Source organism: Sphaerodactylus townsendi, linkage group LG07 (assembly GCF_021028975.2).
Source record: "Sphaerodactylus townsendi isolate TG3544 linkage group LG07, MPM_Stown_v2.3, whole genome shotgun sequence".
Lineage (NCBI taxonomy): Eukaryota > Metazoa > Chordata > Lepidosauria > Squamata > Sphaerodactylidae > Sphaerodactylus > Sphaerodactylus townsendi.
The window spans coordinates 70,405,592-70,535,974 of record NC_059431.1 but is presented as its reverse complement, the minus strand read 5'-3'; the positions used below and the strand labels follow the sequence as shown (position 1 = coordinate 70,535,974).

The following is a 130,383-nucleotide window of genomic DNA, read 5'->3' as shown; positions in this document are numbered from 1 at the left end:
AAGTTACTTATAACTTACATACTATCTCTTCAGCATTTAAGGCTGAAGCTGTTTTTAACAAGATGCCTTTTAATCTGCACAGCCAATCAGAAGCACTGGTAGGTCCAAGTTCTACATGACTTTTCTACTTTAGGCACTGGAAAATTGGTGGGGACCATGTTGGGAACCTCTGGTTTAGGACATTTCTGTGTGTGTTTTGTGCCATTAAGTCACTTCCAACGTATGGTGACCCTATGAATTAATGACTACCAAAAATCCTATTGTTGATAGTTTTGCTCACATCTTGCAAACTGAAGGTCTTGGCTTCCTTTATAGAGCCAATCCAACTCATGTGGGTCTTCCTCTTTTCCTGCTGCCTTCAACCTTTCCTAGCATTATTGTCTTTTCCAGTGACTCTTGTCTTCACAAAATGTGACCAAAGTATAACAGCCCCAGTTTGGTCATTTTAGTTCTAGAGAGAGTTCAGGCTTGATTTGATCTCAAAACCACTGATTTGTCTTTTGAACTGCCCACAATGTTTGAAAACTTTCCACCAACATTAGATCATCATCATCATCCACCTTTTATTGGCATAAATAGAAAAAAATACAAGGGTTTAAAAAGCAAAATAAATTAAGATAAGAAGTGTTCAGGCATTATAATTAATTAAAAGATAGTTGGACAGAGCCTGGATCGAATCTGCTGAGCTTTTGGCCCCTCTGGAAATTTGGCCCAGCTTTTCATCTCACCTGTATATAGGTTTCACAGGGCGCCCAGGAAGGTCCTCTCTGAGTGTGGTTCCCAGTTCGTCTCCAGGTTCTGACGGTAATTTATGAAGCTCCTGGGGGTTGAATTGGGACTGTCCTCTGCCTACCACGCCGCCATGGATGGGCAAGGTGGATGGGATCTTTTAGCAATACCTATGGTGTTATGTCAACCAGCATAATGACAATTGGGCGGACCTGATCCCCTTCGCCGAGTTCGCGTATAATAACGCTGTGCATACTATCACTGGGCAAAGCCCTTTTCAAGTGTATGGGCAAGACAGTAATCCATTCCCCCTGGAGGTTACTGTCTCGGATGGTCCAGCAGACCTACAGGAGTGGGTCACATCTCTGGGCACCACTTGGCGTGTGGTACAGGACTCTTTGGCCAAGGCTAAAGCGGATTACAAAAGGTTCGCAGACTGAAAAAGGTGACAGGTTGTTTATGCAGTGGGGGATCGGGCGTACCCTTCTACCAAAAACTTCCGGGGACTAGGAAACTGGGCACCAAATTTATTGGTCCCTTTCGAGTCTCCCGGGTGATTAATCTGGTGGCTGTTGAACTTGAACTTTCGAAAACCTTTAATCACATCCACCCGGTTTTCCATTCTAGTCTATTGAAAAAGGCTGCCCCTTTGGACGGTTGGCATCCAGCTCTCCCCCTGGCTACTCTGTACGAGGTTAATGGCGAGCCTCACTAAGAGATAAACACTATTGTTGACTCCCGCCTACACAGAGGACAACTGCAGTACCTGGTCGCATGGAAGGACCTCCCCTCTGGATTTAATGAGTGGGTGTCCAGTCAACATGTATCAGCCCCACGGTTGGTGCGGCCATTTCACCGTGCTACTTGGACAGGCTGAGTTGGGAGGGGTCTTGGAGGGAGCGGAATGTCAGGACTGCAATCACCAGCTTCCGCCTTTTTGCATTAGAGCAAGAAACCGAGCTGGGGAGCTACGTCCAACCCAAATTTAAAAAGTTCTTCTTTTACATTAACTTTGAGTGGTGTTCAGCCTTACAAAGATAGATTAATAAAATATGCCGGTAGGCCCCTATTGAGCGGGAGAGGATTAAGACCCTTGGGCAGAATGTCTTTCATGTAATGGGGGGATAATAGTTGAATTTCTGCATCAATTAGCCTTTGCAACAGTAGGCTGACCATTTGTGCTTCATCCATGTTAATAAAAAAATCCAATGCAAAGCCTAGCAAGTTTACTTTAGTTGTTATCTGGACACTCCAGGAGGAAAGGAATGAATTGGAAAGCATGCGCTTGGTTAGACTATCCTGTTTAGATCAATGATGCAGGCGCAGCCAGTATCGAAACGGGTATAGCCATATTTGTGTCTCAAGTAGATTTAATCCCATTTCAGAACACAAAAATACGGCACAACATTCGATTTCAAATGAATCAAATTTATTTTTCGACTTATACCCCGTCCTTCCCCAAGGGGCTCAGGGCAGCAACAACATTATAAACAAAACCAATAAAACCATAATAAATTATTTAAAACAGTCATTACTAAATAAAACAACCCAGCTCCAGATGGTGACTCATAAAACTTAGTATGCCCCCAACCCCTACATGAGTATGCCCCTGAACCCTGGGAGACCAAAAAAGTTGTTAACTCGGCTGGCCTCCAGAAAAAGCCCGGTACAATAGCTCTGTTTTGCAGGCCCTGCGGAAACTACTTAAGTCCTGCAGGGCCCTGATCTCAATCAGGAGCATATTCCACAAGGTAGCCTTTTCAGTCCTGGTCCTGGCCCTTGTCGAGGCCAGCCGGATGGTTTTCATGCCAAGGATTTCCAAGAAGTTCCCCTCCAAAATACAGAGGGGACTACTGGGGCAGTATGGGGAGAAGCAGTCCCTGAGGTATGTGGGTCCAAGACTGCTCATGGCCTCAAATGTCATGACCTTGAAAATAACCCAGTACTTGATTGGCAGTCAGTGGAGATGGAAAAGGACAGGTGTTATCAGTGACGTAGGTATAGATTTTTAGGGGGGGTGAGGCCACGCCCCCACCCACCCCATGGGGTGTGGCTATGCCTCCCCACACCACACCCATGGCCTCAGTGCTTATAAAAAGGAGCTCTCTGAGGCAAGGGATGGCAGACTCCTGTGACCTGCCCCCTCCCCCCCGGCTGGGCTCTCCATCTGGCAGTCGGCAGTCCCTTCTCTCTCCCCTCCAGGCAGAGGGGTAGCTAGGAAAAATGGAGCCCAGTGCAAAATCTGAGATTTGCGCACCCCCACCCCCCACTATGGGGGGCTGCTGGGACACTGGAATCCACACCCAAACAGCATCACTTTCAACGGTGTTTAAATTAGGGAGGCCAGATTCTCATTTTAAATCCATTTTAAAGGGAGAATCTGGGGTCCCCAGTAAAAATAACATTGAAAGTGATGATATTTTGGGGCAGATTCTCCCCACCCTGAAACAGCATCACTTTCAACGTTTGAACTGGGGACCTCAGATTCTCACTTTAAATCCATGCCGAAGGGGGTGGGTTTAAAAAAGAGAATCTGGGGAAATTTGGGGGGTGCCTGCTGTCAGGGGTACAATTGTTAAGCTAGCAGCACCAAACTTTCAGGGTTTCTTTAGGAGACTCTCCTGATGATACCACCCAGGTTGGTGAAGTTTGTTTCAGGGGGTCCAAAGTTATGGACCCCATCTCCTATTAGCTCCCTTTGGAAACAATGGGGGATGGAGGTACCCGCTTTGGGAGTCCGTAACTTTGGACCCCCTGAACCAACCTTCACCAAACCTGGGCCAGTATCATCAGGAGTGTCACCTGACGATAGCCTGAAATTGTGGTGCTGTTAGCCTAAAAACTGTGCCTCCTGCAGGCCAAAAACAAAAAAAGGTTTAGTGAAGTTTGATTTAGGAGGTCCAAAGATATGGACCCTCAAAAGCACTGGCGTAATGCCCATTGGGCAAGGTGGGCAGCTGCCCAGGGCATCACCTTGTGGGGGGGCATCAAAATGCTGGGTTCATTTTTGGGTATTTTAGTGGTTTTCCATTTTTGGCCTGCAGGGGGTGCAGTTTTTAGGCTAGCGGCACCAAAATTTCAGGAGACTGTCCTTATGCTACCCCCCCAAGTTTGGTGAGGTTTGGTTCAGGGGGTCCAAAGTTATGGACTCCCAAAGGGGGTGCCCCTATCCCCCATTGTTTCCAATGGGAGCTAATAGGAGATGGGGTTGCCTACAGTTTTGAGGGTCCGCTAACTTTGGCCCCCCTGAACCAAACTGCACCAAACCCTAGAGGGGGTACTGGGCCATTAGGTCAGTCTCCCTGAGTGAGACCCTGAAAGTTTTGAGACTTTGCCTTCCAGAAATGTACTTTGGCCCTCACAGCCTGTAACCCCCATTGACAGCAATGCAGAAAACTCAATGCTTGAAAGAACAAAGATTCTTGGGCAGAATTTCTGGGATGATCCTGCAGATGGCATTTTCTTGATGGGATCAGCGCCTGTGAAATTTCAGGAGTATCATCACTTGAGATGATGGCACTCCCCAAATGTTAGGTGCAGTTTGGTTCAGGGGGGTCCTGATATTATGGACCCTCAAAGGGTAGCCCCCATCTCCCTTAGCAAAGAATGGGGGGGATGGGGGCACCTCAACCTTGAGGGTCCATAACTTTGGACCCTAAATTGAAACTGCACCAGAAATTTTAAAGAAGTACCATAAAGGGAAAGATTTTCCAGATGATACCTCTCGAAATTCCTTTGGTGCCGATAATATCAAAAAAAATGCGCCCCCTGCAAAGGAACATCCCAGAAATTTGCCCAAGAATCTTTATTCTGCATTGAGTTTTCTGTATTGCTGTCCATGGGGGGTTGCTGGCCGTGGGGGGCACATTTCTGAAGGCACAGTCTCAAAACTTTCAGGATCTCATCAGGAGACTGCCCTGATGATACCCTCCAGGTTTGGTGCAGTTTGGTTCAGGGGAGCCAAAGTTATGGACCCTCACAACTGTAGCCCCCATCTCCTATTAGCTCCCATTTGAAACAATGGGGGATGAGCACCCCCTTGGGAGTCCATAACTTTGGACTCCTTGAACCAAACCTCACCAAACTTGGGGAGTAGCATAAGGACAGTCTCCTGATGATACGCTGAAATTATCATGCTGATATGTCTAAAAAGGCACTTCCTGCAGGCACCAATGTCCTGGTGCAAAAAAAAATTGGTCGTGGTGGAGTGGCCACCCATGGTGGGGGGGGCATCCAACTCAGGTTTTGCCCAGGGCTACAGTTTTCCCAGGGCTGCCTCGTTACGCCCCTGCTCAAAAGAGTAGCCCCATCTACTATTAGCTTCCATTGGAAACAATAGGGGATGGGGCACCCCTTTTGGGGGTCCATAACTTTGGACCCCCTGAACGAAACTTCACCAAACTTGGCCAGTATCATCAGGAGTGTCACCTGATGATAGCCTGAAATTGTGGTATGTTTAGCCTAAAACTGCGCCTCCTGCAGGCCAAAAACAAAAAACACTTTAAAATGCAAAAATCCACAAACGGGGCGGGGGGGGGGCAGAGCTTCGGACATGCAATGCGGGGGTTGAACCTGAGAAACCCCCCTTACCTACGTCCCTGGGTGTTATATGGTCCCTACTCGAGGCTCCAACCAGAAGCCTTGCGGCTGCATGTTAAACAAGTTTCAACTTCCAGATTAGGTTCAAGGGCAGGCCGGTGTAGAGCGAGTTACAATAATCTAACCTGGAGATGCCCATTGCATGGATCACTGTGGCCAGATCAGAATGGGAGATATAAGGAGCCAACTGTCTTGCCTGGCAAAGATGATAAAATGCAGTCTGGGCTGTTCTGGCGACCTGGGCCTCTAGGGAAATCTCTGAGTCCAGAATCACCCCAGACTGGTCACTGACGAGGCCAAATGTAACGCCTCGCCATCCAGCAAAGGCAGATTAAAGTTGGCTGGCACCTCCCCGTGACCTACCCGCAGGACCTCTATATTTCCTCCCTGATGTCACCCACTGTCCCTGGTCTCAGAGAAACAAGTTCACCCAGTACAAGGCTGTCCCCCTTTCTTCCTGTTTGCTTTCTTGACTGTTTAACTTTCACACCCACACATAGTATGGGTAATATCATGGCATGAATTAAGGCATAGTTGAGGATGGAGGAGGGTATAAATAAAATTTCTATTGTATTCCTTTAGCTTTACTTCAGTTGTGTCATTAAGAATAGCATTACTCGTAGTTGTCCTCAGCTCTTCCCAGTACATGATTGAGTGATATCTGACCTGGGGGTTCCACTTTCCAGCACTATATCTGTTTTCATTTTGAATGTCTCATCATAGAGTTTTGGAGGTACGGATTGATCAGGATTGATTTACCATTGCCTTCTCAGTACTAACCAGGGTAAGCTGAAGTGGCACTGCCATTGTCCACAAAAGATCCTGCACCAATGTCAGGACATCTAGATTTCAGAAATTCAAGTTAAAAATTGGATGTACTGTAGGATCAAGCCTAAACTGATCTACTTCATAAATAAGTCCCATAATATTTGAGAGGGCTAATTTTACTGGTGTAACATAGCCTTAGGTTATTAACTGTTTTCTTAGCATAAAGATAACATGGATAACATGGATAACATAGAGATAACATGGAAAACCTTATACTTTCAGTAACAGCACTTTCAGTATTAGCACAGTAGTTCACAGTGACAATGCTGGCACAGTCTTTGTGATGTCCTCATGCTGTAATACACCACATGCATATAAAGCAAGACACTGAAGGCACAAATGCAGCACAGCACCATGAAGGTGTAGGAAAAACATGTACACCCAGTAATGCCCTCAACTGTAGGAAAAATTGGGTAGACAGGGAAGGAAAGAAGGGTTATTCAAGCATATTGTGCATACACAAATGCCATCAAGCTGTGGACCTGTACGGACTTTCAGGGAGCATTTCATTTTCCCTTCATGCATCATTTCTTCTCAATATAGGCTTTCCCTTTTTTCCTGCTTCCTCCTCTCCTTCAAACTCCAGAGCCAACCAACCTTTATCTGTTCTCCAGTCCTCAGTTTTTCCTCCCTGGCAACCCCTCCCTGAGAAAAATCTGACAGTTGTGGAGTTGGGACCAGATGCACAGTGGAGGACTTGCAAAGGGCACCTCACTTTCCTTTGTATCCTACTTTCTGTACCGTATCTTCTTTCCTTCCTCCTGGTGGCCCATATCCTCAACTTTCCCTACATTCTTGCTTTCCAAGCCACCAGTCCACTTACCTACATTTTCAGCTGTATTGATTTCATTTACATTTATCTATATTTCTCACCAGCAGGAAACTAGCAAGGCTTATATTATTTTCCATTTTATCCTCACAACAGCCTTAAGAAGTGGGTTAGTTTTTGAATGTGTTACTGGCCCAAGGTCACCCAGCAAGCTTTCACAGCAGAGTGGGGATGAGAACCTGGGTCTCCCAGGCCCTAATCTGAAATTAAGCAGTATACCAAACTGGCTATCATAGAATGTCTGCTGTTGAGAGTAATCCAAGTCACATGTTGTCTAGTAATTGCTTCTAGATTTCCCCACTGCTTAGTTTTCCCTCAAGGGTAAAAATAATTGTGAAAAGGTCCCCTCATTTCTTCACAGTGGGGTGCTTACATCATTTTCCTATTTTATCCTCACAATAATCCTATGAATCCTATGAATGTATGACTGGTCCAAAGTCACTCAGTGAGTTTTCATGGCAGAGTGAACCTAGTCTGAAACTCTTTAACTTCCGCATCACATGGGCTTTTATGGGTGGCTGCTGTTGAACAGTAGATAGCAGTCATACCTGGGTGAGTCAAGTAAGTTGCGTGGTATTGGGTGCTTGCTGCCAAGCCTAGCCTTGACGAGTTCTCCCTCAAAGGCCAAAACAACCCTGCCCTCTCCCCTTGTTTTTTACTGACAGAAACCAAGGGCTGAAGACTGACAATAGTGTTGTGGTTGCTTAGCAACAGCCACTGAAGGCATTCCTTTCTTAAAGCTACCAGTTCTGATTCTATATTTGGGGGCAGGAGTTAACCTCAATTTATTTTTTTAATATTTCAGATTATACTGCAAACCTGGGGCTTTTTCAGGTTTGTAGAAAGATTGGTCTTATCTGTCCATGGCTCAATTCTCTGGATTCAATTATCTGTAGATCTGGCCATCTTCAGAATTAGATACACTGATATATACAATAAATCAACCACGCCGCCTGTGCTAAAGGCGGCCTGGGGCGGCGTTTTTACCGCCCCCAGGCCGTCGTTTTTGGCCCATGCGGAAAGGGCCTGAGTTTCTTTTTCAGCTGATTTATAAATTTGAATAATGGATTTTAAAAGACTAAGTGGAAATGTATGTAGAAGATTTCCAGAGGGATAGCAAGCATATATTTTATTTTTAATTGCTAAAAACATATAATTGTAATATCTATAGCAAGCTAAATTATGTGGTTGACTGCCTTATACATTCAAGAAGTATTTTAACATTTACAGCTACAGAGAAGTCAGCTTTAAAAATGTATGTTGAAACAAACAAAACATGTATATAATCATATCTTTACAGCATGATCACCATAATTCACAATATTTAGATACCAGCAGGAGTTAGGACACTGTTTTTTTACTTCAACCAAAGAACTTTAAAGGAAGATCAGTGTAAAATGGCTGGCTTGGAAATTATGGATATTTTGCAGTTTGCAGAATAAATTTTTCTGTCGGCAGTTTTTCCGATAGCTTTAACCCTTGCTAAACCGCAGTGGTAAGACTTTTCCCACAGAATAAATTTTTTCCTCTTTCAAGTCTTATGGTCTTGAGTTCTTCGATAGCATTGATATCTCTTGTTTCTTAACTTTTTAGTTTTTATGTGTCTGGTTTTGCATAATGAATACTCTTCCTGTTCTGAGTAGCTGTTATCGTTATTGCTGAACAAATTAATTTATTTAGAATTCTGTTTAGTTTTCGTTTGAAGGACATATAAATCTTTTCTTACCTGTTAGAAACGATATTAAAGGGCTTAGAATAATTTGTGAGACAAAATTATAACTTGACAAAGTACATAAAGTAGCTGACTTTGCAAATTCATGGCCAAGATGAAAACTGAATGATGGATTTCCAATGTATATCTCACGCTCTTAACTACTGTAACGCTGCATCATCTCTTCTAGAGCCTTTTTCATTCTTATAGCTATTTTCTAACTATTTTCCAGGTTTAGTCTCTAACTTGAGTTATGATACCCAGAACTGAACACAACAACGTCCTGGTCCAAACTCTAACCTGGAAGGTGTTGTTAGCTAACCAGGTAGCTCCCATTTGTCATATTCTTCTGTATTTAGATTTTTTTTTATACAGGTAATAATGTCGGATCTTACTGAAGTCAAAAGAATCATCTTGTTTTTACTAAATGTTCAAGTGTACACTTCAGAAAGGCAAGAGACAGAAAAAACCAACTTGAAATTTATAATTAAAGTGTGTGATCACTTTTCCTTGCAAATCTGAAACAGGGTACTCACTCAGTTTCCTGTTCTTAGATTCACATATCAAAGCTAGATTTGCAAAAAATAACATCCATTTATTAACAAGATACAGGGATAGGAGCAACTGGTTTCATTCCAGGGGAGCTCATTTTAACTAACAAGCAGAACTCCACCCTCTGAGACTAAACCATTACACACAATTGTAATGTACATGATAAATTCAGAACATCCCCCTTCTTTACTTTGGGGTGCTCATACAGTCATGTATGGAATGCCATCCCATTTTGCAGCAGCCTACTATAGTCAGATCTTCAGCCTCTGATAGATGATGTAACCTCAATGCTGGCAAGCGCCAACAGAGACATTACAGTGGGCACTGAGACGTACAATAGATTAGCTGTTGCTAATTTAATTGGAAAGTTTTGATAATGCTGCCTTTAATATGAATCTTGTATATATTATTTTTATTAAAGCTGCTTTGAACAAAGGAAAGGACAGAACAAAAAAAATCTAAAGTAGGGTGGCTGCTGCTACCACAGATCCCTTTCCTAGCACCCACCAAGTGTTTTAGAGAGTGGCCAGGGGCAGGTGGGGCTTTTGCCCAGCAGGGGTTCTGATCGTCTGTCAGAAAAAGTTACTTTGGCAGCAGCTGCCACCCTAGTACACAGATATTCACTGTGTAACTGAAGACAAGCTGTGTGTATGCACAATTTTAAAAAATTGGTATGCTCTTTTTAAAAGGCATCCTGTTAAGCTTCTGCCTGAACTATTGAAGAGTTACTGTTAGAGTTATGCCTGACCTTACTCCCTGACATTTTGGCTCCTCTTCTTTTAGTAGCCATTTTGTGATTGTGCCCACCGTCCACTGTCAGAATTCCAAAAGTGCCCAAAGGCTCAAAAGACTTAAGGGAAGTAATCAGTTGTTTGATGCTGTACACTAATACTATAATCAAAATGATTATGTAACCATAAAGCTATCAGGGCTACCAGCAGTCAGCATGCGAAAAAGTATCACTCATAGCAATGGCGTGATTTCGCTTCTAGGAAAACTCAGAAATATTGTCCCACCTCGCTAGGAATGGCTTAACCATAACATTTCCTATTACAATGATCACTGACAGCCATCCCCACCTGGTGTCCCCTTGATTGCCAGGCATGGTAACCTTACATGTTGGGGATGAGTTAGTTTATCAGAACATGGTAACTTCAGCCCCTTTCAGATTACTGCTCTAAACTGGATGTCATCCTTGTTAGCTTTCTTCTAAGTAAAATGATACAGAGATGGGTTTTCATACAGCTTATTTCAGTTTGTCTGTGAGATGCCTCTAAAGTACTCTGGCCAGTTCAAACAGCGCTGCTATTGTTTTTCCATCTTTTCCACATGGTGTTGTGTTTCAGCTACAGTGACAGGCATATCAATGGTGCTGCTATTGCACTGTAATGCAAATCTTAGAATGTTTTAAAAAGGCTGAAAAAGAACGCCAAGTGGAAAAAAAGTGGGGAAAAATAGCTATCTTTTCAGAAGCGCTCCAGATAGTCCACAGAAAAGAACAGAAAACAGGAGAAAACAGTTATAAAAAGTGGCAGAGTTCCGCAATGCCAATAGCACACAAATGTGTATGAGCTGTCTGAATTGATTCAGTTGTGTCTGAATTAATAAAAAATTTTTTTCCAGCAACTCGATGTTCAACCAGTTCAGTAGTTCTTCCTGAAAGTCTACTTCTTTGTGAAAGTCACAATGTTGATAGAAACCTACAAACGATTCTTTACTGTCTGGAGTGTTTAAAGGATCTCTGTTAAACAAGCTATTTTCAGTTCAACCACGCACTTGTGTGAAGTAACAATACCACCTAATTTGTGATTTCATAAGTCCTTTTCAGACATCACAATCACAAGTTCCACCAACCATTCATAATGGCAGGGCATACTACCCAGAGCCTTCTTAATATGTGCTGCTGCCATGTTACATGAACAAGGGCAGTGTGGGTATTTACAGTGAACCTGCAGCTTTAGTGTGCATACATACAAACTATAGAAATTCAATGGTCAGTATGTGTGTGCTAAAGATATACTTGCATGGTAACTATATGTATTACCTCTGTTCATATAACATGATAACCATACCTATTAGGAGGATTATGGATAGTGTGTGGTCCTGTTAATTGCATTTGGTGGGCTTCCAATATGTATGACTATAACATCTGAAACTGACTTGTTAATGTGGAATCTGACAATTAATGTGAAAGTAAGTAGGGAAGCAATCACAGTCTGCCCTATGAATGTGGTTTACCAGTTCCAGCTCTTACTGCTGTGGCACAGGAACCTGACCATTGAGCTACCAAAGTACCCATGAAGCTGGCCTTGAAATATTATACAAAAGCCTGATTTGATTAATAGATAAGTATTATTAGTATAAGAGAACTACCATGGGGAAAGTGATTATACTCAAATACTGAATTCTCCGATGCTGCTTTTTAAGCAGTGAGATTATCTGTTCCTAATTTTTAAGCATCTTCTCCCGCTGAGCACTTATAATGTAAGAGTATTATGTACTGTCACTTCTCCATTTGTAAACACCCAAGACCTGCTGACTAATTATGGAATAACCTTCAAATGAAATGCAGTAGTGGGTTCTAATTAAATTGTAAAGTTGCTTAACAAACACACCACTTAAAATTGGGCTTTGCCAAGCAAGGGTCCTAATGAGTTCTCAGAATACATTACTAATATGTATAAATGCCAAGGTCAACATGGAATATTGCCTTCTGTACAAGAAGAGATTTTTGTAAACAAAATATGTATAATAAACAACAATTTAGAATGATATTATAGTGCTGGGAAGTGAAATAATGTGATTTCTGTAATACATGTCAGAAAAGTGTTTTTTGTAGGATACATACATAGCCTATTTACTAAAGGAGCTCTAGAAATAATGGTAATACATATGGTTCAAAACATCTTTATAAGACAAAATGTATATCAAACTCCTATTCCTAATTAGCAACAGAAACAACTGTTATATTGGTTGTTTTCCTAGCAACATTTACTGCATGATACATTTTTCACTATCAGTATATGGTGAATTATTATACTGACAGTGGACCACAATCTGGAGAGTTTTATAGATATTTCAAAAGATTCATGTGCTCTATTGGGACTGTAGGTTTATTTCCCCCCCTGAAAACACATACTTCCTCTGCCATATTAAGAAGTGCTCTTTAAACTCACAAGTTTGCTATTTGCCATGGGAGACCACAGCTTAATAACAGTAGACTCAAACATCTGTGTGGTTGGCTGCGGCCTCTTAATCATACACTTTTCTGTAATGGAGATCTCAGAACGCTATTGCAATAAGCCTCCCAAAGTTAATCAAGTCAGAAAAAATAAATGTCAAGCTCTCCACAGTAGAACATGCAAGGGAAATATACATTCCAATCTTGGGTATGTTCTCTGTGAAGCTCCATAGGTTTCAGTTCATCTTGCAAAAATGTGTAGACTGAGGCTAGTAGTTCTAGGCAGGCAGATCAAAGGGAAGGAACAGTATGCTCTGAAGTTCCTGCAAAGAGCCCTTTATCCTTGACCATCCTAAATATTCAGTATCCATTACTATACGATATTGATAGTATTGGATCAGCATTATATAGCAGTGTTCCTATGTCTTAAACTGTGATATGATAAACCAAAATAGTGTCACTTAATTTGCATACCAAGAAATGTGTTGTATGCTGTCAGCTGTCAAACTAGCCAGAAAACAAATAGCTGCCAATTCTGGTATCACTCTGAGAAACAAGAAGCAAGGCTGGTATCGTCAGTCAGAATTGTTGGGTAGCTACTAAGCCCTGGGAGGGTCCCCTGTAGGGTTGTCAACCTTTAAGTGATGGCTGGAGATCTCGCCATTACCACTGGTCCTCAGGTGATAGAGATCAGTTCCCCTGGATCACATGGCTGCTTTGGAAGTTGAACACCTTTTTTCAGCTCCGACAAAAGTTGTAATGTTCACCATCATATATCTCTAAATTCTTGATATATTCTCTCTCTCTCTCTTTTCTGGAACTGATGATTGCAATTATTTACAGAGTGCCTATTTCTCAGATAAAACCTCTATCCTCTTAACTCCATTGCTTGTTTTTCATGTTCTGTCCCCCTTTTCACCCGTGTTTCTCATTTGTTACACACTCTTCATGGCTTCTGTTGCCTTTTCACCTCCACAATTTTTTTCCTTAGGTCTCTCTATTTCTCAACCCTCTCTTCTGTATCTTCTTTCACTTCAGTTGTACTCTCACAGTCTGTTAGATTTTCCTAGGCTAAGCCTTAGTCTTCTCTATGTGCTTCAAACCTCTGCCCTTTCCCACTGATTGCATAATTTCCCAGGGACTTTCTGACATCTGCACCTTGTCCTCCTTGCAGAAAGTTATTTTTTAAATAGACCTCTTTCCCTGAGCTTTTGGCCCTTAATTTCTGCTTTGTTTTTGTCTCTTTTCCTCTCTGTGTGTTTGACATGCCTTCCCCTTCCTTTTTTTAAATTGGAGGCCTGCGGGTAATTTTGTTCTTTATAATACATCCACTATACAACACGTAGAGATATTGTATCTTTAAAATGCATACAAGAAGAGGAGTTCTTTGCTTTATATGGTAATGTTATAGTAGTGATACTTTCCAAAATCTGAATTTATCTTATTCAAAATAAGATATTTTATTATTCAAAAGAAACATATTTATTCTGAACATTATTCTGATGACAATAAGTCTACCAATTCTGTCTGTCTGTCTGTCTGTCTGTCTATTTATCTAACAATATGGATTCTGAACAGTTAACTCTACTACAGTGATGTTTTTGGGAAGCAAAAGCCACTATTTCAGTTGATAGTATATTTCTCTGCTTGGCAACTTTCTTTTTCTTTGACAGCCTAATACTGTCCAGACTTAGGCATGCGTAAACTTATTCTGATCAGTGAAACTGAGAACTCATGACTGCACAAGATTATAATGTCATAAGACCATTTTAATGCAGTAGAGGAGAAAAGACAAGGTACTAATCCTTGACGCTCACGGACTCCTGTTGTCAGGTAGTGTACAATTAAGATACAATGCTCTCCAGTTAGGGAGACCCTCAAGAGAACGGATTTGGCCAGGGTCTCCAGTTGTTAACCTTGCTATAGATTGCCAAACTTCCGATTTGTGGGTTTGTTTTTTGTGGGGTCTATGTTTTTTTTATCCACTAGTGCCTTTTGTTTTCTATTGTAGTAATGCTAAATATTTGCTTATCCTAAGATGTCTTACACCCTTATCCTAAACATGTCTATTTGTAAGCAAACTCCACTGAACACACTGGAACTTAAGATTGCAACTGGCTCCAATTATGAGATGTCCTCCTACCCCTACCCCCGTCCACTGCCTGCTGCTTTTACATGGTTCTGCAGGTAAATGTTCCAGGGTAGATATAGCACAAATGTCAAACAGTAGTCAGATGTGGGTTGTCACCATGCTCTTGTAACAGAGGAAATGCTGTTTTCTGCTTCTGAAGATGTGGATTTATTAGACCTTTTATCAAATAATTTGGTTTGACAATGTATTACCAGGAATTAGTGAGATTGGTCAGGACCCTAATTACTTTTTTTTTCTAAAAAATGTTCATGGTCTGAAAAATTTTAAAGTGGGCCTTTATTATAGTTACAAAATTGTACAAAAGAGCACTGCGCTCATAAAATGAGGGTCACAGGTGGAGTGTAGCAGGGCTAATAGGAAGGGTAAATAGAAAAATCCACTACTTGTGCTCCCTACTTAAATGACATGGTTGGGTAAATGGATTTCTCTACTTCCTAGAAGTGTGCTCCTACATTAGTCTAGCAGCAATTAGAGAAGAGAGGTTGCTCTGCAAATTGGCTCTGCGAACCTCGGTAGCTCATCTTTTTATTGTGCAAAACATAAAAATTGCTCCTAATCAACCCACTTCAATTTTGAGTCTAAAAATTTCATCCTAGAGTACCTTGACAGTGTTTTCCTTAAATTAACTAAAGGGGAAGAGGTATTTGTATCAATAAGTAGATTATGGTCATGGGGCATAAATCTTAGAGGGACAGGAGTAAAGAGACCTACATTTTTACTCAAGAGTTCTTAGCAAATTGATTAATGCTTTTTTGAATAATTAGTCCAAATTTCAAGTGTAACAGTAATTAATTAACACAGAGATGCAGTACTTGAGAGCCACAATGCTAAAATAATTGATGCTATTTTGAAAAATTGGATGTAAAATGTGTTGAACTTTAACTTGCTTCCTAATGGTTAATGACAGATTAGTTAACATTTGACTCAGTTAAGGACATCTCTGGACATTAATATTTGCTGAATATGAACAACTACAGCTACAGTCCAACATTCTAAAGTTTCAGTGTGATGATATATACAAGAAGAGAACTGGGGAAGCATTGCTGTCAAGTGTGGAAAAGTCTATTGTTGCAAAGTCTTGTTTTTATTTTCCATCTGCAAGGGTCAATGGTAGGCCTAATTTTTCTTTCTTCTATGTTCTTTGATTAATATCTCAGGAGGAAGAAGAAGAAGAAGAAGAAGAGGAGGAGGAGGAGGAGGAGGAGGAGGAGGAGGATTTATATCCCCCCTTTCTCTCCTGTAGGAGACTCAAAGGAGCTTAAAATCTCCTTGCCCTTCCCCCCTCACAACAAACACCCTGTGAGGTAGGTGGGGCTGAGAGAGCTCCAAGAAGCTGTGACTAGCCCAAGGTCACCCAGCTGGCGTGTGTGGGAGTGTGCAGGCTAATCTGAATTCCCCAGACAAGTCTCCACAGCTCAGGCGGCAGAGCGGAAAATCAAACCCGGTTCCTTCAGATTAGATACACGAGCTCTTAACCTCCTACACCCATCTGCTACACTAGGGTGTCTAGGTGTCAGGGAGATTGTGTCTAGGTGATTGAGGTACATTCCTGTTGTCAATGTAACCGCTTAAAACGACAAATCTTTGCTGCTACAAAAATATGTAACCAGTCTGTTTTATGTTACCCCTGCTGTCTGGGACATTCTTTCCTTGATCTATACTTTATAGCTTCATGCACTTTGTAGATAACTAGGCTTCCCCTGACACTCCTACTTCCATGGGAAATAGTGTTGTGGTTGTCATCTTGTAGGGGCAGGAAGCCAGGTGGCTCTCTGTCACTATCTGTCGCTGACCTTGGGGACTGCTTTTCACATTTTCTTGGGAATGTGAGAGAGGGAGTTTGATGGAGAATAAAGAGAGTGGAAAACGCCAGGTCTGGCAGAATTGACTTTACCATGCTTTGGTACTCTGGCACTGATACAATACACGCTACTGTTTCTACCACACAGAGTTGACTTGAAGTTCGAGACCTAACATGGTTTTGACTTTAGACACCATGTCAGATTAAGGTCAAAGACTTCCTGATTTTTTAAATAACCATTCATTACAAACATAAAGTGAGCACAACTTTTCTTCACAATTCCTTCCCTCTTCCTTTAGCCTTGTAGAGGTTCAAAATTCACTACATTCAGCACATAAGAGAAACTAAGTAAGTGAGGGTCATATATATATATATTTTAAAAGCTAAAAAAAAGTAGAAGTGATTTTATGGAGGGACATACAAAACAGCATGGTATGCAGGAGAGAGTTGCAAGCTTTTGCTGTGACTATTGTTTCAAAGTGTGTTATTTCTAGTTTTATGTTAAAACACTCGCAGTCTTCAAGCAAACTTTAAACTTTACATTAACAACTAATTTATGGAACTCTCTCAGTCTTGAGCTTTTCATATTCTGCTCAGGAGTAACAAGTGTGTGTTACACTTGCCTATTTCTGACTCTTCCCAGGAACAATAGCATAATAGTTTTTTCCATGTTGCTGCAACCCTTTTCTTTTAAAGAACTGAAGGTTGTGAAGAGTTAGTTTTTATACCCTGCTTTTCTCTACCAAAAGGAATCTCAAAGTGGCTTACAAACTCCTTCCCTTCTCCCCACAACAGACACCTTGTGAGGTGAGTGCGACTGAGATAGTTCTGAGACAACTGTTACTAGCCAGTGGCGTAGTGCCCAGGGGGTCGGGTGAGGCACAATGCCCCAGGTGTGCACCTTGCACAGGCATGGCTGGAACGTGGCAGGGCAGGGGTGTTCCAGGAGCGCAGGATGAATGTGCACCCCAGGCGTAGTTCCCCCTTGCTCTGCCTCTGTTACTAGCCCAAGGTCATTTAGCTGACTTCATATGGAGGAGTGGGGAATAGAACCTGATTTTCTAGATTAGTCTGCCATTCCTAATCATTACCCCACACTGGCTCTCACATTAAACACATTATACAAAATTCTTTGAGGTGTTCTGGGTTCTTAATGACACACCCACTTCAAATGTATTTAAGTTCTGGTGTGATCTTTGTCAACTGTCCTGTTTTCCTCTCCCTCTTTGTCTCATGTTTTTGGTGCAGTCTCTTGTTCTCCATGCTTCTCAGCTAGGATGTTTCTCCATATCTGTCTCTGTGTGGCTGACAGCCTCTTTCATGCCACTAAAGCTGGTCCCCCAGCGGGTTGTTGGTGTACTCATCATCACAGTCTGTGCCCTCATCAACCACTTCGTTGGGTGATTAGATTTAGATTCAGCTTAGATTTCCCTTGGTTAACTGTCATCCTTCTGCATTACAATATTCTGAGAAGATTCTTAACAGTTGTCACAGACCCACAGGAGATCTAGCTAACAAAATTGCATTGTGTGTATTTAGTATTCTGATACTGGTGTATTAGCCAGTGTAGAAGAATGGAATTTTGAGTTTCTCAAAAAGGATGCCATATAATTTATTTACAAATAATTGGAGCTAGCAGACATCCTTGTTAAATGGCCCTTCTGGAAAGGATAGAATTGGACACGGCCTTCCAAACTACAACAGACCTAACCCTAACAATTTCTGGTCAATTGAGGATGTTCCTAATTTGTTCTACAATGCTAAGTTGAAGCTACCCTTGCAGCTTTTGCTTCTCTTAAAAGTTTCTTCATACTATTCTTATGACTGACTCGATTTTACCATTACTTGGAGGATATCCAGGTAATAATGTAATGTGATCAAAATCCTACTCCTTACTGAATTTTTAAATTCCTCCTCTTCAGACTGGGCTATATTGTTGGAGCTCACTGTATCTGGTATCTAATAGTGGGCAAAGGATGCTTTTATCTTGCATATGACTGCTTTGGCTGAAATATTTGGTAAATACTTTCCCAAAATTTGATAATAATCTACTATAATAAGATATTCCTTATCTGCCCAGCTGGACAAATCCACATCTACTTTTGCCCACATCTACTTTTTCTCTGGAATGTCATGCTGTACTAATGTTTCCTTGGGTTTATGGTCTTACCAAGACCTACACACACTGCATTTCTCCATGAAACTCTTTAATTGCTCATTTAATAAATGGCTTCCCTGGCCCATTACAGACACCTTTCAGTTCCCAGATGAGATCAGTGTACTTTATCCATGATTTCTGTCCTAAGAGTTTCCAGTATTACTACCCTTTCTCCTCTGAAGATGATGTCATTCTGTATACAAAAATAATTTTGGAAGGAAGGTGTTATGTCTTTTGAATCGCTGACCTTTTCTACATGCACAGGTTACCTCAAATTTCCCCAATGGTCAAACTTTGTGTCTTGGAAAAGTTTTCTGTGAAATCATTTCACACACCTCCATTCCCACATTGTTTCCCCCCTTGTCTTTCAGTTGCATTTATTCTATACACTACTGTTGAAAACATATTATTCCGGTGGTAGTGAGATGTCATCTGTGATGCAGAAGAAAAACTTTCCCCTTTTTTTCCTTTTGCACAGGTACTCCAGCTTCTCTGTGCAGTTACACTCTGTTTTAATATCTTTTTTTCGGGGGTACGGTGGGTCCACTCCCCATTCTGATGTGGGGAGCATTTTCAAGATTTTGTGAAGATTTTCCTTCTTTTGGGGTAAAAAAAGTGGGAGAAGGAATAATTCTGTCTATCTGATACATAAATAGTAAAACAAATATTATTGCGCATATGAGATCAAGCTTGGGTTAAATGGTGAGCTTCTAGAGAACTACTAAAACAAGTTTAATTAAAAACACAAATACAAAATGCAAACCCTTGGTCTCTATTAAAGAACAAGTTTTGAAGAGAGTAGATTCAATAAATGAAATGTTTATGCCCATGACAACAGGGTAGTTACCTATATTGGAGAGTGCTGTTTGAATAATCAAAATGAGACGTACTTCTCAGCAATTTACTTCATACTTGAAAGGAAACTATTTCCATGGCAACTGTATAACAAACAAGAACGAACTGCATATAGATGAATCATGACATTATGCGCAAGACAAATAATCATTTTTTTTCAAATGGGATTGCCTTTAAAATATAGAAAACACCTTAATTAATATTTTGTTAATTGTCCTGAGTACATCATGAATGGTGTTAAGAAGCAGTGAAAGTATCTGCTGTATTATAAAGGTGATTTGTCACATGCATGGATTAATGAGATTTAGCATCTAAGATCTACTCTACAGAGCAGATGTGATCCTCCTGATTTAATCTCCACTTCACTATGATATTTCCAAGAGTGGATTCTCAGCATCAGTCAGTTCACTTGTTCATTATTTCTTGGTAAATATATAACACATAACATCTCCCTAATTTAATTCTAATTCAGAAGAGTTTTTTAAAAATGATTAATTAAACTTGAGGTTGTTCTGAAACAAGTGAATCAATTCTCTGTATTGTTAATTATTTGTTATATTGAAGACTCAGCAAAGATTTTCAAATATCAGTCCTGGTTTGGCAAAATCCTTAACTGAAAAACAATTTTATGGTTGAAGAACAAACCAGCAAGACCAACATGTAGCCACAGAGATTTGTTTATTGTTTTCAACAACCCCCTGTCCTGTATTTGAAGCTGAATTTTGTGAACATTTTAAATTATTTAATCAGATATAAGCAGAAATAAATGATAGTGGTTTCTCTGCAATTCTCCCAAAATTCTACCCATTGATTCTTATTAAGCAAATGAAATTCAATTGTAACAAATGTGTGATTTAAATTGAATATGTGATTTTAAAAAATGTTCATAGTTTATTTAGCCATTCTTTTTTCTTTCTCCCATTTTTCCAAAGCTGCAATCCTGTACACATCTGACAAAGCTGATTCACGAATGGTTATGTAACCACACATTTGTTAGTCCTGCATACAGTTAAAATTGTGCCCTTGTTATAATATAGTATCTGCAACCCAAATAAGTGACATAAAAGTCAAGAGGAAACAAGAGATTGTTCTTTGATTATATGACCTCTTGATGTTAATATACACTCTTGATAATTAATATCAGTACTAATAATCTTTATTTTTAACCAATTTACCTATTCATAAATCCAAGGAAGGAACATTTTACAGTTTGGTTTTAGTAACACCTCTAATATATACACTTTGTTAACATTCAGATTCTCAGTCTCTAAATATTAAGCTTTTTTCTTTTCTTTTTGGCTTCCCGTTTTTTCCCGCTAATGAGGGGAAATTGGTATGCTCTATGGGGTTTGTTGGGCAATCAACATTAATTCAGAAGGGAAGCAAACAGCCATCTCACTTTTCTGATACCAGGTGTTCACTAATTGTAGAACTGAATAATGGATAATAGCACATCCTAGTGAATTTATCAATCCACCTATCTTTTTACAATGCAAAAGAGATCATTTGAGACTATATCATCTCCCTTCCCCCAACTATTTCTATTCATTAACAAGAAGCGGTCTGTAGAGGCTGTTGCACTGGAAAAAAAAAGGCCACATTACCTGGAAACAATAATGGAGTGCAATACTGCATGAAATTGTAATTAGGTTTAACCAGGGCCAGGCGACAGTTGCTATAATCAGTATCACTCAAAATTCATTTCACACTTATGAAAAGATGTGAGGTGGAATTGATTTAATGATGACCAAAACTACTTTGTGTCCCATAATTCCACAACCTTTTGAAATGGGAGATAAAAAATTGAGATATGATCATTGTATTATTGGTACCACAGTCATCATCCTGTCCCTTTCAAAAAACAATGTGCTGCCATTTTTATGGGATTAATAATGGGCTGATGATCATCTGAACTTTCAGACTTTTGCTTTACCTCTTTCCTAGGGCAACCCAGCAAGTTTCTGTGAAAGAGTATAGATCAGAACCTGAGCTTCACAAATCCTCATTTGAAACTCTTACTACTACACTGAATGAATGCATTGTCATTGCTGTGTAATTGCATTCAGATTGCCATACCCTCAGGAAAACAAAGAGATCTGCAGTTTGCAAAAGTCTTGTTCTTGTTTACTATTTTAAAAAAATATTCTACTTAGTCCTGCCTTGTTCCTTTTTAGTTTTCATTTCTAAGTCTTTTTTCACAGTTGCGGGGTAGTAGGGGTATGCTTTTTCAAAAAAGCTGTGTATAGTTTAGTATGCTACTATGCCTTCAAATGCTCTCAATGACAGTACAGTCCGGTTTAACCTACGCAGGTTTCTGTGACTTTTTCTTATATGTCTTTTGTTATCTGCTACATGAATTCTCCATCATTTAGTTTCTTTGTCAGGCAACAGCTAATAAGTGAATTTAACAGTGCTGTCTACATTGCCCTTTTATTTACTACACCAATTAGTACAATCATTTCTAAACTCCATAGTGTAATTTCTAACACATTATTGCATTTTTAAAAATGCTAAAACCAAATTATTTATATTTCTTTCTAAGTACTTGTAGGAAGGAATGTATTGATCAAGTTGTAACCACTTGGTAATCTAAATTCTGACAGTTCTTTCCAATTCCTTGCTGCTTCATTTTCCTATTAAAAAGAAGGGATACTAAGAGGATAGAAAATGTCCTCAGTTTAGAAGAAGAAGAGTTTGGATTTATATCCTCCCTTTCTCTCCTGTAGGAGACTCAAAGGGGCTGACAATTGACCTTCCCCCCTCACAACAAACACCCTGTGAGGTGGGTGGGGCTGAGAGAGCTCCGAAAAACTGTGACTAGCTCAAGGTCACCCAGCTGGCATGTGTGGGAGTGCACAGGCTAATCTGAATTCCCCAGATAAGCCTCCACAGCTCAAGTGGCAGAGCAGGGAATCAAACCCGGTTCCTCCAGATTAGCACCTGCTCTTAACCACTAGGTTAAGTGATGTGCATCACTTTCAATGTTGTTTAACTGGGGACCCCAGATTCTCCCTTTAAGGTGGATTTAAAAGGAGGATTTGGGCTCTCTAGTTTAAACACCATTGAAAGTGATGCTGTTTGGGGGTGGATTCCAGCACCACAGCGGCTGCCCAGGGTGTATGTGCAAAACTCAGATTTTGAACCGGGCTCCATTTTCCCTCTATGTCTCTGCCCAGAGGGGAGGGCAGAAGGGGCTGCCAGCTGCCGGCTGGGAGCCCAGCTGGTGGGGGGGCAGGGCAGGGCAGGGCAGGGGAGTCTGCCATCCCTGGCCTTGGAGAGCTGTTTTTATAAACACTAGGCCGGGGGCAGGGCTTGGGGAGGTGTGGCCATGCCCTAGGGGTGGGTGGGGGTGTAGCCCCACCCCAAACCCCCCATAAAAAACCTGTACCTACGTCCCTGAAGGAGTACAAGTCATATATTGTTCCAACCTCCAGGTGGTAGCTGGAGATCTCCTGGAATTACAAATGATTTCCAAGCACAGATCAGTTCACCAGGAGAAAATGGCAACTTTATATGGTAGATTCTGCATAGTATAGGTTTAGGTGTGGGGAAAAGTCGTATGGATCCCTCATGGAAGAGAAAGTGACAGTGAGTCTATTTTCAGGTAATTTACAAAATATTTCAGCTGACTTTTTTATTTAAAAAAAGAAGTCAGTGACAAATATAAGAACACCCCTGCAGTATTAGACCAGTAGTCCCTCTAGTATAGCATCTTGTCAACTCACAATGGCCAGCGTTACTTTCACAACAGTAATAAAACATTTTCAAACCATTTTAAGTCATATGACACTTAAAACACTTTAAGGTGTTATAACAGTGTTAAACATTTTGAAAGCATTTCGAAAATGTTGTCAAAAATTATTTCTGATGTATGGCATGGCCCATTTATGTGTTCAGATTTGTGAGTGGGGGCATATTCTATAATGTTATGGTGACTTTGATATTCCAAATGTTATGGTGACTTGGTGCAAAAAATCGTTCTTTGGTTGTAGTGGCGGAGGGTGGCCTTTGGTCATAGTGGGGGAGGGTAGTCCCCAATACGGGTGTGTGGGGGGGTCAGATTTTGCATCGGGCTCCATTTTCCCTGGCTACACCTCTGGCCATGAGTCAGAAGCTACTTCATGGAAAAAATACACAAACAGCTTTCAGTATTTTTCTAAAATCACATTTATCATTTCATAACACCCTCAACTCAAATTTGACTGTTATGAAGGCGGATGACCCAAGATCCAGTCTGCATACTTTGTAATGTGGGAATTGGTCTATCTGGGGTATAGAACTGAACCCTCAGTTCAAATTTAGCGGATACACAATACAGCTATGCTGCAAACTGGAAGGCTTGTAAATGTAGAAAAATGATCAAACTCTGGATCTCATAATACTGTTTTTGGACTATCATTTGATTTTTAAAAATTACTACCTTAGATATTATTGAGAATCTAATTCCTGAGAGTGTCTCAGGCAGTGGTACTCGCACCACATCTCATGGAGAGCTACATTCACAATTTCCATCAAGCAAGCAGGCCACACTTCCATCCAGGTATGAGGCATGCACTTCACAGAGACTTATATGTTCTTCTGGTGGTAGCTATTTTAAGGTGGGAATCACCTGACAGTTACAAACTCTATTGGACAAGTGTCTTGCCCAGTTTCCTGAAACACAGGGCAGGTATCACATTGGGGAACAGAGCTCAAAACCACCACAGGTGGCTCTCGAGACACTGAACTAGTATCACCTGGCTGGGGGTTTCAGAATTAATATTTTCTATTTAGTGGATATATGCTTTTTAATATCTACATGAACCCCCTGGCGAGTTTAGTTCGGAGTTTTGGGCTGCGGTGTCATCAATACGCTGATGACACCCAGCTCTTGTTCACATTGGAGGGCAGCCCGACCTCGGCCCCTGATGCTCTCCAGTGTTGTCTTGATGCTGTGGCTGGTTGGTTGAGTGCAAGTTGGCTGAAGTTGAATCCCACTAAGATGGAGGTCCTGTGGCTGGGCTGGGGGGAGTGTCTGGTAGCCTTTGGCCTGCCTACGCTTCTTGGCGAGATGTTAAAATTAACTTCGTCCGCCAAGAGCCTGGGGTGACTCTGGACCCATCTTTATCATTGGTGGTCCAGGTCACCCAGACAGCCCAGGCAGCTTTTTACCATCTGCGGCAGGCACGGCAACTGGCCCCGTATCTCTCCCATTCTGATCTGGCCACAGTGATCCATGCCACGGTCACCTCTAGATTAGACTACTGTAACTCGCTCTACGCGGGCTTACCTTTGGCCATGATCCGGAAATTGAAACTTGTACAGAACGCGGCAGCCAGACTCCTCTCCGGAGCAACAGCAAGGGACTGGATTACTCCGGTCCTATACCAACTGCACTGGCTGCTGATCAAGTACCGGGTCATGTTTCAAGTTTTGGTATTGACCTTCAAAGCCATTTGCGGCCTTGGCCCTGGTTATCTAAGGGACCGTCACTCCCTATATCGCCCTTCTAGGCCCCTCCGTTCATCGGAGGCGGACCTACTGGTGATCCCTGGCCCCAAGGTGATCTGGCTGGCCTCTACAAGGGCCAGGGCTTTTATGGCTCTGGCCCCTACCTGGTGGAACAGGCTTCCAGGTGAGATCAGGGCCCTGCAGGATTTACAAAGTTTCCGCAGGGCCTGTAAAACGGACCTGTTCCGCCAGGCGTTTGGCCAGCCGGGATGATGTCAACTGCCATAAAAAGAAAACATCTGGCCTCCCGTGGGTTCATAAAAAGGGGAATAGAATAGCTGAAGCCATCTACAGTTTAGTATTTTATGTATTTTAATTAAATTATATATACAATGGTTTAAACTTTTATTCTTGTTGGAAACCGCCCTGAGCCTTCGGGGAGGGCTGTATATAAATGTAACAAATAAATAAATTAATAAATAAAACAGATTGTTGAAAGAAAAAAATAATGTTGCCGGGAGGGCTAGAATCAGTGGCTTTTTATATTTCAAATATTTTCATGAACAAGTTTGAGGAGTAATGTAAAAATTACTTGAGATTTTGAGGTAAGAAACATCTGTAATAACCATCATTACTTCCTGATGCACAATTGCACTTATGTAAACAAAACTATTCTCTTTAAAATTCTGAAACAATGAAGACAGGAGCCTTCTGAGATACTAAGTAAGACTGGAAACACTCAACTTGCATTCAAAAGGAGAAGGGGAAAACTTAATGTTTTGTTCTGCACTTCAAGATGTTGAAACTGATAGATGGTCTTCTATATTCAGCTCTGAGGATGAATGAATAGCCTACTCTACTGTCAGCAGTAAATAGAGTGTTTCTATCTAATTCATTTCTGATTATGGCTTGTCTGCATTGTGCTACATTTTATTTCTGCATCTCTTGGCAATAACACATTTTGGTAATTTAAGAGTGACTGCCTTGTCTTGTATTTGTATGGCATTCTTACTATGCTGCTATCACAAATTATGCTCTAGGTATGGTATTTGGTAAAAGAGGAAACATATGTTTTAATTGTAGAAACTGCACATTGCATTCATTCTAATTGGCTTGCAGAGCTATTACCGAAAAAAATTGTATGGTTTGCTTTAATAGAGAATACTGTGAACTGTTTTAGACAATTTGTGTTTTCAAAACATATACCATTGTTGTTCAGATCAAGGTAAGGTTCTGTTATGGAGAATTTGATCCCCCACCAACACATGAACTGTAGCAATTTGTTTCTGATAGAACAAGCTATGTTATTGTGTCATTGTGAAGGGACATCATGGGCACATTACAAGGGATGAGGAACACAGTTCACATGGATAGAACCATATTTCACTGCTACCATATAAAAATGCACGTTGATGTTATCCAGAGACTCACTGTACCTCCTTAGTACCACACAAGTGCAGAAAAGCCCACATAACTCCCTTAACAACAGAAAATGTAGAAAACACTGTATAAATTATCACATTATCCCACTGTCCTGCTTTCTGTCTTTTTTAGAATATCATGATTCATTACATATTACTATTTTGAATGCTTGGTGTCCTTTCTTCCAGTGCTATTATGTACATCTCCTTCCTTGTTTAATGTGCCAGCCTCAAAGTGCTGTCCTCCTCAACAGCAAGGCAGCGTCTCCACATTAGCAGGGAGGATTCTTGCTGCCCATTACATTAATACTGGATAATGTATTGCTGGTGGGGGAATGGGGCTAGTATGAATGCTATGATAAGAAGGAAATCTGTTTTAGGAATCTTGAATTGTATTATAGTAAGAATCAAGAACATAAATTAACCACCAAGGACATAGGTAAGGGAGGGTTCTCGAGTTCAACCCCCCCATTACATGTCTGAAGCTCCGCCCCCCCTGTTAGTGGTTTAAAAAATATTTTAAGTGTTTTTTCGTTTTTGGCCTGCAGGGGGCTCAGTTTTTAAGCTAGCAGCACCAGGGATGTTTTGGGAGATTCTCCTGATGATACTACTCAGGTTTGGTGAGGTTTGGTTTAGGGGTTCCAAAGTTATGGACTCCCAAAGGGGGTGCCCCCATCCCCCATTGTTTCCAATGGGACCTAATAGAAGATGGGGGCTACACCTTGGAGAGTCCATTACCTTTGACCCCCTGAACCAAACTTTACTGGACCTGGGTGGTATCATCAAAACAGTCTCTTACTAACCACTTTATAATATTATACAATGGACTGTGGGAGCTATTTTGTCTTTACACGTTGAAATTACTTGCTGCAGGACTGTAGCCTTTGTGAGAAGTAAACATTTGCCCTGTGAATGCAATGAGGCATTCAGGAGAAACTGGCACACATGGTGTAAGAGGGCAGTGTAGAGATGATGCAAAGTCAAAGATAGATAAGGTAGAGGTACCCAAATAAGAGCTCATGCTCTATGGTTACATTGCTGTTTTGATGACTGGTCATCATTTTAAACCACACAAATGCATTCGCACAAGTACAGGCACTATGTATTGCATTCACACTCTCTCCAGCTGTGAGAGTCTTAACCCTGAATACAGAACACAAACATTTTCTAATATTTTTACATGTCTGAAGAGGTTTCTTTAGAGATAATGTTGATACTATTAAACCAGATTATTTTATTTTGGGAAGAGCACATGCCATCAACCTATGAAAAAAACCCAATTAGCAAATTGATTGTGACGTGGACATCAAAAAACATCAAAATTCTTTGACTTTCATGGTTTGTTGTTGACCAAAGATCTATTGACTGTGCTCTGCTACTGAAATCTGAATGTATTTTCAGTGTTGCTTTGAATTTAATAATACTCAGTTAACATTACCTTTTAAATATAGTTGGGCTTGTTTCCCTGCTAAGTTTCTAGCATACACACTTGTGATGTGAACCTATCAACATCTGTCACCTGTGTAGGCTGCACAATGATTATTTTGCAAACTACATTTACTTAGGACTTAAAATCCCAAGGTAGTAAATATTCATTAGGCACTTAAATTATTGTTTTAAAGCAGCTTTTGTGATGTGGAGAACATGTTTTATTCCCCCCTGTCAGCTGTTCAATATTTATTTTAAATGTATTAAACTGCCTTGGAAATATTCATTGCACGAAAAATCTTTTTATGTTTGAGTGGATTAAATTTACAAGTTCAAATTAATGCTATAAATTGCATTTACATAATTCATTCACCACAAAGCAGCATTTGTTTTCCATGTATAGATGTTAATATATGCATCAGAGAAGAAAACACAGAGCTGTATTGTTGTCCACAATAATTTGGCTTAAACAGAGTTTATAAACCATTTATATGTCCGTCAGTTGTTTGGCTGTAGAATCTCCCTCCCCCCACTCTGTCCAGTATTCTTATTTCACAATTAAGCAGCATGTACGTGCAGTTCTCAAGCAATAACTACCTTACTAAGAAGGCTGAAGTGATAGTCTTAGCTCTTGTTCTAAGGAACACTGTTTTCTTTTTAAAAATCGATTTGTATTTTGCATTTTATCATTAACAAGAATGGGCAAAGGGAGAGAAGCAAAAACCCTGAGCATACAGTCAGGCATTAACTCTTTGCTGCTTTTAAGAATCTAAACAAGAAAGAAAGGGGGCGGGGTGAAAAAGAGTGAGAGTAAATGAGGAATGAAGGTGATGTGTAAACAAATTGTTGGAAGAATATATTTCACCTCAGAATTACACATTACAAGAAATGATCAAAATTATACATTCATGCATATGGGGAAAACAGCTGGCTCCAGTTTTTGGGAAGCATTCAGGTTTGTTTTTGTTGAATTGCTTGGTTTTTCTGTATTGTTTTAATTGTCAGCTTAGTGTCTAAATAAATGAGACCATCAGTTCCCCACACCACTGTATCTCTTAGCTCAAGTATTGTAAGGTTAGAAGGGAATATAATATTAACCATTATTATACAATTTAGTCACTAGATGGCACTACAACTAGTTACATTGCAGCAAATAGGAGGGTGCACCATTTTTTCTTGTTCAATTTAAAAAGGCTCAGAAATGTTTGTAAAAGCAAAAAAGAAGGAGGAGGAGGAGGAGGAGGAGGAGGAGGAGGGAACCCCATGATAACTTTGACTTTTCTGATTTTTTTCAAGTTTTTTAAAGCGAAACTGAAAAATTCCCATTTATAGAACTGAATGTAGGAATTGACTGAGGTCACCCCTTCATTCAGCTCTGCTGGCTTTCCTGCCATCTCTGAAGCCCACTTCAGCTTCAGAGATAGTGTGGATGAGCTGCATGCAGAGCTTGGGTAACACAACCCCTGCATACAGCTCTGCTAGCTGTCCTGCTGCCTCTGAAGTCTTCTTGGGCTTTAGAGGCAGAAGAGGAGAATTGCAAGTAGGGATCAGGCAGGACCAGAGCAAGGGAGAACTGCGCCAGGGGCACATGTGTGTCCTGAACCTCTGCCCTCCCTGCCCCTGGAACGCCCCCACCCTGGAGCACACCCAGTGCTTCATGCACCCCTCCACCCCCTTGACGCTATGCCACCGGGATCAGATGATCCAACCCTGCACGCATCTCTGCTGACCACTGCAAAGTTGAATACAGGGATCAGTTGAGCTGATCCTTGCATTTTGCTCTGGGACTTTCTTGCCTCCTCTGAAGCCTGCTTAGACTTCCGAGGAGGTGGAAGAAAGCTACTTGCAATGATCAGGTGACCCAACCCCTGCATGCAGCTCTGCTGGCTGTCCTTCCAAACGAAGTAGATAACTGAAGGCCAAGCTTTGGTTGTTTTTTGGGGGGGGAGCTCAGCTTTTGTTGTGGGCCATCCCCTGGGGAGTGATGAGTCCTCAGTGGATGAGCGGAGCCCAGTAAGCCCAGACCAGGTTAGGAACCAACAAGGACTTGGCTTGGAGCAGCCAGAGCCCCTGCCGACTCTACAAGGTGAACAACAGTGTGTCAGGATTCAGAACCAGAAGTGCCTACAGGAGCAGGCCATGCATCCAGCACTGCTCCAGCTGCAGAGGTTCATGCATCTAGCTCACCTGAGCCCACATGTCAACAGAGGCAGTGAGGCAGAGAGCTTTTGAAAGCTAGAGACGTGCATGCCTGCTAGCTCAAAGAAGGCACCTTCTGCATTAGGGGGAAACAGAGTCTTCACAGGATGGTGCCAAACATGCTGGAAGGCCCTATATTAAGCAGGTTCACAGAGCATACCGGCCTGCACATGTGACTGCTTCAACTCTTCTTCTGGCTTGTTGATTCTGGGCATCCTGACCCTTAGACCAGACTTCTTATGCTAAAATTGCTTGACAGACTCTCGGACTAGACTCAGTTCCCTGCTGTAACCCAATACTTCTGCCTGGCAGTCCAACCCAGGATGGCTTTATCTGAAAGCACAGCCCTAGTAGCAGCAAAGATTTTTTTTCTGGTTGCCATTTTATTGTTTATTCTTGTTTTCTGAACAAGATTATAAAGTTTATGTTTGAATACTGAAAAATGTTTCCCCATCTTTTTCTTGATTGGCTGTCTTCCAGGGAAAACTACAATTTCTAGATGTCTTAGTCAACCATAAACCCAACCAGCAATTGGGCCACACACTGATAGATATCTACATAAAAACGCCAATCATTACCCAGGACAAAAAAGGAGCACAATAAAAACTCTGGTAGATTGTGCAAAAAGAATCTGTGAACCCCACATCCTTCAAGATGAACTGAATTACCTAAACCGGGCTCTAAAGGCTAATGGTTACTCTGCTACAGACATCAGAAGAGCTGCAAGACCAAGAACAAACCACAGGAATGAAGATAAACAGCCACCCAGAGGGAAGGTGTTACATCAAGAGAATCACTGATCTTATAGGGAAACTGGTGAAGTGTCAGGCTGTGGCCTGGCAGTTATCAAGCAGGCTCTGGTGTGGGAGGGGGCTCAATGGTACCAGGCAAACTGCTTTCAGTTTTCACAGTGTGGGCCTCCGCATCTTTAACTCTGTCTTTTGACCTTGGCCACTCTGGCATTCCTGCCTTCAGCCTTTCGCACTTTCTGAACCATGGGATTGTATTACGTGTGAGGGAGAGTGGAGGAGGTATGAGTTTCATATACTGGGGTGCTTCCTGGCTCCCACCAGAACCAACTTTTTATTTCCAACCTATGTGTCTTTTCCATAATAAAGATTTCTTAACCTTAATGGCATAGAGTCTGATTTGGATTCAGATCTGAGGTCTGACATGAAGAAACGTAACCTCCAAATAATCTTCAGACCCATCAAGAAAATTCAACAAATGCTACATTCAGCAAAGGATAAGAGGGAGCCTCTAACTTCTGCAGGAGTCTACTGTGTACCTTGCAGCTTTGGACAAGTCTACATAGGGACCACAAAACACAGTGCCCAGACATGAATCAAAGAACATGAAACACATTGCAGACTATTTCAGCAGGAAAAATCACCAATAACAGAACATGTGATAAAACATGCTGGACACAGAATGTTATCTGAAAACACAGAAATTCCGTACCACTCTGACAGCCACTACATCAGACTACATGGAGAAGCCATTGAAATCCACAAGCACATGGACAATTTCAAAGAGGGTGCCCCATCCCCCATTGTTTCCAATGGGAGCTAATAGTAGATGGGGCTACATTTTGAGGGTCCATAACTTTGGACCCCTTGAACCAAACTTCACCAAACCTGGATGGTATCATCAGGAGGATCTCCTGAAGATACTCTGAAATGTTGGTACTGCTAACATAAACATTCCTCCCCTGACCAAAAATCCAGTTTTGAAGAATTTTAACTCTTGTGTTTTAGCTTGGTTGTTGGTTGAGCTAAGGTTTTTGTACTTTTAAAGTTATTGTTGAGACCATATTGTTTTTGTTGACCCTCTTTTCCACTTACAGAGCTAGTTTACTGTTTTTCTTTGAAATAAATATTCAAAAACATTTAACCTACTGATGCCTCAAGCAATGTAATTTTATTGGTATCTATTTTTATTTTTGAAATTTACCAGTAGCTGCTGCATTTCCCACCAGTAGCTGCTGCATTTCCCACCCTCAACTTATATGCGAGTCAATAAGTTTTCCCAGTTTTTTGTGGTAAAATTAGGTGCCTCGACTTATATGTGGGTCGACTTATACACAAGTATATACGGTAGCATCTTCTTTACAAGTGACCCATCACCTCAGGCAGCAGCATCTTTTCATCGAAGATATAGTTTACAAGTGTATAAATTTAACAGATTTTCAGAAGAGAAGCAATAGTAACAATGCAAATTCTAATACATCAATACAATTTCCTGAAATATAAAATTTTGATACATTGACCATTACAGTTGAAGGTAGAAGATGTGCCAGCATTAGAAAATATAGAAATATTTATCTTTTTTGCCTCTTCCACACCAGAGAGTTAAAAATATATATGAATATTTGGGCTGAGTAATTGGTAAATAATTGTTAAATTATTTTTTGAAAAAATATATGAGATCAACAAACATACATGGGTTAGTCATTTTCCTCTAAGATATATTTTTGGAAGATATTTAAAAGCCTGGCTCTCTATGACCAATTCAGGATTCCACTCCCCGATGCACTTACATGAACATGATTGCACAGAGATGAAAGAACAGAAGAATTATCATAATGAATTAGACCAAAGGTCTATATGCTAGAGCACTCTTTTTCCAGCACTGGCCATCTAGAAGTTTCTGGGAAACTCACAAATCTGTTGTTTGTCCCCAATATCTGTTAATCAGGGGTATCTGACTTCTGAATATGAAGGTTCCATTTTTTAGTTATGATGGTTAATATGTCCTCTGACAGATCTGTTCTTTTTGTGTTAGCGTAATCCCTTTTAAAAACTATCTGTGTTCGCAGTCATCACAACATCCTGCATCACAACATCCTGCAGCAATGAATTTGCTAAGTTAATCATGTGTTGTCTTAAAAAAAATAAAACTACTGCAGATACATTTTATTGGAAGAGCTTGGGGGAAAGTGTTTTGAGAGACTATCCTTTCCATTTCTGTACCATTAATAACTGTATCGATCCCATTTTATTCTCTGTTTCTAACAAATAATAATAATCAGTTTCTGAAGTCTTTCTTCTTAAAAATGCCCTCCCATTATCATTTAGTGGTTCCTTTTTTATATTTTCTTCATTACGGAAAAAAGCTATCATGCTGGTATAACCAGAACCAAACCAGTATTCCCAGTGGGCACAGTTTGTCTATATCATGTTAGTACTGTCTAGAAAATCTTTAGTTCCTTTGCTTTGCTGTTGGAGGAGCTGCAGCACATGGTATGGATATTGGCCACTTTCATATCAGGTATTTGGTCTTACTGTGTTGCTGATATGAAGTTCTTTTCCCTCATTTCCATAAAACATGATGCTGTTATGCAGCGTGTAGTTTTTCCCTGCCCTTCCTGATACCTTTCCTAAACCTGTTTTACTATAATTCTTGAGGAAAGATTATGATCCTTGAGGAAAGATCATGGCAAAATTAGGGTGCCTGCTTTGTAGATTGGAAAGTCTCGGTCTTTCCTGATCTCCCTATATTGGTGCCGTTTTTCTTGCCCCGTTTCCCCACAATGGCCTTTTCTCCCAGTGCAACTGGAGGGCTTTGGAGATGGGAGTTAAATCACTAATTGACAAATTGTTATAATAATCTACAAACAAGATCTTTTGAAACCTCAGCTTTCCTTTTTAAAAAGTTAGCTTCTAGCCTTTCTTATTGTGAAGATACATCTGTCTCATTATATTGACACAAGGAAGGCCTTTTCCTCATGAGTTGTTTACTACAAATCATGCCACCAAAGGCTTCTTCTTTTTCTTTGAATTTCACACATTTTCCCCTGTTAGGTTCTGAAAAAACTGTGTGATTGTGATTCTGGAAATGTTTTTCCTTCATTTTTCCTCTTTTGTTTTCCCAAGCATTTTTATTGTAATTTTTTCTATCCATTTCTGAGCCAGCTTCCCCTTAGAGAAAAGGTCTTTATTTCTCCACCCTACCAAACACTTAGGCCTTACCCACACCCCTCTGAAGGTGCTCAACTTCCCCATCAGCCATTTTCACCTCATCCTCCATGTTTGAAAGGAATTTTTAATATTTTTTCTCATATCTAGCTAGAGATATGATGCAGAGGCAGAGATAAGAAACAGGGGCTTTGTTAATTCCACATAGAGCTTTGGATGTTAATATTCAGGCACAGATACACAGCAATGGCAATTAGATCTGCTTTGTCAATTTCACATAAAGCTTGTGATGTTAAGGTTCAGGCACAGATAGAAAGAAGCAGGGTCAATGGGATCAGCTTTGCCAATTTCCTATCAAACAAACAGTGTAATGTTTTCTATTATTTTTTTTATTTTCTCACACATAAAACAAAGTACATACAGAAGCAGCAAGAAAAAAACAAAGACCAAAACAAAACAAAATACAAACCCATTACACGCCATCTGATGACTTACAGCTATCACATTTTTGATTGAAATTAACTTTACATTCATGCACATCGTTAAAAAATATTGTTTTTTGAAATAAATTAATCAAGTATTTACAATTTGCTGTTTTCTTTTAGGTTTCAAGCCCTGGTACTACTTCTCTGTTTGAATAAGTTTTCAAAACGTATTCTATAAAAGGTTTTCAGTTTTCTAAAAATGTGTCCAAACTATTGTCCCTTAATATTGACATCAGTTTTGCCATTTCTGAATATTCTGTAACTTTCAGAGGCCGATTCTCCACTTAAAAAACAACGCTGAGGCAAACTGCTCTCCTTTGAATCACCGCTTTTGAGCACGAAGTCTTACTCCCCACCGCAGGAATGCGCCTCCTGTCTTCTTTTTAAAAAACCCTTTTCTGTCCCTGTTTTTGCAGCAGGGCACAAGGGCAGAGGGAGGGAAGGGAGTGTTTGGGGGCAGCTTCCAAAGCTTCCGCCTTGAAACCGGAAGTTACACCCCCGGGCTTCCCCCCTCCCTCGTGCAGAGCGTGGGGTGTCCAAAAAGGTGCTGTTCCATCCAGGAACAGAAATACCGCACGCTGAGGGGGAAGGAGAGCGGCAGATTCGGGGTTGCTGTGCTGTTGCCACTGGCACAGTGGGGAGTGCAGCGGAACCCAGCGTTACTTGCCACAAGTAGCGCGCAACAAAAGGTAAGTGGGGAAACGACCTGCATCCAGTCCTCTTTTGTTGGTATATTATTCTCTCTCCATCTTTGTGCATATAAAGTCCTCGCTGCAGTAGTCATGTACATAAATAGCATTCTGTATTGCATAGGAAAATCTTCTCTCAAAATTCCCAACAACAAGGTTAGAGGTTTTTTCAGCATTTTTATCTTCAGAATCTTTTGCATTTTTTTGAGTAACATATCCTCAAAAGTCTTATCTTTGTTACACATGTGTCACATATGGAAAAAAAGGCCCCTCTTGCTGTTGGCATTTCCAGCATCTGTTAGACACATTTTTTGTCAATTTTTTTGGCGTGAAACATCATGTTATAGAAGTTTTCCTTCAGATTGTAGCATACTGTCAAGGGGATAGTATCTATGTGATTGAGATGTCCCCTTTAAGGAATGCATAGCATTGTTTTTTGCTTGCAACTGCTGTCTCCTTTGAGTATCATGCTGTCCAAAGCATGCTCCACAGGAATTGGATTTGCATTCAATATCCTGCAATAATGGGCTCCAAAAACTCAGCCAGGGTTCAAAGGCACACAGTGCATGAGTTTGGCTGATTTTATCTAGGTTTTTTTTATTATATATTATATAATACAGCTCCTTTGCTGAAGAAGAAAAAGGATTTAATTCCCATATGAAACTGGAATTAGTGTTATCTGAAAAGCCTGTCCCTTTTTACTCAACAGAGCTATTTCTACTTGAATATGCTTATTGGATATTTCATTGCTGCACCAGTGCTTTTGTACCCATTCAAGCAGTTTCCACTTAAATATTCTTATTGGATATTTCATTGCTGTACCGGTTGGAGTACTACTTGTTTCACTATGTATGGTTGTTTTGGGTTCTGTATAGTGTTGCTCTACACTTTTACTGTTTTCTAGTATGGTATCTCTTGTTTAAGGGTTGCACCTTCCTATTGTATTAAATTCTTACTTTGCATCAGATAGCTGTAGTATACATATATTTTGCTTATTTTGATTTGGTTTTGTTCATCCATACTGCACTGTTTATTTATATACAGATGACATCCCATCACCATCAGGAATAATATATTTTCAACAGTACCAGCTGGAATAAATGCAAATGAAGAGACAAGGGGAAAAATAATGGGGAGAATGGAAGTAAGCAGAGTAATTTCACAGAGGACATTTCCAAGACACAAGGTTTGACAACTGGGAAAAACTGTGGTAAGCTGCATATGTGGAAAAGACCAAAAAGGCTAAATATGTAAACACGCACACACACACTTACAATATAATATTTACAATGAAAAGGCCCAAAGAAGTCACAAATAAGCTCTTATGCAAGCTTACAGTCCACCCACAGTAGAGATAACAACTGATCTACTCTAATTAAGTGCCCTACAGTTCCACACAAGCAGAGTTATACCCTTATTGTAGGGTTGCCAGCTTCAGGTTGGAAAATACCTGGAGATTTTTGGGGTGGAGCCTAAGAAGGGTGGGTTTTGAGGACGGGAGGGGAGGGACTTCTCTGGAGTATAATGCCATAGAATTCACGTTCTAAAGCAGCAGTTTTTTTCATGTGAACTGATTTCTGTTGCCTGTAAATCAGTTGTAATAGAGGGAGATCTCCAGCTACCACTGGAGCTAAAGACCCTACCTCTAAGCCAATGACTTCCAGTACTCAAGTTTAAGCCATTTAGGGCTGTAAAGGTCAAGACCAGCATCTTGTATTGAGCTAGAAACAGTCTGGCAGCCAGTGTAGATGGTATAAACATGGTCACTCCATAACAGAGACTCCAGCTGAAGCATTTTGGATCAATGTAAGTTTCCAAGCCATCTTCAAGGACAGCTCCACATAGAGTAGATGTGTAAGTAATTGACCGGCTGGTCAATTGACTAGCTGGTAAATTGATGGCAGGTCAATTGACCAGTCATTGACCAGCCATCATATAAAAATGAAATTGGCAAACATACAAAATAGAAAATACATAGTTAAGTTAAAATCTATGCTGAATTAAAATAACCAGTAATTAAAATTATTTAAATCCTCTTACAAATACACCATGCAAACTTGGCCATATTTAGAGTTATCCTTTCATCGGATCCAGTTGTTAACATAGAAATAATGGTTTTTCTATCTCTACCCGGATATTTACAGAGAAGAGGGTCAATCAGGAGTTTGTGTTCTTCAGTCATCTTGTTACAATCAAGTATAAGATGTTCCAAAGCTTCATAAGAGCCATTGTGGCATGTGTAGTCATCCCCGCAGGGTCGTCGCTAAGGAATAGGCGAGACGCGGAGGAGGTTTCATCTGGTGGAGAGCGTCAGCAACAGGAAGCGCGGGATTTCGTGATCCTGACAACTCTGCCCTGTGCTGGTCTCTGGCACCTTTTATTAGGGTTTCATTGTGGGCGTGTAAAGGAGGTGGGTAGGGAGATGAGCGGGGAGACGGGGAGACCTGAGATCATCATGTGATGCATGATCTCACCCACAAGCTACGCAAGGAGAGGAGCCAGAGCCTGGGCCTAATCCTCACCTGTTGGGTAAGACCATTGTCCCTTTGTCCGGACAACCAGGTGACTGTGTGCCAGATAGTTCGCGGATCCGACTAAGGGGATGAGGAGTGGGGTGCGGTGCGACCAGAAGGCCGTAGGGAGCCGGTGTGCTGAAGCGTTTCTACTACGGTGCTGTTGGGTCAGCGAAAGTGCATTACTACATCTCCCTTTTAAGCATTTTTTTTAGAAGGGAGGCCGAAATGCTGAGGGCGATTTAGGGGACGCTTTGTCCCTCCTTCGTTTTATCGAAGTTGACCGAGCTGCTTGTGCAACATTAGAACTTCTTGCTGCGGGCAGGGGAAAGTCGAGGGGCTTCTTTACACGCTACAGGCAATATTAGATACACATTGAACAAAACAAGATCCGACGATGAGGCATACAATCAAACCAATGCAGAGCTGTACAATATTGGATACAACTTCTTGCAATTCGATGCACTTTCATATGAATCAACTGGGGATTATCAGAGAGATTAAAACAACACATATTATGTACATTCTCACAACCTTGGTGATGCAATAACAACAAATAATCAATGACTGACACGACATTATCTACCGGAGTCGCAATGACGGGTTCCTGCTGTTCCAGAGCCGCATGGAGAGGTAGAATTGATGGACTTCGCTAGGGCACAGGCCAGAAGCGGCCGATAGTCTTAGTGTTACATGGAACAAAGTCCGGGGACTCCCACAGGGAGTCGCATAGGAAAACACATACTCGCTTTGGTTGTGGTCGCTGGCGTCCGCTCCGAAAAAAGGGGGGGGGGTCGAGGAGGGGCTGAGCTGCACCCGGTGCCAAGTTTGGGCTCCCCGAGGTGAAGCCTGATGCAAAACAATGGTGAGACGGGCAGTAGAGAGTCCCGGCAGGGTGCAGATAGGCGGTAGAATGCAACAACAGCAAAATAATAATGCGATAACTCTCTAAAAATTAAGGCATGCAGTAAACTTCAATAATCAGTCGGTCAATGAGTAGTATTCCTCAACAATTCCCTTTGGGAGGTCGGCCCAATGGGTACAAAGGGGCAAGGCATCAGACATTGCGCTAGCAACAATACATATACAAGACATGCATGTTTGTAGATAGGCTTAATACATCATATCAAGTGGTGAAAACAATAAACACTTAGCTAAACAGTACATAGGCTAGATGTAAGGAAGGAAGGCAAAATCTCGGGTTGCATAATTGTCCAAATGCATTGGCTCTTTAAGCTGTTTTGACTACCAAAGCTACAGAGCTGAAGGTATGCTAGAGTCCATGGGTTTCCCTCAAGACGTAGGGAGAGCTAATACTGATAGTCTTTAGCATTGCAGGTTCAGTGACTCCTCAATGCGAGAGCAAGGTTGTGGAGAGAAGGCTTGTTTCCAAACAATTATCTCAAGCAGCTTGGAAAACAGCGGAGAGTTCCAAGGGTTAATCTGTATCAGGAAATGTTCCCTGGACTGCAATTCCAAGTTTCAGCCAGGGGGGGGCTGCAGAGAGGGAGAGAGAATGGCTACATTGTAGATGAGGGAGCAGCTGCATTACACATTGCCGTCCAACCTTTGAGCCATAGCTGGCCCAGGCTGCCATTCTCGGGGGGGGGGGAGCCGCAGGGATTCTGCGATCTCCCGTAGAAGATATGGGTGTACTGGTTCCAGAGAGGTCCCTCCCATCTTGGCCCAGGGCTGAGGGGTGATCGAGGCTCTCTCTCTAACACAGGGAAGCGGCGGGGTGCGAGGATCCTCCAGGGAGGCCCGCTCGGCCCATCTCCGGGATGGGGCTGGCCTGGCATGGTGAGCTGGACTCCCTGTAATGGAAGAGTAAAAGACAAGCAACTTTTCCCCAGGGGTTTTTAAGGCTGGCTGGAGTTAGGCCCTATAGATGACGCATGAAGTTTCCTCGAGTCCTTGAGTGGGAAGTGCTGGGCAATTTTGATAGGGAATAGAGAAGAGTACTTTGGATATGGTCTGGCTGGATGAGACTTTGATTGGGCTCCATTGGGGGGAACTACTCCCCTTTCTTTCCGCTTATACTTTGGGCCAAGCTTTCCTTAGGCAAATTGCAGTTGGCCCATCTCAATAAATCCATCACCCTGCAAAGCACATCTGTCAAGGCGCTAGGAGACACAAAGGCAGAGAATTGCCTCAGGCTTAGGGAGAAGGGGAGAGGTCAGCACATGCAGGTCGGGTGTTTTGTTTGTAAACAATCCCATTCACTGTGGCTAAGGTGTGGGTTTTTTGCAAAGCAACTTTAAACAATTCAAGCAATTATAGTCATATCGTAATATAGCAAATCCATAGGGAAGGATTTAGAGAAAGATGCAAAGAAAACAGTTCCTGGGCTTGAGTTTTGATCACACTAGCAACTTGAAACCCTTTTCAAAATCCTAGGTGTTGAGGTGGGTGAGTCAGCATTCATTTGAGGAGAACAAATGGCACAGGGTACGTAGGAAGAAAAGGAGGAGGGGGGGGGGTTTGGAAGTTAACTCTACCTTCCCTCCTGTAAGGAGTACTCTGGTCGGGTTTGAATCTCTTGCTTCCCTACCTCTCACAGCCGAGGCTGTGTAAAGGTTGGTGGTGGCTGAGAGAGCCCCCCCAGGCACTGCGTGGGACTAGCCAGGGAGGACACTCCATCAGCAGAAAATGTGGGAGCATGGAAATAATTCTGGTTCTGACATACAAACTCTGTGCTACGCTAATGTGGCAAGTGTAGGCCTCAGGTAGACAAAGGGAAAAGGTTCTGGCAAGAGAAGAGGCTTGAAGAAGAATTTTGAGGGTTAAAACTAAAATGGAGGGGTGGCTTTGAGGCAGAATGGGTGAGCAATCTTTCAAGACATTGGCACATATAATCAAAGGGAAAGAGAAACTTTAAATTGAAGCATTAAGAGGCATAGCTTTAGAGGCAATGGGGAAAAATTCCTCCTCATGAGGGAAGAACCTTTAGGGGTCCCTTTAAAAGGGCATAAGTACACACAGAAACATACATAAGCACATTGCTACATGAGCATATATAATGTAATGAGGAGGATTTCGCAACTTTGGACTCAAGATCTTGCTCTCTCTCTCTTCACTTGAAGATGGTTTCTGTGAGAGCATTTTAAACAAGGCTAATTCTCAATCATAGTTGGGATTTCTGTGAGAGCATTTTATCAATATATAAGCCGGGTGAAAAGGAAGTAGAGGGTTAGTCCTTTCATCTTAATTCCATAGGAAGTGTTTCCAAACTGGATCATTTTTTTGATTGAACAGACAATTAGAAGACAAAACCTAAGAGGAAATAACATGAGTTTAAGCATCCAGACCTCCCTCGTGAGGGGACAGGGCCTGCAGTCCTCGTGGTTGCTGTGGGAAGAAAAGATTAGGTGGGGGAATCGGATGGGGGAATTGGCGCCAGCCTTTGTCCCTCTATGGCGTGAGCGTGGTCCAAACTGGCTCAAACAGGGTCCCAGAGGCAGGCACGTGTTGAATCTCTATGAGAATGGCTGCACCCAAACCTCGGAAGCCCACCATCTGGGTCTCAGGGCGGGGCTCCTCCGCGAGGCTGGGATCCCTGCTCCTTCTGAGGTAATTGACGCATTTTGCTGTTACTGGGTGCTTTGAAGTTTCTTAGGGCCCTGCAATGCGTGCTCCAGAGGCTATGAAATCTGGCTTGAACCTTGGCGGCTGGAGGGGGGCCAGGGGCTAGGGGGCTCTCTTTATATGAAGGACTCTGGAGGCTGCATACAAGGCCATCAGCTTGACAGCTGCCCTCTCCATGCCTTCATTGTCCCTGTATGTGACATTCTGAGGAGGGAAGTCCAAAGCGGCAGTCCTCTTGGTTGAAGTGAGATCGGACTGGGCATGAAGGTTATGCCAAAATGTTGGTGTTTTCTCCCATCAGCATTTCTCCGCTGCAAAATCAGTGGTTTTGCAGGGATTTTGAAATCTTGCCGCCATTCTGTGGCACTGACGGAGGCATGGTGACTTCAGAAATAGGAGGAACGAAAGCAGAGCTGGGAATGGAAACGCGAGGGGAGGAGCAAACGAGATTTAGATCAGCTGAACTTAGATCAGATTCAAGTGAAGGCATAGAGGCAGGAGGATCAGAGGAAAGGCAGGCATTGGACAATCGCAAGGAGGTAAGCATCATCTTCCTTCCTCCCGCGAGATCGTGGTTACTTCTGCCAGAGTTTTGAAACCCATGCCATTACGCATGACGGGCGCGGTGGCTTTCACAGAAATGAAGGAGGAAGCAGGGTGGAAGGCGGACAGAGGAGGGCGGCCGGCCGAGTGCAGAGCGGGAGAGTTTGGAGCAGGCGAGAAGCAAGTGAGGCAGAAGGGAGGACAGGCCCAATTTATGTGGATAGAGAAAATTCCGGGGATGAAACTGAAGTTGAAAGATCGAAAAGGAGGCGATCTGCAGCAAGCGCGGTTTTCATAGACCCGCAGGCTGATGGCGACATAACATTGTCTCCACGCCAGTAGCAGTGACACCGGGCGCCAGCGAGGCTCCAGCGAAGAGTACCGATGTTTTCCCAGTCCTTAAGATTCAATGTCCCCTCGTTCATGGACATTGAGCTTCAATCTCTCTCAACCAATTTGCGCAGCCCTCTTTATGGAGACCCCACGCATTTCGCTAACTTTTAGTTCGTTAACGCGTTTGTCATAAGCCCTGCTTTTGCAAGCTCCCCATACTCACCGGTGTTCCGCCGGACGAGAGTGTCCTAGGACTGGTCCCTGGATGCGCAGATCCAGCGGACGGGCGATAATTAAAATGGGGGTCCCTGGATGCCGGATCCAGCGGACTTCGGTACCGCTGCCCTTCTTCCAGTATGACGGTGAGCAGGGTGGAGGTTCGATTCCTCGGTTTCGGCACCAGCTTGTAGTCATCCCCGCAGGGTCGCCGCTAAGGAATAGGCTATAGACGCGGAGGAGGTTTCATCTGGTGGAGAGCGCCAGCAACAGAAGCAGCTGATTTCCTCGCGGATCCTGACAACTCTGCCCCAGCTGGTCTCTGGCACCTTTATTAGGTTTCATTGTGGGCGCAAAGGAGGTGGGTAGGGAGATGAGCGGGAGACGGGGAGACCTGGAGATCATCATGTGATGCATGATCTCACCTGGCTGCTACGTGCGGAGAGGAGCGTAAGCGTCTGGGCCTAATCCTCACCTGGGGGCAAGACCATTGTCCCTTTGTCCGGGACACCAGGTGACTGTGAGCCAGATAGTTCGTGACCCGTGACTCATAGGGGGATGAGGAGTGGGGGTGCGGTGCGACCAGAAGGCCGTAGGAGCGCCGGTGTGCCAGCGTTCTACTTACGGTGCTGCTGGGTCAGCAGTGCATTACTACAGGCATGTACATAAGCAAACTTCTTTTAAGATCTTCTTTTGTTGGTCAAACCATAGCTTAGTGGATAAAACATTGTGTCTTAACAAACATAAAACTTCTCAATTTTGGAACATCCAAATGTCTAGCATATGCTGCCAATTTTAATTCAGTCAAGGTAGTTGGATCAAAGAAAATGATTTAATTCTATTCTCATTATAAGTTATCTATTATCAATACTCTTTCTTTAATTACTCTTAGTGCTTGCTTTTGCCCCATCACTATCAGGGATTCACTGCAAAATCCATACGTTCCCAATTTAAACCCCACTTTTTCTCACCAAGGTGAAATAAACTGGTCTTTACAGACTGCATGTACAAGACTTTTAGTTGGATCAAACAGTCTGCGCCAATATTGGAAATCTGTCAACCATAACTTAGCTTCAACTGATGTTAACCTTGCATCAAGCCTAATCGCTACATTTAAAATGTAAGGCGAGCTTGAAAGACTGATTGTAAACATTTTGTCTGCACCTAGATAGTAGTCAAGTCTGGATATTGTTAAGGCATGTATGACAGTGACCAGTTCAGCTTTCTGCATACCCTTTTCAACCAAAAGAACAGTAGAATTGTAACTTCATCCACCACACGCTGGCTCATCTTTGTTTTAGAATGCTCCACTTGGGTCCTAGTGCCTACTTAGTTAGGTAAGCATGCTGGCCAATTGGCCATGCTGGCAGGGGCTGATGGGATTTGTAGTCCATGAACATCTGGAGAGCCACAGGTTGCAGACCCCTGGTCTAGCATGTGGTGGATGAAATTACAGTTCTATTTCATTCTTTTTGATGAAAAGGGTACAGGAAAAGTCATAGCTGCCAAATCAGCCATGGTAAAAGGTGTTCTGGGCAACTTCTGACACTTAACCATGTAAAGACAACATTAACAACTTTTCAAGCTGCTTGTCTGTGTAACCCCTGTGTATCATAAAACATCCTATAAGTGAATTATTATATGTTATGTTTGGAAGCACACTCTTTTTCTGCTTCCTCCTCCTGCTCTTGTATGATATTTAAAACTGCCATCAGCATTCAAAATCATGGAGTCAGAAGTACATCAGCTATTTTGTAAGTGCAACAGTAAATTCTTAAGATATGTAATCCATCACAATTACTATCATAATGCAGATACATCAGTTTATATTTTTAATGAAGTCTAATTATGAGTTTAAATATTGAACATGTAGCAAGTGTAAGATATTGCACAGATTAATTGGTACATAAAACATCATGTATTGCTGTATAAATAGGAACAAATAGCAAAAAAGATCTTTCACCTGCTGCATTAGATAAAGAAACAATATATTATGCTGAACTGGAGTGCCCATTCCCTCCATCTCATTGAATATAATGCTTTTTGTCTTTAAAAAGACGACATTTGGCAGACTCTGCATCGTATATCTACAGTTCTGAACTGCAGTATTCAAAAGCTTCTTTGGAGTAGTATGTGTATTGCCTCCATTATGTAAATAGTGTTGCCTTTCATTTCCAAAGCTCATATGAAATTGTTTCCATGGGAGATTTGCCTGTAAAACAGCCACCTTGAATCCGTAGGCTTTATGTAAGTGAAATTAAGGATGCTGGGTTCTTAGTTTCCATAGCAATTGACTTGTCTTAGGATCAGTGTGAAGAAACATGAAAAGTTCTCAAATGGAAACATAATGTTCAATTTCAGGTAAAGAGGGATGCTAAATGCTGGCTCAAATACTATTGTGTTTTACTTTGAGCAGTTAAAGGAAATTAATGAGAAAGATTTTTTAGACTTTCTCTTTTCCTAGATTGCTTCCACATGGAGATTTGCTCTGGTTTGGTATTCTTAGTGTGTTATTTATTTATTATTTGATTTCTAGACTTCCCTTTCCTATATGGGCTTGGGGCAGCTCCCAACAATAAAACAATTAAACAATAAATCCAAGCAGTAAGATCCTCTTATAACTTCATAGCATCAAGTAAACTCTTAGAGGGTGAGCAATATAATTAATATAAGGGAAAGGAGCAGAAAAGAACAAACACAGAGGCTCATTCCGCACATGCAGAATAATGCACTTTCAAACTGCTTTCAGTGCTCTTTGAAACTGTGCGGAATGGCAAAATCCACTTGCAAACAGTTGTGAAAGTGGTTTGAAAATGCATTATTTTGCGTGTGCGGAAGGGGCCAGAGTGAATTATTGTTGGAGATGGCCATTGAATGGATCACTTATGTTTTTTTGCATATGGAGAATGGGGTTTAGGTTTATTGGTGAGATGTATTGACTGCATATGTTTACTTTTACAGAAGAAGAGCCTGCATTTAAAATATCAATTTATTTCAGGCTATTAACATAATCTAGTAAGTTTTCACGGGAGAGCATTTATAAATTTATAGTTAAAACATGTTATAATGTTATTTATTTATTTTGTGGTATTATATTTATTTTTGCAGATTGGCTTGACAAAGAATACAAAATAAAACCATATCCAGAGGTTTTATTGCCTCTAAAAAGCCTCCATATAAGCCTCTTGCTATGTCACCTGTTGGATTTAAATATTCCTGGATTTATCATTAGAGGAAGATTGGGACTGTCACAATTATAAATCAATTGTCACAATTGTAAATCATTTGTTTATGACTCAAGTATTGAGTTTATGTACACCAAGGTGTAGTATCTGTTATAGTGTCTTTAATACACCTACCCTGTTAAAATATTGGACCTAATAGCAGCACCAGCGCCAACCCGCCTTGGTTCGAAGGTCATCTGTGAGGACAACCAAAGCTGTCTTCATCCTGTGGCCAAGGCAAAAGTCAGATTGAAATGAGCCCAGCACCTGATGCATCTTCCAGGAAACTCTGCAGTTGCTCTTCAGCTGCTCATTCAACTACCTTACCCATGAGAAACAGATGGGTGGTAGTTGGATGGATCAAAAGGATCCAAGGATGGTTTCTTTAAGAGCAGCCTTACCACTTTTTCTAAGCAACCACACAATGTTAATTGTCCACTTTACAGAATTGGGGAGGGGTGTTTTAATTTTTCCCATATTTGTTTTAATACACGGTTGAAAGTTCAAGGTGTTTTTGCATGCTGTGTGGACAGGAAGGTGAACATTTTTGCATGTGCCATGCACCCCAGCACATTTTTTTACTTTAGTTTCCCTGCAGCACCATTTCTTTGCATGCTACAGGGAGACTTTTAAAAACAAATCTCAAATACTATTGCACTATATAATCAGTAAATGCTATTGTAAAATTATAGCAATATATCGCCATGATCAATTAGTTTCTCTGAATTGCCAGCTTTTATTTTTAAATGTAAATTTCTACCCCTTTTTGTTGCAAAGATACATCTTTTCCATTGTCTCACTACATTGCAAAAGGTGTAGTGACTTTTTAAAAAGGAAAGCCTGGAAATTCAGAGGAACTAGTAGTGCCTGCTATTAGATCATTTTAACATTTCATAGCTATATCATGTGAACAGTTATCTCTATATATAAAAAGCTAACTGTGTTTTTGTTGATGATGATGATGAACTCAGTTGATGAACTCAGTAACTGCTGGCCAATTCCTTGAAAATTCCCAGCCACTGTAGTCAGCCAGGTGAGAGTGTTTTTAGATGTTCACATACCTGAAATTTCACACCTGGCCCAGGTAAAATGCCTTTTTCCTGGCACTCCCTGGTGAAGGACATGCAGCTGCCTGTGTGTAACTGTCACCCTTAGAATGTTTGTGCTGCTTAGAACGTTCGCTCAGATGGCCAAATATGAGCAGTGAAAACAGTACATAGGCAGTAACTCGAGTGGAAGTGAAACACATACACACACATACACATGAGGGAGAGGGAAGGGAGGGGGAGTGGTGGCATGCAAAGGAAGAGAGGGAGGGAGAGGAAAGGGACGGAGGGGGAGGCATGCAAGGGAAGAGAAGTGAGAGAGGGGAGACAGTAAGGGGTGGCATGCAAGGGCGGGGAGGCAGGCGGCCCAGCATCTTGATATGACCCACCCACCCTAGCAGAGGGAAAGGAAAGGGAGGGAGGGGGAGGGGTGGCATGCAAGGGAAGAGAAGTGAGGGAAGGAAGACAGTGAGGGGCGACATGCAAGGGATGGGAGGGAGGGGCCAGGCACCCTAGATTCCCTGAATACTGCGGTTACAGTTAAGAAAACCAGCCACGCATTACTCAGGAGTAAGCTCGGTACAGCAACCGTGACATACTTTGAATGGCTGCATTGCGCCCCTCAGAGGGTTTCCTCAGAAGCGACACCCATTGCCACCAACCAAACTTACTCCCAGGTAAAGGATCATGACCAGCCAGTCTAGATGTGTGGGAGGGGTGACTTTCCATTCCCCCCCCCCAAGGAATGCGGGCACACACATCAATGACATCGCACAGTATCAGGCTGCGTGTTTGCATGAGCACATACTGCTAGCCTCTGCAATTGATTTGCTGCTACTGTTCCTTTCCCATTTCACCACAATATGCCACAGCAACGCGTGGCCGGGCCCCGCTAGTCAATTTTTTAAAATCCCCAAAAGCCCTCTAGTGGTGTGGCAGGGGAAATGATGGCTGACAGAGGAAAGTGTACACAATACACCATGTGGATGTACTGTTGCCAGAGTGAATGTCTCTGTATTTGCAGCTGTTATGATGGAGAAATGGAGAAGATTTGCCATGTGGATGCAGCCTCAGTTATTCATGTGGACTGACAGTACAGGAGAAGAATCAAGCAGCTACAATATTTCTTGGTGTTTTTTTCTGTTATGGAGAGGGAAACCTCTGGGGCTGAGGTAAAAGTTGGAGCAAGGATAGATCAAACAAGTTGCTAAGAGACTACAAAGGTCAGATGTGGGGATGAGACTACGTGTTTGCTAAGTGACTATAAGAAGCAACATCTGTGGGATTTGCTGGATATCAGAAAGGAAAAAGAATGGAGGTAAGGAGAAGAACCTGTAATTAAGCTGTCTGAGGATATATAAAGATTTTGATATGGAGCTGCTGAGTTTATGAACTTTTGCCACTCCTGCTGTATATATTATGACACACCCTTGAACTAAACAAAATATTATACATGTTTTTTCTACATGGAGATTATTTTATCATGTGAAAATGTTGCATTTGGAACATAAGAACATAAGAAAGACCCTGATGGATCAGACCAGAGCCAAATTTGATCTGCAATAACATGGATAATTACTGCAGCAATCCCTGATTACATGCAGCGATTATTGCTAGCAATCTTTTTAGTTGCCCCCAGCTTCTAAATCACTGTCTACTGTATAAGTAGTTTATTGAAATTGATAAGGCTGATCCAATCAATCATACTAGGTTGTATTTGTGCCAATTAGGATAACAATTTCTATGTGAAATCGACAAAGTTGATTCAATTTATTTATTTATTTATTTTATGTATTATTTCATTTTTATACCGCCCTCCCCCGGGGGGGGGGGGGGGCTCAGTCAACCATGCTGGTTTGTATCTCTGCCTCAATTTTACTTTACTAGTTTGATATGACAAAGAGAAAACCTTTTGAAAATAGAAGAGGTGGAAGAGAAAATGCCTGAAGGGGAGGGTTGGGCAACTACATGAGGTGTGGATAAAGGCCAGGTATTTGCACAAAATGGAAGCCAAAACAACTCCTGGAGCAGGCACCATTACCTGAAGGAGCAGAAACATGTAACTTCCACCTTCCCCAAAGAACCACATTTTTTGGTCAAATTATAGCTGTGGTAAAACATTTTCATTACTGTAAAAATCCTGTGTCAGTTTCCTCCTGAAAATGCAAATATCTTGTCAATTTCACATGCTCCTAACAGGGCACACAGTATATCTTCACCTTAACTTTACATTACTAATTTGAGAAGAAACTGACAAAGCTAATACAAACCTGGTCTGTGTCTGTGCCCTAATGTTAAATTGCTGATGCGATATGACAAAGAGAAAAAATTAAATTCCTTTCAAAAACAGAGCATGAGGTGGAGATAAAAACAGAGCATGAGGTGGAGAGAAGGCTGGGTGACTACATGAGGGCATGATGGATAACAGTCAGGTGATTGGTGAGGTGCAGAAATAAAGATCATTTCAACATGATTGTACACTCAAGAATTCTGGCTTCGAAACTGACTGGAAAAAAAATCTTGGTAAAATACTTGGGAAAGCAATGGAAGAAAAATGAAGGAAAAAACTGTTTTGGAACCACATGGAGGAGGAAAGTGCAGAATTAAAATAAAAGAACATAGAGTTAAAAGAAAAGAATATGGTGACAAGATACGTTGCAAACACTCATACAAAAAAGGCCTATAAATGGAGAAACATGACTATTATTCAATTGTAACTGGATTTTACCCAATATGCAGCTTTCATTGTCTTCTCTTCTTGTGGAACTTAGTATTGTGCCATTCTGATGAATTATTTCTGAGTCCCCACCCCCACCCCAACCCCAGTCTCATGTACAAGTCCTACCTTAAATGATGAGCATGGAAACAAGCACCCTATCCATTATCACTATATCTTAACTTGAAGAGATCTTCTGCTCAAAAATTTGTAATACTTGTTTTTCTTGCAGAGGGAGATTTCACCCACCCCAGATTGGAACTGTAGGGCTAAATCAAAATAATTTTGATTTAATGTTGATACCCCATATGTCCCGAATCGGTCTCTGTGCTCAGCAGAGGCCAATCTACTGGTGATCCCTGGCCCCTCAATGATGCGGCTGGCCTCCACCCGGGCCAGAGCCTTTACAGCTCTGGCCCCGGCCTGGTGGAACGCTCTTCCATCAGCTGTCCGGGCCCTGTGGGACCTTAGTGAGTTCCACAGGGCCTGTAAGACCGAGCTGTTCCGCTGGGCCTTTGGGGAGACCAGCCGCTGATGGCCCCCCCCTCCTCCTTATAACATCAAGCAGAGCCTGCTGCCCCTTCCTTCCGGTTTTTAAGGGAATGGTTAGCAGTTGCCATCTTTTATGTTGATCTTAATAATGCTGCATTTTAATGGGGTGGGGTTTATTTTATTAGAGCCTATTAACTGATAGTTATTGAATTTTAATCTGATGTATGAGCTCTATTTCATATTTTGTTCACTGCCCTGAGTCCTCCGGGGGAAGGCGGTATATAAACCCAACCAATAAGTAAATAAATAAATAATTTCCATCAAGGAGATACCATGCTACGTAGGTTTTATGGAATACCCCTCAACATGTGTCACTCTCTATTATCTCTGATGGTATGCAGTGGCATAGTGGTTAAGAGCACTGATGGTACGCAGTGGCGTAGTGGAGCATTGATGGTATGCAGTGGTGTAGTGGAACAGCAGTGGCGTAGTGGTTAAGAGCAGGTGCATTCTAATCTGGAGGAACCGGGTTTGATTCCCTGCTCTGCTACTTGAGCTGTGGAGGCTTATCTGGGGAATTCAGATTAGCCTGTGCACTCCCCCATGCACCAGCTGGGTGACCTTGGGCTAGTCACAGTTTTTTGGAATGCTCTCAGCTCCACCCTCCTCACAGGGTGTTTGTTGTGAGCAGGGAAGGGAAAGGAGATTGTAAGCCCCTTTGAGTCTCCTACAGGAGAGAAAGGGGGGATATAAATCCAAACTCTTCTTCTTCTCTTCTATGCTACATAGACTAGTAGAGATCAGCACAGTTGTTGAGAGAGAGCAGCATATCACCACCAGAAATCCCAGTGTGCAAAATGCTCTTCAAATAAAAAAGTAATCATCTGACAATACTTTCCTGACCTCCAGTGTCACCTGACAATACTTTTCTTGACCTCTAGATTTTGAGAGCAACAACATGTAACAGTGATTAGAATGGAACTGATCAATGTAAGATGGTGAGAATAAACCTCAACTTTATCAAGATTTTGTCTGTGTCAGTTTGGCAAGACTTGGAGAGGGGAAGAGATGATGAGCATTCAGAGGATGTTTGGACGTTGGGCTGGCATTATGGGGGCACTTCCTTTGCACCGCCATTTTGGATTAATAGTTTAAATCCTGAATCTCAGATTCAACAGAATGTTGACCCTCAAACAAAATAGATACACCTGTTGCAAAGCTACAGGTTTTAAAGAAATTTCCATGATGAAATTCTGCCACCTAGTGCTTCATTTCAAAAAGACAAAGGGTAAAAATCACAATTAGATGTTACAAGTCTAGATAAAGTTCATCTTAAATGCTGAGCCTTCAGTTACTTGACTTCTATCAGTTTAGCAGTTAGGAACACTATAAATATGATAAGGCTCAGGAATGACTTCATTTTTTTTCTTGATAAGAAAAAGACTTGGCACTTTCTTGAATTATGTTTAGAAACCAACATCTTGTAGTTATAATGTTAATTATAATTATTCCAAAGAGGTAGCTGTAGTCATGTATTCTACAAAAATACTCAGCAATATCTCATTGTGTCTGAATGGATTAGTCTGACACTGCCCTCCCTTTGTAGCATTTCCCACCCCTCCCTCCTATATTTTAACTTTATTTGTTGTAATCATTGATAAGCCAAGATTGATCTATCTAAAATAAGTCCTGAAGAATGCACATTTTATGCAGCTAGTCCTGATGCAAAAAAGCATGTGTGGAAATAAATGTTGCTAATGTTTAAAGGCGCTCCTTGACTCTTGTTGAATTACAGTGGTGTGTCTGGTATCACTTTTCACACCAGCATAAAATCTGGCAGGTTGTCTCCTTTCCAGGATCCTTTCTCAGTGCTTGATTTTGTGGAGCAACTGTTTGTAGACGAGCAGATGGAGAAGAAGGAGAGAATTCCACTGTTCCAGCTGCGGCTATCTGTGCAGAAAAGCAGTGCATATCCTTAGCTGGGCAGCACATTTGGCATTCTTCCAGGAAGTGAATATCACCTTCCCCATCCATGTGGCTGTGTTTGCATAGTTCTTATCTTCATTAGATTTTGGATAATGATTAAAAACATAACAACTGCTTTGTTGGACCAGAGTAGTCACTAGTGGTCCATCTAGTCCAGCATCCAGTCTCACACAGCAGCCAGTCTGTTATTGTGGAGAGCCAACAACAGAGTATATCCCAGGCCTTTTAATCACTATGCCTAGTAGATTGGGAGAGGCCAGATTCAGTCTTTGTCACCACCGCAGTTAGCTAGGATTTTAAGATGTTTAAAAGGACTGTCCTGTGACAGTGCATATAAGGGAAGTAACCATATGTTCTGAATTTTCACTGGAATAGGTAACATTTTAAATATGTCCCCTAGATTTACATTTTAACTGAATTTATTGTGGAATAATTTGGTAGACAGTTCATATATGTTGTTCTGAGCTAGTCAACACCCACCCCCAATCAATATACATAAATATAATTGGCTATGTATTTATCAAGGGAATCTGTATGTAGTGACCAATGGTTTTGGTTGCCAAAGAGAATTACCTTTCTTTTGAAAAGTTAAATAAGAAAATACTGAGATTTGTCTTTTTTTTCCCTTTTCACAAATGTGAAGTCCTTCTAGAGGCAGTGTGAAATGCCAAGATGCGACTCATCTTGCCCAAGTGCCATCATGCTTTCAGCTCTTTCAGCAGCACATGGCTGATGGAGATGGGTTACAGGTGTTTTTCTATCCCATTCCCCCTCCTGGCTGCACCCATCAGTACCCCCCCCCCCCGGTGGCAGTGACTGGAGGTTCCTGTGACTCATAGGTGCCACAGCTGTTGGTGCTGCCTTACCCACTAGGGCTGCTGAACCTAGGAGAGGGAGTTGGGGCCAGGAAGGTGGTTTCAGGGGTGCACCAGTCAGCTTACTTTTGATGTTGTGACCTGGCTGTGGAGCTGTAATACCTGCAATGAAGCTTCAGGTGGGAAAGCTCATTCTAAGTACCCACGGCAGGATCTGACAGACAGAATCCCATGCCACACACCCTATCTTATAGGGTTTGGTGGGTTCTGGCATGTCCCTTTTGGCACTAGTGCCAACCCCTGTGCTTGAGCTGCACCCCCACCATGGCTGCGTTAGCTCCCTTCTGTGGCTCTCCTGTGCTGCTCTCTGGTGCTCTCTGGTGCCTGCAGTAGCATTTGTGCCACTTGCTGAAAGAGATGTGTTTTTATTACAATGAAAATGAAAAGTTACAATGAAAAGTAAGTAAAATACATTGGACCCATTTCATAACACACTTCATTTTATTAAGAAAAGAAATAAATCATTTTATTGATAATTTAATCTTAATATTTTTCATTTTATGCAATGACAAGACAAAATTAAAAAAAATTGTTCTCTTAAGTGAGGTCTTACTAGAGGGGAAAAATCACACTGTTTTTTAAATAACTGCAAAAGAAAAATAAAGTTTACCGATTTTTGAACACTTACATCCACACAGGTTATACCAGTGATGGTGAACCTATGGCACGGGTTCCAGAGGTGGCACTCGGAGCCCTCTCTGTGGGCACGCAAACACAGAGTTCATCATGTGGGGGGCGGAAAATCACCCCCCCACACACACATCTAGGCTGGCCAGGACCACTGAGCATGACATGCGCGCACCGCGGTGAGCAGGGGGGGCTGGTGGGCCTGGTGCCTGTGCTCCAGGTGGCTGCTGCCCGAGGGGGGGGGTGCAGAGAAGGCAGAACTGCTAGAGAGGCACAGAGCGGTGCATGCAGGACTTGCTGGAGGCTAGAGCAGGCTGGCCCCTGCTCGAGTGGGTGGAGCGGAGGAAGAGGGAGCCAACCGGTTTTTTCTACACGAAAACCTCAGCATTCAGGGTAAATTGCCCGGTTGGCACTTTGCGATAAATAAGTGGGGTTTGGGTTGTAATTTGGGCACTCAGTCTTAAAAAGGTTCACCATCACTGGGTTATACTATTAATGAAAGCATTTATTATCTCTTATTCTGCAATATTTTATCACAGCAGTTCTTCTCACAGATAACATGAAAAGATTCAGGCAAATGTACTGGGCATCACAATGGATCACAGGGAGCAACTTTTGTACCATAAAAGGAGGAAAACCTTATAACCCGACTATACAAAAGATGATGCAGTTAATAAAAATAAACTATAATAATGCCAGCAATAAGAAAACAATCACAGCATGCAGTGTCATTACTATTACGGTCAATGAGTAACATCAACAAAGCAGTTCAAAATATTTTCAAAAGTCAGTTGTAAATTCTTCCCTGTGATCTCAACTGCCACTGCTCTAAAGGAAAAACTCTTTTAAACGAAGCAAAAATGATCTTCTGCCATTCACTGACTAGAATGGGCCCTTAAGGAACCCCCATTATAAATTGGTTTCAGCTGTGTGAACCATCACCAGTAACTCACCAGAGGTATACACACAGAGAAAGCAATTATACTCTATTTGCGTACTCAAACCCTCTGCGGCATGCATGTGCCACCAGAATATCCACCATGCTCCTGCCTGCAAAATATATCTTTTTACACTCATTCTACTGAAGCTGTGTAGTTTATATGTTTGCAGTACAAAAAATTAGGTCATTCACTGTGTGTTTCATAACAATGTTGCCCCACAGGAGCCTCTGTGCCTTGATTTTTAATTTTAGAACTGTGTTTAGAAATTCTACAGCTCACAGATCTTAATGTCATCCCAATATACAGAAAATTACAAGTACAAATTACAACATACACGCATCTTTGGTTTGGAATGTAAAGTTCCTATGTATACTCTCTAGTTGTAGGATGTTGAAAATGATATATATTTTTAAAGAAAATGTGGACATGGCACAGTGCCTACAGATTCTAAACTTGATGTTCTTCTAAATTCTATCCTAGGAGTTATATGACAACTCAGTATGTTTGAGAGAATATGTGAATGTTTATACATTTTTATAGGCTTTGCCGTAAGTATAAAATTATGCCCATAAGTCATCCCACTGAATTTAGGTTTGCTTTCTTGACAAAAAGTGTCTCCCTTTCAACTTCCAGAGTCCTATTCCATGCTCTGTTAATTACAATAGATGGGTCTCCTCTATTATTAAACTGTTGTAAGAGCTTTTGTCCATCCTGTAAAAAAAACCCCACGTATTTAATGCATAATAGTTGGCTTAATGGGATATTATTTTTTAGATGTTTAGGATGAAATTATTTGTAGTGTAGAAATTAATTTTTATCTGTAGGCTTATTGTATGTTTTAATGGTTAGTATACATTCTGTGCTAAGATGTATTACAGTATCTAGAAAATTAATAGTATCCTTATTGCACAAGCAAGTAAACTTAATACTAGAGTGTATAGCATCAATACATAGGAAAAATGACTGTACCTCATGGTCATCTTCAAAAATAAGAAAAAATACCATCAATGCAACACAGATATTTAATATTATATTTATGGTAGAGATTGATGTTTGAATTACAAATAATTCTGCTTTCCAGATCTTGGATAAAAATGTTGGCAATCACTGGGGCTCGTCAAGATGCCATAGTCACACATGACCTTTGGGGAAAAATTTTATATCAAACCTGAAATTAGAATAGTATCTACAAGTTCTATTAGAAAAAAAGTTGGTGGGTCCATTTTTTATGGGTGTTAAAGTATCTTCTAATACATTTTTAGCTTCTTCATTGGGGATGTTAGTATATAAAGAATTTATGTCCATTATTATTAATACAGCCCTCTTTGGCATAACTAACCCTCGATTTTGGTGATAAAGTCTCCTGTGTTTTTTTTATAAAACATGGGGCTCTAATTACCAAAAGGCTGTAACTGATAGCCAATAAACTGTGCTAATTGCTCCTATGCTGATCCTGAATCAAACCATTTTCAGCCTAATCTACCTCATAATGTTGTGAGAATAAAATGGAGAGAAGAAGCCCCTTTGGGTTCTCATTGGGGAGTGTCAGGTGGGATATAAATAAAGTAAATAAACAATAATTTATTGCTACTTGGCACAGAATAGAGCCAACCCAGCCATGGTGATAACTCTTGAAACTAGAGAATTGAAAAGATGACAAAAGATGTACTCATTTCATCTGTGGGCCCAGTCCCACAGTCTTGCACTGGGAGATAATCCATATGCCTCACTCTAGCATGGTAGTTATGTACATGTATTTGACAACTGCAAACATTTGGGGTGAGGGAGGGAGTGTTATGCATGAATGCAAGTGAAGTACCAGGGAATTAATCAGGGCTTCCCTTGACATGGCCCAATAATGTCAAAGAAGCTGAAGAACTTGCATAAATCTGTTCTGTTAGTTTAAACTGAAAATAAGATTAGTCCTATTTGTAACAAAAAAGTCATTTGTGTTTCCAACAGTACAGCAATCAAGTGAAATCCAATACTTGTCTTTTATATAAAGTGCCTCAGTTTAAAATGAAGTGGTCCAACTGCAGTTAAATGTGGGTGGGTCCAATATCTTACAACATCCTGCCAAGGATTTTAAACTATGGTTTCCTTTTAGGAAGATTTCCGCATGACTGTTTGCACTGACACTGGTGAAGAAAAGGAAAGAATAATATGATTAAGATACTTCAGAGCATATTTAATTTGGGTGCTTTGACATAAAATCTTTAGTTTGCCTAAATCAAGCTATAACGCTATGGCCAAATGAGTATGAAAATATATTATTAATAAAATGTGTTCTACTCAACTCACTATCTTTTTCTTATTATTTTTAAATTTTCACAACTATATTCAGAATTTTGGAATGTTTGAATTTTTTGGAATGTTTGCATTTTTTTTCATTTTAAAATAATGACTAGACTCTGAAGCTATATCTAGCAGGTTAGTAAAATATTAATTTTACTCTCAAGCCTCCTTCCTTCGTTCCTGGATCTTCTTCCCACTCAACTTCTACCACTCAATTTATGCACCCATAATGCTTGCATCTGTACATCATTAATTGATATAGTTGCACATAGTCCCTGTTATTCCTAGACTTTAAATGCAGAGTCCTTTTCAATCAAATAAACAACTCCTTCAAAAAAGATGCATAAAATACCAACATAATACATTAACCTAAAAAAATACTGTTTATGAACATTCCATGATTTCACAATACCAGGCAACATGAGGCAGTTATTATATTACAGTGTAGGATGTTTAAGCCAGGTAAAGCAGCACATAAGATAAGGAGCTATTTGAAACCAAAGCATACAGAAAATCTGTTTACTTAACTCTTTGTTGCATGAGGAACTGCTTATTTTATATTTAGCAGCCTAAATCATCAGTTGGGCTTGTAGGAAAATGCTTCACCACACTGTATAGGCCTTTGCCCTGGAATTCTGGTGTGCTTGAACAAAGTTTAGTATTCCACTGTTCACTTTCCCTGGAGTACTCTGCATAACAGTTTGTGTCCTGATGGACAATCCAAATGACTGCTTCAATTGTAACATAACAGAATGATAGATGAAATATGTTCCTCTATTTAACGCAAGCTGTTCCTTGCATTAAAGTCAACAGGGAAGCCTTTTTGCCCACAGGTTTTCTATTTATTCATTAGTGTCCCTGTTGATTGGGATTATTTGAACATTCCAGAGAGATAGTCTTGTATGTTGAAGAAAAAATAAGCAGGAATCTTGTGGCATCTTAAAGACCAATGAATGTTATTTGAACATAAGCTTTCTTGAACTAGAGCCCACTTTTTCTGAAACATTGAATATATCCTCATTATGCTGTCATTTTATCCAGAAGGTAAGAACAGTGGCGTAGTGTCAACGGGACAGGGGGCCACGACGCCCCAAGGAGAGCCATGGCAGAGGTATGGCCAGGCCATGGAGGGGGTGTGGGTCGATGACGAAATACACGGATGTCCTGAAACCCAAAGGGAGAACAGCCATGGATATCCACATGGCCTCACAGTATGCAAACATACAGCTGTCTTAGAGCAGTGCTTTTCCTACCTACTAACACCAGTCTTGTATTGATCAATGACATTTTCATCATCTAGGCACATGGAAAGCCCTCAAGAGGGTCTGCTAGGGCATCAATAACTTTCATCCTGCCATTTAGCAGTTTCATGATATCCTCTACCCTTTAAATTATTTTGTTGGCATCCAGGTCAGTAAAAATGTGAAATTGGAAAAATACTGCTATTTTTGATGTCAGATTTATGTATATTTTTTTCCTGAATTAACAGGTTTTATGTGACTTCCCTTGTAAGGCTGAACCAGGTATTATGGTATTAAGTATTTTGAGGCTTTCTGCCCATTACAGAAAGCTGGTGTTAGTGAATTGTCACCATATTTTTCCTTGATTAATTTTAATTTTACTCAACCGCCTTTCACTCTATACTTCCTGCATTTCATCACCTCTAACCCTGTTGCTTGTTTTTCTACATACCTTCTACATAATATGACTGCATAATGAGGACTGCATTTGAAGAAGGGAGCTGTAGTCCATGACAGTTACATACTCTGTTAAACTTAAAGTGCCACAAGACACCTGTTTCTTTGTGCTGAGCACTGATGCATTAGGATGTGAAGGCTATGTAGCAAATTACAATCAGATAGGTAACAGGAATTGAGATATTTCTTAATATCTGTCAATTTGATTGTGCAGCCTTAAAGCTATCCTTGTTTTAGGTATTAAATTGATATAAAGTAGTAGAATATTGTAATATATTTCAAAAGGATGGTTCATTAAGGCATAACTTTACAACTTTAATAATGAGGAGACAAGACATTTAAATAATTAATTCTTGGTTGGGGATCACAGATAAAAGCAAAGCCAAATACTTCAGAATATTAAATTTTAAAAAATTAATATTTATGAGCATTGGGAAACAACCCTGTATTCTATCCTTTCAAAAACTGCATGTTATTTTTTCTCAGTATCATGTAAGTTCAACATCTTAGACACAATGTCTATGAATTGAAACCCAGGTTTTTAAAATATATAATTACCTGTTAAACAGATTTAGGCAGCATGTAACCTTTTCTGTGCTGTTTGTAGTAGTGTTGAAACTGCTTCCTAATATAGCATTGCATGGATCTTCTGCAACAGATAATATTCCTGAAAACATAACAGATAAGTCATTTATCTTAAGCAATAATAGTATGTCTTGGACATAATTGTAATGATCCACCTCACTCTGCTTTTTGTCCATGAGTTTTCAAGAGGCAATGGGGATCTGCACATGTGTGAGGGGGCTCACACCGACTTGTCCTCTTCCTTCCTGTTGTATGCGGCAGATACTTACCATTACTCAAATTAATCTTCCCTTTTCTTGCTGTCAGCGGTTTGAGGTACTGGCAGAGGCAACCTACATATATGCACTAGCTGCTACACAGCCACCCCCGCCCCCCATCCCCTGCCTGTTAACTCTGTAGTTTAGTCAGGTTTGTTGGACATTTGCATTGATAAAAAGGTCAAGTGCTTGGATAAAAAGCTTTTGGTCCCAGTTGGAGATCTTTAATGAAAAAGAGATCTTTGAGGTGCTGTGTGGTTTCCAGGCTGTATGGCCGTGTTCTAGCAGCATTCTCTCCTGACGTTTCGCCTGCATCTGTGGCTAGTATCTTCAGAGGATCTGATAAATCCAGCTACAGATGCCAACCACAGATGCAGGTGAAATGTCAGGAGAGAATGCTGCTAGAACACAGCCATACAGCCCAGAAACCACACAGCACCCCAGTGATTCCGGCTGTGAAAGCCTTTGACAATATAAAGAGATCTTTATTCATTATCATTCATCTCTATTTTCTGGAAGCACAGATGCAGATAAAAATCATGGAACTACTATTAGAACATTAGAAGAAGTGTTACAGAAACCAATCGAAACCCTGAGGTTAACTAAGTTGTACAAGTCACTGGTTTTACATTTATGTACTTATGTTCTTATGTTCCCTAAATCAGGATACCCCAAACCAATTTATGATGCCTCTTGAAGATGGGCAAATGTTAGTCACTATCATGCCTATTTGTCTCCATAAAAAGGGATCTATCTCCTCTTTGCCTGAAACCCAAGGATTGTATTGTTTGGTTCTGAGGTTACTGGATGACTTATCTGGGGCCAGGACATGGTGAATTTCTTCATTATAACAACAATCTGTGCCAGTGATGAAGGGAGGGGGAACTGCGCCCAGGGCATGAGCTGCCTGCGCACCCCTCCCACCCCCCTTTCCGCCCCGACATGCCCCGCTCCGCCCCAAATACCCGCACCCCTGAAACGTGACGGCAATGGCAGCACCTGGGACAAGCTGCCCCAGATGTTCCCATTGCCGCAACGCGTCTGATCAGTGCTAAACTAATTGAAAATTACCTTCAGTTTCTCATCTCACTATCCTACTCCCAGCAACTTTTGGTTTACCTCAGGGCACTGCAGCTAAGGAAAAGAATCTGAGCCAGAGATAATATGTGCACAGGGAACTTGTGCAAGTCCATTGCAAAGGCTGGACAGACACAAGTCTATTTCTCACGAGCTTCTGGTTACCTCTTGTGAACTATTTATGTTCAATTTTGCACCAGAGCTTAAATGTTTTCATTCAAACACAATAGCCCTGTGTACTACATTAAGAGTGACCATGCTGCAAAACAAAGACCTTATTTGAAAACTAAGGATCAATTCTAGCATACATGGAGATTTTTTCAGAAACTGCACATAGTAACAGTACAATTCTAAACAGAGTTATATATACTTCTAAGACCAATGGTGTCAGAATATATAAGAATTTAAAACAGCAGAAGATCATCATCGCAGATACTTTCTCTGTCCTATTTCTTCTACTATTCTCCTTCCTATTTCTTCCACATGTTCTATGCATATAATTGGGTTAGAGTGAATAGTTTAGAGAACTCTTAGGAAAGGAATTCTTTTTAATTGCTGTGTTGCCCTAAATATTTGTGAGTTAAATATGTCTTTTAAAACTATTAGTAAAATGAAAAAACTTCATCCTTTTAAAGAAGTAAATATTTTGTGAATGGATCCCTACAAGAGTATCATTTCAAAAATATCAGAAAGCAACAGCTGGTAACTGGAAAACCAAAAGGGACGCACCAAAATACTGCTGTCCCGTGATATTTAGATGTTGAATACCTGCAATGCAAGCGGTCATGAAGCAGGCCACAGTCCCAGCAATCATGGCTCTGATGGCACCCCCTGCAATGTCTCTTTTCCTGGAGGGAGCCATGGATGCTGAAGAAAAAAACATTGGAAGAAAATTATGACAAGAGCAGAGAATGTATCAGGTAGTAACCCATACCCCCTATTGCAAGCCAAGTTCATTGATTACTGAAAACATTTTACTGCCTTTCCTTATGTTCATGCAGTTTAATGCTAGCAACAAAACATCCCCCAATGCATCAAATTCTTTAAAATTCTTTAAAACACAATTCAAAAGCAATAAGCTATAATGTAAACTGAAACTGGTCAAGTGCTCCTCTATTGAAAACATATTAGCTGGTTTAACCTCATAACAACATATAATACCCTTAATTCAAAAACCTCAGTTTCATTTTATTGCTGCTTTTGTTTCTGATAGCAGTCACTGGGTTTACACAGGCCCTTTCTGCACAACCAAAATAAAATATTTTGTGGCAGGAAATAAAACGTTTCCTTTAAAGAGTTTCACATAGTTCTAAGACCAAAACATTTTATTTCCAGCCTCAAAATGATTTATTTATATCCTGTTCCCTAGTGATTCTTTTTTCTGAAAATGTTTTGAATAAGCTTTCACTTGCTGTGCAGAGGTCTTTAAGTTGTTTCCTATGCCTTTCAGACTTTTTCATTGGCACCACTTTCTAAGCTCATGCTGGCCATCTCACATTGTATTTGGGGGGGGGGGGGCGTTGTGTTTCCATAGCCTAGAGAATCGAACATGAGGCTTTGAAGCTTCATACTATCAGATTTATAGATCTGTTTAAAAAATAGAATGACCACAAAATGGCAGCCAGGAATCATTTTGAGGTGGTGAATATGAACAAATTGGGGGTGGGGGGTGAAAACGTTTTGCAGATTTTTTCAAAACATTTTTCAGTGGCTTATGCGGAAAGGACCACAATCACAGTTTCCTTAACTTGTTTTTGAAACCATTTCAACCTCATATACGATTACAAGAGATGGTGTACAACTAGTAGTATAACAAGACATTCTTTGAGATGACCACCATATGCCCCTTGCAGTCAATAGGCATTTATTAAACACCTGACAGCTGATGACCTGGAATGACTGACTGAAAAATAAGTGAGAAATTGCTACACTGTATTCCCATTATAGCACTGTTGCCCCACATAGATTGTTGTGCTTATCCTTACAGTATGAACTAGAGGCTCTGTACTGAAAAGTCTCACTGTGAGCATCTCCAAAATACAGCATCTTGACACAGACTACATTTAAACCTTCCAGTTTCCCTTCTCATATCTAGTCATTATACTGTATTAATGCGTCTTTTCAGCTTATTTATGCTAAATGCTATTCCTAGATAATTTACTTCAACTCTCTTTCTTGATATAATTTGCAAAAGAAAAGTCATATGAGTACAAGAGATAGTTCTTAAATTTCTGGAAGTACACCAGTTTTCGTAATTTCCCTTCATTGTGTTGCAGAGGAAGTATTGGAGTTTTACTTCACTTGGTTAGCTGCTGGGAACCATGAAATGGCTGGCTTAGAAAAATAATAAAATACTCTTGTCTTCAAGGTATGGTGAAGGCTAACTCAGGAGGAAGAGCCAATCTGATAAGTTTTCCACTTATGCACTGTATTATAGGGAGGGAAAAATTTTGCCTTTGATAACAAGCTTAAAGATGTGGTTTTTATAAGGAAGGGAAGGGAGGGACAGGGTCTTGGATGTCCAGTAGGAACACCTCTAAAGTACAGTGGAAGATTTCAATTTTCCTTCTCAGCCACAATTTAAAAAGGCTGATTATGCATGATGAGGTTCCCGTGACTTTAAAGAGAATTGGCTGGAAAGTCTGTGTTTCAGGGAATGTTCGGCATTATTACCCACAGCCTTGGTTGCAGAGGGGCAGGCATTACCCATCAGCTGGCTTTTTGCTTTCATCCAGGGGGCGGGGGGGGGAGGGATGTTTGCACATGTGCTTTAATTTTTAATATAATCTTTAATTTTTACCTTTAATATCTATAGATTGTTATATCAATCTATCTATATATTGACATAAAAAGGGGAACTATCAAAGAAAAGTCCTGAATACAGCATCTATACACTGGTCTGAACACTGATTGTCTTTAATGGCGGGAAGTGAGGGGGGAGTTATAGTGGTGTGCCAACTGCAAAACCACAAAAGGACAACATGAACTGCAGTTTGCTAAACTCCCAAGGTTCATGATCATCCGTCTCCTGATGTCCTGTAAACCCAAGCATCAAGACCAGTGGGCTTTTTTCAGAGTGGTGGAGAATCACTGATTGCTTATATATAAAACAAAAAGGCTGGAGATGTCCCAGTTTGTTGATCAAATGCAGGGGCAAATTGGGTGTTTGGACTGATTGACTAGTCTTATTATTCTTACTTTTTTAGTATTTGTATCAATTGATCATACAATCAATATGGTTATTTAATTTTTTAAAATCTAAAGTTCTAAAGTTATGTAGAAGCAGGGAGGCCACGGGCAACAAAAATGATATGACAGGACAAGAAGGGGGAAGTAGTTGGCAACAGGAAGGAGGGTGAGGATAGTGCAAGGAAGTTGGGGGGATAAGATTTGGCAAGATGGCTGTGGGCAGAGGAAAGAGGTCTGGGGCAAAGCTGTGCCTACTGGCAAATCTGTCCAGTTTTGTCAGCCAAGAAAAATAAAAATCATGCTATAAGTGGATTTGCATGCTGCGGAGAGAGTGGAAAGTGAAAGCAGGGCTAGAGGAAATACATCTGTGCAAGAAATCTTTCCATGGCAGACATTTGCCTTCACCACACAGCAAATACCTTATGAGAAATTGGCTGAAGTGTCCTGCTGTGGCTGATTCCATGCAAAGGTTTTTTTCTTGTGGTTATGTAGCTAGAGCATAGTTTTGTTGGTGTTAAGGCAATTCAGTGTGAAAATGCAGACAAACGGGGTATTTCCTTTCATTCAGACTCAAGATGTATGAAATACATGAAAGAGATTGACTCAACAGCACCATACAGGGAAAAATTTTATTCTAGATTTTTTCAAAAGCAGTGTTCTGCTTCCTGCTATCAGGCTGCCTTTTCAGGGATACTGAACCCTGGGGCAGCAAGGTAAGGTTGGTAGCTGGAGCTGGAAGACTTCTGCTTAGTTTATCTAGCAAGGCAAGCCTTGGTTTAAGTAGGCTGGGAGGTAATTGAGCTCAGCTAATATGTTGCAAGATGCTAGAGCTCCTGAGGCTGTGTTGTGCTCTGACCAAGATACTACAAGAAAGTATTACAGCACCATTCTAGATCCACAATGGGAATGCATACAGCCAGGTTAGTGCCTCATCTCCTTTGAAATACTTGACCTGGATCTTCTGCTGCTGTTGTTCTTGTAAGGTGGGCATGGGTCCTGTGGAGATTTGAACCCAGTTAGTATCCTGCCCAGTGGAAGCCTGGTAATTGTCTCAGGGGTTGGTGGTGAGTTCTCCCTTGCAAGGTCTGGAAGCTTTGCCTTTGATACTGCTGAAACATTGTCAGCAGGTGTCTCTGCCATACTGGGCCCACCCTGGTCCCTCTGGTCCTCCTCGGCCACTGGTCATGGCTCCTTGGGCTCTTATTTTGAGAAATCTGACTTACTGGGCTGGTCAGAGGGAGTAATGACAACAGTATTTTTAATGGGAAGATGGGCTATTCATGGGCTATTTTAATGGGAAGATGGGCTATTCATGGGCTATTCATGTGCAGAAATTGAAAATAATGTTTTACAAACACAAAGAAATGCATGACTAAAACAGAGAAAATCTTCTATGTGTAATCAGCCAGCGTTTGCTGCACTTTGAATATGCACTGAGCACCTTTGATGTGGAGCATGACATCAAGAATAATATCCTGATCTTTTCAACTCTGAATTTGTGGGAAGGGTGGGAGATTGTCCTATTCACTGGTATGAGATGAAACTGCTCATTATAATGAGGAGATTTGCAGATCCATTTACTCAAAATAAATCTCTAAATGAGAAAAATGTACTGTTCTTACTTAGACCTCCGATTACCATTCCCAGGGAGCCAAAGTTTGCAAATCCACAGAGGGCGTAGGTGGCAATGGTTTCAGACCGGATCTGAAAATCAAACAATGAGAAAAAACCTATTTAAATTCCTTACTCATGAAAAGCTTCATAACCTGTTAACATTGGATTTTACTTGTGAAATGAGAGAAAATGTACTGCCATTTGCTGTGCTTCTCACATGACTTCGAAGCTTCGGCTGTGATTCTCATACTGTACCTTCACGGCTTTGAAGACACCACATTGAAAACAAAAAACGAAAGGGAATATGACACATATGCAGAATAGGAAGGCAAAACTAATTTTATTCATGTACTTTACACATTGAAATGGCAGCTGTAAGCAGAGGAAACCTCTGTAGGAAACACACCAAATGGTGGACAGCATGGAGAATCTCATCCTGTGGAAAATGGTGACTAGGTGGAGATCAGACAGATCTTGCTGCGCAAACACACAAGATCTCCTGCCACTCACACTCTGCCAAACGTGAAGAGTGTGGGAAGGGGGGAAAACAGAGAAATCTTGCATGCTGATCTGAGCAAATCCAGCCCAGCACGCAAGATCTCTCCCTCCCCCAATATGTCTTTCCTTTTCAGTCTTCATGTGCCATATTGTTGCCCAGTCATCCAAGTTGTGGAGAACCTTCCAAAGCTCTTAACAATCAGCCTCAGTTTTCATCATCAACACTTTTTTTTGACATCACCAAACTTGGCCACTGCATTAATCACCCACACTTCCAGTTCATTTGTGAATAAACTGAATAGCAGTGGCTGTAAAACTGATCCTTGTGGGACCCAGCCACTTATCTCTCACTATTGTCAGAACTGTCTATTGGTTCCTACTTTCTGATTCCTTTCATTGAAGCAATGTTTAATCCTTCTACAGTTCTGTTTCCTTATCCCATCGTAAGTAAACTTACTCAGGGGTCTTTGGTAAGGTACCTTGTCCAAATACTCTTGAATGTGCAAGTATATAATGTCTGCCAGGTCAGTTCTTTCAAAGAAATCTGAAAGGTTGGTGGAGCGTTATCTGTAGGTTCCATTCCATATTGTTTAGCCAGACACTTTGGCCAACAAGTAAAATATTTGGTTATTGTTAAAAAGCCCAAAGAAAGCAGACCAGTAGTATATCTAATGATGCAGCATTGCTTTCCCCATTAAAATCTTTTGCAGCTGGTTTGGTGTGATGGACCTACAGAAAATAGTGTATAAAACTCCATTCCATATAATGCTACTTCAAAAGAGCATTTCAAGGCAAGAAAAAACCTGACAGTGAAGGGTTAATTCCTCACAGAGCGCGCGCGCGCGTGCGTGTGTGTGTGTGTGTGTGTGTGAGAGAGAGAGAGAGAGAGAGAGAGTGAGAGAGTAACATGCTGGGAAACTCTGTAAGTTCTGTTGATGGAATTATTGGTTGGAACTCTTGGAACTGAAGGGTTCAGATGTGTTTAGTGTCTGTGTACAGACCTGTGGAATTGGCAGGGAAAGAGATTTTGGGGGAAAGGACCGTATTCTAGTAAAAGAGGGGAATATAAACTTCTAAGGAAAGAAGAATTCCTAGCTCAGGTTATTTCAAAAAACAAAACAAAGCTTAATCATGTCCTGAACTGTATGTGTAGACCAGAGGGAGTTTGCTGAGTTAAGAGAGAGGAAGCAGTCTCTAGCCAGAGGGGAATTTAAACTTCATGTAGGAGGAGATGATCCCTAGTTCTGAGGTGGATTTACTTCAAGGGATCTGAAGTGATCCTGAAGTTTGGGGAAGTCTGAAGGGAAAAGGGAGTTTTGAATATTCCATACCTACTAGATTTTGGACGGCAGAATTTACATGAACCTCTGAGTGTTAAATCTGAGTCAAAGCTGTATAACAACAATAAGTCTATCTTATTTCAAAGAATTTAGAAAGCTGCAGTAAACTGAAATCTTATCAAATAGCCAAATGCCATCTGACCTGTACTATTAAGAACATCTTAATATTTGTATACAACTTAAAAAAAATCCTTCTTACCACATTTCTCCGTGGCCTTAATCTATTTTCCTGAGGAATTTAATAAAATTCTAATGTTTTATGGTTGAACTCTGAAGTGTCATAATCTCTAAGACCAAACACTGAAAGAAAAAGGTGGGGGCTGGGGCCAGGATCAGCTCAGTTTCTTAATCTGGTTCAGTTATTCATTTACTTTAATTAGGTACAGGATGGGACAATTGCATATTCCCCCTTCAAGGTTATATATAGTAAAGCTGACAGACAGTTGATCAGAAGAAGCAAATTACTGAAGAATTAGGGAACATTCCCTGCCTACGGGTGGTGGGAGATAACCTCAGCATGACATTTGTCTGTGGATTTTGCATTGCCAGTAGCAAAAACAGCTGAATTCAAGAGATCCTCTTAGTTCAAGGAGAGAGACAGCAGTATGAGTATGTCCACTTATCCTTGCCTTCTGTTCTCTACTTTCCATGAAATCTTCTTAGTGCTTCAGTTGATTAGTTATTCATTTGAGGCCCCTCTCGTTATTAAGGAGCAATTTGTTGATATTTCTCGTAGATATTTCAGTACATACAGAGAAGAATGCATTTCAAGGCCTTGTTTAAGCTCCTTTTTCCTGGAAATGTTTGAAAGGCAGGACACCCTTATTGTTGCAGCTTATGGGGGTGGAAACATAGCAGTGTACTGTGTTGTTGACCGAAATGCTTGTTCGGTTGGAAGATTCTGAGGGCAAGCAAATTAAAACTGAACATTCCAAGCTCTTGTGTCACTGTGCCATTATATTCATCCCGAAAACTAGTTATGGAATTGTCAAACTGTATAATAGTTTGTAATACTAGGAACCAGAGTGAGGAAGCACAAGAAGAAACGGGCTAAAGCATAGGAAAGGCTTTTCTAAGGCCATCTCCACTCCACTGTGGTTTCCAAAACTTGTTAAATCTAATTTAAGGAAGTTCATGGAGGCCTTTTGGAATGCCAAGAAATGATTCTATCCCAAATGCTATCACTGGCACCGTTTTGGTGGAGCAATGAAGATAACTTTGAACAAGATGCCGCACAAATCACTTCCTGATTTTTTCAGAGGATCATGTGAAGCAGTCTTCAGCTCAGGATCACTCTGAAATTGTTCATTCAGTTAAATCTGTGATAAAATATAATTTTTTAACTAGGGAAAGTTAGAGTCAGTGAATCTTTCTAGGAAAAATATTGTGAATCTCTCTAGGAAAAAGTGATGGAGATAAGGACTTGCTCCAGCTTTTCTCTGTTCCATGTAATGGTTAAGAGGTGACATGTAAATTTACCTTCTGAGATATCAGACTTTTTCAAGCTCCCTGATTAGTTAAGCACTGCTCTCACTGCTCATAGTGCACTTAGGTCTTCCCATCCACCTTTATGGTCCCTGGAGCACTTGCCTTTCACTTTGCTGCAAGAAGGATGCATGCCATTTTCTCCTACATACAGCAAAATGAAATGGGACTAAGATGGAAGATTTACTACTTCAAGATTCTTCCATTTCATTCTGTTACATTTTATTTTATATACAGAAATAATTACACACATATTTATATATATCACACAAACAAATATATTTATATAAAATTCATTTATGTGTGTGTCTCTATATAAAATACATTTGTATGTTTTATTTATTTATCTATATATCAAATTTATAAACCGCCCACCCCCGAAGGGCTCTGTATAATGTATTTGTGTATATAAAATAAAATGTAAAAATGAAATGGAAGGATCTTCAGGTAGTAAAGTAGAACATAAAAAACATGAAGTGGAATATTAAAAATAATAAAATAATAGTTAGAATAATAAAGCGTGAGGCCACAGTATGTAAACTATTTCATATCTTGCAAAACAAGAAATTGGGAGCAATTTTGACCAGGAAAATGGCTGTTAGGGAAGGTACAAGGAGGCCTATCTACTAAAATCATCAGGGGGCTAGAGCAACTGCCATATGAGAAGCAGTAAAACACTTGGTGTTTTAGCTTAGAAAAAAGGTGGGTAAGGGGAGACATGATAGAGATCTATAAAATTATGCATGTTTTCGAGAAAGCTGATAGGGGCATTTTCCACATGCCAATAATTACCCCGGGGGAAAACTGGGATCATACATACAGGGGTGATTGTATCTCGGTTTCTCCCTTCACATGGCTGCCCGTTATTGTGTTAAGACTGGGATGAAGTACTTCAGTTAATTATGCATGAACCCCCGGTTTATTTTCATTTTCCATGCAAATGTTTCTGCGCATGTGCAAACATTCCCATTTTCCCAACGTTCTGATTGGCTGTAGCTGTGGGGCAGGGAGAGCAGGCGGTGAGGCAGGAAAAATAAACTGGTTCATCTCCCATGGTGTTTGCATGGCAGTGGGATTGGTGTGGGGTTTTTCAAGAGAACCGCCAATTTAGTGATTTTTGAAAACCCTGGGATAAAGGAAATCTCATGGGGGCGGGCCTGATTAAGGACCAGAAGGCATACAAAAATCATGCGCAGACCAGAATATTTCACCTTCCCATCTCAGGATATTTGGTTTGTGCAGAAAACACCAGGGAGAAGCTTTTCTCTCTCTTTCATAATACTAGATTATAAGGTCATCTGCTGAAGTTGAAAGGTGAGAGATTCAAAATAGATAAAAGATAGTATTTTTTAAATAAATACATAGTTAAGTTGTGGAACTTCCCATCTCAGGATGTGGTGATGGCTGCCAACTTGCAAAACTTTGAGAGTGGACTGGAATGTTCATGGAGGATTGGGCTACCCATGGCTACCAGTCAAAATGGCTACTAGTTATGATTCATACCTGTTCTCTCCTGTATCAGAGAAGCATCCCCAATTATATTAGGTGCTGTGGAACACAGTCAGGATAATGCTGCTGCAGTCATCTTGTTTGAAGACTTTTTAGCACCATCTGGTTAGCTGATGTGTGAACAGACTGCTGGATTCCACAGGCCTTGGTCTGATCCAGCATAACTGTTCTTATGTCTGCCCACTAGTTGGGCATAGGCATAGTGTGCCACCCTCTGGCACCTGCCCTGGTGATCCATGACCTGCCACAGCGAGTAGCATGCAGCCTGGAATGGTGTCACTCAGCAGAAATAGGAGTACCTGATAGAGGCTGTGGAGAAATGGCTCCTTCCCCCCTTTTTTTCTCCTCCCCTTCTCCAATCAGTTATCATAGATTTGGAGGACTTAGAAATTCCAGAGGAACATCAGGAAGAGCTACCTGACCTGGGGGAAAAGATATCTTGACCCAGCCTGACCAGGTCAAAAGAGGGTGAGGTCTGGGAACTGATAAAACTCTGGAAAGAGAGGGGTGAGGTCTCTTCTTCTCTTTCTCTTTCTGCTGAGTCACGGAAGTGAGCAGACCTCTTGCCAGGGCTGTGCAGAGAACAGCCATTTTTGAAACATGTGCTAATCCAGGGAGCTCACTTGGCTTGCCAGGTAATGAGAACTCTTTGAGAATTGCAATCTTCTAAGCTTTAAGGAAGGAAGGGGGAGGAAGGCTGGCAGCTGGCAAGCAGCTTTTCCTCCAGGACCTCCAATCTACGCTGTGGAACCCAGGAGAGGGAACCCAGGGGAAACTGAGGCTAGGCCTCATGGTTGGAAAGGAAGTTGGGGAGCCCTGACCCTCCCCAGTAGGCAGTTCCTCAAGCGGTCAGGTGGTGGCAGCAGTTTACACAGAAAGAAAGCTACCCTCCCCAGGAAAAGTTGGCAACCCCTGAGAGAGGCTTGGGAGCAGAATAGGGTCTGCCAGGCAAAGCAAGCCAGTTCTGCCACAGAAGCAACTGTTGCTGGTGACTGACTTTCCCCATCTCATATTCCATACAGTATGTCTGTGAGTGCAAGCAGGGGCAGCAGCTCTTGGCACTATCGTTGCCTGCTGATCAGAGAGGAGAGTAGTCTGTAGGCCACCAGAGCTATTATTAATGCAGCTGGCCTGCTTGGCTGCCTTCCACCATACCCTACCTGATATTGTGCACCTGAGAGTGTGGATGGGTACAGCTGCTCTGGGTAGTTCAATCACCTGCCCTGCAGGGAGGAGGCCCCCAGTGCCACTGCAGCTGCCTTCCTCTGTCCCCATATTGTGCACCTTTGTGAGTGTGCAGCGAAGTGCGGCAGCTCCTGTCTGCCTACCCCCATCCATGCATGGCATTTTAGGGCATGCCCATTCAGGAAGGTTTCCAACCTTCATATGGTAGCTGATCTCCAGACAACAGGAATCAGTTCCCCTGGAGGAAATGTCTGCTTTGGAGGGTAGACTCTATGGCATTATACCTCATTGAAGTCCCTCCCCTCCTCATACTGCCCTGCTCAGGTTCCACCTTTAAAATCTTCAGATATTTCCCATGCCAGAGCTGGCAAATTTACCATCCAAGTCCAGTGTATGCACACAGTCTGCACCTGGGTCTTTGGGATACTGGCTTGAATGCAGCAGTTTATGGTTTACATGGGTTCCTGCCACAGTGATGGAGGGTGTCCAGCTAGGATGGCCTAGGGCGCAGAAAACTCTTGGTGTGGCCCTGTATCTTCTTCCCACCAAGCTTTTTTTAATATAAAATCTAGATTGGCCTTTAGTTCCACTCCCAAATATCCCTTTCCTTCCTGAATTAGAAACACTCAATATAATTTAAGTAGCCATGCCTTAGTCTTCCGAGATTGTTCCTATCAAGTCATTAGGCCAGAGGTATATCCCCTGCACCAGTGGTAGGATTCGAATCATTTAGCAACCGGTTCCGAATGGACTCAGTAATTGATTACAACCAGTTCTCTGAACTAGACAAAAAATTAGCTATCGGTTCTACCGAATAGGTGCGAATAGGCTGGATCCCACCACTGCCCTGCACTGTCTAAGTTCATTTCAGAAGGATAGAAAAAGTAAGGCAATTTTATTCCTTATAAAATGGCTTCTGAATGGTAGCAAAAAGAATCTTTATGATGTTCCTTTGTGTTTCTTCCCTACCTTGTCCCCTTGTTGCTAAGTCATATAGGCCAGATCGTCGGCTGTGAGGGAAATGGATATTATAAGAAAGATTCACTTTAATAACAGGTTCCACTGCTATGATAATACAGTTGCAGCAATAGTGATTTCTGATTTGCAGATTACTTTTATCTGGTGTGTGTGATGCTCCTGGAATCTCTAAGGAATTTGGTTCTAATACAGTAAAAACAAACAAACAAAAAACAGAGCACTACTCACACTCATATATTGCTTCTTGCCATTGATGTACATTTCTCCTCCATCTTTCCTGTGCTGGATAAATTCTGCAAGACGTTCATAAGCCACAAATTCATTGAAGAAGGTCTTGTAACCTATGAGTCGACCAACAATAAAACTATCTTCCCAGTCTACGCCCATCATGAAAGAAAATGGCATGAAGACATAGGAACAAATAATCTACAGAAAACACAAGAAAAAACACAAGAAAAGGGAAAGTGAGACATGAAGCCTAGAAATTTTGTTACTCATATAGGAAGAAGCTGTACTTCATAACTAGAACCAGAAATTCCAGTTCTGAGGGGGACAAAACTGGGACAGAACAAAGACGAACTCAGTGGCAGTGGGGAGCTGCTGGGTCGAACCTAGTACTAAACTGAGTCAACTCTGCCAGTGGGGAATCACCCATAGTCACCTATTTGCAGAATAATTTTTTAAATTATCAACAGCACCCAAGACGTAGCTGGATATGTCCTCCACTATCTAAATTTTCCATAAAGGAAAATTCCATATCCAACATCTAGCCCCAGTTATGTTCACTTCAAAAATATGGAACGAGAAAAAGAAGCTTGCTGAGGGGAAATCGGCATGACTTCTGCAATGGAAAGTACTGCCTCACCAACCTTTGGAATTCTATGAGAAAGTGAACAAACATGTAGACAATGGTGACCTGGTGGGCATTTTATAATTGGAGTTTCAAAAGGCATTTGACAAGGCTCATACTGTATCACACCTAGACGGAATGAAGGATTTTTTTTCCCTCAAAGAAGGCAAATTTGCTCCATATACCAAAAAGGGCACAAGAAAGAAAAGATCCAAACTGGGAACTCCACAGCTCAGAAGAGGAAGGTATATTTGTAGACTATTCTCCAGAGAGTAAGAGATACACAATTCTAAACCTAAGTACCAACCAAATTACCAAATCCAGAAACAAGCAGAACAGTGCAGTTTGATGAGCAACCAAGGAGCAACCAGATTGTTGTGACGGATGACTGTCCAGAAGGAGATGGTGACAACAACCAGTTGCTGGTTTATTACCCAGAGCCCATGGATGAAGTCACTATGCAGATGCAACCAGGTATTCATCCAAGAGAGGAAGTGAAGGGGGAATTTCCCGAACTGGCAGGTGAGCCAGTACAGCTAGAGACAGGTGTGGAGGCAGATGGGACTATGGACTTCAGGGATTCATCATGGACCAACAAGGGAGTTCCATCTGGAAAACTAACCTATCCTTGCAAGGATGTTGTTAGCACATGAACCAGAATTGTGGGCTGAATTACAGTGTAGCCCAGGGGTCTGCAACCTGCGGCTCTCCAGATGTTCATGGACTACAATTCCCATCAGCCCCTGCCAGCATGGCCAATTGGTCGTGGCAGCAGGGGCTGATGGGAATTGTAGTCCATGAACATCTGGAGAGCCGCAGGTTGCAGATCCCTGGTGTAGCCTGAACCAAAGGCAAGCAAGGGGAGGAAAGCAGCACTAGAAGAAATGTACACACGGCACAAGAACAAGACATGGACTCTCACTCAACTACCTGAGAGTAAAAATGCCATCGGGTGTAAATAGATTTTTAAGGCTAAGCAGGATACAAAAGGTGAAGTTGAGAGATACAAAACCAGACTAGTGGCAAAAGGATTTTCTCAAATTCATGGATCAGACTAGGATCAAACGTTTGCACCAGTCGTAAAGTACTCCACAATTAGGCTGCTCCTAAGCATTGCAGCATCCAGAAACATGCAAACAAAACACTTAGATATTAAGACTGCCTTTTTACATGGTGAAATGGAGGAAGAATTGTACATGAATTGTACAGCCACCAGGGTTTACAGAAAGGAATAAACATCTAGTCTGTAAACTTCAAAAGGGACTTTATGGACTTAAACAAGCTGCAAAAGTATGGTCAGACAAGCTGACCAAGATGCTACTTAATCAGGGCTTCAGACAAGGCAATGCTGACCCAGACACAAAAATGGGAGATGGGCATTTATTTTGACATATGCCCTGAAAATCAAAATGACTGTGCTGAGATTATATCCCAACTAAACAAGGAAGTAGAACTCCTAGGAAATGCTAACTTGTACTTGGGAATTCAAATTGAACGGGAACCAAATGGAAATTATTTTCTTAATCAAAGGTAGAAGATACTAGAATAATTGCAAATCCTGGGCCTGGGAGGTGTTAATCCAATGCCTACACCAGGGGTATCCAACCCTGGCACTCAAGATGTTTGTGGACGATGATTCCGCATTATTCTGGCAGGGGCTGATGGGAACTGTAGTCCAAAAACATCTGGATGCTCAGAGTTGGATGCCCAATGGAATCAGGTTTCTGATGAACCACTGCCAGACGACAATAACTACAGAGCTGCCACAGGCAAACTTCTGTATAAGTATATTATCCAGGAGGGTTAGCACACCCACCACAAAAGATTGGATTTCAGTTAAAAGGATGATGAGGTACTTAATGGGTCTGCACACTTTAAAGTGAGACTACCAGCAACTAATAATCCCACGCTACTGGGATATACTGATGCAGACTGGGTTGGAGAAATATCAGACCTAGGATCTACTAGTAGTGGTTATGTATTTTTCTATGGACGTTGTTCTATAAGCTGGGCAAGTCATAAATAAGAAATTGTTGCCCACTCATCTTCTGAAGTAGAATTGTATCAGCTGTATCAGCTTCTGAAGAGTGCAGAGAATTACAGTGGCTTTAATATTACTGGAGGATTTTGGTGTCAAGAAACCTTTGCCAGTTCAAATGATAGAGAATAAAGAGAGTTGTATAGCCCTCTTTCTTTCAGAAAGTGCACAGACTAAACCAGTGGTGGCGAACCTTTGGCACTCCAGATGTTATGGACTACAATTCCCATCAGCCCCTGCCAGCATGGCCGATTGGCCATGCTGGCAGGGACTGATGGGAATTGTAGTCCATAACATCTGAAGTGCCAAAGGTTCGCCACCACGGGACTAAACATATTGGAATCAAGAACCAGCACATAAGGGCTGAATCCCACCGCTGCAAAAGGGTCTCGTAGGTGCAAGGAGTTGTCAAGCTACACTATTGTCACACTGAGAAAATGACTGTGGACAAGATACTCTCAAGAAGAAAACTTCAGTTTAAAGGGGTTGCCACCCACCAGTCATGTACACTCTGCCATGGGTTTTCAGACTTGTTTATCATGCTTTGCATGCTTCTGCTGATGGCTTTCATATACAAATACAGTTCTTTTGGGGCTGGAGAACACATCAGCTAAAGCCTGCAACAAAGTACCTCAAAGCTCAACTGCGGGTAGTCAAACATGTTTCCCAGCCAAGACAGGGCAGCGTTAAAGAAAGACAGCAAGGCAAGGAAGGCAATCAGATTTGCAGCGATGTTCGCCACTAGGGGGATGGAGGCAGAGGCACCTTGGCTGGCAGCTTCCAACAAGTTTTTTGAGTCCCTTCATCAAGAAAACAACAAACAAAATGTGAACATTAATGTGGCATTTCCCCAATGAAAACTAGCAAAGTATTAGAAAAACTGTTCTAATCTATGGTAGAAATTAGCCTTTTAAAATATCGACAGAAAAATATTGGAATGAATACTGACTCATACTTAGAATTTGAATAGCACTTTGTAGATACACATCATCTCAGTAGTCCTTACAACAGACTGTAAGGTAGGTCAACATTATTATCCTCAGATAAAAGGGAGGGTGCTAAGACTGATCTCTGGCAAGTTTCAGCTGAAGTGAAGTCTGAATAGGGAACCAGATGTATCAGGTTTTCCCGTTCTACTACTAGCTTTGTGACAGTATGAAATTCAGCAGCCAATTTTTCTAGAATAGGCATGCAGTAATAGGTAGACAAGTAGCTGCTGCCATTATTCCTATCACACAGAAGTTTCAGGGCCTTGAAACTCTGTCTCTGTAATGGTTACCTCTGTAATGATTGCACTAGAGTGGGCTACAGAAGGGCCATTTCTTAGATGACTCATGGGACCATAGGAATATATGATACTACCAATGATATTTGGTAGCTCATGAATGATATTTGGTAGCTCACAAATCCAAATGACCTGGTATAGGTTGCATATCTCCCACAGAGTGTTGTATGGCTCCATGTGGACCCAGAATTGGTGGCTGCCTGTGACTAACATGGTGGTGTACTGCTAATGGGAACATGGAGTAAACCATGTCCTGGGTGAATGCCGTTTCGTCATGTGGTGCCCCCACATGACAAAATGGTGTGTGCTGCAGCCGCCCGCCACTGAGCCCCACCCTCTCCCACCCTCCCTGCGGGCTGGCTTCTGTACCTGCAGGGAGGTAGGGGGCACCTGCAGGGAGGCCGGCCTGCAGGGAGACAGGGGAAGCTCCACGGTGGAGGCCAGCTCAGGAACCAGCCTACCGTCGCGGCGCCCATCCAAGCCACTTAGAGCCCCGCCCTCCCTGCTGGCTCCTGTAGGTGGGGCATGGGGGCATGGGAAGGCAGTCATGCCCCGGGCACCATTTAGGCCTGGTACGCCGCTGTTGTAATGAGAAACAGACTGGTAGAGTTGGAATTGTATTTTATAAACAGCAGTCATAATGCTTATTGATGATGACAAGATCAATTTGAAGTCAGTTAGTGCAGTTTTTCTGCTTACTGCATTTGATTTTGTTTACAGGTATTTCCTCAACTCCTGCCAGTAGAACAACAATCTATTTGTATAGTTATTTCCAGTTTTGATTATGCATTGTAATCATACAAATGTTGAACAACTTACCCTTTATCTAGTTTTGTACCCTTCTGTGTGGTTATTTGGGGACATTCAGTCTCAGGCCAAAAGAGTTTGGAGACAGCTAAGGCTGCTGGTGCTGACATCACAGAAGCAGTTAAGAGGTGGGAAGCTGAAACCTTGAAATTTCAAATGGCAAAAAGGTAACAGGAGTACCATGTTGAGGAACACTAATGAACAACCTTACAGATAAAGTGGTTAACATTATCAACTCTCATTTAGCCATTTGATTCCAAGCACCACAGAGCACGACACCAAGCACAGGGTGATCAGAGGCCAAGAACAGTAAACTTGTCTGCACAGTAATCAATCTGATGTCCATATGCAAAACTTGACAAATGTTTAGTAGTCCAAGGTGATAGTGTGGTTTGTAATCTGTTTTGATTGTATTTGGCAGTAGCGGTGTTGTTAACGTGAGGGTGGGTAGAGGAGTACTTTTTCACAGCCTGTCTGTTAACTTCAGGGTGACATTCAGCATGCTTTTTTGCAGCCTTTTTGTTGAAGCTAGTGGTGTTTAACTGTCACCCTTAGAATGTTCGTGCAGCATGTCTGTAGACTGAGGGGCTGGTTTGTCCTTAGAATGTTCGCGCACATGGCCAGAGATGAGCAGTTAAAACAGTAAATGTGTAATAAGTAAAACTGAATATTTTGAGAAATCCTTTCTTAGTGAGCACCTAAACCACCTAATGAACCAGTGTGCCACATTTCAACACTGTAGGTTCGGTGGTTTTTGAGTTCTTTTGATGAGTCAGTCAGTGAGACAGTGGTATTTCGCGTTTATAGATGAGCCAGTAACAGTATGGATATATGAAGAAAAATTACTCTGCCTGGCTCAAAAGAACAGTTACAGTTATCACTGATATTGGAAAACCCGTAGCTGTTAGAACCATGGATGGTGGAAACTAGGGACTCCTAGATATCTTTTTCTTCCAGGATTCTTCATCCCCCCCCACAGTGAAGGTAACAATATTAGTCTTCTTTTGAGAAATAATTTCCTTCCTCTACACTATCCAGTGATTACCTCCTTTGCTTGATGACCTGGATGTGAGGGCTAAGAACTACGTATCGCTCCACTTAAGAAATATTAACACACCGGAGGACATAAGCTGCCATTTATATTTTGTCCCCGACGAACTGTGTTTTCCTTAGCCGTTTGTGATGTTTAACTGAAATCATTCATGAAAGGTTCCGGGTACTTATGAATGAATCTGATGCAAAGTACGCATTTTGTATGACAGAATTAATGGTTGTTTATGAATGTATTATTGTATTACTTTGGCTAAATACTAATATAACAGAAATTTAAGATCACATTGCGTGCTTCCTTGCCAATTTGGCAAGTAATTTTTTTTTGGGGGGGGGGATTGGCTCCCTTTTTCCTTGTGTTCCAGATTGTATCCTTTACTTGCCTTTCATTGGTATCTGCAAAATAAAGAACTGCCAGAAAAAGAGCTCCCCTTTGTCCATTATATTGCTTACCCCAAAAGAAATATATGCTCCTAAGACACTCCCAGCAATGGTGGAAAACCCTGCTGTCATGATGGCATGGAGTTCAGATTTGGTGACATATGGTAGATAAGGCTTCACCAGGAGAGGAGATTCCGTCTGGAGGGGTGGGGGAAAGCAAGCAAATGAATTTAGTATGTAGCATTTTATGAATGAATTTATGGTAGCATTTTATCTGTTAAGAGAATCCAAGTTAAATAACTTCCACCCAGGTTCTTATGTGCCTTGTAAACCAGAAAGAATTAGATACACGGAGGTTTTTTTTAGTGTTCTACAAGCTCTAAAAGTGTAATCCTATGACTGACTCTTTCCAGTCTTTTAGCTACCCTCAAGTACTTGAAACTGCCTATTCAGATCACTCATTTATCAAGTTGAGTCTTGTCTCCTCTGATGGGTTTTCCAGGGTCTCAGGGAGAGATTTTTCATATAACCTCCTCCTACCTGATACATTTTAAGTGGAAGTGATGGAGATTGAACACAGGAAACCCTGCAAGCAAAACAGATGTTCTACCACTGTAGAATATTTCTTTTTCTATTCTCCTCTTTCTCATTTTAGTAGTAAATTTCCCATTATTATGACGGAAAGAAGGTAAGGAAAGGATTCTGTCACTAAATGGATTTTTAAACTCCTGTGATGTTGAAGTGCATCTTTTTCCTCCATACTTACCTGTCCCACAAATATGTTGCCAGCTGCCACTAAAGATTCAACTGGAGTTGTTCCAAGAGTAATTTGCATTATCCATCCCACCTGGGAAAAGGAGAACAATATTTAAGAACAAAACAATGTGTTGGTGTTCTCAAGCTTGTCAGCATTAATAAAATGCTTGAACTAAAATGACTGTGTCTAGAATGGCAGATGTATCACTTTCCAAGTTAGCTATTTTTTACTTTTGGAATTTCTTTTGATGCACGATTCATATGTTATTTTATTGCAGTTGTGGAATTGGCCAAAGTGCAAACTAGTTTCTAGCTCCATTTGTTGTGGAGATAGAAGGGAAAGAAATATATTGGCAACAAAAGGGGTTAGTGATTTTACTTTCAAAACATGAAAGTGGCAATTCAGGAAACCTGACACACAGATGGTTTACATTATTATTGTGATATTTAGTTGCCCATTAAAAAAAACCTGAACATCTTTGATGGTGTGGACTGGAGGACTGGGCATTGGCAATCATAGCAACAGTGGGAAAACTACACAAACTTTGTTCATTTTAGAAATTGTTGAGCTGACGTGCTATTACAACAAACCCAGAAATCACTCTTTATACAGGGTTATTTATCACAACAGCCATATGAGAACCAATTTTGGTGTAGTGGCTAAGGATCCCCAACCTTTCTGAGCCTATTGGCACCTTTGGAATTCTGGCACAACATGGTGGGTGCACCATAAAATGCAAAAAATAAATAAATAAATAGCTGCCAGAGCTTATCTTCAGTTACTCAGTGAAGATCCTTGTGCTGAGTTAGCAACTGCTGCCAAAAAAACTTTAAAAAAAAATCTGCACAGTCAATCAAGCATTCCAATGGCCAATGACAAGTCTTGCTGGACAATTGCCACACCTGGCCCCACTCACTTTCTAACAACATCTTGTGGGTGCCAGGAAATGTTTCAGTGGCCACCATGGCACCCACCATGGCAATCACATTGGGGACTCCTTGACAAGGGTGTCCCCCTGGAGTTTGGGGGCAGGGCAAGCCCAGTTGAATGCTGAGCTCAGTCTGGGCAGGTTCAGCATTCAACTGTGAACTCAGCTCCTGAACTCCACATGGAATTTGGGGCAGGGCATAGTTTAACGGCCTTACTCACTTTCAAGGGGTGGTGCCCAAGGCACATGCCCTGCCTTGCCCTGTCCTGGATATGCCTCTGCTCACAGGGATGTTATGATATGAATTGGAGGCAAGAAGAAGAATGTAAGCCACTTTGGGATCCCGTTGGGAAGAACGGCAGGATATAAATTAAGTAGGTACACCATAAATATATATAGAAAACACTGTGATTATAGATAAGGATGCCTTATAATATGTAATAGTGTAACCTCAGAGCGTGGAATCTGTAGGTCTGGCTGACTGACCAGGAATTAACGTCACTCAACTTAGCTGAATCAAGCCTGATATTTTTATCAAGTTGTGCAATGTAACAACTGCTCAGAGGTGTTTAAATTGAAGTGCACCTGATGTAAAGCATGGTCTGCTCACTGTTAAGTACCCAAATGGATACCATTGACAGTTAAACTTTTAAAAAGTAATTAAATAATCAGTTGAAATAATATGTGAGTAAGATGCTTGGAAGGGAGGTGGCATATAATTATTTTAAGTAAAAAGAGCTGATACAATGATTGGTTATACATAATACTGTTGCTCATCTTCAGTGGGATTTTGAAAAATACTACGGAGGTTGTTACCTTTTTAATAAGCCATTGCATGAATCCAACGTGATATAGCATAGACATTACCGTGCTAAAGAAAACTACTATAGGCAGCACCTAATTTGGAGGCAGAACAAAATAAATTCAGTGAGTGAAAAGAACAGTGATGCATATCTATACTACAGACTTCAAATTGACTTAACAGTTATTGATTTATTCCCTTGAAGCTATTGATTTAACAGTTATTCCCAAGGAAAGATTGAGAGTTGTAGTTCAGTAAAAAGTCTCTGGATATACTGCTTATGGTGGGTTTTCCGAACTGTGTGGCCGTGGTCTGGTGAATTTTGTTCCTAACGTTTCACCTGCATCTGTGGCTGGCATCTTCAGAAGTGTATCACAGAGAAAGTGAAACAGACTTTTCTCTGTGATACACCTCTGAAGATGCCAGCCACAGATGCAGGCGAAACGTTAGGAACAAAATCCACCAGACCACGGCCTCACAGCCCGGAAAACCCACCAGAACCAGTTGAATCCGGCTGTGAAAGCCTTCGACAATCTCTGGGTATAGTTCAGTAAAAAGTATCTGGATATCTAATAGAAATTACAGCATCTTCATCAGACTGTTGTTATCATTATTTTCAGGGAGCAGCCCTGCTCTGGTTTGGCATCCAAAATGGAGCAGGATTTTTAGAACATCATCTATTTACCATTTGTTCCCTTGCTTTGCAGTGATCTTTCCCAAACTTATTTTATACAGCCTTTTTCAAAAGATCACAATTAAAGCATGTGTATATGCCATGTCGGTGGAAAGGTTTGCTTTTTTAATCTAAAACACCATTTTTCTTGCTTCAGCCTTATGTGGCCATAGTTTCTCCACCCCCTTTCAACAAATGCTAAAGCTAGTCCTCTAATTCTTTCCCTGGAAATAAGGAAATGAATTCTCAGTCACTTCAAATTCCTCATACCAAGATGTGGATCCATTTATTTTAAATCAGTTTAAAAGGATGCCTTTTTTTCTTTTAAAATTGATAATAGCATAGGATGTAATAAGAACATAAACAGAGTCCTGCAGGATTAGACTTATGGTCCATCTATTTCAGCATCCTGGTTTACAGTGTGGCCAAACAGTTGTGATGGTCCCTCTTAGCAATGACATCAGTCTGTTGCCTTCAGTCACCATGGCTAATAGCCATTGATAGAACTCTCTTCCAGACTTGATTCAGGAATTAAGCAAGATGTTGATGTCAAGAGTGTCTGCCTGACACGTGACATCATTCCTCCCCATATTGAATTAGAAATACAGAGTTTCAGACAAAGCCCTTCCGAAGGGCCTAGGCTAGCCTCTCACATCTGGTTAACAACAGCCTAGCCTTGAGAAAGAATACCTGGCTCTGGTCCTACAATGAAATTTCAAAGCTCCACACCTTAAAATCATCAGCAAACCTCCTGCACTGCCCTGCAGCCTTTTTCCTAACATTCACTTAATCCTAGAAATCTATTGTCCAGGCACAATTAAGGCTTGTCAAGTCTTCAGAGTTTCTCTGTTTTAATTTCATCACAACAGTCTAAAGCTAAGCTCATCAAGTCTTGGAATGCTCCTGTTTTAATACAATCAAACAATTTCTCAACAGATGGAAAGGCCTAAGTTTGAAAAAAAAAGTCTCTCAAAAGACTGCAATACTGGGTCTGAGGTTGAGGTTACCAGACAAATGTATTTCTAATTAATGATCTACTGATGGCAGCAGAGAGTAATCTTGGATATGCTGGAGAATATTATAATACAGTTGCAGAGGTGAGCTCTTCCTTACTATCTAGCAACTTGAGACCTGGGCCAACTCAGTAAATTCCTTGTCTCCTGTGACAGAAACTGACACCTGTACAGCAATCACAATCACCACTCATATCTTGGCAGGAAAATGGATGTTAATGACGCATGGAACCTCACTACTCCAAAATGCAAGGATACATTCAGACATCACTTTAAACTGGTGTTAAAGAGAATGTGAACAAATGTGGACTTGCTGTCATCTTTGTATGCCTGTCTCCCTCTTCACCCTCAGTTTTCACATGAAGTATCCACTTTAGAAACCAACTCTGGTTACTTGTGACATATGAATGCATAAGTTAATTGGAATTATCCTCCATCCCCAGATTTTAAATTAGCATTTAATCCAGGTATCAATCCAGATTCCTGTACACTGATCCTTAATGCTGATTTAAACTAACACCTGAATGTATCCAAAGAGAAATAGCTGCATCCAACTCAGCAACTTGTGTTTAAGGTTCTATTTATTCTCTCCCATAGCATACAGTTTGAGAACAGCTGGTCGAGTTTGCAATACAGTTGCAAAAAATATAATGATGGCTTACACTATAGGGTTCATATTGCATTGATAATCATAAATCAAGGATAGTTGCATAGCAACTTCCCATGCAAGATTGTTACCTATTAATAGAGCACATTAATAATGTTCAGCTGCTTTGTCCTTTGGGACAGGCATCTTTCTCAAGAATGCTTTTATTTATTGAAAAAAAAAAACCCAGAGAATTCAAGGGCTCATTCCGCACTTGCAGAATAATGCACTTTCAAACTGCTTTCAGTGCTCTTTAAAGCTGTGCGGAATAGCAAAATCCACTTGCAAACAGTTGTGAAAGTGGTTTGAAAACGCATTATTTTGCGTGTGCGGAAGGGGCCAAGGACTATGTAAGAACATGAGAGAGCACAGAATGTTCTTCAAATAATATTCCTTCTGATATGTTCCTTGCTTGTAGGTAGACGCAGAATAAAGGCAGTTTCATTTTAAAAGTAAGTGAACTGAGATGTTTATATGACTCTTGCACCAGTGTGCTCTCCCTGCCCCACAACATTGTATGTTATAATTTGGGATGATGGCACAACTCTACAAAGCACAAATTTAATATTTTCTATAAAGCAGGGGTCCTGTGGAAATGCAAAGTAAACCAAGATTAGCCTTGGTTACATCAGAACATTTAAAAAACAACAGAATAAACAGAAATAGGGTTCCTTCACACATAAATAGTGAAAAGAAAAAAAGCCACCATCTCATTCCTGTAGACACCCCGGATCTCATTCCCATAGACCCAGGAATGGGTCTACAGGACTCATTCACCCACCATCTAATTCCTGTAGAGTCTCCAATAAATTAATTTATAGAGAAATGTTGGTCCTGAAACCAGTGTGGATGAAAATATCTTCTGGCTGAACCATTCTCCTAGAAGCTCACACCTGATACAGTAAGCCTGTGTTTGAATTGTCCTCTAACAAATAATAGGTCCATATTTTATTAGCACATTACACAGACATTCACATTAAATAAATTATATCCTTTGTCAAGTAATTATGAACAACACTTCTTCCCATAAACATCACTATAGTGCATTCCCATATATGAGTGCATGTGTGAGTTAATTACATGCCAGGACAGGCAGGGTCAATTGCATGGGATTTTCCCAACCTCTTGCTATCTAGCTGGGACTGAGACACAGCTCAGATAGGAAACAACTGAACAAGTACCCCACCCATATGGCTGCAGCATTTCTATAATGCTTGGCAATGTATGTGATTACACCATGAGGAAAAGGGAGAGGCATCAATGCTTTTAACCACTGCATTCAACAGAAGCAGATGCTGTCGCATGCCCTAGTATGTTGTAATAGAAGAAACCAGGAAGGTCAACAAAAGGGCTTTTGTCAATCTTCCTGGTTATCTGCTTCTTTTGGGTTAATGTTTTTTCTTCCCCTTTCCGTTTTGGTGACAGAAGAAACTCCATCTATTCACCTACCATAATGCTGTCAGGTACAAAGCCTATGGCAGATACAATAGAAAATACTCTCTTTTAGAGGGAAAAAAGTACTGGGGTGGATTGAAAACACACTTTATACCAAAGGCAGTGGATGGAATTTTGGCCTATTCATTATCCTACATTGCACTAATACTAGTGATTCATTGCCTACTAGCAAAGATTCTAGAATATGCTTAGAAAGCCTGTGGTGCTTTCAGTGGCCCTTTCTGCACAGCACAAATAAAATGACTTGAGGATGTTAAAAGAAGCATTTTGGGGAGGAACTCCACACAGCTTTTTCCTTAGACACCTTCAGCATGTTTTATTTGTACTGTATTTAGAAAATGTCAAACTAGTGATCTCCCCCCCCCCGGGGGGGTCAAGACATTTTCCCTCTCCTGTTCAGAACAAGGAAGTGTTTTATTTTTCCCACTTGACTTCTTACAGCTCTTACTTTCACTTTCATCACAGCTAATGCCCATCATTTTCTCCAGCATGTGATTTACCATTTGGTAAAGATTTCCTTTGAAGGTGTCTCTGCTTGCAGCTCATCTGCCCATCATTTCCGTGTAAAAAGTACATGAATAAAGTTTGTTTTGACTGCTGATTCAGCGCATGTATCGGTTTCCATTATTTTTGTTTTGAGAGAGGTATCTGTGAAGCTACGACACAATATGAGAATCTGCAGTATGTACATGTTTTGAGTCTTCATAGCTTTGAAGACACACTTTCAAACCCCTCCCCCCAAAAGGAAAAACAACGCATGCACCGAATGGGCAGTCAAAACAAACTTTATTCGTGTACTTTTTACATAGAAATGATGGGTAGATGAGCTGCAAACGGAGGAAACCCCTGAGGGTTTCTTTCACCAAATGAGTGGCATGAATCACAAGCTGGAGAAAATGGCGAATGCGAGTTGTGGCAAAAATGAGGGTAAGAGATGGGAGGGGTTTAGGCAGGAAAAAGAACTGCTTTCCCTGGTAATGCTTTTTTTGTCCATGCTATGTGGCCAAAAAAAGTCAAAACGATTCTTTTAAAAATGTCTGCAAGATATTTTATTTGTGCCATGCATAAAGGGCCAGCATTCAGAGTACTACTCACAGGTTATCACAACATCTCAGAGTGTAAGACAATATTATTATCCCTATATTACAGATTGTGGCCTGTGTGCTTTGCCCAAGGCCATCTCGTAAACTGGTAGATCAGACAGAGATGGCTATAAGCACACAGGACTTAACTCCTGATTTTCTTGGATGTCAATCCACTAGCACTGGAATTGATTTGAGCACAGTTCTTCTGTTCATCTGCCTTCCCAATGCATTTTGACTCTTGTGGAAACATATTTATTTTCTTCTGCACATACTTCAAATGACAACTTTTTGAGGGATGATGGTGTAGTCATTAGTGGCATCACAGAAACCCCCTTTTGTGCATGTTTATATTGATATACATGATAGGTTAAGCTAATTCTCTGAATCAGAGGCGTAGCTGGGCCAGAATGAGCCCGGTGCACACTCTGGCTTTTTCTTACCCCCCACGGTGCCCCCCACCCACACTACCACTTACCCCCACACACACTTACTTTAAGAAACCGAGCAGGCTGGAGGCCTGTTTTGGGGGGAACTACATTTCCCAGGGCATTCTGGGAAATTTAGTTCCCACACAGGCAGGCCTGTTCTCCAGCCTGCTCAGTTTCCTAAAGTAACTGTGGGGGGGGGCACTGCAGGGGGGCACTGCAGGGGGGAAATCACGCCCACCCCCTGTGGCACCCCCCCCCACACTTACTTTAGGAAACCGAGCAGGCTGCAGAACAGGCCTCCCTGCGTGGGAACTACATTTCCCAGGAGATCCTGGGAAAAGTAGTTCCCACCAGAACAGGAAGCCCTGTTGTCTAGCCTGCAGGTTTTCATGAGTAAGTGTATGTGATATCAGGGGTGCCTTGAAGACACAAAGGAAAGGGGGGGAGAGGCTGGGGGGAATTTTGCGCCCCCACATGATATTAAATCCGATGCATACAGTGCGTGGTGCACCCCCCCGGGAGCTTTGCCACTGCTCTGAATTCCCAACTTTTTAAAAAGTAAGGCTCTATCCCCTTTTCTTATGGAAATATAAGGAAAGATTGCTATTAGCAATACAATAAAATAAAAATTGGAAAACTAATAAACATGTCACAATCAAATCTTGGATTCAAAAAGTATGGGGCATTGCAAAACAGTCAAAATGGCCAGAACTTGCTCAACTGAGATATAGTCATATTTTAAAAAGCATACTTTTTTGATAGTTGGAAAACTTTTTGAAATTTTTTTTGGAGGCTTTAGACTTGTACACTTGTGCCTCACTTTTACATTAAATAGGATAATGGAAATGAGTAAATAGTGAAGACCAAATTTTAATGAAGTAATTGTTATATCAGCAAGCTTTTATAATTTGTATTTAAAACATGGTATTGATTATAATTTTTGTTGTTGAAGGTGAAATGTTCCAAATAAAAAAAGTGATATAATATTGTGTTGTATTGTAATTTTTTCTTTTTTGAAAGCAGAATTATCTTTTTAAAACAAGCATGTTGAGGGAAGGAGATAGAGAACCTGCTTAAACATCATGGAAAAACTATACTGATAAATCAATATATTTTTTAAAATAATTGAAAATTTAGCCACTTATGTTCAGGGGGAAAGAGGGGGAGTAGTTTGACAATGATGATAGTTCAATCAGCAAAAGGTGGGCTGGATATGGGTGGGAGTGGATGGGACAAAGAAAACCTCAGAAACATTACTCATGAGGAAGAAGTCAATTCAAAGATCGGCTGACAGAAAAAGATTGGGATAAAAGTAGTCTCAAAAGAACCTGAAAGATCAAGGGGGGGGGGGGAATGGAAGGGAAGGACAAAGCAAAAACTAAAGGTACAGAAATGAGTGCAGAAATTGGGATAAAGCAAAACAGCATGGAGTCAGAACAGACAGAAAAAATATGGGGAAAAGCCCTCATTTTCTTAGCCACTGTGCTATATTGTCTGACAGTTCTGCCCTATTAGTTCCTGGCCATCATTATAGCTTGATGGCAGGTCACATCACTTTGCCTGCCTTTGTACCATTGACTACAGAACAGAAATAAAATAGTAATTTACCTTGAAAGCAAAGAAGTGATCAGTGTATTTCTCACCAAACACAAACTTAGCACCAGCATCTGTGTATGCCAAGAAAGCCTTAACAGAAAAAGAAAGTGTAGAATTATTAAAATTATATTGTCAGTAAATCCTTCACAGGTACTGGCACATTAGAGGTTCTTATCACATTTAGTTTACCCCAAGTCCCTGGATGTATTTCAAAGGTATGACTCAGTATTTGGTTCCACTGAGAACAATAAAGTACAGCCAAGGAAACCAGTAGATTACACAAAATATTTGATTAACTGACTCTTTAAACTCTGAATTGCTTAGATTAGAAAGTGATGCCACTCAAGTCAACCCAGGGAAAAATGCTTTGTTTGTGTGTGTGTGTGGGGGGGGGGGGGGGCTGTGGCTCAGTGACTAGGGTTGCCAGTTCTGGGTTGGGAAATATCTGGAGATTTTTGGGGTGGAGCCTGGAAAGGGTGGGGTTTGGGGAGGGAAAGATCTTAAAAGGTTGAAGTGCCATAGAATCCACTCTTCAAAGCAGCCATTTTCTCGTGAGGAACTGATCTTGATGATCTGTAGATCTACTGTGGTAGCAGAATATCATTTCCTACCACAGACAGATTAACAATCCTGTCAATGGCAGAGGTTTGATCCTCACCATTTCCAGTTAAAAGGATCAGGCAGTTGGTGATATGAAAGATTTTGGAGAGCCACTGACAGTGAATAGATAATACTGATGGATCAACAATCTGATTTGGTATAATGAAGCTTCATGTTTTCCACAGAGATATATGGATTGTCCTTTTATTTTGTACCCGGAAGAGCATCTGACAAGACTTGTATGAATGCACCATTTCTAACCTGCAAGGGAAAGGTGTCAGGCACAGGAGAATGGGGGCAGGAGTTAAATGCCACTTGCAGACTGGCAGTTAGCCATCCCTAATTTAAAGCAGTACTTTGAAGGAAGAAAGAAAGGTTTCCCTATTTGGTTGCACTGTGTTAGCCTTGCCCTTGACACCCCAATATATATTATTTCAGAATATTTTCCTGTTAAACTACATTGGCAGAAGCCACCTCTCATATTTTTGTGTGTGAAGCAGTGTGTCCACTTAGAAGCAGGCCACAGGCAAAAGGTCTGTTTAGCAAGATTAAATCAATGAATGAGTTACTCCAGTGAGAATCTGGAAGCCTCATTAACTATGGACATGATCTTGATTTCAGTTACTACACCTCACTGAACTAATACTTTTGGACACACATAGACTTGAAAACCTCCTTGGTAGACTGATGTTACATTTCATTATACCTTTTCAGAAAATGGCTCTGCAACAAAATGGTTGCTTCCCTTTGCATTTCCTCAACCCACAATACAATCTTTTTTTTTCTAAACCAATCAATCCCTTCCTAATCACAAACCTCAGCCAAATTTGAATAACCTGAGTGGAGGCTCCAAAGAGTTACTCTGCATAAAGCTATTCTGTGCTTCCTGATTTAATCTAACAGCAATTGACTCCATTGTCCTGGGTACTTAGAACAATAGATGAGCTTTTGATTAGCTCAAGCCAGCAAAACCAGCATGGGAAATTCCAGAGAATTTAGGAAAATGAAACTTAAACTTACCTGTCCCCGCCCCTACCCATGCAGAAGGGTATAAAAGTACTGTGCACCCCAACTCCAGTGCTCATTGCTAACTTGAACCTCCCTTGGTCTTGTTGGTGTGAGACACGAATTCATCCTTCGCCTGGATTCAGATGCTGGTCATTTGAATCCTTGCCTTCTTCTCCAAGATCTTCTTCAGCTGATTTAGGTAATGTGTAAGTCCCCTGCCTCCCCAAAACTCCTACTCTATCCTCCCACTTATCTTTTCCTCCCTATCTATATACTTAGGAACTGTGTGTATGTGCCTTTACTTCTTACTGTATGATTGCTTGCAACCAAAACCTATATAAAAATATTTAAACTACAATTGGTCTTTTGTGAATTCTCTGCAGATACGTTTCAAGCCGTTTCTGGTATACATAGTCTAAAAAGATCCCCTCCCAGCCTGCCTCCTCTCGCATTGCCAAGCCAAGTTATTTTCCCCATTGCTACTTTAAGATATTTGTGTGCTGTTACACTCTTAGCAGCTGGGGGAGATTCCTTAAAAATAAGTTCACAACCTGTGAAAGCTGGGTAACAACCGTGTAGCTCAGAAGGTACCAAACTTTAGTTAACAGCTTTGTAATAAAAACAATTTGTAAATAAAAACCATGGTGCTTTTAAGAAACAGGTTTCATTTCTTCTTGCAAGAGATCCCTGCAGTACTGTATTTGTATATGGCCAGTGACCCAGGCTAAAAGGATTATGAAGCAAAAGTATGTCTAACGGGCTACCAAGTTGTTCCTGATTTATGGCAAACCCCATAGGCTTTTTAAGACAAGAAACCAATAGGTTGTTTGCCATTGCCTTCCTCTGCATAGTGACACTGGTACTTCTTCCCACCCAAGTACTAGCCAGGACAGACCCTGTTTACCTTCTGAGATCTAAGGATATCAGATTAGCCACAGCATAAATGGGATATGAATAGAGGGAAGAAACCCAACATTTGGTGTCCTATGCAGGAGTTAAAAGTGACCTCACTGCTCATCTGATTGATTTACTATCTCATCCTAGCAGCGTCCAGACTGTTCCCTCAATTCCTAGCCAGGATTTATGGTAGAAAGCACTGTGTGAAGTGCAAAGTCTGGTATGTGTGACTGTGAAGTAATCTGTATTTGTTTTATTTAAAAACCTTAAGAGTCTCTATTCTTGTGAAATTTGCAATCATAAAAATGCTGCTACAGCTCCAGAAAGGACATACAGCAAAGCTAATGTCAGTTATTGGAAAGGGCTCTGTTGCTCTGGTGAACACCAGTATCCTGCATGAAATGTTTTTGGGGAGAAATGTAATTTGCTGTTTTTTGATGTTTGAAGGTTAGCCTAAGCTTGTTTCTTTAGGTAAAAGAAAGCTGCTGTAAAACTAGTTCTCACAAGTCTTGATTCTAATGGAAATCTTGTATTAGTTTCGGAGTTGTGTAAAGGTCACAATATTCACTGTATTAAAAATTTGAAACCCCAAACGTATCAAGAACTTGGAAAGTAAAAATTAACAGAGGAAAAAAGAAGTGAGCTGATATGGGTCAGTACTATTGACAGCATGACCAATTAGTTTCCAGAATTTAGTTAGCAAAGACTTATTATGCAGCTCTGAGGAATTCTGGGAGAGAACTATTCTGAGAATGGCCAATAAGAATAGAATTTATTTATTACAAAATACACAACAAAAATATAGACTGCAGAAATCAAGATTATAAAACAATCAGCTCAGTTTGTCCTTAGGCCTGTCTCAATCCTACATCATTGAGATGACAGCATCTGATACTGGCCTGAAAGCAGAATGCAGATAAATTAAATCTGTGCAGCAGAGCTACAGTTATACTGTTTGATAGTAGTGCTGATTTAAAATATTTTATCATAAAATCACCAAATGTAATGAGAATCATCTCCCTATATGTCTAGCACTCAGAAAAATCAAGGATAGATTTTTACCTAAGTCCATGAAAGTATATTTATACCATAGCCTTCTCAAACAAATCTATTATCTGCAACAAAACTGGGTAAAAATCTGACCCAACATATTATTTTTAATCGCATCTTCAAGCTGTTGCTTTTGATGTTCAGTCAATGAGCCCCCCCCCCCCCCCCCGGGCCCACATTTGCTGACCTTCATAAAATAACCTTCTGTTTGGGAATGATGACTGACAGGTTTGAAATTTCATTGCCAAATCTTGGGATATTCTCCCCACCCCTCACACAGACACCCACATGGGTTTCCTTCCCACTTCCCTAGAAGTACCCACAGCTGCTGATGAGCACTTCTAGCTGATATAATACACACTTGAATAAGCAGTTCCTTTAAAAACACCTTTAACTCAATGGTTACCTGCACTTGGTCACCAAGCCAATTAAAAGCATCAAATCCAAACTTTGTCCTCAAGGTAAGTAGTCCAAGAACAAACTGCAGTCCTACTCCCCAGATGACTGGCCTCCATACAACCTGGCCATGCAGTAGAAAGAAGGAAAAATGATGACACTATTAAATACAGAAACGATATGAATGTTGCTACATTCGGTTTAACCCCCGTTTATTTATTAGATATATATGAAGAAGAGTTTGGATTTATATCCCTCTTTTCTCTCCTGCAGGAGACTCAAGGGGGCTTACAATCTCCTTGCCCTTCCCCCCTCACAACAAACTTCTGTGAGGTGGGTGGGGCTGAGAGCGCTCCGAAAAGCTGTGACTAGCCCAAGGTCACCCAGCTGGTGTGTGTGGGAGTGTACAGGCTAATCTGAATTCCTCAGATAAGCCTCCACAACTCAAGCGGCAGAGCGTGGAATCAAACCCGGTTCCTCCAGATCAGAGTGCACCTGCTCTTAACCACTGCTCTTAGCCACTAGGCCACTGCTGCTCCTGCTTTTCTATCCAGCTAGGGCCCAGGGCAGCTTACAACATAGTTCTCTCCTCTTCCATTTTTCCTCACAACAATCACCTATAAGGTGAGTTAGGCTGAGAGTATGTGACTGGCCAAGCTGTACTCGAAAATGTGGGCAGATGCTTTACCCTGCTGATCCATTCCTCTAGCATAGACAGTTTTCTCTGGTGAGGGAGCAGTCCCAGCTGGACAGCACCTCTGATAGTGGAATGGATCTGCAGGAGAGTCAGTGATGTGTTATGGTTAAGAGTGCTGGACTGGGATCTGGGTGTCCCCGATTCAAATCCCCACTCTGCCACTGAAGCTTACTGGGTAACCTTGTGACAGTCACACACACACACAGCCTGACCTACCTCACAAGGTTGCTGTAAGGGTAAAATGGAGATGACAACAATGTAAGCTGCTTTCAGTCCCCTTTGAGGAGAAAGGCCTGGTATAAATAAAGTAAATAAAAAAGTATTATTTATTTACTTGAAGTCATCCACTTTGAAGAACAACTATCTCCCTTGAGACTAGATTTTCTCTTGAAACTTATAAAAGTAATTTTAATCAGCTTCCAAGACAGTAGGGTGTGAAAAAAAAGGTAGGATTCTTTAAGGTGGCCATTTTCCCATCAGAGTATCTTTCTCCATGTTCTTCTGGTGAAACCATTTTCAGCATTTTAATAGATGGGGGTTGGGGAAAAGGATCTCTCTCTCTCTCTCTCTCTCTCGATCTCTCGATCTCTCGATCTCTCTCTCTCTCTCTCTCTCTTTCTCTCTCTCTCTCTCTGTGTGTGTATTAGCTGTTTGACCCCACTGGTGCACTTATTGTTTTCTCAAAAGAAAAAAAGGCAGATAACACACTATTGTATGGGTTATGGCTCGGACTGTAGAGTTACAGGTTCGAATCCCCACTGTGCCACAAAACTCATTGGGTAACCTTAGGTCAGATACTCACTATACATCTAACTTACTTATCCATGGGATTGTTGTGATAAAATGAAAGACAGAACTTTGTACACAACCCTGAAAAAACATCAATAAACAACATGAACTTTAAAAAATAGCATAAAACAACATTCAGCATCCTAAAATGATAATCACAAGAGTCCCCCAGACGAGAAGCAGACTGGAAAAACAGCGAAAGAAGATTTAATTTAATTGTGTATTTAAGTAATTGCCTGCTGAATGGAGCAGTTATCCAGCAAGCATAGAGGAAATTATAGAATTACTTGGGCTATGTGAGAACCATGGATTTGAAAAGTTAATTATGCTAAACTGTACTAGGAATTGTACTAGGAAGGAGTACAGTGAAGCAACTTGCTGAACAACCATGATCAGATAGTCAACCTGTTGATCCAATCATGAAAAAATCATCTCTTTCTGTAACCAGCAAATCTCTAAGAACAGGAGAACTACCATCGTGTAGTGGTTAAGGTGATGGAAAGTTCAAGTTCAAATCCCCACTCATACCATGGAAGCTTGCTGGGTGACCCTGGACCAGTCATGCACTCTCAGCCTTGAACCTGGCAAGTATTTGGATGGGCAATATCAGGGGCATTATACAGAGGCAGGCAATGACAAACCATCTCCAAAGATCTCTTGCCTTGAAAAAGATCTCTTGCCTTGATGGCAAAAAAGGGTGGGGGGAAGGATGCAGGACTGTATGTAATTGTCATGATGGTGCTGAAATTATACAGTGCATGAATACTTGCTTAGATTTGCCTAGAAAATTGCTTAGATTTGCTTAGATTTGCCACTTGCTTAGATTTGCCTAGAAAATATGTCTGTAAACCTAGGCAACAGAGGAAGATGGGCTGGGACATAAGTGTTGCCATTGTGGATGATGTGTTAAATATCTACCACCAGCAGTTTCTGCTCAGTAGATGACCTAAGTCCTTATATTTCCTGTTGGTCCCAAACATGATGTTGGGAATCCTCATTTTGCTGCCAGATGTCTAATTCTGGCATCTGAGGACTGTACTATCTATCTATCTATCTATCTATCTATCTATCTATCTATCTATCTATCTATCTATCTATCTATCTATCTATCTATCTATCTATCTATCTATCTATCTATCTATCTATCTATCTATCTATCTATCTATCTATCTATCTATCTATCTATCTATCTATCTATCTATCTATCTATGAGGCTTTTATACCACCCCATCCCCGAAGGGCTGTGGGCGGTGTACAACAAATAAAAGCAACAGTATAGGGTAAGTAAAAACATTAAAAAGCAGCAACGATTAAAAAAACAATTATCAAGAGAATGAAAATATAAATGGGGTCCAACATCTTAATTTTAAAATTCCCTCCCCACCCCCCAAAGGGAGGCATGGTGGCCTCGTTAGATGACAAATGACCCAGTTGTCAGGGTCGGACGAGGGCCAAACAGGGAGGGGGGCACCACATCAGCAGCCAGTTCCTCCAAAGGCCCAGCGGAACAGCTCCGACTTACAGGCCCTGCGGAACTCGCCAAGGTCCCGCAGGGCCCGGACAGCTGGAGGAAGAGCGTTCCACCAGGCTGGGGCCAGAGCCGTAAAGGCCCTGGTCCGCATGGAGGCCAGCCGCATCATTGAGGGGCCAGGGACCACCAGTAAATTGGCCTCCGCTGAACGGAGAGGCCGTGCAGGGACATATGGGGTGATGTGCTCTACTAGTAGGTACAACTGAGAGATGCTGAACCAAAAATGAATAAAATGTTTTAACATCCCTCTTGGCAAATTTTATTTTATTTTATTTATTTGTTCGATTTTAGTATACTGCCCCATCCCCAAGGGATACAGTACAATAACAAAAGGGGCAATTAAACAACAACCAATGAATACCTAACATTAACTAAAACAGTATAAGCTAATAGATTAAGCCCCATAGACTTTAAAAACTAATTTAAAACAGCGATTAGTACATAAAAACAGCACTCCGCAAAACCCTACCTAAAAATCCTCCTAACAAGGAGGAGGAGGGCACAGTGGGTCCCAAAGATGTCAAGGGACCCTCAAATAGGAGAACAGGGGGGCACCATTCAGTGACTGGTCTCTCCAAAGGCACGGTGGAACAACTCGGTCTTACAGGCCCTGTGGAATTCCCCCAGATCCCGCAGGGCCCGGACAGCTGGAGGGAGAGTGTTTCACTAGGCCGGGGCCAGAGCTGTAAAGGCCCTGGCCTGAGTGGAGGCCAGTCGCATCATTGAGGGGCCAGGGACCTCCAGCAAATTGGCCTCAGCTGAACACAGAGGCCGAGTAGGGACATATGGGGTAATGCGGTCCTGAAGGTATGAGGATCCCAGGCCACGTAAGGCCTTAAAGGTCAACACCCACTCCTTGAAGATGATCCGGAATTCAACTGGTAACTGGTAAATGCATTTGCTGACATTAAATATTCACATTTAATTATTTATTTATTAATAAAAAATAAAGATGGAGATGTATTTTGGCAGCAAACATACAATAAACAGTGTGTGTGCAGGGTAGTGGTAGTAGAAGCTGGTTCATGAGGAGTCTAAAGAATACTGTTTAAAAAGTGTGGGCACAAAGCAATTGCACATGAAAATCAAAAAGAACAAAGAGGGGGGAGAAATTGAAAGGAATCATGAATACTCACTTTAGTTGGGTATTTGGAGAAGACAAGCATTAAGAAAACATACATTGCAAGTCCACCAAAAGAGATGAGCTGATTGGTTCCTTGTTTGGCAGTGTCAAAGATAAGCCAGCACACAAGGGCAGCCACTAGACCTATCCATACCACCCTAAGTAAAGGATGTCAAAGAAGGCAATGAAAGATATAAGAAAAGCAATCATCACTGTGATCTTATCTCATTTTTTTCTAACATAGGCAGTTATGATATTATCCCCATGCACAAACCAATCATATATCTCCAAGCCAAATATACATACATGCAGTCTATCACAAGTCATCTTGTATTTTGTACTTTTGCTACTTGTCTAGAACATGAGTACAGGGGGCTGTCAATCATCTGGCAGGCCACAACAGAGGGCTAGTGAGGTGAATATGGCTCTCAGGATCACAAGCTGTATAGTTTTGTTGTTTACCATTAAGTAGTAACCAAATACAGGTTAATGAAAATTTGATAAGGTTAGGATTGACGTATTTTCTTAGCAGTGTTCCTTTATGTGCATCAACTTCATGACAGTCAGAAATTCATCAGGTTCATCACATTGGAAAATTTCAGCTGTTAAATTTCTGGTTGTTGTGGGTTTTCCGGGCTGTGTGGCCATGGTAGATCTTGTTCCTAACATTTCGCCTGCATCTGTGGCTGGCATCTTCAGAGGTATATCACAGAGGTAAGCCTGTTACACACTGTGTCCAGTGAGAAGGGAATGTTTTAGTGGGGTATAAATTGTCCATGTTCCAGGGTGGGGAACAAATCAGTAAGTGTTTGGGTGGAACTTGCTATGCAAAGGTGTGGTTGATATTGCGGGTGGGGTTTTTCTGGGAGTGATTCACATTTGCATTCCCTGCAGAGCAGCAACAGTATTAGTGAATGCAAACCCTGTGTCTGGGTGGAGTCAATTGTCCATGAACCTAGCATGACCTTGGCCTTTGATTCTGGTGTTTTTAATTACTGGTAGCCAAGTTTTGTTAATTCTCAGAGTCTTTTCCTTCTTGTCCAAGTTTTCTTGGTGTTTATGGATTTCAATGGCCTTTCTGTGTAGTCTGACATAGTAACCTTCTGAGTTCTCCAGAATTTCAGTGTTTTCAAATAGAATATTATGTCCAGTTTTGTTTAGAGCAGGGGTAGGGAACCTGCGGCTCTCCAGATGTTCAGGAACTACAATTCCCATCAGCCCCTTCCTGCATGGCCAATTGGCCATGCAAGAAGGGGCTGATGGGAATTGTAGTTCCTGAACATCTGGAGAGCCGCAGGTTCCCTACCCCTGGTTTAGAGCATGTTCTGCTACTGCAGATTTTTCACTTTTTCTATCGCATACCCTGCAGCTATGGAAAGGTCCATTACTGGAACGCATAAAACACAGCATCTAGACTCGTGACATAGACTGCCAAAGACACTGTCAGCTTAACCATCTAAAAGTCCGCAGTAGCAGAACATGCTCTAAAAACCCCACCCGCAATACAATATTATCAACCACGACAACCAGTTGAATCTGGCTTTGAAAGCCTTCGACAATACATTAAATTTCTGTTTGCCACAACGTTGCTAAAACGCCTTACGTGGCCTGGGACCCTCGTATCGTCGAGACTGCATTACCCCTTCGAGACTGTATGTCCCTGTACGGCCTCTCTGTTCGGCTGAGGCCAATCTACTGGTGGTCCCTGGCTCCCTCATCACGATGCGGTTGGCCTCCACATCGGCCAGGGCCTTTACTGCCTCTGGCTCCGGCCTGGTGGAACAATTTTCCTCCAGCTGTCCGGGCCCTGCGGGATCTTGGTGAGTTCTGCAGGGCCTGTAAGACGGAGTTGTTCCACCGGGCCTTTGGAGGGACCAGCTGCTGAAGGTGCCCTTCTTGCTCCTTTACATCTGGGTCCCCTCTGTTTAATGGGACCCACCATCCCTCCCTCTTGGGGAGGATTTTAAATATGGGTTTTGTTGGATGCCCCTTATCGTTTTTATCGCTGTTTTAAAAGGTTTTTAGTAACTGTATTTAAAATTGATGGAGCCAGTGCAACCTGTAATTTATTTTTATACAGCAAATCTGTGCTCCTTTGTTTGATTGTACTGAGATTTTATGTTGCACACCGCCCAGAGCCCCTCGGGGATGGGGCGGTATAAAAAATCTAAATAATAAATAAATAAATAAACCACGTTTGTACAGAAATGCTGTCAGCCTTACTAGTTATGTTTCACTTTTGTTATTTAAATTGGGTAGCATCACTTGTTCTTCTGTTGCTCAGACAACATGAGCCGGGGCTAATTCAAGGAAGTGTTATTCTTATTGCTGCTATTCTAAGAAATTGAAGAACCAATAACTTGTAAGTTGAATCCTATACATAGGATAGGAGGCTTATGCACCAATGAAACCAATATGATTTAAACAGTTTAAACTGTACATAGAAATATGTTGAAGAAAGCCTTGTGTTATGGTGAATGCCCTTTGAGTGGATTTTAATTAAGTTGTTACTGTAACATATGAACAATTTCAGTGCTGATATATGTTGTGGCTACTGAATATTTTGTATCTCCCCACTTCTCCTGCCATGGAGATGCCAATCTCTATGTGGGACCTGGAGATCTCCCAGTATAACAATTGATCTCCAAGCAGCAGAGATCAGTTCCCTGGGTGGAAACAGCAGGTTCAGAGGGTGAGCTCTGTGGAAACATATCTCTGCTAAGCTCCCTCTACTTCCCAAACTATGCTCCCCCAAGGCTCTCAGCCTTTGACTACATAATAGTCTTCCACCCTAGCCATCATGGAGGGCTGGCAAAGGGCCTCCACAACTCCACAAATTCCTTGGCACAGGGCCTCTACAACTCCCTTCACTCCCACCTCCAGATTGGGCCATAAGTGGGAGATTCTTCCAAATAAAAGACACTGAATAAGGCTATTATACCACTTATATCTTTGCTTGGATATGAAGCTTCATTGATGAAGATCATTTGACTGTTTCGTGATATGAGCAGGCCGGCACCTGGCCAGCTTCCCCCCGTGCCAGGGCACCACTCACCGACTGAGCTGCTTGCTGCAGCTGCAGATCGGCTCCCGCCCCCCCAGGAGCCCGGGGAGGGCAGGAGCTGGCCTGCTGCCATTACACCTGCCTGGACCACCTAACCCCATCCCTGGCCTCCTAGGAGGTCAGCTCCTGCCCTCCATGGGCCCTGGGCAGGGCAAGAGCCAGCCTGCAGGGAGGTGGGGGGGGGCAGGGCTCAGCAGCAGGCACTGCAGCGGCAGGCCAGCCCAGGAGCCAGCCTGCCACTGTGTTGCCTGTCCAAGCCATCCTCACGAGCCCTGCCTTCCGAGCCCAACCCTCCCTGCTGGCTTCCCTAAGTGGGACACAAGGGGGCGTGTGGAGCCTGGTTAGGGGGAGATGCGGGGAGCCAGTCATGCCCCGGGGTGCAATTTAGGCCCAGTAAACCACTGGGTATTAGGTCCTGTAAAAATATGATTTACCTCAGAAAAACGTTTAAAATGCCTGAAAAAAAATACTTGATTAATACAATGAATTAGTCAATGTTAAGAGTTAAAAGTATTTCAATCTTTGTAATATTTTCTGTCTTAATAGAAATAAGATATGCCTGATGTTGTAAAACCCATTATGTGGATATACTTCTTCTAAAATTATGAATTTTATTCCAAATAAAGAAAATTTTATTATAAAAAGACAAGATGTACTGGAAAAAAACAATAATGCTAAGAAAAGTTGAAGACAGCAGAACAAGAGCAATTGAGTCATCCAGAGAATGTTAAAATGCTTTTGTCAAATGTGACATTGTTCTGCCAATTGTTTTGATATTTATGCCTAATAAAGGTTGGACTTGAAAAAAACCTTGAACTTGAGTCAATAAAGGAAGCCACGACAAGACCTCAGCAAGGCTGTTAAAGACAGGATGTCTTAGAAATCTTTAGGGTTGCCATAAATCAGAAATGACTTGATGGTACTTAACACACATACAACAAAGAGAAAGTTGAAATTGGTGAAGAGCCAACACCTCAAGGTACTTGATAATCACAAAGCTTCATTTCAATTTCCTTTGAGCTCAAACTGTGGTTTCAGAAGTAAAAATCATATTGTCGAAGGCTTTCACGGCTGGAATCACTGAAGATGCCAGCCATAGATGCAGGTGAAACGTCAGGAGAGAACGCTGCTAGAACACGGCCATACAGCCCAGAAACCACACAGCACCCCAGTAAAAATCATATTATTGTGATAATGAAATAAAATAAGTATGTAATGACCCTGCAAAGGAAAAAAATCCCACTGTACATACCATTTCAGCCAAAACCAATGTTCTTTTAGAATCCTCCCACAAGGGGAAAAAAAATCTGTAATTCTGTCCTCATATCTGGCCATCAAAAAGTCCCAGCAGATGAAAAAGATTCCCGTGACAGTGAGTACAAAAAGGGCCAAGGCTCTGTGAAAATTCAAGGTACAGGCCGCAATTACCATTGCCAGGTAAGCTGTTATGGAAACAAGCATAATCCCATCAGATATGCCTACCACCTATGGTATCTGTCACCCTCGTTTCCAGCCCAAACAAAATTGACTCTCAAATGCCTTTGTTGCAATTATCCAAGCTTTGTTTAGAAAACAGCCCTTCAAATAGCCTGGCTTTTGTTAGTCAGTGATCTTATCCGCACAATCTTCAATTTGATTCAGGCCTCCTCTTGAGAAAGGAACAAAGACAACAGGTTTGGGGGTTGAGGTTGGGGAGGGGGGGAGTATCCTCACCCTAGAAAAGTTGCTTTGTAAAACAGAAAGTACTGCCTGAGGTTTAATTAAATCCAGACTCACTTATACAGAACAGAGACTAAGGAGAAGGGTTGTTCACGTTTCCTTGACAGAATAAATTTTATAAGTGATTTTTTAATTTATGTGCGATAGTGTATTTAGGCATATTTCAAATTCCTTATTTCATATCACAGGAGTTGAATTGGGGGAAAACCCCCAAAAGCATCTATAGCAGGGGTCCCCAAACTTTTAAAACAGGGGGCCAGTTCACGCATGGCCAAAGCCCAGCAGGGGGCCGGACCAAGTGCCGCCCGCGGGGGGGGGGCGCCATCCATCCCACCACTCCACCCACTCCTGGCACAAGCCCCCCCACCCCCACATCGGGTCCTTCCTTCCAATCCGGGCCCTGAAGCTCAGCTTCACCTTTCTCTCCCCCATTTGCCGTGACATTGGTACCGTCCCCTCCTACCACTTGGGAATGAGCAGTGAGTCGCTTCACGCTTGAGGCTGTTTAGGGGTAAACCTTGGGGGGTCGGGTGCCAAGCTCCAGGGGCCACCTGGAAGTCATATTCTCACTACTCCCCAGGTTTGGCTAGCTCATGGAGTGACTCAGTGTTGGATTTAGCGGCCGGAGGGGACCGTACCAATGCGGCAAGTGGGGGAGCAGGAGAAAGGAAGCTCTGCCGCCTTTCTCTCCCCCCCCTTGCCGTATTGGTACGGTCCCCTCCGGCCGCTTGGAATGAGCAGCGAGTCGCCCGCGCTTAATGCTGTTTTTGTAAACCTGGGGAAAAGGAGATAGAGAAGGGGGAGATCCGCTTCTGCCCAGCGGGCCGGATAAATGTCTTCCGGGGGCCTGATTTGGCCCCCGGGCCGTAGTTTGGGGACCCCTGATCTGTAGGTAACTTTTGCAGACCTTGACTGATTATATACTGCTGCTCTGCTCCATGCTGAAGGGAGATTCTCTTCAGGGCAGAACTTCTGTTATGGATGCCTTTTTGCCCCCCTCTCACAGTCACTTTGCCACAGTAACAGATCCTATAATTTCCGCTATTTGTGAGAGCGGAAAAAAGTGGGCAAGGACAAATGGCCCTGCATTATTTTGGGCTTTTTTGCCCCACCCTGCCTTTTCCACTCTACTACTGCCCTACCCAGTGATGGGGAAGGTTTTTTAAAATTTTATTTCAACTTCAAACATTTGTACCACATTATGTCTATTGAAACAATGATAGATCTAATACAGGAATGTCAAAACACCAAGGAATACTGAAATAGCAAGCCTCTTCTTCCACCTGCAGTGGCAGCATCAGCAGAAAGAGTGTGTGTGTGTGTGTGTGTAGTGTGGGGAGAGAATATCAGTTCAAGGACATGGTCCACTTCTTCAGCAAAGCATGGTCCAGGGAATTTCTTAGCTTCTTTCATGGGGGGGGGGATATTTTTTGAAAGGGGCTGCAATATTGATATAACTGCAATAACAGCAATATCAATATAACAGTAATTTAAAGGGCTTTAACAAAGCCAGCAGTCTTTGTGACTGTGTTTTTAAGAGTGGGTTGATGAGCAGAGTTAAGAGAACCAGGAAAAGCATACCTGGGAAAGTTGATCCAGCAAGCTATGCCGCAGGCAGTGGGCTATGCCTGGTCGTGTGTAAACAGAGAAATCTGAAGAGATCCCACTACAACCCCCACTTTGCAATGAAGAACCCTCAGGTTATGGTTCCATGCATAATGGGCCCTTGTTTTCTGTCTGAGGTACAGTGAGTGATCACATGACCTTGCTGGCTTTAGATACCAAATAAATACTTCTCTAATACTTGGCACAAGAAGATCCAGTAGCCTTGAATATCATTTTCTGTCTGAATGGCAGGTCACAGATAAATAAATAAATAAATAAATAAATAAATAAATAAATAAATAAATAAATAAATAGTTTGATATTGTTTAAAGAAGAAAATAATGGTTACATTTAAAGAAGAAAACAATAGTTACATAATAAGAACATGCAATCAATTCAGGCTATCAGATGCCACTTGAACGATGGCAAGCCTCGACTGGCAAGTTATTTGCAGACCATAGTCCAGGACAGGGTCACTCATTCAAATATAACAAATCTATTTGGGCAATGGAAGACAGTTTCAAACATAAAAAGAATCTAATGGAAGAAAATTAAAACGATGACTTAGCAACACAATCTTTTATACTGCTTGTATGGCCTGACAATCTAGTCAGAATTGGCTTTCTCTCAGGAGTCTTCATGGATACATTTTTGGCTCGCTTAGTTTGAAGGCATATGAAAGGGAGGAAGTCTCTTTGATCACTATGGTAAAATAAGATGAGAGGGCTTTTTGGTTGTTGTTGTTGCACATATCCCTGAATCCTTCAGACAGCAACAGAATTGGTTACAAAAAGGAACAATTTATTTTGGAGGATGTGCCAGAAGAATGCTGTCTGTAAAACTGAACATAACAAAGTCTGCTGAAGGCACTGAGAATCATTCAGTATCTTCAATAGACTTTGGAATAGGTTTGGCACCTACAGGTAAGGCTCCAAGTATGGTTTCTGAACCAGCTTTATGCAAATAAATTGATATGATATCCCTCCTGATAATATCCCTGGTGCAAAATACGGTGTGGTTTCTGCTGCATTCCCCAGATGCTGGGGAAGGTGGAAGCAACAGAAAAGCTAATGGTTGTTGTAGAATATATTAACATCAGATTTGCTCATACTTGGGGTAACATGAGAGTAATACTTCAAGAACTGATGTTTTCATTTGTATTTTAATTCACAATTAATGGTTCGGAAGCAGAAGTTCTGGAAAGGATTGGTGTGCTATCTTTGTCAGATTGGGTAAATAATTTAGTTGTATTCTTGGACTCTGCAGATTGATGTGGTTATCAGGAATGTTTTCCATCATTCAGTGGCGTACCAAACGGTTTGCGCCTTTGGCTGGAGATGAGGAGCTGAGCAGGGCGCGTGGCCTGTAGCCGGTTCCCAATTCCTAGGAGCTGGCTGCAGACCGCGGTGACTGGTGCCCTGCTCAGCTCCTCGCCTCCAGCCGAAGGCGCAAAGTTGAGCTGGCCATGGAGCTCCCTGTCTGCCTTCCCCAGCTGTGGAGGGAAAGACTGGGAGCCCTGCAGCCCCAGCGGCTGGCTCAGCTTTTTGCCTCTGGACCGAGGCGCAAAGCTTAGCCAGCCACTAGGGTTCCCAGTCCTGCCTTTCCCGGCTGGGGAGGGCAGGACTGGGAACCCCTGCCTCCCTGACAGTTGTGCTGGCGGGGCAGAGGCCTCTCCCCTGCTGGTACGCCTGGTGGGGGAGCTCTGATGAGCAGAGGTAGGAGGAGACTTGCCTCCCCAGTCCTGCCTTCCCCAGCAGGGGAGGGAAGGACTAAGAGGGAGTCCCTGCAGCCCCTGCGGCTGGCTCAGCTTTTCGCCTCCTGCCAGAGGCGAGAAACTGAGCCAGCCACTGAGGCTCCCAGTGCTGCCTTTCCTAACAGGAAGGCAGGGAGGCTCTAACGGGCAGAGATGAGAAGCATGGAGGTGGGGGGATGGCATAGAGTTTGCCTTTTTCACAGCTGCCATGCATTGAGTTGACATTCCTATGCAGGATGTAGTGCCACAGGTTGTGAGTCAGCTAAGGAGGCACAGCACAGCTGGAAGAGGGGCATCCAAAGCCCAGAAGTAAGTGTGCCTTCACGACCTCCAGGCAACCATCTTAGTAACGGTAGCATGTGAACATGCCTGTACACAAAGTCCTGCCTTGTGCACTTTTTTTGACATCTGAGGGTTAGAAGTGGCTGAGCCACCTAGTTACTGATGTCCTGAGAGCTGAATGATAGATCCTGCTCCTCAATGGGAAACTCCTATATCCCTGCCCAGGTGCGAGTTTGGATCTGTCATGATGGACATAGTACAGTTTTCACACTGGCTGATTTCTGGTACTGTAGCCACAGCTCTCCTCTCTCTTCTTCCTCCCTGAGTAAGATAGGATAAATCAGTAAACTGCTTGTCCTTGGCAAGCAAGGAGCAGTTAGAGATGGAGCAGCTGAACATGCTTCTAAGTCAGACTTGTAACACAAAGAAAGGGCTGCCAATCCTACCAATAACCTCCTTGGGGATCTCTTCACTAAGACATGAAGAGTTTTCAGTGTCTCAGAGGCTGCAATCCTAAATACACTTACTAAGTCAGACATGCATAGGATTGCACTGCAAGCCCCTTCAGGAGCTATATGTTTGGGTTGATCTGAGAAGCAGAGGACAAAGAGAAGAGGTCACTGGGACTTTCTCCCCTCCTGGGCCATGTTAGTTTTCCAATCTGCCCTAGGTTTTCCAGCTTAATTCTAGATACTGGTTCTCTTACTCATAAGCCTTTTGCCATCTGCAGTCCTCATATTTAAAGACCCTCATCTTTGTACCTGCTTCATTAACCTTGCAAGTTTCTGATGATTGTCCCATCTAAACACCCTCTGTTAGGCCCCTGACTCCCCCAGGTGCCCCTTGTGGTGGCACCGATATTTGAAATGTCCTTCAGATGAGATAATTGCTGATTACAATGTCTTTCAATTTCTCTATCATTGTATAGAGTCTAATTTAACTTGAAGTTTACTTAAAATGGTTACAAATGGATTGCATTTCCAATTCACTTAGCTAGAAAAAAAGCTCTTAGCTTGTTGCGGATACAACTGTACAGTAATTAGAGCACCACATTTTTTTTAAAAAAAACTTTCATATAAGGGAGTACTCTGCCCCTTCCCCTCCTCAAAATCTACCCTTCCCAGGCACCATCTCAAATCATCAAGAATTTCCAAAGCCAGAATTGGTATCTGGTTTGGTTCCAATTGCTTACACTGCCTGGTAATCGTTCTCTAGAGTCAGTGTTCTTTCCCAGTCCTGCTATCTGAGGTCTTCAGGGAACCACTGAGCTATCATCTTTCCTACAGCTATGACCAGTAACTGAAAGAACAACTTTCCAAAACAAATATAAGGGACACCTCTTCTTTTCAGTTTAGCCCTTCCTTTTAATATTTTGCTTTCTGGCTTTTAAAATAAAACTCTCATTCAATGTTAAATTTACACATACAAACAAATAATAAACAATTTCCATCTTGTCAAAGCAGTTGGGAGAGAAATTATAATTGTTTTAGTTTACTTGGTGGGTGGGGGTGGGGGGGAGTTCATGGAACTTGAACCTGCTATCATAATGTTACAGACACCATCCAATAGTTGCCAAAAACTGCAAAGGACATGAACAAAAGCTTTTAGTGCCCTGGTATATTCATGTGTGTGTAATGTGTATTTACAGTTGCTTCTAGTCAATGATATGTGACTATCCTGCAATGGATGTGATACTGTTTCCTACATCTGGTACTGCAACCACCGTGTAGTGTATATGCGCTGGTCTTAGCTGCAAGGGATGGAGAGTTGGGTGAACATGTTCTGTAAGTTTTCTAAAACTGAATGGAGAATGAAAAATCTAATAAACCTCAGAAGGAAATAACAATGACATTAAACATTATAATATTTTATAATTATATTTCATTTTTATATTACCATCATATGAATTATTATTACTATTACTGTTATTTTATATCTTTCAATCTGTAGGGTCTAATAAAAACTATTTTAAAATTTTAGTACCTTCTCAAAATTTTCAAATCATGTGGAGCACGTTAGCTAAGTAAGCATGGAAGAATTTTCTATAGCCTTCAATCTTCATTGAACGCAAGTATGAAATATGATAATCCAAACTCTATATTAAATTAGAAAATTTTGTTGTTTTTCTAATGCCCCCAAATACCTGTTATTAGTGTTCCATAAATAATATAGCGAATTGTGGTTTTATGTGTTCTGTAAAAAACAATGATTGCATCATATTTCTTTTCCAGGTACCTAGAAAGAAAAAAAGAAGAAAGGAAGGGGAGGGAGGGAGGGAGGGAGGGAAAATAAATTAATCTAAACAAACGCTTCACATTTAGACATTGCAATATAAAATTATGAGTAATATACATAACGGGTGGGTAATAGTTGCTTTTCATTTGTTCTTTGTCATCTTTATTTGAATGTTGACTCTGGCATAATGGGTATAATCCATACGGAATTAAAACTTTTGGAAACTCACTGATTTCAATGGGGAAGTTAAGGATGCTCTTAAAATCAACAAGATTGGCTGTTGTTACACCGATCTAAGACAACTGATTTCAGTGGGTTTAAGCTGGACAAACTTGGCACAGGACAGGACTGCATTGTTACAGGTATAGAATTTCCAATCTTGGCTGAGCAATAAACTTGGGTGGCCTTAGGCAAACTTGTTTCTTAACCTTAGTCATCCAAGTACAATAGGGAGACATGTAAACTCCTCATCTGTTTAACTTTGCAGGCTGTTTGCAAGGATAACTAATATAAGGCATTTGTACAGAGTGCACAGCTTGCTGGATTGGGGTTTTCCTTCCTCCACTATTTCTGCTTTCCTTTCACCCTGGACACTCTCTCCAACACTTGTGACCCCAACACTTACAAAAACAGAACTGGGCCTCTTTAAATTGACAGGGAATCCCTGCAGCTTTTACTGTGCCTTGATACGTGTCCTGTGCACTCTAAGATAGTGAAAAGGAATAAGTTTTATAAGCAAAATCAGAATCCTATGGAAATTATTCTCATTATAGTGCAGATTCAGGCAGCTGGCACAACACTGTAGTTTGCCTAATTTAGAAGAGATGCTACATGATAGACTAGTTTGTGGGCTGCATGATGTGGCATTATAGAAGCGATTGTTTGCCAGGAAACAGCTCACCTTCCTGGAAGCACAGGAGAAAGGACTGGTAACAGCAGCAGCAGCTAGTACAAGCAAGGTGCAGTTGGCATAGAGTTCATATAATCTACAATAGGCCAGGACTGGGAGTGCCAGTTCCAGAGAAATGGAAATTCAGCACTCCCAGATGACATAGCTCCCACTAACTATGGAAACCCACTCAGCTCAATACCCAACAACACCCCCACCTCCCACACATGCCATGGCAGCTCATGCAGCTCATGCAGAACTTGCTCTCTTCTCAATGAATGGCCAGGAATCAATTCCATGTTCCTCCTGGGTCCTGCACCAAAAGCGCCGGAGTCAGACAAGGTTTTGGTGATGAGTTTGGCCCAGTGGCATCTGCTGCACCTGGGAGGAGTTGCTCTACTATTGGGAAGGGGCAGTTTTGGTGAGTGGGAAGTTCCAGGGCTCCACTTTTCCTCTTCATTGTGTGGGGGGCTAAACCACTTCTTCAGCTTGCGCCTTTTTTGCACCTTTGAACTGCAAGGGCTGAAATCCTGGATGCCCCTTCCAGTCATAGGTGAAGCCGGGGTGTGTACATGCGCTACGCACTGAGCACACCCCTGGGGGGAGGTGGAAAAATGCCCCTCCCCTTTCCTTCACGGTGCCCACCTGTGCCCACGCACCCCCACACTTACCTTAGTTCAGCCTGAAAAAGTTCAGGCTGAAAAGAACCCTGGTAGGAACTATACTACCCAGGAGACCTTGCAAGCCCCAAGGTCTCCTGGGTAGTGTAGTTCCCACCAGGGCGCTTTTTCAGCCTCAACTGAACAGACTGCTTTTGCAGCCTGAACTTTTTCAGGCTGAACTAATGTAAGTGGGGGGGTCGCGGGGGGATAGCTGCTGGGTGGCCATGGGGGGGGGGTGGAAAACTGCGCCCGGGGGGGAGTCCACCCCGGGCGCAGTTTGGCCCAGCTATGCCTCTGCTCCCAGTAGCTTGTGCACTGCCCCTCCCCAGATGAGGTACCACCTCACAGCTCCAGGCAGGCACTGTCCTTTACACCCTCTACTTCCAGAACCAGCTTTGTGTGTGTAACAGCTGTGTGGGTAGCTGCTGCTTCTGACCTGGCTGCCACCACTCCCTATCTGCCTACACCTGGGGCAACTGCTCCTTCTAGCTTGTCCCATTAGATCCAACCCTGGAAGTAGAATGTCACTTCTGATGGGGAACTGTTAAAATCTACACACTTACACCAACTCCTATAAATAATTAGTGTCCTTTAATTAGTGTCCTTTCTGTAATAGATTTGAAATGTTGTTAATTCATACCACCTTATATTATCCTAATATTGAAGGACAGATAATATTTACAGTTATAGTCAAGTGCTGATAATTCTATCAATAATTGCTAAATGTCTGTCAATTACAAGAGCTGCCATGGTACTGGTTGAAGTGTTGATTATGGAAGCCTGCTTCCTAAATCCTGTTGCATCATGAAATTCATTTACTGTTTCAGGGCACATCTCTAACCCCTCAATTTGACCTACATCCCACGTTTTTGTAAAGATAAAATCGAATAACCCCATACACCCTATGTTCCTTAATGGATGACAAGCAATTTCAAGGTAAGTAGCACTGTCTAAAATAAGCCTTTTCACTCTTCATATGAACATAAACTTTGAAAAATATGGTAGAGGAATAATCAGAGACAAAGCAAAATATGGTTGTACTGGTAACATTTCACTTGAAGAGGAAAGCAGTAGATGGAGAAAATCCAAAATGAAATTACCCTTTGCACAGTTCATTTCCTCCCGATTCAGGTTTCATTTGGTGATCGATTCCAGTACTGATTTTTGTATCATACTGGAAAAAAGTAGCATAAAACAAAATTGGCAATGTAATTCCTAGTGTAGGTTCTGATTTTATGTTTAAAAGACCAGAGATAAAATGTTGCTTTCATTTGCAGCTGGCTCCCAATTAATATGAGATCTCCATGTTTCCTTTGGTCTTCTTCCTTCCCGTTAACTTTTGTGAACATGTGCATAAGGGATGTGCATTTTTTGTTTGCATAACAAACCTTATCTCAAATTTGCTTTTTCTAAATATGCTCATTTATATTATATTCTTTTAAATATCCACTGGAATATTAAATGGGAAACATGTTTCTGGTTGTGAGCTCTTGTTTCCTTCCCATTTAATTGAAATGTTCATAAATTCTGTCTCAGATTGAAGGGATTGTACATTGCAGAGATATGGGAGAATGGGTTCTTATTTTAAAGGCAGCTTACATAAAGGCTCATGAATCTAAAGAGAGAGGATTCGGAAGCATCTAGAAAGCTATTTCTTTCATTATCATTAAACATGATAATTGGAACATAGGAAGGAGCCTTAAACTATGGGTCCATTTAATTCATATTCACCATGATCCATCAGCCCAAAGACTGATCACCTTTCCCATGTTCCCTAGCAGTTCTATGTGTCCCTAGGAAAATTGATTCCTGATGTCACAGACCCTACAATAACCCTGTGGGGAGAGTAAAGGAGGTGAAGTATCCCTCTCTTCCCTCTTTTGTCAGATTAACAGCACCATTAACAGAAGCCCCAGTAACAGAAGACACTTTTCCCCATTTCTGCACTTTAAATGGTAGCCTCTCAATCCACATGATTATTAGCAAATTGAAGGCCTGCAACACCATAAACAGTTTCCCTGGGGGTAAGACAGGACTCCTGCAGGGAGAGAAATATGGTGATGCCCATCAGTACTTTCTGCTGATATACTGCAGGATCCAGACTCATGGTCTGCTTTGACTAGCAGTGGTTTTCCAGGAAAGAGAATTCCAGAGAAAACAGAGAATACATGTCCCAAAGATACTTTACCATGAAGTGTGAGTTTGATGGAAACCTTCTGTATGCAATGAATGTGTTCACCACAGCCTCACCTACTGAATATATTTTTGTCATATAGCCATTAAAAGACAGTGCTTCTGTCAGAACTGTAAACTGTAGTCATGATAATCCCATTACTAACTCCATCTGACTGACTTTCTCATTTAATTAAAATCAGACCTAGTAACTACCATTGACATTTTAAAAAGTATGTTCAGAGAGTACTTTTCTGTCTATGTGAAATAGTCTGACCTTTCCCACCACACACACTTTCATGAGAAAATATAATATATAAATCAGCAAAACAGAGTTTCGGTCTGTAGTTATTTTTATGATCTCAGTGGCTGTAATCAAGGGCATCGTTACTAATGATATTCATGGTCTGTCAATTCACATATTACATCTATCATGCAAGATATGTTTACTTAAAAGTAAGTGCTATTAAGTTCAATGGGACTTTCTTCCACAAAAATGTATATAGGATTACTCGTCTCACAAGCTTTTCTTATGCTGAACAATATATACTAAGCTGACCAGCCGTCCCGCTTTTGGCGGGACATTCACGCCTTGAAAGAACTTGTCCCACGTCCCGCGGGTTTTCCCCAATGTCCCGGGTTTTGGAAGGCTGCCGCACTGCCTTCTGGGGCAAAGGCAGTGCAGCAGCCTCCTGTGCGGCCGCAGGAGCACACTGCCTTCTGGGGCCCTGTCACAGGGTGGGAAACAGCAGCACCCCAGAAGGCAGTGCGCTCCTGCAGCTGCGCAAGTGTGTGTGTGTGTGTGTGTGTGTGTGTGTGTGCACGCGCGCGCTCACGGGGGGCCGCCCACCCATCCCTGTTCACGAAGGTGACCATCTGGTCACCTTAATATATACCTCAGTATGCCTAAAATGGCAAAGGAAAGTATGGCTCTGCTTCTGAATCAGAACTTGCAGATTAGAGAAAGAAGTAGCTTACCTGGTTAGGAGGTGCAAAATTGCCCTTATCTAAGTTCCTGTTTTTAAGCTCAGTACTTTTGTTGTTTGTTATGTCATCTTCTTTGATATCATCCTAAAAGATACAATAATGGAGAGCTGAAGATAAAGTGAAATTTAGGAATATCAAACCTGTAGAAGCACAGTGGATAAGAACAGTGGATTGTCCTCCTTCAGCATAATGGAATTAAAGCAAGAAAAATCAGGTGGGGAATCAGCATCATAAGAAACTCAAAAGGGGATTCATAGATCGAGGAATCAGCAACATTCAAGCCTCATCCATTGCAGTTTCTATGTAATAAAATACCCACGAAGGAGTATTTCCTTTGACTTATTCATAGCTGTGATACTACTTCATAGAAAGCAAAAACAGTGGCCTCCAAGTCAGCCTAAAGATAGCTTGCAAATTGAATTGCTTTGCTTTCAATTTTCTGAAACCAACAATACTTTAAAGTGGAGTGTTGTGGGTTTTCCGGGCTGTATGGCCGTGTTCCAGTAGCATTTTCTCCTGACGTTTTGCCTACATCTGTGTCTGGTATCTTCAGAGGATCTGATGGAAGTAAAGCACTTGCTTTACCACTTGTCTGTGTAGAAGGTTGAGTCAAATTTCCTGGATATTTATTCCGTGTTTCACATATGAAGTAACAGTTTACAATCCAAAGGGAGATTATGGAATCCAGAGTCTAAGATGATCAATGTAACAATGTTAAGGTTGGATTGAAATGATTGAAGGTTTGTGCAGGGGCTTACCACCCTAGGGCCATGGGGACACCCATGTCCCTGGGTGAATACCTTTTGGTCAGGTGGGGGGCCCCAGACAGCCCCGCGTGACCAAACGGCATGCGCTCCAGCCATACGTCCCAGAGCCCTGCGCCCAGGAGCTGGCCTGCAGGGAGGAGGGGTGTGGGGCTCAGCGGTGGGCGGCCGCAGCGCTCACCTGGCTTTCAAAAGCGCCCACCGGCTTTCAAAAGCCAGCTTTCCTGCACAGAGACTGGGGTGTGTGACTCGGGACAGGGCCCTACCTCCCCAGCACTGGGTGCATGGCTATGGGGCATGGCTAGGGTGCCCGCTCCACGAACTCCCCACCGTCTGTGCAGAAAAGCCGGATGCGAGGGATGGGGTTCGGGGGGGGGCACACCAGTGGTGGGATTCAGCAGGTTTGCACCACTTTGGCAGAACCGGTTGTTAAAATGGTGCTTGTAAACAACCAGTTGCTAAATTATTTGAATCTCACCCCCACAACTGGTTGTTAAATTATTTGAATCCCACCACTGGGGCACACCGAGCTACACCCCTGAGCATGGGGGGCGGGTGGGGGGATTCCTGGAGAAGGAGTTGTCTCTGGGCACTGCTTCCCCCCATACGCCTTTGGGTTAATGTGTCTTTAAACTGAGTGCTGAATAGGAGAGAGAGACAAAATGGCCAGAAAAGGGCAAGTGAGCTGTGATTGGTTTTTGTGAGGGGAAAAAAGGTGGGGGGAAAAGAAAAAGAGAGAGGGGAGAATCAGAGGGAGAGATATGTGTGTATGGGGTTAAGCTGTGTGAGAGGATTTTTATAAGGAGAGAGGGAGAGATTGAAGTTAGTTTGAGATGTTTTAATCTGTGAGGATAATAGAAACTGTCAGAGTTAGAGTGTCAGAACTCTCTCTGAGGAATAATTGAAGTATGTCAGAAAAGGACAGAAGCTGTATGGGCATGACAAAGGGTGACATAGTTTCATTGTAAGAGTGAAAAAGTTAAATTCTAGTCCAAGGGAATAGTATGAGAGATAGAGAGAGAGAATGTGAAAAGGGTCAGAATGACTTTATGCTGATTAGAAGTTATTAAAAGTATTTGGTGCCTCAGATTTTATTTTAATTTTTGTAAATAATTTGTCTGGAATCTGTTATCTACCAGTTATAAATACATTTTTATTTTGGTTCAATGAAATATTGTAACTCCCACCTGATTTTCCTTAGTATCACAAATGCCATCCGTTTGCCTTACATCTCATACGCACTATCAAGAAAATAATAAAATAAAGGGGGTAATGAAAGAGTTTTTGGAATTTTATTCCATGGTGGCAGCCTTCAAAATAAGGATAGAGAAATAACCGAAATTTAAAAAGAGAAAAAGATACAGAAAAAGAGAGAGGAAGGGGGGCACTATAATCAGACTGTGCTGCTTGAGGAGGTCAGTGCTCCTGTATCTTTTGTCAGTCATATAGAAGAGGCCATTTCATCAGGAGCTGCTTTTCCCACCATTGCATGCCAAGATGCACTTGCCGAATTGGCCTCTTCTACATAGCAGTTTCAGACAGAGCACACAGGAGACTGTACTGCAGATGCTCACCCTGGTCAGCAAAGATGGCTCATGTTTCTTCAACAGTTCTGGAGGGTGGACATGTCTGGCTTTTCCAGGACCTCCTTGAAGCATCCCTTCATGAGGAGAGTTAAGAGGGCTTTCAGTTCCAAAGCCTAACAAAAGAGGCACTGCTCCCTTGGATTATTTGCATTTCTACCTTTATCCTTTTTATTTGAATTTTAATCTTTTGGCTCATTATGCAGGCACCACTAACCCCATGGCAGCTTACTTCACTTTGGGGTTTCCTGTGGCTTGTCATACTCACCAGCTCCTTCCCTGGGAAGGAGGAAGGGTGGAAATAGAGAATGGCCAGCCAAGCATTAGTGAGTCTCTCTTCCTCTACCAGCTGTAGCTCCTGCTGCCACTGCTGCAGAAGGAAAGAGAGGCTTGTTGCCCTCAGTCCCCCTTTCTCCAGGAAATATCATCCTTTCCTTCTCTGCCTGTTGGAAAACTCTTTGCCAAGCTGAACCGATTCCCATATGGCAGCAATGGCGAACCTATGGCACGGGTGCCAGAGGTGGCACTCAGAGCCCTTTCTGTGGGCACACGTGCACAGAGTTCATCATGGAAAATCAACCCTCCCCTACACACAAACACCTAGGATGGCCTAGGCATGATCCTTTACCTGGGAGTAAGCTCGGCTGCTGGCAACGGGGCTTGCTTCTGAGTAAACCCTCCTAGGATCGTGATTCACCCATTCGAAGCATTGCATGGTTGCTTCACCAAGCTTACTCCCGAGTAACATGTGCCTCAGAGCCAACTGTTTTTTCTAAACTAAAATCTCAGTCTTCAGGTTAAATTGCTGTGTTGGCACTTTGTGATAAATAAGTGGGTTTTGGGTTGCAATTTGGGCACTCGGTCTTGAAAAGGTTCGCCATCACTGCCATATGGTCATTTTCCTGGCCTCTGCTGCCTTTCCACCCCTTTAATGTATTAACTCATACTCCCCCGTTCAATCTATCATTTTTTAATACTAGGGTATGTCAATATTCCTGTATGCGATCTGTTAGTATTTTAATAGATTCAATATGGTATGAATATTTAAAGTAAAAAAAAAGTTTTTAAAAGCCATTCCAGTCATCAGGGAGGGCAAAAGTAGAGTGGGAGCGGGGGGGGGGGGGGGGGAATAGGAGTCAAAAGGCCCAAAGGAAAGAATAACGCAGGGCCATTTGTTTCATTTCCCCTGTAAAATAGGGGGAAGGGTCACTCTTTGCCACACAAACAGCAGAGATTATAGGATCTGCTGCACAGTGAGTGTGAGAGTGGGGAAAAGTCTTCTGTAACAGAAGCTTTGCCCTGAAGAGAATCTACCTTCTGTGTGGGGCAGAACACCAGTGTATAATTGGCCTATCTGCGCTTTTCAGAACTGGACTAACTAGTAGGGGCAGTTTAATTTCTGAATCATATGTCATTTTGAGTTGACTGTCACAAGATGAAAATAAAAGTTTGGGCTTCATAAATAATGTCAGTGGATTCCACCCATGTAAATAATTTCCCTAAGTCAGTGTATAATAAAAGGTTAAACATTGCTAGTCCAGTTGACAAGTGTTAAAAAATAATAGTACAACCCAAGGTTTATACAAGAACTATATTTGAGTCCAGTAGTATCTCACAGGCCAACAAAGGTTTGCGGTATATGTTTTTGAGAGTCAAAGCTGCCTTCTTCAGATACGATGTTTGCAGTCCAGTCCTATTAGGAGAGGCTGAATTGGAGCTGTTTTGGGACAATGCTGGCATGTTTGCCCACCCCATCAGTGTAAGTGGCACTTACACAGGTGGGGAGGGCAAAATGCCAGACAGGCGGATGCCACGGAGCTTCATGGCACCTAACCCGTAGGACCCTATGTCCTCCTGAGCCACACTGACCTAAGCCTGGCTGTCAGAACAGCTGGGTTGTATTAGGGGAATTCCTGGGGGTGGGATTGATTTTAGTCAGGTTTCTCTGGGCTTTTGAGCTGCAATTGCCCTGCACAGGCCTCAGATTTATACCATGAGAAAGGGCTTTCAGCTGGCTGGAGATTCTCTATTTTGCTCTGCCTTCCTGTGCTGCCTGGAAGCCCTCTGGATTGGACTGTTGAAGAAACTGCTTTCTTGTGGTGTTTTCATCATCATGTGAATGGGTGGGAGTAAGGGAGAGGATGTGACTGGGCGTGGCTATGCAGGGAAGTGAAACCACAGTTACTGCCTTCTACTATACGAGGAAACAAAAAACTAAATAAGAAGCTGTCCAGACTGTGAGGGGGAATCCCTCTTGCCAAGAAATTCTAGACATTATAGTCTGATGACAGTACTAAGCATTTCCCTCACAGAATGTTCCCAGAGATTTTTAAGGGGGGTGAGTGGGGAGGAAGGGATACCAATTGCTGTTAAACCAGTTCAGTAGACACATCCTTAGAACTAAATAAAGACTATTTGTTGTTTATATCTGAGGTGTTCAGCAATTTTGACTGGCAGGAATTAAACATTATTGAAACAGGAATTAGTTTAACTTTACTGCCCTTAATAAATGATCTTGCAAACAACTAGATAACACAGAAGGCAGATGAAATACATTTAGATGTAAATGGTGTGATAATATTGTAGAAACCAACAACCTACATTTTGTTGTGTTGTTTAAACAGAGAATAAACGAAACGTGATGTACAGGGACAAACTCAAATCTATTAAATACACATGTGGTGATTTGTGTTGCATCCATTTTTAAGTTGCATTCCTTAGGTTAGATTATTTATGCACACAATTTGTAAAAGGGTAAGGACATGAAAGAAACTAGCAAACAGTTCCACAAACACATTTAAAACTGTCTTTTTGATTTTCAAACAATTCCATATAGGGTTGCCAACTGCATCAGACTTTTGACCATGAGCCAGTCTCTTTGGGTAATTTATTTTCTTTCAACCTAACTTAGCTCATAAGGTTGTTGTAAAGCTAAAACTGAAGGAGGGAAGAGCCATATACATCATCCTGGACTCCTCCAAGGATGAGAGGGAGAAACATCAGGTTGCCTTTCAGATGATACATCCATGCTGAGTGAATAAATGGAGGAGGTAAGCAGGATCACACCTAGTGATCTGCCCCATGACCTATATGCTCACAGATTTAGCTGGGATAATTAAAAGATTAGGAGAGGAAATGGTGGATATGTTGCCTTGATTTTTCCTCATGTATTCATATGTGGGAAGAGCTAATAAGCTTCTTGAATGCTGATACTCAAATGTTGCAGACAGTCAGTAACCCAAACAGAAAACGAAGGACAGTGCAGAATACAGAGACTTGAACCAGAATGATCAGGCTTAAAATTATGGCCAGTTATGAAGGATGCTTGCGCTGCATTCAAAAGGCCAGCTTAACAAGGTTAAATAAAAATGTGTGCAACAATGGCCTGGAAGCAATAGGGAAAGGTGTCTACATGCATCATCCCTGCGTTGTTCCCTTATCTCATTCAAGTGGCTTGTGCTGAGTTTGTGTATGCTTACATGACTGCTTCCTTTTCCCTTCTCGCAGAATAAAGACATGATGGTTGAGACAAAGTTTGGTTATTTGTGATGTACAAATCCAAAAATGCAGTTTAACCAGAATGACTTGTTTAATCCACGAACTGGGATCCTAAACCACTATTATCCCATAGTTAAGAATCTAGGCTTGTGAAAGAGGAACTAACTACCAGTAAACCATAAATATTTGTGGACAAGTTCATTGTCTGATTCTGTATGATATTACGTCCATCATCACATTTCTGCTTACCTACAAGGCTGGAGAGGAGATGGGTACTAGACAGTTGAAAATAGTGTGATAAAATCATTGTTGTTTGCCTGCCACTCACCTCACTATCATTTCCGCCCACTCGTTTTTTTGTTGTGCCTCAAAGTCTGCAAAACCCATTTTGGCCGTTTATGTCAAAGTAGGCTGTAAGGTGCCACAAGTATCTTTATCATTTTTCTACAGCAGAGGAACATGACTACACCTCTGCCATTCATTTTACCAGAAGTGACAGTGTGATAAAAGAAACAGGTGTTTACACCAGGGAAAGATTTTTTTTTATTCTAGAAGGTTATTCTGCTGCAGCAAAGAAAGAAAGAGTGTTGTGGCTCCTTAAATACAAGTTTATTAAGGAATAAGCTTTTGTGAGTCACAGCCTACTACATAAGAGCATGATGTGCATAACTTCATATTTATTTGATTGATTTCATTTCATTTCTTCTTTGCCTTTTGAAACAGAAGCTTGTATTAAATAATGCATTAAACAATTGGCAATGCTTTTTACCCCCGAACATGTATCATTGCTTTGGGGTGGCCATGTCCTCCTAAACCTCTGCTTCTCATTATGAGTATCTCATTCCCCAAGTCCTAGGAGTTGGGTAGTCAGTTGTCTGCCTGCTCACTTCTTATTCCCTTTCCACACAAGATTACAAGTCTTTTCCCTATCCAAAGGCAGAGAAAGAAGGCACTGATATATCTGCTATGCATCATGAAAGACATTCATGACACACCCATGATCCAGGAACAAATGGGAATTATGAGGAAGTTCACACCCACTAGTTTGCGTCTTGACCTCTGTACACCACTTTAAACTTTTTTAGGATGAATCAGAGATAATTTTTCCCTTGTTACTGAAATTGTTCAATCACTGATTCTTCAGAATCCAGATAGTATTCCTTCCAAAGTGGTTTATTTCTGTGTTTTCCCTGTTGTTTTTTAAAGTGGTGACTTATTTAGATTCTAACCCAGATGTACCATTACCTTTTCAGGTGTAAACTAACTTAATGCTAGTATCACACTTACTACAAAAGATAGGTTGATAAGTGACTTTTCTTTATTACTTCCCTCCCATGTGCCTCTTATTGCTTTGATACTCCCCTCTTTTCCTTTCCATGCAGCAAACTGCAGGGGAAAGTTTCATCCGGCTTACCAATTTTTTTTCTTTGTAATCAGTTCCCTGCTGCCCATTGGCTTTGCTTCCCCCTCATATCAAGTGTTAGGCCCTCCTGCTGCTTTGCTTGGGTTGTTCTTTCTCACTTTCTTATCTATTCCCTCCTGCCTTCCAGCTCTTTTAAACCTTTTCCAGGTCTTTAAATGAATTGGGTTTTTTTGTTACCTGTGTAGATTAGAGTGTGTGTAGTGCTACTGTAATGTTCATTAAAATTGTGTTTTTGTTGCTTGTCTGCTTTGTCTAGAGTTATCAGCAATCCAGAGAAAAATGTATTTTCCCTTTAATAGGGGTTTAATGTGTGCAAACAGGCAGGTGATTCTTTTCATGTCATCACCTAGTAAACATCTTCTTGTAAATAATATCCTATTAAGCCTCTGTTAAAGGGACAGGACATTTTTTCTCCAGATTTTGGGCATTTTGTCTACAGTTCTATGAAACACATTTTTTTTAAAGTGCCCTCTGTGTACTGGTTACCTGATCTAACTAGCTTTTCCTCAATTGCTGCTTGCTTCATTGCAGTTAAGAAAATGGAATGGTGGTAGGTTGCCAACTCCAACCTGGGAAATCCCTAAATATTTGTAAGAGGTAATTTGGAGACTATCAGGAGGTATTATACTAAGTATCTGTAGTTTACTGTAAAGTCTGCCCTCCAAAACTTCCATTTTTTTCTAAGGGAACTGATCTGTACTCTGGAGAACTCCAGTTTGTACCTGAAAGCTGGCAACCCTAAATGGTGGTGGTGGACCAAACTCCCCAGCACCATTTTTTCTAATCCAATTGAGAAATCCCGCAGTTGGCTTTAAGCTATTAAAAAAACAAAGAAAAACAAAAAACACCAGGCCTGATCTGGTTACCTATGGCTCAGTTCTGGAAAACATATTTTGACAACATATCATTGATATGTTTAGACAACATATCAAGAAATACTGAAGCAACTGTGGTTGCTTAGACAAATAAAAGGAGAATTGTTACAGCTAAAATGTTAACATTGTCAGATATTTGCAAATGGTGTTAGCAGGATATTCCCTTTTGACTGCCAGGCAGTAACTAACTCTCTCTCACTGGGTTGCTGAGATACTACATGAAGAATTTGTGCATTTTCTTTTTAGATCCTTTTAACTAGAACAGACAGTATTGACTAAAGTTCTCTCTTACAGTTTAATTACTTCTGAAAACCTGTGTACAAGACTGTGGTGCTACAAAACTGCAGTAAATTCAGATGAATTGCTTGCACATTTTTACTGCATGATTCCAGACTTCAGATTTCCAAGCTTTGTTTATTGGGGAAACTATGGTTGAAATGAGGAAATACTGTGAGCCACAAGATAAAAACATTCATCTGAGATTAATGCATATTTAGAAGTTGGGGGAGAGCCGAGGCCAGGGGATTAAATGATCCTGCATTTATTTTTGTGTGATTTGTTTCCTGAGTGCAGAGAGCTAATCTTTCCTCTAATTCTCACCCTTAAAAATATGTGCTATATTAAAGTATAATCATTTTCCTAGTAAAAACAGTTCCTGGTACCTGCTTGGAGATCAGGGCAGCATACTGGGAGGTAGCAGAGTTTGTCCCATTATATCCTCAAAAAAGTCTGTGGGAATTTGCAAATTTACATCTAGCAGCCAAATGAGCCTGCTCCCCTACACAATTCTTAATTCAATTCGAGCAGAGCCGTATGGCCTATTACCTTTATGTTCTAACGAACCCCCATGCAAGGAGAGCTTTCACCATTGCGCAATTCAGTGTTATGCCCTCTGCCCCATTAAAGGGTAGGATTAGTAACCTAGAAAAATCTGCAAGGTTATGCAACTGCAAATCCAATGTGGTTGAAACCCTGGCCCACCAACTTCTGCACTGTACCAGATTTGTTAAAATCAGAATCCAAATATACCAATTTATATCCTCTTTTCCAATCTGGGTTGCCAGATCTGATTAGGTTATCTTTATTGTTGAATAACTCTGACCCTGGGTGCTGTGTGGTTTCCGGGCTGTATGGCCGTGTTCTAGCAGCATTCTCTCCTGACATTTCGCCTGCATCTGTGGCTGACATCTTCAGAGGATCTCTGAAGATGCCAGCCACAGATGCAGGCGAAACGTCAGGAGAGAATGCTGCTAGAACACGGCCATACAGCCCGGAAACCACACAGCATCCAAGTGATTCCGGCCGTGAAAGCCTTCGACAACTCTGACCCTGTTTTTTGTGAAGAGGTTGCCAATTTTATTATGGAGACAGCTGAGAGTATAAAATAATATGCATCTGTAAAAAAAGTCTGGAAGGGAGGGAGTGAGAGAGGTTGGGACAAGAGAGAGAAAGTGAATAGCCTGAAGTCATTCAATGAACATCATGGCTGAACCAGAAATTTGAACTTGCATAGTTCTCCCTAGCATTATTCCACTAAAACAACTCTAATCTGAAGGGAGGTTTCAATACTGAAAAAAGACATAAAGGCATAAAAATACTGAAAAAGAGCCAAAAGACATATAGCCCACTGGTGATTTCACTTTCCCTGCTTTATGTGACATATTCCATATTTTCACATATTACACTGCCATTGTGGTGGTGGTACTGCTGCAGTCTTAAAATGCATAGGTTCTTTTTTTCATCTGCTTCTAGCAATAGATATTCACAAGGTTTCCACACTTGGAAAACTTGTAGATACCTATTCAAGAAAGCAGCCAACAATGCAGTGACACATCCAGCAGTCATGTCACTAAGGGGACATTTATATCAGGACTACTTTTGCTCTGCTGTACTGGTCATTGACTGTAAATAAATGATTGATTGATATATCAGGACTAAAATGTAATGAAATCCTGATGAATGGCTGGAGAAATGTGTTTGTGTGATGCCAGAGCAGTCAGATTTAGGGTCGGCAGGTCTGCCCAGCTGCTCACTTGGGGGTGGGGATAAGGTTGCCAGCTCCAAGTTAGGAAATTGCTGGAAATTTGAGGTGGAGTCTGGGGAGGACAGAAACCTCAATGGGGTACAGTACCACAAAGTCCACCTTCCAAAGCATTCATTTTCTTCAGAGAAACAGATCTCTGTCGTCTGGAGATGAGCTGTAATTCCAGAAGATTTCCAGGCCTCACTGGGAGATTGGCATCCCTAGATAGATTTAAGCTGAAACATGTAAGTATGAAAACTCACTGAAGCTACAACTTGATGTCTCAGGCTGGGGATGCCATACTTCAGGGGGTGGCTGGAGATCTCCTGCTATTATGAGTGATCAGTTCACTTGGAAAAAATGGCCACCATTGAAGATGGACTTTATGGCATTGTACCCCATGTAAGTTTTTCCCCTCCCCAAACCCTGCTTTCCCCAGGCTTCTCCTCCAAAATCTCCAGGTATGTCCCCCCCAGAATTGGCACCCCCATCTCATTCTCAGCCCCCATCTTCAATGTTGGGTCCAGATTATGTACTATCCCATCTCCCAAGACTATATCTTGAGATATATTTGTACTGATTCCTGTGAATTCACATTTTTGTAACTTTTAGGCAACAATTATCTGTCTTTTTCACAATCTTAGATGCCATTTCTCAAAATAAATATTAAACAATCATAAATTGTGCTCCATTACCAAGGTTTTGCAGACTAGGTTTTAATGTGGCCATAATGGAGAAGTGAGAGCTGGTATGCACAGGAAGGCAGCCATAGCTATGGCTATTGTAGCTTCTCAAGTTTTATGAGATTTAATTGGAATTGGTCATTGCTATTCTGTTTGTCAAAAATTATGAATAAATGGCTATCACTTATTTTTATTTAAGTATTTATAACGTCCTCTTTTGAAACAAAAGGAGCTCACAAAAAACCCCCCAGAACACTACACATTGCTTACTAATGCAAGTCATGAAGTGGCTTAAGCACTCACCAAAACTGAGGGAGAACTCTCTCTGAGGCGGGATGATGACTCAGTACAAAGTTTAGGGCTGTGTGCTTTTAAGCTGGTGTTCCTCTACTCCTTGCCCTATTTGGGAGGCAGAAAAATGTACACACAGGCTCTCTTAGGGTTGCCAACTCCTGGGTGGGAAATTCCTGGAGATTTGAGGATGGAACTTGGGAATTGTTGGGTTTGGGAAGGGAAAGGACTTCAGCAAGGAATAGTGCTATACAGTCCACCCTCCAAAGCAGCCATTTTCTCAAGGGGAACTTATCTCCATAGTCCAGAAATCATTTGTAATTCTGGAACATCTCCAGCTTGCCCTCCTACCCCGCTCTGAGATTGGCAGTGCAACATCTTTTCATGGTGAAGTTGTGTCCCCATCAGAAGGGAATCCTTCATGGAAATGTACAAATATGCCTTCTCATTATGTCATTATAAACTTTTTATTTGCTCATTTTTCACTGCTGACATTCCTCATTCATTTGTTCCTTTAATGGCAATTTTATACCATCTTTAATTCAATTGATGCAGAAAAACGAGATAATATTTGTATTTAATATCATTAACATGTTGGGAATATTTAATATCATTTAATATCATTAACACGTTGGAAATGAAAAGATGACTGGAGCTCCATCCCAAGCAAATAAAAACTGGAACTTTCAAACTGGAATTGTTAATAAGATTCTGTAGCATCTCTAATCCCCAGCCAGGGTAAGTGGGTGAACAGGTATGTGAAAGATCAGGAGTGGAGTGTGCTTTTCTGGCTTCAAGACCCCAGCCATATTCATATTCATAACAGAACATAAACATAGATATCCAGGAGCAATTTTGGCAATGCTGGTGTGGTCGAAGAGAACATTTTCAAAAATGCCAGGAAAAAAAGTTATCACAGAGCAGTATGTTTTCATTGCAACAAATGCCACATTTATTACAACCAAACCAAGTTATACAGTTTAAATTGCATTCAATATCCCAATAATCTGGATTTAAACTGAACTCCAATCTGAGATAGAGAAAAAAAGATTAGAGTATTAAATTTTATGTAGCAGTGAGATCACGAATTCTATGAACACAAGTCATCCTGCTCCAAAGTCAGAAGCAAACAAAAGATTTGTTGGCTGCTCTGAGACAATCGGGGACAATGTGAACAATAAGTGGACCCTCTCACCCAAGTACCTTGACTCGTTCAGTTTTTGGTCCAGGATGCTTTGCAATGATAGGACATCCCTGTAGGTGTTAGCAGTGACTATGAAACTTTTGCTTGTTGAAAGCAAACTGTTCTTAAAAACTTTTCCATGTAATTTTTGCCTTCTACAGAATAAAAACTTTTCAGGCTTACCTCAAATGCAGGGTTTCTGTAGCCCACAGAAGAAACACTGTTAACTTCCTTCAGAGTCATGTGCTTAGCTGGAATAGGGGCTTTTTATTTGAACTTCTTTTTAAAGCTGTGTCTGTGGTAGTGTGCAACTAGCACCAACATCCAGTAAACCTGTGTGTACAAAATCTCTCTTCGTAGGTTTACCTGACTTGAACCACACCCAGAGTTTTCTTATGTTATTCATTGCTCCACCTACTGGGTTTCTTGAAAGTCACTTGCACAAACCACAGTAAGATCCCAAGCTTGTGAAATTTTCAGAAAAGAGGATGATTAACACATGGCTTTGAGCCATTCAAAAGAAGTACACGTGTTTGATCTTACACTGTTGCTAAATTATTACTTCTCCTAAAGCCAAGTATGTAAATCTCTGTGAAACCTTCTATTGCAAAGGTTTGGGAGTTGGCAGTGTTTTCATATTTGATATTACTCCACATGACTTGTCATTTAGAATATTCTGAGACAAAAGGACAATGGTTTTTATAGAAAAACAAAACAAAATGCACCGGATTTCAGTACAGTAATCATTGGATGACGTACCTTCATACCCAGAGCTAGATCTAACCAGCTTTTTTGCTGGCGAAAAACAGACACATCCTTTTTGACCACACACAAAAGGCTGTTGAAAATCATGGGGCCCGCATATGCAAAAGCCATATGGGAGAGGGGCTATATCATGTAGGGCATTTGGGTGAGATGGAGTGAAAAAGGTGGCTGGATTTAATCCATGTGATATATCAGCACTTGCTGTAAAAGTGTGTGAAATTTAAAAACATTTGAGGAATCCTGACCTGTGGTCCATCTAGTCCAGAAACCTGTCTCATATGGTGGCCAACCAGTTCCTCTAGAGCCGTGGTGGCGAACCTTTGGCACTCCAGATGTTATGGACTACAATTCCCATCAGCTCCTTCCAGCATGGTCAATTGGCATGGTCAACAGGTCACAGAGACCAAGACCTTCCTCTGATGTTGCCTCTTGGCACTGGTATTCAGAGGTTTACTGAACATGGAAATTCCATTCAGTTATTGTGACTAGTAACCACAGCTAGATCTGTCCTCCATTAATCTGTCTAATTCCTTTATTAAGCCATCTATGCCTGTGGCTATCACTGCCTCCATTGGCAGATAATTCCACATTGCAGTCATAAGTCACTCACTGATTGATTCTCCACAGGGAAAATCATCCTGGGATTGAACCGGGATCATAAAATACTAGTACCTTTTGATCCCAGTCTGTCACTCCCCACTGCAGCCGAGGTCTGGAGTTGAAACTGGGATCAGAACCCGGGATCATCTTGGTGCTCCCTCTGCAACTCATTCCCAATTGGCTGTTGCTTTAGGGTGGGAACGTGAACGGGCATTCCTTTTTTGTTCTGTTTTTTCCCATAAGCATGGAACAGCACACAAACATGCGCCTATTAGTTGCATGGTTGTGGCTTTGTATGCAAGAAGAATTTTTTTTTAAAAGGCACATTCCTGCCCGCCCTGAGTCTCTCGTTCTGTGCATGCTCAGGAGAGTTAGCTGTGATTGGCTGCCTGAATGAACGGAAACTCAGGGTGGGAAAAATAATTCCCCATGATACCAGACTCATCCTGTGTTCACCAATATATGCCAGAAAAGATGTACCTTCCTGGAGGTTTATGAAAAACCCTGGATGAGGTGGGTATTGCAGGGCTGACACGAGACTGAGCTGAATTCAACCCAGGAGCCATGGGGAGTTCTCCTGTTGTCCTGGGACACCTACCAGGGCTATCACATGTTATTTCCCCTGTGGGGAATCAACCATTGTGTAAGGAAGTATTTCCTTTTATTCATAACAGGGTGAATGTGCATGGATGTGAGAAGTTCTGATATGTATAGAATGTCATACAGACATGCACTGCTAATTATTGCTGTGATCACACAATAGGATTTGAGAATACTTATTGACACTGAATGGTACAGCTTCTGATGCAGAGGTGCCATTCATTTCAAGATGATATACAGATTTTGGATCATAACTACTTATCATATTCCAGACAAAGTCAAAACATGCTTCAGAGCCATTTGAAGAAAAAAAGATATCTGAATCATTAATGGTGGACTAACATTTAATATTTTTATTTATTGTACAATGCCTTCTCTACAAACTCAAGGATATTTACCCAATATTAAATCTAACAATAAAAAATTACATACCTCACTATAATATTATTTTATAAAACAAAATGTCACATCCAGCTCCAGCAAATTAACTCACAGAACCTCTGAAAGATAAAAAGGTAAATAACAATGAAGGCTTTACTTTCTGAAGGTCAGCATACTAGGGAGCTTTGGGGACAATGTTAAGAAGCCCCTGCTCTGCTTTAAGGTGGGAGGGTTTCAGCTGGGTCTCACCAGTTACTTTTAATATCTCTATTTTTGGTAACTGTCAGTGTTAAAAATAATGCCACAGAAACCCAATATGGTAAATAAGTCCCATTGCTTTCCTGAATGTTCTCCCTGCTCTTTACTGTTTTCTGGTTAGTATTCAGGCAATCATTTCCTGGTACATAATAATGGCTGTTATTATTAACAACCATGCTTGATCATGTAAATGTTCCTGGCAGAAGATGAATCTCCAGAGTGTCAAACTAGGTCATAACACTTTTTTCAAAAATTGTGTACACAGGCCTTAAATGTAATCAAGAAACAAACGGCAACGAAGATTAATTTTAGAAACAGCTACCCATGACAATTATTAGTGGTTCAGAATGTACAATATTCTGTTATAGATCTATATACCTTCATGTGGTTCTGTTTATGACTACAGCTGAACTGTGTTCCAAGTATGTCATGAACAAACTTGATGAGGTACATGGACCATTAGGCACCGCACAGGTGCCATTTTTAAATAAAAGAGAGATGGTAACTTAATAGCATTTGCAATGAGTAGGTTGCATAGCAATGGTTAGTAAGGAGGACTTTGTTCTAAGCTCAAGTGATATGGTACATGGAGTTCTGTGATTATTCTACTTTTTTAAAAAACCAAGTCATCTTGGAGGCTTGAGGATCTAAGTGTGGAAAGAGCCTGTGGAGGAAGACTGTTTAATCCTTTCCCTTCTACCTGTCTCAGCTTAAAACTGTATTTCCGGTTCTTCTTTTCACCCACAGAAAAGAAGAGGTAAAAAAAGCATCTTAGGAAGAATGAACTTGAGCTAATAAATGGTCAGAAGGGAAAGTAGGGTTGTCAACTCCTTGCCAGGTGTACAGAATCCCATGCCCTTAGGTTCTGAATCCTGTCACTGCTTCGGTAGCCAACAAGAGAAAATTAATCTTTAAAAGTCTGTTGGGTAGTGATATGACGTAACTTTCAGGGAAAACCTGACATCAGTCCTCTCTAGAAATTGTTGGAATTGCTATAGTCTTACCACAGAATTTCCAGCAATTACTTGAGAGCACTGACATAATTTCTGGGTTTTTCCTGGAAATGACATCACACTGATAATGAAAGTTCCCTCCCATCCATAAGGCAAAGGATTATACAACATCTTTCCACAGATTCTTTTTCTGCTTGGTCAAGCTGTTTAGATTTCTTTGTTTTTAAAGAATCCCTGCATTTAGTAGAAGAGACCAATCAGATGTGAACACTGCATAATCACACTCCATTAAAACCAGAAGGGAAATGTAAACTCAGAACTACAATCTAGAGTTTGTGATTGTAAAGGACCAAATGGCAGTACCACTGTCAGAAAGTCAAGCGCATGAATACACTGAAAGTGGACAGCAGAGTGATTGAAGATGCAGAGAAGCTGAAATACAGGGATGATGCAAAAATAATTCAATAACATTGAAGAAGTTCACAAAATGTAAAAATTGATAGCATGAAGCCAGTTATGTTACCTAAGTATCAGTGACTTTATTACACTTCCTGAAAAACAAACTGCCAAGTTAAAGGTGTGTGTGTGAAATTCAGGGTGGATTGGCTGTCAATCAGGTTGTTGGGTGTAAGGAATTCCATAGAAGCAGAAATAAAAGGCTCTTTGGTGAAAAAGACCGTTTATTCAGACATCTTAGAAAGCTCAAGTACACGCAGTGGCAGGAATGACACTTCCCGCCAGAAGCACAGGTTATAACTCTATCCATCATCCCCTCGGCTTCCCAGCAGGAGCGAGGAGACCTTTCCATCTCAGCGCAGAGATAAAGTCTCTAAAGATGCAGCTGGCCCATGCATGCGGGCTGTGGAATGTGTACTCAAGGTTAAGTGACTGCCTTCCCATCCAACACCATTTAGAGCCTTTACTCTGCCTCCTTAAAGACCCCTCCCCAGGTTTATGCAGAAGTGGCGGTGGAAAGCAGAAATAAGGGTGGGGCGTCCAGCATGTTACCGGAATAAACCCATTGATTATACCCAGAGAATATCCCACTTAAGAGACTAAATATTGCAAGCGTTTGCGATTAGCGAGAGTCAGGATAGGCGTCAATTTAGAGTAGTGCTTGTGGCCATCAATAATAGTCGGTGGGGTCTCTCCGGCCCAGTGCGTGCCATCGGGCGAGAGCCTCCTTGAGTAAACTGGGAATGGAAGACAGGATGAATGTTACTTACTAAGAGAGTTAAACCCAAATCAATCGGGCAGTGGCATCATTAATCACTTTGAAGCCAATCTATGAAAAGGTCCACCCGAATCTTTTGCCTAGTTTGGAAGAATTTATGCACGTCTCAGGATTTTTTGGTAGACAAATACACTTAAAGCCCTGCGCAGAGAAAATCGGTGTATACCTTTACAGCTTTGGAGTCAACAGCCTGTTGTAAAAGCGGTCTGGACCGATTTCCATCCCTCGACTGGGGATGAAATCCATTGTTGAAACCTGGAGGATCAAAGCTGCAGCAGGCCAGTTCTGGCTCTGCTTGGCGAGGAGCAGCGACCGAACTGGCACAAAGGGTTTCTTTGTACTGCTACTATGAACCGCATTGTTATAGGCGTGCTCCGCGGAATGAGCTGCGCGCAATTGTCTTGGTGGTAGTTGGTGTAGCTCGCGTAAATACTGCTCCCTAGGGTTCTGTTACTACTCTCCGTCGTGCTTTGAGCGTGGTAGAAGTGGCGACAGCGGTATTTAACAACCCAAAGCGCCTTCCAGAACTTTGAAATGAATTGGGGGCGGTCGGGGAATACTATACTTGGCGAGGTGTAGGCGGTAGGCGCATGTTGAATGAACAGCCGTGCTAACTTAGGGCCCGGAGGGATGGAGGCATGGAATAAAATAGACTTGTTTAGAAAATAAAATTACCACCACCCTAAGAACCGTGTTGCCATGACTTCCGGGCAAATCTGTAATAAAATCATGGAATGACTTCCCCAAGGGCGAGGCCACCGGGAGCCCGTTTCCAGCAGCCCATGGGGCTTTTCCCAGTGGTTTTGAGAAGCTATAACAAACAGAGCAGCCCTTTTATATAAGCCTCAATGTCCTTGCGCATTCGCGGCGCCACAGAACAGACCGTCTGAAGTTTTCAGAAAGCCAAAATGTCCAGCCCCGGCGGGCATCGTGGCAGGCTTCAGAACCTGCTGAGGCGATGCCAACTACTCCCCTCCGTAAACTCCATTCTCCAAGCGCCAATTGGGAGTCACTTTCCTCCAGCTGGAGTACGTGCAGCCGCCTCCTCGAGTTCCGCGGGAAAGGAGAGGCGAGACTAGGAATGGCGTGAAGAGGTGGGCGTTTGAGATCGGGTGACTTCAGTCTAACTGGGAGAGAGCAGTCATTGGAATGTGCAAGTAGGCAGCTCCACCCCTCGGGTAGAAGAAGCGTAGCGTCAACTAGTTGTTAGTTTTCGGAAAAAAAAATGGACTGTGAAGAAGCGAGAAAAGAAATCATTATTATGAGGTTGTTTTGCGGACATCTTGAGGGTGGAAAAGGCCAGGTTTTGTGATCGACCAAACCTGAAAGGGGTGTTTAGCCCCTCCAGCCAGTGGCCAAGTGGAGAAGTGCTACTTTGATGGCTGCAGTCTCTTTATCTCCACAGTCCAGTTGAGTTCAGCGCAATTTCTTTGATAAATAAGCACGGAACAAGCCTACCATCTTTATTTCTGCAACAGGGCTGCCCCAAAGCGCTTTGTCGAGGCATCCGGCGTGAACCACAAGCGGGAGATCTGGGTCAGGGTGCTTTAGGATAGGTTAGGTGGTAAAAGCAGACTTTAAAGAGCTGAAAGGCTGTTTGACATTCTTCAGACCAGGAAAAGGGGGCCCGGGCTTGGCGGCCAGTGGATCTTTACCCTTAATTAAATAAGAGGTCTGTGAGAGGAGAGTCAGCTCAGCGGGTGGGGTATAAAGTGCGATAGAAATTAGCAAAACCCGAAAAGATTGGAGTTCTTCGGTTGGTGGGGGGCAGGCCATTGGAGAACAGCGTCAATTTTGCGTAGGATCGGTTTTAAGCCCTGGTGAGAGATCCGGTAACCCAAATAGTCAATGGAGTCTGGTGGAAACATTTGGAGGGAAGTTCCAGCAAGAGAAGTTGTCTGGCAAAGCGTTTCGGCCTCGAACCAATGCTTCATGCTCTTCTATGGTTTTGTGAATAAATTAAAAGCGTCATCTAAGTATACCACAACTCCTTGTACAATAAATCATGGAGAACCGTTGATGAGGGCCATAAAAGCCCGGGGGCCCCACTTAACGAATGGCATTATTAAGTATTCAAACTGTCAAACTTTACAGTAATTGCTTTAGCAGTCAAGTGTTCATAGCCTTCAGCAATTCTGACCCGCAATAGTAAGCTTCTCTCAAGTCTAATTTAGCAGTAAAGATCGCCCGCAGTGCATCTAAAGGTCCTTGATCAAAGGCAAAGGATATTTATTGGACAGGAGACT

At 41.7% G+C, this 130,383-nt stretch overlaps 1 protein-coding gene across 2 annotated transcripts; it reads right to left on the bottom strand.

Moving 5' to 3' along the window:
- Positions 1-51,467: 51,467 nt before the first annotated feature.
- On the bottom strand, positions 51,468-123,667 carry SLC28A3 (solute carrier family 28 member 3). 2 transcript variants are annotated; one of them, XM_048502649.1, is made up of 18 exons: positions 123,530-123,667; positions 111,015-111,107; positions 108,965-109,038; positions 106,222-106,313; positions 99,972-100,161; positions 95,669-95,813; positions 91,526-91,639; positions 87,577-87,654; positions 80,683-80,763; positions 78,948-79,028; positions 78,254-78,379; positions 76,763-76,893; positions 75,290-75,458; positions 71,999-72,196; positions 64,784-64,865; positions 60,741-60,839; positions 58,612-58,720; positions 51,468-51,582 (listed from the first exon to the last, which is right to left on the bottom strand). In XM_048502649.1, exons 1-18 carry the CDS (start codon positions 123,587-123,589, stop codon positions 51,579-51,581), a joined length of 1,926 nt encoding a protein of 641 aa, XP_048358606.1. In that variant the 5' UTR covers positions 123,590-123,667; the 3' UTR covers positions 51,468-51,578. The 2 variants fall into 2 exon arrangements, with proteins under 2 accessions (XP_048358606.1, XP_048358605.1); XM_048502648.1 differs by lacking the exon at positions 51,468-51,582 and adding an exon at positions 53,487-56,199.
- Between the last annotated feature and the right edge of the window lie 6,716 nt (positions 123,668-130,383).

Coding starts and splice junctions, on each gene's coding strand:
- SLC28A3 (XM_048502648.1), bottom strand. CDS start 123,589: ATGACTCTGAAGGAAGTTAACAGTGTTTCTTCTGTGGGCTACAGAAAC. Junction 72,197..75,289: donor ACCCGCAGTTGAGCTTTGAG/GTACTTTGTTGC, acceptor TGTTTTCTGTAG/ATTATTTGTTCCTATGTCTT. Junction 64,866..71,998: donor GCAAGAAGCAATATATGAGT/GTGAGTAGTGCT, acceptor TTTGATTTTCAG/ATCCGGTCTGAAACCATTGC.